Consider the following 139,787-nt stretch of genomic DNA (forward strand, 5'->3'; position numbering starts at 1 on the left):
CTCCAATTCACTTTCTGACTCCTTCCCCTCTGAGGTGGTTTCCTTCTAGGCTAGATCTCAAAGCACCTCAGCACCTCCCTCGCTGTGCAATTCCTAGAGCTCTGTCCCAAGTGGCAGCTGGCTCCAGCTGGTTGCTGTGCTCTTTCCCTCAGCTTAGGGGAGTGTTGCCCACATCCCACCCCTCTTGCTTCTTAGTTCTCTGGCCCATTTCTGACAGTTCAGTGTTGGTGCTCTGGGGCTGGGGGGAGGTCTCTATGGCACTGGAAAGGAGAGGGTGGACCAGGTGTCAGGGTGGGTATGTAAGCCTGTGTTGTGTCCTTGGCTCTGCTAGTGAAGCCTCTCTGCTGGTACTGTAGAAGGTCAGGGAGGGGAGCTGAGTGAAGGTTCCATGAGCACCAGTTCATTTTTTTTTTTTTAAACCTTCTTCTGGATTCTGGGTTTTCTGAGACCAGGGAGACAGCTGGAGCTGTTTTATCTTTGGCCCACAGTTTCTTTTTTGGAGAAGTCTGAGAGGTTGTGGATATCAGAAAAAAAGTGTAATGCTCCTTCATCTTGTGGCTCACATGACCCTGAAATTGGAAGATTAGAGTCGGAGGCATTTAGGGTTCACATGACCCTTAAGTCCCTAGACAAGTCAGGGGACCCTATTTCTAACTGGGCTGGACCATTTCTTGGTTATGTTTAATTACTTTTGTATTAAAGACTTTATTGTACAGAATCAATCCATAAAACAACTACAGTGATACACAAATAACTTAATATTAAGAAGACATCAAACTAGTCCTCATTAAAAAAACAAACCCGCAGTTTATTTTCACACTTAGGTAAATATCAGCCAAACAGTCAGGTCAAACTTGGAGCAATCTCTACAGTGTTTATCCGAAGGACAGTCTGTGGTTTTATAAAAACTGAAAAAGATGGAAAACAGGATTTCAGGGTTTAATCCTCAGTTATCCATATTACTAAAATCAGCTATTCTAGGACAACAGGAGTATTCTGTTGGACAGTTCCAGAGGCAATGCTTCTGGATCTTTTTCATTAAAAATGAATGGTTCAGCACTTTTTACAGGGGCTGGAGGTGACCCTAGTGTAGCACTGTGAGAATGATACCTTAGGGCCTGATCACTGTGGGCTGCTGTCAGTAACATGCACCTCTCTGTATAATTTAAAAAAGGGATCAGTGGCAAAGCCAGCCTGAATAAGCTCAATTACTGGACAATCTCAGCACAAGAGAATGAGCAGTGCCTTGAGAGGTGTGGCACCAGGCTACTGCCCTGCATTAGGTAATGTGTTCAAGGATACTCCAGGAGGGCCTAGAACAAAGAGGACTGTGCTTCAGTACAACCAGCCATGGACTGGGTGTTTCCTTGACATCCTATTTTCATTAAGGGCCATCTGAGCGGTCCTAAAACCATCCTCCTCTTCCTCAATCTGTATTCAATGAATGGACCCCTTGCCTCAGTTTCTCTGGTGATAATGCCTCAAGCTGGCAGGTCAACCTATTGCCAGCTGTCTCTGACACTACCTGCCCACAATTACTTCGGATACGGGTGAGTTTAAGCAATGAAGACTCAGAAGGCAGATTTAGCTGAAGGTCAGGATCTGTCTGAGGGGTGTTGCCCCACCCTGACTGGTGCTTGGCAGTGTGAACGACCTTGATGGGTCAGGTTACCCAGGGTGCACCAGCTCAGGAATGTACCAGGGACCTCCCTCCTGATCTTGGGGGATGGAAGAGGTGAAGGCTGGAACTACAGCCACTCCCAAAAGTTCAAGGGAGTAGAGTTGTGGCTGGGGTGGTTGGGGTGGGGGGGAGGCGCCCTCTGCTATTTACATCTCTTAAGGATATTACAGCCTCTTCTCTCAGGGAGGCAGCTGTGGTGTACTATAAAGAGTACTGGCCTTGGAATCAGGACACCTGGGTTTAAAATCAGACTCTGATCCTTCCTGGCTTAAGCAATGGCTCAATTCCCTCATCTGTAAAATGTCCCACAAAAGGTGGGTATGGGCTGGGGCTTTGGGCCTCTTCAGGCACAACAGATGGGAAGCTTTTCTCCAGAGATAATGATGCTTCAGTTCCATCAACCCTTGATGGCTGGTTTGAGTTTTTTCAGGAAGCTGCCCAAAGGAACAGGTTTGCGTTGGGTTGTGGCCATGAGCTAAGACAACTCTGTCCCTCTTCCTTCCCTCCTACTACTTGACGTTCAGTTCAGGGTTGTCCATTCCTGCTTTGTTGTGGGTGTGACCCAATGCCTTCATTGCAGTCTCCTGGATGGAAGAGGGCCCATCCTCCTGGACCTGGAGGGCATGTGGGTGCTGGTTTGGGCACATGCTGTGGCCACCTGTCCAGCTCACGGATTTTGTTCTGAGCATTCACTGTCAAGGTCCAAAATGTCACCAAGAGCTCTATGAACTCACAGAATCACCATGGAAGGGACCTCGGCAACCCCTGTTACCCGGGCCCCACAGGTGGCCTGTGACTTCTAGGGTGGGGGAGCCCCTCCCACTCTGGGACAGCTCTCCTGGTGACAAGGTTCTCCTGACACAGGGCTCATTGACCCTGGTTCTGCCCTCTGGGGTCCAACAGAAGAAATCTCATCTCCCCCTGTGACAGCCTTTCAAACACCTGAAGTTATCAACCATAAAAACTATGGTGTGGCTCCCCCATGTGCCTATTTCTTTACCCAGGCCCCATGTGACAAGAAATCAAGGCCCTTCCCGCCCACCCTGGCTGCCTGCCCCTGGTCACCTATCCCTGTGGCATCCCCATTTTCACTTAGTCTAAGTTGTCATCTTGTACCATATCTTTTTGTGCACATCTTACCTTCCCTCTAAATGAGCACCTCTGGAGGGGTACGAGGGGTACTTTGCCTCCCTCACTTGAGCACTGTGTCCTGCACGCAGAGCATGCTCAGGAAGCTCAGGTTGGCCTGGGCCCCTTCTGGCGCTGGCCCCTAATCTGCCTGTAAAACCTCTGAGCTCTATACGACCCTGTCCCAGGGCTCCCCAAAGGCTCAGCCCCCCGAGCCCTGGATGGGGAGCACTCCCACAGGCCATCAAGCCTTTGTAGAGCTCAGTCAGAACCCGATGGCAGCCATGGACAATTCATTGCCAAGTACCAGTTTTTCCAACTTACTTTTCTTTTTTCTGAAATTTTTCCTTTTTCTAAACTTCATGTAGATTCTTGGCCATGACTCAGTCTTTTCAATAACTGTGGCTTCTACACGGACAAGATCCAGTCTAAAAGGAAGCAAACATTTATCTTTTAAGACTCTTTTCCAGATTCAGTAACAACCACCACAACAGTGATGATGATGAAAGTCAGCATTCAAACACGTCTGGAGGGTTCTCCACAAGACTCCCCTGGATCCTCCTGACAGCCGGCCTAGTTAGGACCATGCTAGGCCTGCCTGTCTACAGAGGCATGCACAGTACTCAAAAGTCAGCACGGCACAGGACTGTAAGTCAGAGGCCAGAGTGCGAATCCTGGCTCCGCCAGCGACGATGCTAGCTGGCCTTGGGCAGGTCCTTTTGGCTGCTCTCCAGCCACTTTCTTTTCCCACTTTTGGCATAATGGACCTGAGCACCCTCCCAGTGCTACTGAAGGAACGCTCTGTGTGTACAAGGACAGATGTGCAAACCTTCCCCCCGGCTCCTAAACCAACAATGTCTGCTGCGTGGTTATTAAGTAAGGAGTAGCTTACCCGAGGAGCGGCTTTCCAATTAACGTGAAGTCATCAGCACCGACCAGTAAGACCTGGAAAAGTTGGATGGAATACTCTCAGCCCCCAGCTCCCCACCCACAGAATGGCGACATTTCAAACACAGGCAGCAGCGTTCACTTTTACCCAAAACCTCAGGCACCTGCTCTTTGGCTCACTGCTAAATTCTCCCATTAGCAGTAAAAATGCCCTTTCTAGGTGACGCTCCGATGACAGAGAAGCCAGAGACGGCAGTCTCCTTCATGCACTGCATCTCAGCTAGCGGCAGAGAAATGGGGACAAGGAGCTTGGGGCGCTGGGGGACGTCTCAAGAGAGCCCACACCAGAGACCCCTAGGTGGAGGAGCTGGCACTGCTGGGCCAATTCAAGTCTTAGTTGAAGGACTAGGATTGAGGTCCCACTCTTTAAAAGGAACTTCTTTTCCTTTCAGTAACCAAATCAAGCCAAAATCCACTCTGGTAATTTGTGCGTTCCATGCAAAGGTGGGAAAAGTGCTGAGCACCAAGGAATACAACTATGAAGGGGTGTGTGTGTGTTCACATGCTCTGGTAGCACTGGGTCAAAAGAGTGTGCAGGGTTTCATCAAATCAGCAAGCATTTATTAGGCACCTGCTATGTGCCAGACACTGTGATAAGCCCAGGGATTACAAAGCAAGGAGCTCCCAGTTTAACATGGGAGACAATCTGCAAAAGGCCACAGAAAAAAGAGTTAGAGCCAGGATCCGACGGAGGTTCTAGCAGAGGGAAGGTACTGGTATTCACGGATGACCAGGAAGGTGGATTTCAGCTCACCCTGAAGGGAGCCAGGAGGCAAACAGGGGCAGCAACAGAAGGCTAGGCCTGTTATCCATTCCCAGTACCACCAACAACGCACGAGTGTGCCTTTCCAGCACCTTTCTAACCACCACCATTGTCCTTTTTTGTCCTCTTTGTTAATCTGGTAAGTGTGAGGTTGAACCTCAAAGTCACTTTAATTTTCAGTCAACCGTGATTTGGGGCGTTTTTGGTTGTGGATTGCTCAGGTTTCTTCTGCCTCCTGATGTCGGACCATTTATCTTACTGGGGAATGACTATCCTCATATATTTGAATCAGCGTCTTGGCAATGAGACTTTTACCAGAGAAACGTACTGCGAAGACTTTTTTCCTCCAGTTCTTCCCTTCTAATTCTAACTACAAGAATTCTGTTTGTGCAAAACTCCATCAATTTTCTGTCACCAAAACTGCCATCTCACCTCCGGTGCCCTTCCCCCCTCCTGAACTGCTGAAGGTACTATTTGTAGGCAGAATTTCTCTTTCCAGCCCTTTCTGCGGGATTTTGTTGGTAAAATGTATAAAGGCTAATAATCCGCACAGGCTTATTTTATATTGGGCTACTCTGTTAAAGTTATTCTTCCAATTAATTTTTAGTTGACTTCGGTGTTGTTTGAAATAGAAACATTGCAAATAGAAACTTGTCTGTAAAAATCCTACCATGAAGAATGGTTACAAGTGGTATCACCTACTAAAGCAAAGAAAAGGAGTGCAGGATTAAACCAATTTAAAGAAAGCTTGATAAGACACCTAGCTAAACGAAACCATCCCAAGGGCATTCAAGGATGAAAACAGGAGACAAAAAAGAAAAATGGAGAAGATTTACAAAAACATTTTAATGCTAAAACTGCAAAAAGGCTCTTTAAAGCAAAGCATCTGCCATCCATACATCTGAACTGTTCAGAACTCCTTGAAGACGTCATGAACTAAATGACCCTCTTCGATGTTCCTCTTACTGATGCTAGGATGTCAGGTGAGGCCTAAAGGAAGAAGGTGGATGCTCGCCAAAAGCCATCCTCGCAAAGGTGATGAAGGAGATCAGAGTCCAACATGAAGACTGGAAACCAGACTAGCTAGCAGAAGATGAGGAAAAAATCGAGCGCGGCCCTCTAATCAGGAATGCTCAAACTCAATAAGCTGAAGCTGGTGAATGAAGGAAGCCAAGGACAACTACCAGGGTTTTCTCCTCAAAAAGGAAAGTACTGTAAGCTGCCTGGGGGGGATGGAATGCTCATGGCCCATAGAGAGAAGGTGGAGCAGCTGAATTCCAATTTCCCTTCTGTTTTTTCTGCCAAGGAGAATGATCTTTGGGCCAGAAAGGACAGAACTGGCAAACAGGGAGAGAAGAGGAGAGCCTCTACTGTCCTTGACTGAACTGAAGTCCCCAGGCCGAGATGAACTTCATCCTGGGGTCCTGAAAGAAGTGGCAGATGAGATGTCTGAGCCACTGTCGGCAGTCTCTGGAAGAAGAGGTAAAGGGCAAAGGGCGGCCCTCCTTTCAGAAAAGGGAAGATGAGTCAGCAAACAAGAAGGCAGCAAGCCTGGCGTGGTTTCTGGGGAGATGCTGGGATGTGCACGGCGATGACAAAGACCTGCCACGGTGCTAGTCAGCAGGCTAAGCTCTGCTCTGGGACTGGAGGCGATGACTTGGGAGGGCAGGTAGGCACGAAGACTGTCTTCTAGCCTCTGAAAGGCTTTTACAGAGGAGAACCCAAGAGTCTTAGGAAGAGCCACACAGCAGGGAGACATACAGATCAGGGCTGCTGTGCTCCCCTAGGTTTTAGCAAAGTTTCCAACAAGGTCTCTCCTGTTCTGGCCTAGATAATCCTGCAGGGAGGTAGGTTTGGAATTGGCCCCATGGCCAGACTCCATCTGCAGTTCTCTGGGGAGCACCCCAGGGGTCTGTAGGTGGCCCCAGGAAGGTGTACCTTACTATCAAGGTGTTGGCAGCCGAGAGGAGGAGCACATTCTGGGTGTGGAAGGACCCTGCTGGGCTACAATGCTGGGCCAAATCCAAGAAGATGAAACTGGATAAGGCTGAATGCCAAACCCTATTCAGTAAATACTTACAAAGCCGAAGGCCCGACTCATCTGGAGGGTCATGCCCAGTTCTGAGTGCCCCATTTCAAGAAGGCTGTTAATAAGATGGTTAATGTGCCCAGAGAAGGACCTGGGGATGTTTAGCTTGGAGAAGGCTCAAGGGTGACTGAATCCTAGTATCTGAAGGGTAGCTGTATGGGAGATGGCCCAGGGAGACGCAGCCTGGACCTGCTCCTGCAGACTCTGCAGTCAGTGATGGACACCCAGAAAGGAGAGCTCTCCCCCTACAGTCCTTGGCCCTGCCAGAAGGTTCAATATCAAGACCCGAGAGGATTTTATCAGTGGAAACAGCACTAAAGGGGAGGCAGGACTTAGTGATGCCCCAAAGTACAATGGGCTGCTGCCAAAGGTGGTGAACTCCCCATCCTTGCCAGGGCTTGGCTCCTGTACCTCCTTCTGCAGCAGCCTGGCGAAGCGGGAAGCCGGCTCTGGTACAAGGGCTCCAGCACAGGGCACAGAGGGAATGCAGAAGGAGAATGGGACATGCCAGGCCCAGTCCCATGGCCCAGTGCAATAGTAATTAAGGGGGGACTTTTTGCTGTTGACCTTTAACGACTCTGGCCTTTGTTTGAATGGAGCAGATAAAGTGGGATGTTTTTGTATTTCTCAGCACTGAGACAATTGGGAGCCACTGATTTGTATCTGATGTGACATTGGGGGTGGGGAAGCTCTCCATGCCTAGCCTGAGTGAGGTCAGGCCCCTCTGGCCCTGAACAGGATATATAAGCACAAAGGTTAGCGTTCTCGCTAGCAGGAGTGGTGCGTGACTCTGGGCCAGCCCTTCTAATGAGCTCCCCGGCTGTACACCCAAATGTTGACTATTATGAATTGTATTCGGTCTGCAATTCAGGGTGCTGGCTTTTCCCCCTGAACTAAGTGGATGTTATTCGTATGCTGGATTAAAGTAAGATTGTTAACCCCTTAACATAAAACCCCTTAAGTAAAGCACATCAAAAGGACCTGTGTTGGCAGCTTTCTGGGTGCTGGTTGTTGGTGGATCTTACACCCCCACAGAAGCTGCTAGCCGGATTGTTGGAACACCCAGGAAGCTGCGTCTTGGCCAAAAGGCCCCAGAAGTGCCTGCTTTTAGTAAAACACTGTCCTGTGTGGGGAAGAAATGTTCTGTAAAGCCAGGCCCTGCCGGCCTCGCACTCTCACCTTCTCCATTCGAATCCTTTCTCCGCATTTGGCCTCCAATGTGTTCTCAATCATAATCAGGTCCCCGTCGGTCACCTTCCACTGCCGGCTGGCAAAGTGGACCACAGCGAAGAGCCGGCCATACTGTCCGGTGGCGATCAGTTCATTCACCCGCCGGAGAACCTCTGAAAACGAATGAACAAACAAGGACATGGAGCCTTGGTTAGCCCTCAGAGAGCCGATGCTGGGGCGGGCCTGTGAGCTCGGTGTTGAAGTTAAGGCCTTTAGCAGTGATGGCAAAATTAAGAATGGCCCACGTTTTACAAACATGACCTTGTTACATCCTCATAAACACCCCAGGAGGGAGGCAGGTGCTGTGATGACTTGCCGAAGGTCCCACACCTAGTATGTGTCTAAAGCTAGGTTTGAACTCAGGTCTTCCCAACTCGAGGCCTGGAGCTCTGGGCACTGTGCCACGTAGAGACCCTTTTGTCCAAAAATGAAGCCAAGGGCCTAAGCGCTGGCTCTCGGACCATGGTGCATGAATCCCTCTAATAGCTCAGCCCATGTGGACAGGTCTGTGGGCCCCTCGTACATGTCTGTGGCACCACTAAGGGTCGCTAGGAGGCGCCGCTGTAAACACAGTTCTGGGTCGGGAGTCAGGAGACCAGAGCAACTTCAGACTCGGAAACTCAGCAGCTGGGGGACGCTGGGCAAGTTGCTCACCACCACCTGCCTCAGTTTCTTCAACTGTAAGGTGGTAACAACAGCATGTCCCTCCCAGGGTTGTCGTGAAGGCCCAATGAGGCATCTGTCAAAGTGTTGGCACACAGAGGGCACCTGATACTCTCCCCTCCCCCCACTGTTTTCATGGAAACTTGGGCCACTGTCAGTGGCCAGAAAACGGTATTTCCACTAAATGAAGCCCATCCATGAACCAACCCAGCAGACAGTGCAGTGACCAGAGGAGATGTGGAAATGGGGGTGAAACCTGAGATGGAAGAGTCGGGTCTTTCAGAACTAAAAAGAGCCATTTGGAAGCAGGTGTTGCCTCCTGGGATTTGTCTCTGATCCCTGGCAGTCCCAGCTCCTCCCAGGGGCAGTGAGCCTCTGGGGTGGGCCACTAGGGAGCCGAGTCACTGGCTTTCTGAGCACCTCACCTCCCTCACCTCTGAAAGGAGGGCATGGGGTTAGACCCGAGCTTCCACAGGACTGCAGAGGAGACCAAGCGAGCGAGAATAAAGAAGCAATTTTCCCTCCCATCCAAGTCTTCACCAGCTACCACTCTGCCTGACATTTTCTCCTTCCTCATCTTTGCCTCCTGGCTTCCAAAAAGCCTACCTTCTGTGAGAAGCCTTTCCTGACCCCCCGCAGTGCCAGCGCCTTCTCTCTCTGGAGGATTTCTGATTCAGATCCTGTCTAGGACTCATCTCTACACAGACACCTGCAGGTGTCTCCCATGTTAGACTGGGAGCTCCGAGGGCAGGGACTGGTTTTCTTTTGCCTGTCTTTGTACCCCCAGCACCTAGGACTGTGCCTGGCACACAGCAGGTGCTTACTGTTTGCTGATTTGACTGAAAACTATCCATGAAGCCTGGACTCCACCTGCAAACCCCCTGAATTAGATGATGTATCTCCAATCTGCACATTTCGGAGTCTTTTACTTCTCAATTTCTATTAAGAAAGTGGATGATGAAAAATGTTCCACGTACTTTTTTTTTCACACACTGAGAATAGTCTGGCCTTTTCCTGTGGACATGAGATGGATTAGTAATGACATGTGGGCTACAATTAATATGTAACCAATGGGCAAAAGCTTTAGGTGAGTTTTGACACTGCTCTGACTGCAAATGTAGGCGGGAAGGGCCAGAGGAATTCCGGCTTTTTGGTGCCTGCCTTATAACGGAAACATTTACCTCGGTGACGCTCAGTCTCTTCCTTGGGATCTGGAAGTATGATTTTAGGCCATGGAGCTGAAGTCAGTGACGTTTTGGGGAGGACCCTGTAGAGAACATCGGCAGTGAGGCTGATGTAGATTCCTGCCTTGAAAAACTAAGCATGTTTAAAGGCAGACAGAAACTTTCCAGACTGAATGTGAATAAAAGGCCAGTGCCAGGCTGGGCCATCCCAGCAATAAGCCATTTGTCAGGCTACGCTGCCCAGAGCCAAAGCAAGTTGTGGACCTGAATTCATTAGAAATGTGCAAATGTCTGAAAGAGGTGTGGAGGGGGAGGGTCGGGAGGACATTCCCCTGCAAGCTTCTCCTGCCCTCACACAGAGGAGTCACCTGGGGCCCCACAACACTCCTGAGTGGGACTTGAGCCAGAGTATTTAACCAAACTAGAAGGCAATAAAGCAGACAATGACCCATCTTAAAACAAAACCACCATGTAGTGGGGACCCTTCCACATGGATTAGTGGCCCCCGGTGTTCCCAGGCCGACAGGATTCCTCCATCCAGGAGCTCATCGACCACCATGACTCAATGGCCATCTCTCTGCAGATGGTTCTCCGATCTCTTTGTCCAGCCCTAACCTCACTCTCGACCCCCAGTCTGGCATGACCGTCTACTGGACGTCTTGACCTGCACGTCCTATTGATACCTCAACTCAACATATCCGAATGAGGAGAGGAAATGTGAATGACAACAAACCAAGGAAATTCCCACAATCCAGAGGGGTTGGTTTTCTCAAACATGCGGCTTCTCGAGCAGCATCATCTCCTCCTCACAGGAACAGCTGGTCCTGAGGATGGCGTGATCTTTACGGGCTCAGAATCACGTGTCCCTAGCCGGGCACAATGAGGCTATGTCACAGCTCACTACTCTCTTTCTTCCCATGGTTCTATCTATATATTCTCCCAGACAGCTAAGGAGATACAGTATCAAATGAAGGTCTAGGAAAAAGTCAGGTAATTCTGCACACCTAAAGACACGCAGAACATGCTTTTACAAACGGTCCCCAAAGACAGACCAACAGACCCCCAAGCTCTGTTACCTTTCCTGAGCAGAAGTGCTCTGGGAACTGTGACTTTGAAAAGCAGGCCAAGGATGAACTAAAAAGAAAAAAAAACAGGCAATCAATGGTTAGAAAAGACAATCCCTCGAGTGGGAAGACAATGGCTTGGGTGGGGGGGGGTGTGCAAAGAACAGTCTTGTCCATGGAGCCCCAGCAGAGGGGCCGCAGCTGGGACTGGAACCTAGTCGTCTCACTTGGCTCCCAGCCTTGCATGTGGTAGGAACGTGACCAACAATTTGAGGCCATGGCCCAGGCTTCTCAGCTATCTGAACCCCCCACTGCCGGGGGGAGGGGATGGATGGCTCAGTAAGACCCCCCCCTCCCCAGTGGGGGGGGGGGGTCTTACTGAGCCATCTATCGCTCATCTCCATGTTTCTAGGGAAGCTTTTGCCTTTCCTGTGGCGCTGATAGCTGCTCTCAAGCTAGAAACCTTCTTGTTGTCATTTTAAAACATTTAAAAATTCACATCTTTTTTTTTTTTTAATTGGCATTGGTCTCTGGGCCAGGCTACCCCTGCAGCCCCCTCCCACGGGGCCGTCACTGGCTCAAAGGCAGAGGATCTATCTCTCCAGCTGCAGAACGACTCAGAAAACCACAAACATCCATGTTGTCTGTCTTCACTTACCTTGCTAGACATTTCCCAATTACATTTTAATCTGGTTCCTACAGCCTGGGGAGCTGGTGGGAGTCTGACACCTGCATGTACACAGGTGGTGCCAAACAGTTAAGCACCAAATGTTGCTGCTCATACTTGTTTCCTCCCCAACTAAATAGTAAATTCCAAGAGGGCGCAGGCCCTGTCTATAAATGAATGCAACACTGATTAAGCCCCTACTATGTGCTGGGAAGACAAAGATAAAATCACACATTCCCTGACTTTAAAAGCCCCAGATTTTCCTCGATGCCCACTTCCCCCTTTCCTTCCTCCCTCAGAACAAATCATTTTGTTAAATCTAAAGAGGACGAAGAGAAAAATAAGTTTCAGCGAAACTGATCACACTCCCAACCAAATCTGGTGTGACACGCGGGGCCCGAAGACTCGGGGAGATCTGACCCGCGGCGCTCCTTCCCTCGCTGGTCTGGGGACCTCCAGCCTGGCCCGGCCTCAGCTGTGCCTTTGCTTCCCACTTCTGAGATGGGCCGGTGCGTTCACTGCAACCCCGCCACCACATGTGGGGTGCAGGGGTGGGATGGAGCCCCAAGTTGGGAAAAGAACCCCCAGCATTACTGTCCAGGACCCGGGCCGGCCTTGGGTGGCTCAGGCAGCTGCAGGTCACCTTCAGTTGCCGTCCCACTTAAAACATCCAAAGGAAAGGGTCTGTACTGCTTCATGATGACAAACAGGCCAGGTTCCCTGGCTCCCTGAGAGCAGCCAGGCCTTGGCTGTGGAGCCTCAAGGACAGAGGACTCAGGGATGTGAGGATGGTCTCCAAGGACGTAGAGGGTGGAAGCTGGACAGAAGCCTTCTGGACGATGGCCTCTACGCGCTGCACTGAGCGGAGGATGGACGGGGACTCTGAGGATCTGAGTTCAAATCCTGACGGGCCGGCTCTGGCCAGGCCCCCTCACTTTCCTCCCATCTCCAGATTTCTTCCGAATCTAATTCCAGAATTGTGCACCTTGAACATGGGAGGGGGGGCTTTCTGACACCTTGTCCAAACCCAACCCCCCTACCAAAGGAATGGCCCAGGCTGATGTCCAGCTGTGATGGAACCGGAAGGCAAGGGTCCTCTGCCTGAAGCAGAGAGTCTGCGCCTTCTGTCTACAGCAGTTACTGCCCCTTCTCCATAAGCTCCGGCACCCCACTGGCCCCTTCCTACCCCTCTCCTCTTTGCCCTTTACCCAGCCTCATCGGGCCAGATTCCCGCTGATTCTTCCACTGCCGGTCCTTTACCCAGGCTGTGCCCCTCGCCTGGGATGCGCTGCCATCACCACCCTGGGCCCCTCCCCCATCAGCTGAGGACATCATCTGCTTTAAATAGGCCTCTAGAGTTACCGGGGGTGGGGGGGGGGGGCAGGGCCTGGCATACAGCAGGTCGGCGGATGGGTCCGCAACCCCGGCCACTAACACCCACAGACCCTCAGGTTTTATGAGGCCTTGGAAGAGGGGGCGCGGGGAGAGTCAGGGGATTATGCCCCTACTGTGTGCGGGGCACTGTCCCCGGGCCTCAGTTTCCCTGTCTGGAGGGCCGCGGCTCTATCAGCGCTTGTGAACCGGCCGTCGGGGCGTCTGCGCTGAAGGCCTCCAGAGACACCGGAGACAGAGAGGGAAACTGAGGCAGGCCGCGGCACGAGAGGCAGCGCTCAGGATCAAGAGATCAGAAGTCGGAGCCGGGACACTGACGCCCTCTGTAGACTGAGGGGGACACCGAGGCAGGCGGGGGTGGGGGGAGGGCCCCGAGTTTTTCTCACCCGCTCCAGGGCTCGCCCCGGGGGACGCCGGGAGGCGGAGGCGCCGCCACAGGAGGGCCCCGAGGGCCGCCCGAGCCGCTGCTGCCGCCATACTGCCGTCGCTTCCGCTTCCGCCGGCCGCCCCGGAAGCGGAAGCGGCGCGGAGGAGCAGTGGGCGGGATTTCCTGCCAGGGCACTTCCGGAAGGGCGGGTCTTCCGGCGCGGCGGCCGGAGCCGGCGTCATGGCTGCGGTGGAGAAGTTCGTGAGCCGCCAGCTAGAGCTGCTGGAGCAGGAGCGGGAGGCGGAGGTGCAGGAGAAGAGGTAGCGACCCCCGGGACCCTCGCCCCATTCATCTTCCCCCCCACCGGGCCTTTGCACTGGCCGTGCCCCCCGCCGTTCCCCTTGAGGAGGGACTGGGTCACGGACGTAACGAATAAAACGTGTTTAATAAAAGAGTGAATGGCGTCCAAGGGGCTTTGACGTGTCTGTCTCCCCCCGACCCCCTTGGGGGTTTTCTTGGCAGACACTAGGGTGGTTTGCCATTATCTTCCCCAGCTTATTTTACAGATGAGGAAACTGAGGCAAGCAGGATGAAGTGACTCGTCCAGAGTCGCAGAGCTAGGAAGTGTCTGAGGCTGGATTCGAATTCAGACCCGGCCCTCTGTGCTCCGTGGCAACCCCCCTGAGGGCGGGGCCCTCTGCAGGGCTCGGCACACAGCAGGCTCCTAATGAATGCTTGTTGGTGTACTGCCAGGCCTGGGTAGTCAAAGAAGCAGAAGGCGCCGGTCCTGCCCGCCCCTCCCCCCCAAGCGTGCGGCTCGTGGGTCGCCCCTTATCTGGCCAGCCCCTCCCGGGCAGCGAGGACACGGGGGCCTGGGGGGCGGGGCGGGATCGGGGTCTCCGGGCCCCCCCTCCCCAGCTCTCCCCTCCCCAGGGCGTGGCAGGAGGCCTTGGCCCCCCAGGAGCTGCAGCGCCGGGGCGTCTGCCTGCTGAAGCTGCGCGTGGCCGGCGTGCGGACCGGGCTGTACGGACGGCTGCTCGTGGTGCTGGAGCCCGGCCGGCGGGACCCCGCGGCCGCCCTGCCCAGCCACAGCCTCGGGCCCGGTACGTGGGGACCCCCCCTCCCCCCGCCGGGCTGGGCCGCTTGTGTCTGTGCCCCCTGGAGGGGCCTTCGCGGACTGCGTGGGGATCGTTGGCGGGGGTGGGGGAGGGGCCGATACCAGAGGCCCCAGGATCACGGGGTGGGCGGGGGAGTGGGCCCAGAGCTGGGGCCCTGCAGGGGGGGCAGCTGGGGGGGCGTGCCCAGAGCCGGGGCCGCGCGGGGGGGGGGACAGCTGGGGGGGGGCGGGGGGGGTGCCCAGAGCCGGGGCCGCGCGGGGGGACAGCTGGGGGGGGCGGGGGGGGGTGCCCAGAGCCGGGGCCGCGCGGGGGGACAGCTGGGGGGGGCGGGGGGGTGGGCCCAGAGCTGGGGCCCTGCAGGGGGGGCAGCTGGGGGGGCGTGCCCAGAGCCGGGGCCGCGCGGGGGGACAGCTGGGGGGAGCGGGGGGGGGGGGTGCCCAGAGCCGGGGCCGCGGGGGGGGACAGCTGGGGGGGCGGGGGGGGGGTGCCCAGAGCCGGGGCCGCGCGGGGGGACAGCTGGGGGGGGCGGGGGGGGGTGCCCAGAGCCGGGGCCGCGCGGGGGGCAGCTGGCGGGGGGAGCCTTGCAGGGGCTGCCTGCCCAAGCCCCGCCCCCAACCCCCCCCCCCCCGGGCCTTTCGGGCAGCTCCCCTTGAACCCGCCCCCTCCGGGCGCTTCTCCGCAGGCGACATCGTGGGCCTGTACCCGGGCACTGCGGACGCCACCCTGCTGGCCACGGGCATCCTGACGCAGGTCACCCCGCGGGCTGTCACCGTGGCCTTGGAGGAGGCGCAGGAGGCCGCGCTGGCCTCGGGTCCGGACGGCCTCTACCGGCTGCTCAGGCTGGCCAACGACGTCACGTACCAGCGGCTCAAAAAGTAAGGCCTTGGAGTGTCCCTGAGGCGGGTCCGAGGCCCTTAGCTGGGCCCTGGGTTCAGATCCTGCCTTTGACCCTTGATTCGGGCAGCGAACGTGGAGCGGCCCGTCTCTGCTTGGTGCTGGGGTTGCAGAGCCCCGCCGGGGGGGGGGACACGGACACGAGGCGCTCCCAAGGGCTGCCGGGAGAGCGATAACGGGGAGCCTCCTGTAGAAAGCAGCGAGAGGGAGGCGGGGGTCCTCCAGGCGCGGGGTGCAGTGCGTGCAGAGGCCGGGCCTGCGGGAGCTAGAGGGGTTTGTGTTGGGGGCGGGGCGCCCTGCTCAGACCTGCTGGGGTGGGGGATGGGCGGGAGGTGGGGAGGCAGCCTGGAGGGGTCCCGGGAGCCTGCTGAGCACCGGAGGGGGGTGCTGGGCGGCGTCGAGAAGGACAGAAGGCCGGGGTTTGCATGGTCCTTTATTCCCCGCGGAGGTTGAGACGTCCAGCGGGCAGCCAGGGTGTAAGCGTTCATCGAGTGCCTGCTGTGTGTCAGGCTTTGGTGCTGCGCGGACAAAATGAAACTGCGTCCCTCTCATGGAGCGCCTGCAGCGTCGGGGCGGGCGGTCAGAGGGACCACCCCCAGCGGGTGCCTCCCTGCCAGGCCTGGGCCACGGAGCCCGAGCCTTCTGCGGAGAGGCGAGAGAGATGGGGGTGGGGGGAGACACCCAGCTCGTGTCTACAGGGAGGATGGGGGTTAAAGCACTTTGACAGGTGGAGCTAAGAAATCAGTGCCTCAGTGCACAAACATTTCTGGAGCGCCGACCGTGTGCCAAGAGCTGTACCAGGTGCTGGGCGTGCCAAGACGACAGCTTACCTTCTAGCAGGCTCCTTTGGTTGGAGGAAGAGCGGGGGGAATGGTAGTGGGGAGCTTGATTGTGGGGCGGTCTGCATGTTATCTTAGAGGCGCTGGGGAGCCGAGGAAGGTGTTTGAGAGGAGCAGTGACCTGGTCAGATGGATGCCTTACACGGGGTCTCTGGCAGCTGTGATGAGCAATCCGGGGTGCCCTCCTTTCTCTTCTGCCAGGTTTAGTTTAAAAAAGGAAAAGTTACACGTCTGGTGACTTTTGGTTTTGATCGGTGCCCCTTCTGATCCTCAGTGAAGGGGGGGCAGGGTGGGCTGTGAGCGTGGACGTAAGAAGGGGTCCCCGCGGAACGGTGGGAGGCGGGGGCTGACGGCAGCCCCAGCCTAGGCCCCGGGGTGTCCAGTCCACGCTGAAATCCTAATCTAGGTGTCTTCTGTTGGCAGAGCTCTGATCGCCCTAAACCAGTATTCCTCGGGTCCGGCCTCGTCTCTCATAGACGTTCTTCTCTGTTCCTCCGAGCCAAGTAGCCCAGCCCCGACACGTAAGAACAGCTTGGCGCCTCTCCCCGGGGCCGGGGAGCTCACTCCACATGGAGGCCCCCATTAGCTGGCCCAAAGGGCCTCGTGTGCCTCGTGGGCCAGGACCGAGCTGATTCGAGGCCTTGTGTTGGGCCCAGTCCGGGGCTCAGGGAGCACTTCTCGAGACACATCCGTCTGACATGTTGCTTTTGGGATCAAACTGGACTTCTTGTCGATTAGCCCCCTGTGAAAGTGGAGGCCAGGGCTCCCACAGCACGTAGTTCTTTGTTTTTGTCTGTCTTTTACAAGGTGGTCAGGGTTAAGTGACTTGCCCAAGGTCACATAGCTAGTAAGTGTCAAGTATCTGAAACCAGATTTGAACCCAGGCCCTTCAGGGCTGGTGTTCTAGCCACTGCACCACCCAGCTGCCCCAGTGTGTTGTTTTTTGTGAGCGTCCTGCCAGGCCTGGAAGGCAGGGCTGACCCTTCCCAGCAGCTCCAGCCTTTGGCCCCACACCCGGCTGGTGCGCAGCATGCCCCGGGGATTCTGCTGTAGCGGCATGTTTAGTCAGGGTGAAACTTTGGGGGCTGACTTCCTAGTTTGGCTTATGGTTGGACTGTTAAATATTCCTTTATCTTAGTTAATCCCAGACTGGTGATTTCGCTACGTGATAGGTCTGTGCCGCCTCTGAATGTATACAGGTCTGGGTCCCAGAGCAGGGAGCAGATTCATTAGCTGTGTCCGTCACCTTCCGTTTATAGCGATTCTGGCATCAAGAGCTGGTTCTGCCTTCATTATAACTGTCGACCAAATGAGAGATGACAGTGTGTTTTTGTGTATGTGTGCATGCGCGCTCATGCTTGCGTGCATGTGGCAGCCTGGCGAGCTGGGAAGAATGAGGAAGGTCAGGGTCAGCCGGGACCGTGTGACTGGGTGGGATTTACTCGTTTGTAAACAGAGGGAGCTGCAAGCCTGTTAGGATTCCACAAACCGCCACTTTGAGCCGATGGCTTTAAGTCAAGGGACAGGAAGCACAGGGTCGTGGGGGTTTTACCTAGACCTGTCACGTAGGAATTTGATTATTCTTCTTCCTTCCCAGTTTTGGGAAGCGCTGAAAGTGGGGAGACAGTAGAACAGAAATAAAACCATGGCAGGCTTTGTTCTGGGAGTAGGAGCTGCGAGGCCCGGTAAAGACTCTGTGTCCTTGAAGAGCTCAGTCTAATGAGGGAGGAAAGATAGTCCTGGTAGAAGGCAGGATGATGGCCGGGGGGTGGCCCAGACTCCTTTGAGGAGGAGGCGAGATATCTGGCCAGGGAAGGAGGGCCTGGGTTTGCATGGGAACCTGGCAGGAGAGGGAGATGGGGTGCGGGGAGTGGTGCAGCCCGGCGTGGGGGTGGGGAGGCTGACTGGGATCCGCACCCGGCCACCCTTTCCCTAGAACCGCTGACATTCTGCAACGGCTCCCTGGACGCATCACAGAAAGAGGCCGTCGGCTTTGCGCTGGCCCAGAAAGAGCTGGCCATCATCCACGGCCCACCCGGCACTGGCAAGACCACGACGGTGGTGGAGATCATCCTGCAAGCCGTTCAGCGGGGTCTGAAGGTGAGCCCGCAAACGGGGTAGGTATGGGAGTGTGAGCGTGAGCGGCTCCGTGAGTGAGAGTGTAGAAGCGTGGGCGTGAGTGGTTGTGTATTGGTGTGTGTAAGAGTGGGGGTGAGTGGGTGAGAGTGCGTGAATGGATGTGTAGATGTCTGAGTGTGGGTGTGAGACTTCATCTGCACGTGGAGAGGCCCTCTTTTCATGCAGTGGCACCCCGGTCCTGTTAGTAGAGGTGCTCCCCACAGACCGAAACGCCACCGCCTCCTCCACGGATCTTTCCATTTCTTCCCATCCACTCTCTCCGTGTGGTCTGTGCCAGCCTCCTGTGAGGCCTCGTTCTCGGTTGTCTCTTGCTATGAGATGTCTGCTTCCTTTCTCAGTCTTCCGTTTCCTCGCTGATGCCCGTGGTTGTGGATAATTCCTCTTTGGTCTCACGTGGCACCTGCTTACACCATTGGTGTGTGGGTGTGTGTGTGTGTCCCCTTCTCTCTTTGGGCCATCCACAATTTGTATTTTCTAGAGACATTTGTGACAAAAGGATGAAGAGGGAGCAGTTTGAGGTCACCTAAAGTTGCATGTAATTTTAAAATGTCTTCCATCCCCGCCTCTTTCTTCTTTCTGGGTCTTGCGCCTGTCCTGATGGGTCTTGCTTCATTCTTTGGTCACATGATTACATGGACAGAGTGCATCATGGTCTGTCTGTCTGTCCCCTCGGTCGTGGCCGTGGACAGTGCAGAGGCTGCCCTGTGGTGTTCTCAGATCAGGCCCCTCCCTGGAGGCCCTTCCTTCTCACAGACGATCCCGCTTCCTGCTGGACGAGGAGACCAAATGTTCTCATTGTCTCTCTGTGACTTATGCCCAGCTGGCACCGGGTCCCAGGAGAGCCTTTAAGGCTTCATTTTGCTCTGCCAAGTCAGGGGCTTTTCCAAATGTCACCTGCAGTTGCCAAGTGACAAATGGTGTCTGTTTTTTCTCCTTGTGGTCCTTGGTGTGCTTGGGAAGCCGTGGGATGGTGTGAGAAGCCTCCCTCGAGAACCTGGCTGCCCAGTTGGTCTGCGTGTAGACCCTTCTTATAAACATTTCCCAGAGACCGGAAAGGGAGCGTGTGCCTCGGGAGTTGCTGGTGCCTTTCTCCTTGTTTCCGTCTGATGATTCTTACGTTGTTTTCTTGGCCTCGAGGCTTTTTCCTGTCTTCACTTGTCTAGAGTCCCGGTGTGGCAGACGCCACTGGCCTCGAGGAGGAGGAGGGCAGAGGGCGCATCCGGCCCGTTCTGGGCCTTTTGCTGCCCTTCCTGTTTGTCCCAGGCTCTCTGGGTGGGGGGTCCGGCTACCAGGGGCCATATGCAGCTTAGCACTCTGAGCGGTGGGCGCAGTCAGTCTGTTTTTACTCTGACCTGCTGCCACGTTTTCAATCCACAGTCAATTTGGAAGCTTGAGTCGGCATGTCCCCACCTCCCCGCAGGCTCTCTTCCTCCTCTTTCCTCTCAGATCTGGGCCGTCGTGGCTGACCTTTGCCCTCCCTAGCTGAATTCGGAAGTGGCCCTTTCTCTGTTTGCTGCATTGGAGATCACGTTTGGTGCTTTCTAGATCTGTTCAGACAGGGCTTCCACCGCTGACATTGTTTCCTGTCTGTGGCTTAGCAGGTGCCTTGGAGGCTGAGAGTTCGGGACCCGAGTTCAGATCCTGCCTCAGACACATCCTCGAGCTCAGCCTCAGTTTCTGCGTCAGTGTAGTAGGGATATTAATGGCAGCTGCCTCCCAGGGTGGCTGTGAGGATCAAGGGCTGCTTATGGAGCATTTCTCAGGCTTTAAATCCTTCTGTGGATGCTGGCTGCTGTCACTGAGCAGTCACCGTGCTGAGAGCTGTGAATTCACCCTTGTCTGCTCTCTCTGTCCCTGCCTGAAGCCTGACAGCTGCTCCTGCCCCCATCTTGGGGTGCCGGGTGCTCCAAGCTCCCCTGGTCATGGGGAGGCAGCCTCCAGAGCTTCGGCCATTACCCCTGCAGTGTTTACTCTTACCTGTCATGGGTGGGGTAAGCCAGCGTCTCAGGGCCTCAGGGCCGGGTCATTCTTGGGGGTGGCAGCGCCGTGCTGACTGATGCTGATGGAGAGAGTGAGAGAGGAGCACCCCGGCCTGCAGCCTCTTCCGGTGTCCTCGCTCCTGGCTGCTGGGCGCTTGGTGCCCGTGGTGCATGGTAATTGGAAGCTAGGTTAGACAAGCTGAATTTCATGGGCAGGAATTCTCCCTTGAAATCTCCTGGCCTTTGTTGGGTTTCTTTAACTGGGGACATCTCTCATGGTCATCAGCCAAGTGGCCCTGGCCGGTGGAGCCCTATGCAAGGCTATCGGCCAGCCTCAGATGCTTGGCATTCAAAGGTCGCCAGGCAGGCCTCCTTCTCCTCCTCCTCCTCCTTCTCCTCCTCCCGCTCCTCCTCTTCCTCTTCTTCCTCCTCTTCTCCTCCTCCCGCTCCTCCTCTTCCTCTTCTTTCTCTTCCTCCTCCTCCTTTCCGATTGATTCCTTTTGCTCTTGGGGCAAAGGGCAGGAATCCTTGGCTTCCTCCCTGCCATGTTCTCGGTGCCCCCTGGGCCAGCTGCCTCCACTCTCCATGTCCCCAGAGGAGAAAGGGCTTGGGGTCTCTTGGCAAGGTCTTTGCTGGCTCTTTGATTTTATTAGATTGTAATGTAGTTGAACTTGATCAGATTACAGCGTGAGACCAGACGTGCAGGCCTCCCTCCCCTTGGTTATTGGGGGCTTTGGTTTAGTGTCGATACTGTTTTAAATTTCCATTCACAGATCAAATGAACGCTTTTATGATGTTTTGTGCCTGATGGCTCTTTAGAGAGACAGGTGTGATTTTGGAAATGTTTGGTTGGTTTTTTAGAAGGAGACTTGGGTGCGCCATTAAGTTGTGGGGCTCCTGCGTCCTGCTCTGCCCATCCTGGCCTCCCTCCTGTGACAAGACTCATTGGGTCATCTTCTGCCCCAGGTCCTGTGCTGTGCCCCTTCCAACATTGCTGTGGACAATTTGGTGGAGAGGCTGGCCGCTCAGAAGCAGAGGGTCCTCCGCCTCGGGCATCCAGCGCGCCTTCTGGACACCATCCAGCACCACTGCCTCGACGCGGTCTTGGCCCGCAGTGACCAGGCCCAGATTGTGGCAGATATCCGGAAGGACATCGACCAGGTCCTGGTGGGGGGTGAGCGGGGGCAGAAGCAGGGATGGGGAGCCCCGGGTTGTGAGCTGTCCACATCAGGGGCCACTGTAAGGGTGGGGTCACAACAAAGAAGAAAGAGGGAGTTGGGCTCTCCTAAATGAGCGAGAACCATTGGGGCATAACTGGGCCCGCCAGAAATTGGGTGGAGATATTTCCTTTTGCAGCCTTGGGAGGAGGCAGGTGGTGCTGACAGCTGGCCAGCACTTGGATTGAAGGGACCTCATCCCATCCTCACAGTGGCCCAGGGCAGGGGGATAGGGGAAGGAAGCAGAATTGGAACCCAGGCCTTATCTTGCCCCTGTCTATGCCTTTCTCCATCTGTTACCTCACATGGCTTCCATGTGATATCAGGGCGTCCTCTACCAAACCATTACAGAGGGATGTGCTGGCCTCTGACTGAGGAAGTCCTGAGTTCAGTCTGCCTCCAACACTAGCTAGGTGACTCTAGGCGAGTCATCGCACCTTTGCTTAGTCAATAAACATTTCCCGCCTGTTCTGTGTTCAGTGCTGAGGTAAGGCCCTGGATGCCTTCAGAGCTCCCAATCTAATGAGGGAGACAGAACAGCTTTGTGCCAGCAAGCTCCAGGAAGGATAAAGTGGACAGCGAAGTGGGGTGGGCAAGGCTTGACCGTGGAAGGTGAGACTTGGAGGAAGCCAGGAGGGCTGAGGAGAAGGGAGAGTGTTTCAGGAATGGGGGCCCACCGGTACAAATGCCCGGAGTCTGGGGATGAGGGGCATAGGGGAACAGCAGCCTAGAGCTGGAGCATGGGTGGGAGAGTCTCAGGTGGAGGCAGGCGTGTTCTGAAGGGCTTTCAGAGCCATGGTCCTTGAGATGCGAGGCATCTGGGAACCCTCTGTAAACAGACTCGGGAGGGGCTTTCCTCCCTAGGGTCCACTTGAGAATTTAATGAGATGATGTGGGCTGTAAAGGGCTCTGTGAATATCTGCCGTGATCCTTGCTGTTTCCGGGCTGCAGGGAGTAGCGGGGTGGGGTGGGGGAATGGCGGGGCAGGGCCTGGGGGTGTGTGGAGTGGAGCAGGTCCTGAGTAAAGGATGCCATCAAAGAAAAGATTGGGAGAGAGGGAAGGGCGCACAGACAGACAGACTGCAAACAAACTCCTTTCATAACCATCCTCGGGAGAAAATGAGGAAGGCCACGAGCAACTTGGGGGGCTGATGAAGGGCATAGATGGGTGGCAATCTCTACCTGTGGAGGGAGCACCCACACTAGTGAGCGCGAGGCCACTTGTGAGTGAAGCCGAGTAAATCTTTCGCCCTCTCTCCACAGCCCCGATGAGAATTAGGCATCTGTTCCCGTTAACAGGTGAAAAGCAAGAAGTCCCTGGACAAGAGAGACAGTGATTACGGCCGAAGTGAGCTGAAGCTGCTGAGGAGAGAGCTGAGGGAGAGAGAGGAAGCCGCCATGCTCGGGAGCCTCTCTTGGGCTGACGTCATCCTGGCCACAAACACAGGTGGGACCTGAGGCAGGTGCCCACGGGGTCAGGGCATCCGCCAGGGTGGCAGGAGCGAGGCAGCAAACCCAGGGGTGCCTCCAGAGGCCCAGACTCGGTGTCCCTTCAAGGTCCTTGTCCTAAGATAAGGTCGCCCATTCTCTGCAGTTTGCCTGTCTTGAGGCTGTCAGGCATCTGGGGGTCCCAGAGCTTCGCCAGAGGCTGACGGCGCCTCTTTGAATCAGGTGCTTCCCCTGATGGCCCACTGAAGCTGCTCCCTGACGATCACTTCGATTTGGTGGTGATCGACGAGTGTGCCCAGGCCTTGGAAGCCAGCTGCTGGATCCCCCTGCTGAAGGCCAGAAAGTGCATCCTGGCCGGAGACCACCAGCAGCTGCCTCCCACCATCGTGTCCCACCAGTAAGATCCTCTTGTCAGGGAGGCTTGGGTGGAGGGGCCCTGGCTGGTCGGCGTGGGGTGGTTGCCCTGTGTGCCGGCTCCTGGTGCTGAGAGGGGAAGCTCACACAGTGTCTGGGGGCCGGCCTGGCGGGGCCGTCGATGAGAGAGGCGTATCTTAGAACTGACCCCTGGTTGTGCTGAGGGTCTCTGAGGGGGTAGTTGGAGGGAATGAGCTCTAGGGTCTTTCCTGGCCCCCCTTTGGCTGGGCCCTGCCTCCCTCATGGCCCAGAGCACTTTGCTTGTATCTCTTTAGTTGTCACATGTTCTTTGCGTACAGCCACACCCGCTTAGGAGGACTTGGGCTTGGTCTTACCTAGATTTTGTATCCCCCAGGCCCTCCCCCCCCCCCCCAGCAGTAGTATGCTCACAGTAGATGCTTACGTAATGTTTGTTGAGTTCATTTGAACTGGCAAGTCCTGGGGTCTCCCTGTGTTACGTTTAGGAGTGCAGGATCTGTGTCGCCGCTCCCTGTCCCTTCCCGCCAAGCCTGGCTTCATGGGGGCTTCCTCTGTCTGATGCAGAGCCGCCAAAGGGGGTCTGTCCCTCAGCCTAATGGAGCGCCTGATTGAGAACCACGGGCAGAAGGTCGTGAGGATGCTGACGGTCCAGTACCGCATGCACCAGGCCATCATGCAGTGGGCGTCCGAGGAGCTGTACCACGGACAGCTCACTGCCCACCCCTCAGTGGCCGGCCATCTTCTGAAGTAAGTGGGCCCTGGGAGAGGTGGTCCCAAGCGCGCTGTCCTCCTCCTGGCAAGCAGAGTTCAGTGTGCCTTAGTCAGCACGTAATCACTTGGGTGACGATAAGGGTGTTTTAGGTATAATTTTCAGAAAAGGAGTGTCATTGTACGCCTGTACAGATGGGAAAAGTGAGTCTGCCTCAGGTTTGTGGTGGAGGCCGGGGCCTCTTCTCTCCCAGTCTGCAGCCTCCTCTTTGGTGCTGTTGGCCTTTTCCTCCATTCTGGGTGGGTCGGGCCAACGTGGGCACACAGCCCGTGGCGCCTCTGAGCCAGATGAAAATAGGAAATAGTTTGAAAATAAATGAAGACGCAGCAAAGCATAGCTCACGCCCCGTCCTCAAGCCGAGGGAACCCACTGCTCCAGGCTCCCTCAGGTTGGCTTCATGGCCCCGCGTCTGCCCGCATTTGACCCCCTGGTCTTGGTTGCGGCTCTGCTGGGGCTTCACTCCTAACTGACGTCCACCTGCTGTCCCAGGGACCTGCCAGGGGTCACTCCTAGCGAAGAGACAAGCGTCCCCCTGCTGCTCATCGACACTGCTGGCTGTGGCCTGCTGGAGCTGGAGGACAAGGATGAGCAGTCCAAGGGAAACCCAGGTTTGTGTGTGGGTGTGGTCTGCATGCGTGGGACCATCTGGTGATTTTGTGAAGAATTCCCTTTGAGAACAATTCCTTATTGATGTCTGTAGTCATGATATCACGTGGCCTTTCCCAGTATCAGTGTTCCCTCTGCCTCCCAGAAAGCCAGCCCTTAAAACAAGAGAAAAAAAACAACCCAGCTCTTCAGGAAAACTAACCAGCACATTGGATAGGTCTGATGCTGCCCCCAGCGTTCCACCCCCATAGACCCTCACCTCTGCAAAGTGTGGAGGCGGCACCACCCATGTCGTCATCGGGGCTTTGTCCGGCCATCCCCCGCGGCCTGTGTTGTCTCACAGGTGCCTGGGGTCTTCAACCTCACCCCGACGCCCCAGTCTTTTCTTTTAGTACCTTCCCTCTTGGTTTATCTCTTAATGCTCAAGATTTTTAATTACGTTTTCTTCCTCCTGAGATCTTTGGTAATGTCAGTCCCCCCTCTGCCCCCAACCTCGGACTCCTCTGTTATTCACTCTTCGATTCATTCCCCTTTGAGTGTGTGTTCCCTGGGGGCTGGGCCTCCGAGCACAGCTCAGACCTTGGCCTTGTCACAGGCCAGGTGATTGACGATTCCCTGCTCTTAGTCACTGCCTCATGTGATCCGAGGGGGAACAGAACTGGCCCCAGCTGGATGCTTGGCTCTTTCTCTTTTTTTCCCCTGATTTTTTAATGTTTTTATTTAAAGTTTCAAGTTCCAAATTCTGTCCCTCCCCACCCTGCCCAGAGACAATATGGGTTGTACAAGTGCGGTTATGTAAAACGTTTGCACGTTAGTCATTTTGTGCAAGGAGACTTGAATGAGAGGAAAAGCAAGGAAGGAGGGAGGAAGGATGGATGGATGGATGGATGGATGGATGGATGGATGGATGGATGGATGGACGGATGGATGGATCTCCAGTCCGTATTCAGGCAATATCAGTTCATTGTCTGGCGGTGGACAGCAGGCGTCATCATTGGTCCTTTGGGATCGTCTTGGATCATTGTATTGCTGAGAAGAGCCAAGTCATTCCCAGTGTGGGTTCTCTCCAGTGCCCGGGGTCTCCGGGCCTTTCCACACAAAGTGTCACCAAATGTGCCTTTCTCCTGGTTCACGTCACTAGTCTGTGGCAGAGCTGGGGTCAGAGCCCGGATTCGCACTTGCCCTTTCTGAGCTAATGGTCTTGTTCCATCCCTGCCCACCTGCCATCACGTGTCTGGAATGCTGCCTAAAGAGGGAATCCCCCTCAGTTCTGAATGAAGTGGCCTCAGCCACGCTCTTGCCTCAGTGGGCCCCTACGTAAAAAAAAGAAAATATTTAGTGAATTCATTGCACATAGTGGAACCAGGTCAGTAATTGCCACCTTGTATTTTCTGACAATTCCTAATTAATTGGCACTAATAACTCTGTGCAGTTTAAGCCAAGGACATGTATGACTGGAGAAGGCGGTGGGCGCGGGGGGAGGGGGTGTTCGTGTGCCGAGAGTGAGCTGATAGGCAGACAGACGGACGGGCAGACAGGCGGCCTTAACGTGTCCTAGTTATCTGTGAATTGTACAAGGACAGAGGAGAAAAAGGCACAGCAGGTGCAGGGTGGGGCGGGACTGGCCTGGCTTTCTTTGGTGTCCTCTGTCCCAGACCACCAGCCTCCAAAGAGCCATGAGAGTGGCCCAGCCTCCCTTTTGGCAGGGCCAGTTTTCATGGGGTCTCACACACCATTTTTCAGGGTCTTGCTCTCATTTGCCCCTGTGTTTTATCACCAGGTGAGGTCCGGATTGTTAGTTTGCACATCCAGGCCTTGGTGGATGCTGGAGTTCAAGTAGGTGATGTTGCTGTCATCGCTCCGTACAACCTGCAGGTGAGACACTTGCCAGGGCCTCCATGAGTGGGTGGTAGAGGGGCTTCCTAAGGGCCCGCCCTGTGTAGGTGGTACTGTGGACCAAGGCATGGCCTGAGGGTGGGCGGTGCTTACCGCCAGCAGGGATGGATGGCCCCATGGCTGTCACGATGGTTTCCTGCAGGAATCCTTCAAGGAAACCTCCCCCCTCCCCCCTGCAGGCCCCAGGGCAGGGAGCACAGTGGCCTCTTGTGCTGGCAGGGCCTGACTTGGGGTCTCCATGGTTCAGGTGGACCTGCTTAGGCAGGAGCTTTCCTCTAAATATCCTCAACTGGAGATCAGATCTGTAGACGGCTTTCAAGGACGAGAGAAGGAGGCAGTCATCCTGTCCTTTGTGAGGTCCAACCGAAAGGGTATGAGAGCTTGCTCCAGTTGCTTTGGGAGTGGCAGCTGAAAGGGCTCTTCACGCGGGAGGCGTGACTTTTGTGGGATGAGGACAAGAAAGGGCTTTTGGACTGATCCAGGACAGATCCGAGATGAGAGGACGCAGTCAGAGGCAGCACTAGTTTTCTTTCCTTCGTATCGGCTCCAGGCAGGGCTGCAGGCCTTCCTCTCTGAACATGAGGTTTGAGAAGGGTGGCAGGGAATTAAGACGGCTCCCCAGCTTCCACCTCAGGCCCGTGTCCAGGAGGATGTTTCTGGGATGGGCTGGTCCTGAGGGAATGGTGATGGGCCCTACAGACAGTGTGGAGACCTCCAAGGGAGAGGTTGTGTTAGAGAGAGAGAGTTGGGCTTGAGGCCTGTCCCCCACCACCTTGTGCTGTGGGACCCCGTTCCTAAGGTGCAGGGTGGGCCAGGGTCTGTCCTCTGGGCAGATGAGGAAACGCGGAGGGGCGAGGCCCACTCTGGACAGGTGGGCTTGGCCTTCTCCCAGCTCCCACTAGAGAGGTTCTTATGGGGAGTGGGGGTCAAGGGGAGCACAGGCACCCACAAAAGATGGTTATCAATAATGCAGACATCTGAACTGGACAAGTTGGAAGGTCCTCATAGAGCCCCTACCCTGCCCTCTGTGGAGGCAGGAGTTGGTTGCTTTGACTCAGTTCTAGTCAAAAGTGGCTTGTCCTGACGGGCTGGAAGGAGCCTCCATGATCCCCTGACATAGGACGGCCAGAATTCAGGCTGTTGTCTCTGTGGATGCACCATCCTGAGGTGGGGGAGCTCTCACTTGGGACAGATTTGTGGGGGTGACTGTCTTGCCCTCCTCCTGGCCAGGAGATAGTCATCCCACAAAAACTGAGGAAGGTTCACTCACTGTGTGTGGTGCTCTGTCCCACAGCTGGCCGGTCCCCTCTTCCCTTCTGGAGCTTCTTGTCCACCAGGGAGCTGTGGTGGGCAGTGTTGCTCGGGCTGTGTCTGACAGTTACAGACCAAGGGCTGGGGTCTCGCCCTGGGGAGCCTGGAGGGGACAGTGCAGTGCAGAAGCGGGCACCAGCTTGGGCCCCTGACCTCAGAAAGGGCACAGGGACACTCCCTGGGTTCAGTTCTTCCTGTCTGTGACCTCAGCTGTTCACCCTGTTCTGCGATTGTTTTTAGGTGAGGTTGGTTTCCTGGCGGAGGACCGAAGGATCAATGTGGCGGTCACTCGTGCCCGGCGCCACGTGGCAATCGTCTGTGATTCCCGAACCATCAGCAATGACGCCTTCTTGAAGAAGCTGGTGGATTATTTCACTCTGAGAGGCGAAGTCCGCACAGCCTTTGAGTACCTCGATGACATTGTCCCTGACAACTACTCACATGAAGGCTTTCAGGGCACCAGGCAGGTGGGCAGGAAGCCTGGGGACTCTGCCCAGCCCAGACCTCACCAGGAAAGCCAAAAGGCCCGAGGGCCTGGGAAGTGTGGCAGAAGCGGGCCCTCACGCCCAACACCGAAGGGCTCTGGGGTGAGTGGTGGTGGCCAGCCTGAGGGCGCTAGGGAGCACTTCAGAACCATGATTGTGGATTTCCTGGAGAGCAGCAAGACCCTTCTCGAGTTCCCTGTGTCTCTGAATTCTCACGACAGAATGCTGGTCCATCAGCTGGCTGAGGAGCATGGGCTGAAGCATGAGAGTGTTGGTGAAGGGAAAGAGAGATACATCTCTGTGCGCAAAAAAGGGGCTACCACCACGCCCACCACAGTCACTGCCCCCCCCACCCCCGCTGTTGCCACTGTGGCACCTTCTTCAGCAGGGACAGACAGTGAGGGGCGGGAGCCCCAGCCCAGGAGCCTGGGCCCAGGAATGCCAGGCCTGGCCCTGGGCGAGCAGGGCACCCCCAGCAGCCCTGGGGACAGTCTAAATCAGAAGGCCCCACACCGGGAAGGAGGACAGAGGGGGAAAGCCGGGCCCGGCCCGCTGGCCAGAGAGAGCCAAGATTCTGCCAGCTCCAGGGCACCAAAGATGTCAGGAAGGAAGAAGGGAAAGGAGAGGAGAGGTGAGGCCTTGGAGCTACCAGAGAGGATGGGGAGCTCACCCCCTCTCCTGGGGGTGGTTTCTGGGTCGATGGCCAGGAAGCTTCACGTAAGGGACATGTGTTGTCCAGGAACAGTGAGGTTTTGGTCCTTCGCACCCACCTAACAATGAGTGGCTCCGCCCCAGGCAGGCCTGGTGAGGGTCCCCAGGTGCTGCCTTTCCAAGTGATGGCCTCATTTTTAGATGCTCTCTTCTGGGGCCTGAGTGGGAGTCTTCTCCCCGGGACAGGAAATTGGGAATTCAGTGGAATTAATTTTGCCAGGTTAGTGCTGTTAACGGTGAAATGGTCAGGGGTTCGTGATTGTCCCTCACAGGGCCCCGGGGTCTGTCTAAGGACAGGCTTCTCACAGATCCTGGTGGCAGGGGGAAGGAGGCTCAGGCTTCCTGATGGGGAACCTGAGGCCCAGAGGCAGTGCTGTGCTCCATCTCAGCTGCCCCCCTGCAGGTCTACACTGCAGGCCTGAGCAGAAGCCCACACTCCAGTCTGACTTGGGGCGTTTGTCTAAGCAGCTGCCGCCCACTCTTTGTTCTTGGAGTCTTGGGTCATAGGCATATGTGGACACATGTGCGCATAGACACACACAGGCCAGGAGGAGGTCTGCCACTGGGGACCACGTCTGTCACTCATGTCTGCACTGGAGACTCAGGCTGGTGTCCATGTGGCCTGTTGAGTGCCTAGGCCTGTGCAAGGAGGCACACGAGGCCGTCCTAAGTAAATGAGCCAAGGAGCCAAGAATCAGGGGGCTGAGCATTCCCTGGGCAGGCCCAAGCTTCCCAAGGGTGAGGGAGAGGGGTCTCTGGGGGTAGGAGTTGATTGGGGGTTGGGGGGCACAGGGCTGGGCACATCCTGACCCTCCCCTGGGAGAAGCGTCTGAGTCCATCCTTGTGGACATGGCTCCTGTCTGCTTACAAGCTGTTGGCCCATGAGCCCATCACTTTCCGCCTCAGCCTCAGTTTCTTCTTCAGTGAAATGGGTGCCACGTCATCTCCCAGGGTCGTTCTGTACATCTGAATGGAGCAGAGGGCAGGCCCGGGGTGGCTGCTGAGCAGGAGACTCGCCTTTCTAGAGGCTTTTGATTGACACCTTTTGTCTTCACATCCCTGTGTTTGCCTCTGTGACTGGGGTCCCCCCAGGCCTTTACGGTAAAGCATAAAAAGGGAGGAAAAGACAGGCAAATTCAGCAAAATGAATGGCCCCTGAAAGGTGGTGCTGGGGTGGGGTGGGGGGGACACCCCGCTGAGGCAGGAACCCCATACAGAAGCTTCCTCAGTGGCTTCCTGCCTGGGCTGGGGCCTCTCCTCATGGACCCTCCTGCTGTGCCCACCCTGGGCCACTGGGGCAGGCATCGCGAGGGGGACATCAGATCTATCACTGTCAAATGAATGAGGAGCCGCCGAGCACTCTGAACACCTGCTTGCAGGCTAGAGACGGGCAGTGCTGGCAGTGAGACTCAAAGCCAGCGGGCCTGTGGTCATAGGCATCAGATTGGGCGATATTGATGAGGGCCCCCACCTAGGGCCTTTGTTGGTCAGCCAGGCACCCCAAAGGGCATGGTGGCCACACCTCTGGAGTGTCCATTCCAGCTGAGATCAGTGGTTGGAGAGGGTAGGGGCCCGGGGCCCCCATACTTACCGAACTTGGCCTCACCTCCACTCTCCAGCTGGACCAGCAGGTTTGGGCTTGGCTGCCTCTTGGCTCTTTCCAGATTCAGTCTCTTTCACAGGTGACCGTTGGCTCCCAGAGAGGAGACAAGAAGAGATCTTGAACCTCCCTGCCCCCCCCCCCACCCCGCGAGACCTTTCTGCTCCGGGCAGTCTGACGTTGGCCGTTTGGCTTTGCCCTCAGCCCCTCTCAGCACCTCAGGAAAAGGTCCTGTTGCTTACAATGTTATTTCAGCGTCATCGGATCATTTGACTGAGGGCAAGGCAGAAGCAGCTTTGCCTCAGAGAAGGCTGGACAGCCCCAGCGGCCTCAGTGCCACACTGGACTCTGGTCCTCTGCACGCCCAGGGCACTTTCTAGAGGGCAAGGTCACCAGAGGTGGCTGCCTTCATGGAGCTGGCCACTGAGGCTTCTAGTTAATGGTTAGTCCTTTACATGCCAGCGTGGAGTGAAGGAGAGCTGCCTTTTTCTAGCCCAAGTAGATGTCCAGGGTGCGGCCAGGGGCCCGCAAGGCTTCGGCTCCTTAGAGATCAGAGGCTTTGTCATTGTGAGGACTCTCCTTCAATGCAGATTGCGGCCTCTCTGGCTTAGCCAGCAGACGTGGAACTGATGCTGACATGAGGGTAGCTGTCTCTGAGCCTGCGCATCCGGGACCCTTCCCAAAGTCAGAAGCCAAGGCCCTCATGCCCACAGGAGGCCTTGCCTGAAGACCTTTGGCGCAAAAACAGCTGGGAATCCTGTGGCTGTAGCCCTTCTTCTTGACATCACAGTCATTTTCGGACTTTTCACCCCCCCACCCCCAGGCTCCTCTTGTAACAAAGGAACCACATGGGAGGGTTGCATGGCCGGTCCTTGTACATCGATGTGGGCCACCCGCCTGTCACCATGAAAGGGGCAGGCATGTTTTCTCGTGGCCGTCTTCGTTCCCCTGAACGGGGACCTAACCGGCAGAGACTTGGGCTAGTGTCTGGTCCCTTTTCCTGTCTAACTCCCTGGTGTTTCCCACAGGGCTCACGGGAGAGAATTGCGCAGCCGAGGAAGACTTTGAGGCTTTGGTCTGTGCCGCCATCAAAGCTGATAACACCTGTGGGTTCCCCAGGTGCAGGGCCAGCGTGGTGACCTTGGGCCAGCTCTGCTCACTCTGCGGTCAGCGCTTCTGCCTAAGCCATCACATCCCTGAGGTAGAAGCCTGGCCCTGGGGGCCTGGCGGGGTGGGGGTGCACAGGCCTCAGTCACTTTCTGGCTGGAGTGTCAGCTTTGGGCACTTTTTATTTATTTGTTAGAGGTTTGACCACGGTTGGTGTTTGTGTAAAGCTGATCCTGGGAGGGGGACCTGTGCTAGGCATAGGGGACCTGCTCACACCCCAGCCTTGGGATCGAGTCCTTGGCCTTGGACCGACCCCCTGGGCAGAGAGGGAGGTGGCGCCCATCATTCCCTCATGCCTCAAGTGGGCATCTTTGCTCGGGTGTAGGAACCGAAAACTTCTTGATAGAAAATATCCTTTTTTTCATGGTATGGTGAGGAATTAGACAGCAGGGGCAGGTTCGTACGGGGCCAGGTCAATGAAAGTGGTCTTGCAGGCTGTTTGAGGGGCTGGTGGCCGCTCCTTCCCTGTAGGCCCACACAAGCTGGCTGGCCAGGACTCTGCTGATTGCTGGGATATAGGAGGGCGGCCTCTGTCGGCATCTGTCCTCACTTTTCTGGGGCAGTGGGGAAGCCTAGAAGCCCACCTACCTCAGATGCTGGGAGACCCTGAATAAAGAGGCTGATCAGGAATGGTGCTAAGAAAACTGGGGGCAGAACTCTGTGAGGGTGCCAGATGGGGGCACCCCCAAGTGAAGATGCTTCAGGGGCATTCCGTTTCCACATCTGAAGCGGGATGGGGAAGGGTTTGTTCACTGTTGGAGAGAGGTGAGGGTCTTCCTATGACCCGTCAGTTCCTCGGATGTTGCTTCTCCAGCCGTCTGAGCTCTTGGGAGTGGGACCAGAGCAGCCTGAGAACAGCCCGAGGGCTGTGGACACATCCTGGCTGCTGCTTGGCTCCAGCTCCTCCGGCCTTTTTACTTTTGCACTGCTCATGGTGATAACAGGAGTGGTTACCCGGTTCCCAGGGCTGCACAGAGAAGCCCCTCATGGGGGAGGAGCAGTTCAGGGCAGCTACGCCCACCTTGGCTCCACCAGCAGCAGAGAGAGACAGGAAAATGGTAACAGGCAGGCCCAGCTCCTGGGGCCCCTGGTGTGGTTGGGTGTGCCCAGGGTGCTGGAGGCCCCCCTCTGCCGAGGGTCCCGAATGCCTCGAGGGCAGGGACTGGTTTTGGTTTTGTCCTTATCCCAGTGCCTAGGACACTGCCCTGCACACAGCAGGCACTTAATAAATGCTTATTGAATGGTTGAGTGATGAGAGGAGAGGTGTGCTGTTGCATTGGAGGGGTTTGCTTTGGTCCTGATGGTGTTAGAAGGTAGTGGACAGTTGAGTCATCAGTGGGGGGGAGGGGCAACCTCAATGTGCCTCGGGAACCATCTCGTCTTTCTGTTGTCCTAGCAGTGACCCCAGAGACCAGGTGGGAGGCCCTTCCACTCACCCAGGCCCAGAGGTAGTGAGGTCCCCATGTCCAGCAGGGACTGTGTGGGCTCAAAGATAGCCTGGATTGGCCTGATCAGGCGAGCTAGGATGGGGGGAGAAGGGGGTCAGCTCTGTTGTGGCTATAGGGAGTTTGAGCTCGTGGTAGGACCTCTGAGCAGGACCGACATGGAGTTGTTTCCATGGAGATAATTGAATCCTGATGAGATCCCTCAGAGACAGACTGGGGCATGGGGAGAGGAAGGAAACTGAGGAGGACCCGGAGAGAGTCTCTGGTGTGGGCAGACAAGGGAGGCGTACCTGCCCAGGAAGACGCTGTGGCCGGTAGCGTCTGAAGCTGTGAAGGCGAATGAGGAGGGAGGCAGAACCACGGCTGTCGGCCCCAGCGGGGAAGGCGCTGTTGGTGAGCTTGGACAGGGCAGTTTCAGACCCGCCACGGGGCGGGTGAGCTGGAGGGTGAAGGAGTGGCTTGGCAATGCCAGGGAAACAAGATCCTGGACAGTAGCTTGAGGGGATGGGGCCTGAGCCAGGTGATGGTGCTGATGGAGGAGGCCGGGCCTGGGAGGGGCCGAGGGTCAGGAGCAGGTAGTTTCCTTGGCTGGAAGGGCCCCTTCCACAGAGGAGGAGGACGGTGCATGAGGATGTCTCTGGGCCTGGAGGTGGGAGCCCCCCCACCGCAGACAGCTCGTTTTCCAGTGGCATCAGGCATGGTGAGAGTGACAGAAATTTGGGAACTGTCTTCAAGGGGCACAGGACAGAGTCAGTTAAGGAAGAAGGAGGCTTTTGATATGCAGTCGTGAGGACTCAGTTGAGATGGGAGAAGAGGGTGGCAGGGAGATGCTTTCTGGGCGTGCATGGCCATTCTGGAACATGAGCAGATGTGTGATACAGATGATGGGGAAGTGTTGGAGGGAGGGCAGCCTGAGTGTGAGCTTGTGGGAGGTGGAAGGGACCCTCATGGGTGCGAAGCCACAGCCCTGATGGGTCAGTTGTGTCTGCAGAGCACCCCGCCCCCGCCTGCCGACTGCTGGCTTCTTTGGGGACCCAGAGGGTGGGAGGGCTTGGCAGCTCCCACGTTCCAGGGCCTCTGGGTGGACAGGGCCGGATGTCAGAGTCCTGCACTTAGGTAAGTGCCTTGTCTCCCCAGGTCCATGGATGTGGCGAGAGGGCACGTGCTCAGGCCCGCCAGAGAATTAGCAGAGAAGGGATCCTGTATGCCGGCAGTGGGACAAAGAACAAGTCTGTAGACCCCGTGAAGAGAGTCCACCTCCAGAAAAGGCTGGACCAGAAACTTGTGGAGCTGAGTAGCCAGAGGAAAAGCAAAAAAAAGGACAAGTGAGGAGCAGTGTCCAGAGGACCACCTCCCCACCTCTGGCTTCTCTCCCTCTTTGGCCCCCTCCGCCAGAGGAGCTGCCCAGCCTGGGCCATTGGGTTGGCGTTCACGGTCACACGAGAGTGGGGTGACAGGGTACAGCTGGACCTGGGGTGTGTGTGTCTGGGTATCCATGGTGGCCAGCCAGCCGTCCTTTGGGTTTCTGGGCATCAACCTTACTGCTTGACAGGAGGTGGAGGAGAAAATGCCCTGAGTGAAAGGAGCTAAATAAAATCTCTGAAACACTTGACAGGTTTGGCTTGATGGGGTCGAGGGGCAGTGATGGAGGACCAGGAAGAGGGAAGGGGCCCTTGAGCCACCCTCTGCACTTGTGTTCTAGAACCTTCTTGGGACTGCTAGTGAGTCAGTCTCAGAACCAGGAAGGCCTGGGGTCCAGCTCCAGCTTGGACCCATCCTGGCTGGGTGACCCTGGGCTAGTCACTGAACTCAGTGGTCCAGTCAGGTGCAGAGAGGGTGACTCCCCTCACCTGAGAGATCCTTCTCCTGTCTGTCATTGTCTGGTCAGGGACATGATGGAATCTGGAGCCCTGGGACCTTCCCTTTTACACGGAATTTCTTTTGCATGATTTATTAAAATCAACATTTAATATAATTGAATGTCACCTATGCCCCCTGGATCTCTGGCAAACACCAGTTAATGGTGACAGTTTCTGGTGGTCACTTCTAGGATCATGTTGGAGGATCCAGGAGCCTGAGCCATCTGTGGAGGCCACAGGGTTGAGGCTGGACCCCAGCAACAAGGATGTAACCTGGATGAGGGTGCTGCTTGGGGGCAGTCTGCGGAAGGCTGGCAGAGAAGGCCGGAGTGCCTCGTTCTGGTCCTGGTCCTGGTCCCATCTTTTCCAAGTGTAGAACCGGCATTGGCTTTTTTGTTAGTACTCTGAAATAGTTTGTATGTTTTGTCCATTGGAGAGTTTTATTTGTATGTATGTTTTACACCCTTAGACGAATCCCATGATTTTTCCTCCTGGGTTTTTGCCTTGCCTCCTCATGGTCCATGATGCCAGCCGAGGCTGTAAGCACAACGAACCAAATGGACAGGTTGGTGGCCACTTCTCCAGATCTTTCGATTGAATGTCAAGTCTGGGGCTGAGGTTCACAACGGTTTTTCCTGCTCTGTGCCTATCAGTGGTCTCAGATTCGCCAACAGTCACGCGTCATCATCAGTTACAAACTGGGCGGTGTTTTCCTCGCTCTTCTGGATTGTTGGTACTTTTGAGAGTATCTGCCAGGACATTCATGTGCACCATGGTGGCGGTGTTGCAAGACGGCGGAAAGAGCCCCTAAATAGTTTTTAAAAATAAACTTTTATTGGTGTCTAGTTTTCCAACACTCACATTTCCCAGTGTGTCACCTCTCCCAAACAGCCACTCCTTATAACAAAGATTAAAGAGGAAAAAGCAGGTTCAACTAAACTAAGCAACATATAATGAGAACTCTGGCCTCTAAAGACTTTCTGTCTAGCCCTGTTTACACATGTTCATGTGATCTCCAGCCATGCTGAACCCTTCAAGAGTCAGGGCTGATGGTTGGAATGTGAAACTTTGCCATTTCCCACCCAAGTTGCCCTGTTGGGAAAGTGTAGGTTGCTGGTTCCTGGCGCAGCCTTAGAGCCAGGGTCGGGCAGGATATACCAGAGCTAGGGGAGGCCAGTCTTGAGCCAGACGTCATTGTCAGACATCACACTTTCTTTAGCCCTTTGGGAAGGACTGGACATGCCATCATCAGCTGCCTGGATGGGTCTGTGGCAAGGCCATGTCAATTTGGATGTGAGCCCATCCTCTGGGGAGTGGGGGGCCTGCATGCAGCCGCCCTGTCCTTCCCGAGCTGGACCCCCTCCTCTGGGGGCCCAGCCTGGCTGTTTCCCAGCTCTCTTTGACTGTAACCCAGAGGGCCATTGCTGATTTCTCTTCCTCCCTCACCCAGCTGGGAGGCAGCGATGCCTCGATTCCCACACTGATGAGCCTCATGTCTACATTAAGTAGTGTGGCTCCACTCGGTGCCGGCATTGCCGGAGGAGTCACCACATGCTTTCAAAATCATTCTCTAAAGCGACCCCTAAGAGCTCATCCAGCGGGGTGAGGGCTAGATTGCCCTCAGAAAATTGAAAGGCCCTTTTACTGGCTCCAAGCCTGGCCATCTGAAATACAGATGTTCTGCATTGAGATGTCTGTCAGTCTCGCCTAATGATTCACAGAGGCCAGTAGAAAGGGGAGTGTGTGCGCGCACGCGTTGGCTGTGATGCCCCAACAAGGGGCGCCCAGAAAGCTGCAGGGATCAGGGAATTGTGTGCCAAGATGACAGGAGGGTACCCAGATGCCCCTCTGGTGCCCTTGTGATATGGGAAAAGGTGTGAGAGGTTTCAGACATGGGGGGTGGCCTCCCCTGTCACCCCAGGATGGACAGAGGTGGATGGGCTCTGATTTGCTCCTGAATCGACGAGATCACAGAGAAGGGGAGTATTTGAGTGTATTCTCTGAATATTTGTGCCCACCTGTGTCTTTAAGTCACCTAAAACCTCGGTGCTTTGAAGACAGTGACGTTCTAAGACTTGCAATCCTTGGAGCATCACTGGGAGAACGCAGATGTTCAATCTGCAGACATTCCTCCACCCGGCCAGATCACGGCCCACCCATCCATGCCTGCTCAGGCTGTGTGACCCTCATCTGCATCCTAGAGAGTGCTTGCCACAGTGGTCCCACCCAGTGTGCTGGGGGCTTTCCTGCCTCAATTTCTCCTGAGGTGGTGCCAGAGGAGCCCCCATCCTTGCTACATTTTACCCCCTCTTCTCTTACTGGCATCAGATTGTTTGATGTCTTCAGAAGTTCTCCTTAAGGAGATGTTTTAGTCTGCCCACACCTACTGTGTGGTCTGAGTGTTATTCACTTTAATTCTTTGCCTATCATAGTACCCCATGCCTTGCTGCCATCATTAGGGTGTTAGCATTAAGAGTCTTTGAGGATCATTAAGGCAGTTTTACAGTTCCTTGGAAGCAATCCAGTCCACTTTTCTCCTCCTGTCCAAATAAATGTGTATTGAAATTCTTCATCCACTTGGTCTTCCCTGTGTGGATGGTCAGGCTCAACTCTTCTGAGCGATTACCAATCTCTCCCAGTAGACTGCAGTCTTTTGGGTCACAATTCCATCTTCAAGCAGAAGCATCTGGAGGACTTCACTGTCCATGGGGAAGCACTCCCTGAGGACACCACATTCTTCTTGCTTACTTGTCTTCCTTGGTATTCTCGTTAGACCAGGTGCCGTGTCCAGATCCAGCTTCAACAGAAGTTTTGTGACATCAAGCCCAAGCTTTCACCTCTGCTATCCCCCTGTCCTGGGCTCTGTCCACAATACCCATTTCAGAAAGCTTCATTAAATGTACCGATAGGCTGATAAACTGAGGCCTGTTCCAGTGGGAACCGCTGAACTGGCCTCCCTCCAGTGAGTCCTTGTTAACTCTGCCTCTAGGACCACTCCAGAGAACGAGGCTGGAGTAACTAGTGTTTGTTGAATGACTAGACAAGTGAGTGACTAAGCAGGAGTCCTTAGAAGGGATGGGCTCCCATCTGCTGGGTGGGGGTTTTACATCAGCTTCTAGTACTCCTGTTCTGGCCTGGAAGCTTGGTGAGGCTAGTGAAGGGAACCAGCAAGGCAGGGCCTCCTCTGGGCAGTCATCTGTTGGGCCATCTTTATTTAGCTGGAGGGTGTTGCCTGGAGGCAGGGGGTGTCGGAGTTGGTGGTCAGAGCATCATAGATGTACAGCTAGAAAGGACTCAGTCCAGAGTGGAAATTGAGGCCCAGACTGGTTAAGTACCTGCCCAAGGCAGTGGAGTCAGGATTTGAAGCTGGGCTCTCTGCTGTTCTACTCAGGGCTCTTTCTGCTGCCTCCAGAAGCTTCCTTCAAGCTTGTGCTCTGATTCCGTCTCATGTGTGCAACTTGTCACTTGGCATTGAGAACCTGCCTCTTGGTTGGCTCAGACTTGAGCTTCTGGGTCTCTTGTGGAGCAGAGCACAGGGTGGTTTGGCTTTGTGGAATCCTGTCTGGGTTCTGGCTTCTCTTAACTCAAGTTAGTTCAGTTGTAGAAGCTCGTATTTGGAGCTAGAGGCCGTGTCCTGGGTTATAGAAGGTGACTGTGAGCCAAGCTCTTCACCAAATGGGGAGGAGCGGGGGGAGAAAGGGAGAGGGGGTGGAGAGGGAGAGAGAGAGAGACAGAGAGGGGGGAGGGAGAGAGAGAGGGGGAGAGAGAGAGAGAGAAGGGAGGAAGAAGGAGAAAGAAATAGGGAGAGGGAGAAGGAACAGGAGAGAGGTGGGGAAGGAGGGGGGAAGAGGAGGAGACAAGAAGGGGGAGAGGGAGAGGGAGAATGTGTGCCCTGTGACAGCCTCCATCCAAGACTTTGGAGCCCCCATGGACTTGGCCCTTCTGCTCAATCGGTGGTCAGAAACACTCCTCTTCCCCCGATGGCTCTAGGCTGAGAAAAGCTAGCCGGACTGGGGAACCAGAGGAGGGTGGGGTGAGGGAGGGGCAAACCAGCAGCAGGCCACAGGCCCCAACCTTGCTGCTCATTTATTTCAATTTGTTCCGGGTCCAGAGCAGCTAGAACCAGATCTGGGCCAAGTTCCTGTGCAGAGCTGCCCTTGGGGGAGGTTTTGGGTCGGGCTCTAACCTGGCTGCTTAAAAGGGCCTGGGTCGGGTGCCAGGGAGGCTGAGAAGCAGGCAGCCTTATTTGGCTTGGAAACTTCCTCCTCCGATACAAGCTGGAGAGGGCCGGCCTTCTCTCCCCTGGGTGAAGGGAGAGACCTTTTCGTCTTCCAGAATCTGGTGAATTCTTCAGCTCATCCATAGCTTGCACCCCTTATTCTCCCCCGTTTCCTTCTGGCTGCCAGGAGCCCTTTCCTAGGGCAATGGCTCCGGGGTAGGGGCCACAGGGCCCCCCCAGGTGTCCAGCAGGCAGGACCCCTCCCCCTGCCCCCACTAGTGGGTGTAAAGAATCCCGTATTATAGCTCACTATAGCCTCTGAGTCCTTTGAGGGCAAACATGGGTGCGCACTGCAATGTTTCTTCAGCTCTCAGCCATGGCATCATCCACACCCTAGCATGACGATGCCCCGAGGGGAGGGACTGCGTTTGCGTTTTTATTTTCATATTTTCTGTTGGTGTTGTCTTGGTGATCTCCAATGCCCGGCCCACAAGGAGCCCTCAGCAAATGCTTGTGAGTGACCCATGGTTTGGCTGACGCGATTCGAATGCCCTCCCCTGGACCAGCCCCAGGAATTCCAGGGCAAGAAGCCAATCTTTGTCCCCTGAGGCTGGGCTGGATGTGTTCCTTCCTCCGAGGACCAGCCTCCTTCTCCCAGCCACCAGACTGGGGAGAAGATAGCGATAACAGCGGCCGTGCCCCTGGCACTCGGGACTCTGTCCGTCTCTTGTTGGGAGGTTGTTAACAGAGGCATGCCCTCCCTCCTCATCTCTGTTCCTTGGCCAAAATCCCACCATCTATGCCAAGCCTCCAGCCTCGGCTTGGGAGGCCTTGACCCCTCCGGGACGGCTTTGGTCCTTCCTGGGTCTGTCCCTATTTTATTTTATAGATGAGTAAGTGGAGACCCGGAGAGGTTTGAGTGACTTGTCCAAGGTGTAGCTTAGTGTAGCTAAAATTTGAACGAACCTGGGTATTGGGACACCATACCCAGCCCTCTTTCTCTTAAGAGGGACACACACACTGTTGGCACTGAATACACTCTGAAACAGCCCCTACTACAGTGCCTGAAAGACCTGAGTTCAAATCCTGCCTCAGTCACTTAACTAGCTGTGTGGCCCTGAAAGGCCCTGGGGGCTGTGGAGTCACGTCAGATGTTGTCACATGCAGGGTCTGCGGGCAATCCCTCCATTGATGCTGATTGCAGCTTGCCTGCCACTCACTAGTTTTTCTCGGGTAGTCTGGGCCGCGTGGCCAATGTGGGTTTGGGCGTCTCAGAACTTAGCAAGGCTTGCCAGTGGGTGGCATACAGACATGGTCCATGCCGTCACTGGGCTTGCATTCAGAGCCTGTCTAACCTAGAGGGACCTTCCAGAGCATGTGCTCCTCTGGCCGAACCTTGAGAAGCCTGGCTCACCTCCACCCCGCAATGAGGCATCCTGGGGTGTCGGTCAGCGGCAAAGTCTGTCAATTAGTAAGGGAGGGAGTTCGAAAGTCCAAGACAAAGACACCCTGGACCAATCCCAGGAGGAGCTGGTGTCCCAGCGAGGAGAGGCTTTCATAAGAACTTTAAGAGCAACTGGCATCCTTCATCAATCAACTGGAGGACCTTATAAAGCAGTGAGCTCTCCGTCACTGCAAGTATTCAAACAGAGGTTCAATGATCACTTGCCTGTCAGGGAGGCTATAGACAGAATGCATATTCGGGGTCAAGAGTTACTCTAAACCCTTCTGTGGAGGAGATTGTGAACTCTGGTTGTCCCTAGGGAAGGCTGTGTCTGATACACCCCAGATACAAGCCTTTGGCTGTCCACCTCTTCCAAAGCCTTGGGTCCAATGCTGAAATTCATGGTCACCTTCTTCCATCCAGGCCCAGCAGGCAAAGGGAGGCCAGTCACGTCTCTTGGCCTGGGCTCCAGCTGCAGGTAAGCCCCAGTGACGTGGGGTCGTTCATCTCTTCTGGTTGCCATGGTTTGTTTCTATGACCATGGAATGCAAGGACCGAGCTCCAGCTTAAAGGGTTACTGGAAGTCTGCCCCTTGTCTTCGCCTCATGCCCTTGTGGGGGAATCTTGGTGTGTCAGCTACATTCCCAGGCTGCGCCTCCCCCCCGTCCCTAGCACTGTGCCTTATGGGAAAATAAACACTGTCAAAACCGACCAACAGGAACGCATTCATTAAGCACTGGCTGTAATGCCGAGCCCTTGGGATACAAGAGCAAAGATTGTCCTCTTTGCATTCTAAGGGTGGGTGGGGACCACACATATCCATAATCAAGAAAACAAGAAATCATTTATTAAGTGCCTGCTGCGTACAGGCACTGTGCTAAGCTCATGAAATACAAAAGCAAAGATTGTCTTTCCTCTCAAGGAGTTTGTGTTCTAATGGGAGAAATAGTGTACATCAATAACCAACAAACCAATAAACCATTTATTAAGCACCTGCTGTATGCCAGGCACTGTGTTAAGGAGAATGGTGGCCAGGGAAGGATACTTTGGGATGGTGAGGGGAAACCTTGGGGGCCCTCACCATGGAGGCCAACATGTGACCTTGTGAAATGGGCCTGGAGTTTTAGCCTAACATTCTAGGGAAATGAATTGGGGACTCCGACCTTGTGAGTTTTGAAAGGTCAGGAGAATGTGCATCTGGGTGTCTTGGCATCCGGGTATACCAACGTCACAATGGGTTTGCAACCAGCCCAACATGGATGGCCCGAGGAGCAAGGAGAAAGTGACCCTCAGGAGCTGGGTCGAGGACTCCTCTGGAAGTCCCGCCGCATCTGGACACGGCCCTGGAGCAACGGATGCCGCGCAGAAACTGAGCTAAGTTTGAGCTTCTTCTCCCCGGAGCCTGAGGCGGCCTGGGGACAGCGGGCTCTGGGTGTTTTAGGGAAATGTTTGGGCTTTTCTAATCGATACTTCAAAGTTAATATCCCTTTACTATTCAGTAAATAATTAAAAAGAAATGATTTATTGACCTTTGCTGTGTGGGAAAGCGGTGAGAGCGCAGTGGGTGGAAGGCAGCCCTTGCTGTCACCTTGTTAGCCCTGGGAAGGGCGTCTCACCACTATAAACCTCTGTTTTCTTATCTGTGAAGTGGACCTAACAGCGGCTTCTACTACTGCCTGGGGTCATTGGGAGGCTGGGATAAGGCAGTGAAAGCAAAGTACTGGAAACCTGGAAGCTCCAGGAGAACACCAGTTATCAGTGAGCTGTTTTGTTATTGTCCGATCATATCTGACTCTGTGACCCCGTGGACCACAGCGTGCCCATGCTGGCCACAGGGTCTTCTTGGCAGAGACGCTGGAGGGGTTTGCCATTTCCTTCTCCGATTCATTTGACAGATGAGGAAACTGAGGCAAACAGGGTGAAGTGACTTGCCCAGGGTCACCCAGCTAGCAAGTGTCTGAGGCTGGATTTGAACTCAGGTCCTTCTGACTCCCGGTCCAGTACGCTATCCACTGAACCACCCAGCTGCCTCCATTAGGCTATTTACCGCCATGTAATTAATGCATTTCTCTGGATGTTTGGATTTTCGTATTTGTCCGGCTTTCTTAAAGTGGAGCCCAAGCGTCTCCTTCCGAATCACTTCAAGACTAGGGGCAGGTGTCCAGCTTGTCCGAGAGGTTCATTTGGCAAGGGCCTTTTTCTGTTTTGTTTTTCCAAATAATTTTGTTGTTGGGGCCTGGTCACTGTCCAGGAAATGAGCTGTTGGAAGTTTGGAAGGGTAAACATGCCTTTTGGCAGAGCCCGTCTGGGAAAAGTTCCTGCCCCGGGCCGGGCTGGGCCGGGTGAGCGTTTGGAGCAGCATCTGATTCTGGGGGAGAGAAGCCAGCTCCCCTGACCTTTGCCCCATTTATTTATCTTCCTTTGCGTGCGTGTCTATGGAATTGGACCCGAACCAGGAGAAAGTTGCCGAAGTTATAATTGGAATTCCCAAGTTAAAGATGGAATTCTACTTGGGCACTTAAAAGGAATTGTGTTACGGACCAAGAGCAGGGACAGAACCCTGGCCTTATTTGGGATTGAAGCGGCTTCTCTGGAAAGCTGCCCAGGGCCAAGGACCAGCCCCGTGGCTGCTGGGAGCTGCCTACAAAGGAAGAAAAGACTAGGTAGTGAGCTCCCCGTCCCCGGAGGATCATGGATTTAGAATGAGAAAGATCTTCAGACATCACGTGGTCAAATCTTCCTGTTTTACTCGGCAGGAGATTGAGGGCCAGGCGAGGAATTTGGCCAGAGTTAGAGAGCTTTCAGCGTGCTTGCCCCTGGTTCAAATTCTGCCTTTGGCGTGAGTTAGCCACTGCCCTCTGTAAAGGGAGCATCTCCAAAGTCCCGCCCAACGTAAGACTTGGTGGGTTGTGGGGTGGGGGTTCCTCCCAGATCTGATTTTGAGTCGGCCGTAAGTGAGGGCCAGGGGTCTGATCCCCAAACTCACCTTGGAACTCTGAGCCTCTGGGGTGGTGGACGGCAGGTGGAGCGGGCTTCTCTCACCGGTATATTTCTCCAGACAGAACAGAGTCAAACTTTGTTAATTGGGCAACAAGTGGTTCTTGAACCCGGGCTCTGTGTGTGCTCCACACTGTGCCAGGGGAACCTGGACGGGGAAGAGGGAGACCCCAGACTAGGCTGGTCTGTGTCTGGAGGGTGCTACAACAGTGACCCCTCAGATGGGGAGGGGCAGATGGAGACTGGGTCAGAGAAGAAGGTTTGGAGGGGATAGGGGACAGAGTTGGAGCAGACGGTGAAAATAATAATGAAGTGAATCTGGCATCTCTGTCTCTTGCTACAGAGGCGGGTTTTCAAGCCCTTGAGATACGGGAAAAGCGAATTCAGCCAAATGAGCTCAGGCTCGGGCACCAGCGAGCAGTTAGGATTCTGGTACGTGCGGGGGGGGGGGGGAAGGGGGGGGGCTGTGAGTGCCCGGGCCCCTCTTCCCGAGCAGACTCTCGAGTCTGGCAGAATGCGTCCCTCCAAGGGCAGGGTTTGAGCAGCCAGGCGTCGGGAGCCAGGAGGGAGGCTCACTCAGGTCCCTTCTGGCCTGCTGTGGCTCCCCTTCCTGCTTCACCTGTCCCTGGGGCTCCCGCTTCCAGCGTACCCCTGAGCCTCCTCCTCTACCCCTGCTCCTTAGTCACCAAGCCCCAACAATGTGGATGCTTCCCACACCTGCCTCCCCGGGGGTTTCCGAATCCTCTCCATCCTTCAAGTGTCGGTTCAAAGGCCACCTTCCCTCTGGTCCCCCTTGGCCTTCCCCAGCCTCCTGGTCTTGAGAGGCAGCTCAGCTTCCTCTTTCTGAGCAGGACCTCTGACCCAGCTTTGTATATTGTTCTATGTCTGAAAATGGAAGCCCTGTAAGTCACTAAGTATGGACATTGATGCAGAGCAGGGATCAGGAAAAGCGGCCAGAGTACACGGCCCCTGGGCAGGTCTTGAAGGAGGCTAAGGATCTCAAGACACAGAATTGAGGAGAGAGGGTGCTCCAGGCATGGGGACTGCCTGGGCAAAGGTGTGTCAGTGGGAGAGTAGTCTGGGAAGAGCAGAAATAGGAAATAAGAAAGAAAATGTGGTGCTTTCAGTTTTGGCACAAACCCTTATTCATGGCAAGCAGCTTTTGGCCATTCCCTACTTCTCCAAACAATGGTAATGGTGTGACTGTGTGTATGTGTGTGTGTGTGTGTGTGTGTGGGTGTGGGTGTGTATGTGGGGTGTGTGTGTGTGTGGGTGTGGGTGTGTATGTGTGTGTGTGTATGTGTGCATGTACGTGGGATGTGTGTGTGTGTGCGTTTTACGTTAAAAGGGGGTCCTTACAGTCCTGGTGAGCTATACCCTGCTTTCTCCTCATAGCTCTGGTCCTGGATTTGGTCTTTTTTCCCTAAATGCTTGTTGACTGATTCATCATTTGATAAGGGAGCAGGGAGGCTGTGGAACGTGGTGTTCCAGCTCTTGGTGAATGAGGCAGCTCCTCAGATACGCCCTCCCTCTGCCCTGCCCCACTCAGACCGAGGCCCACATCTCCCGGGCCTGTGGGAGACTCCGCTCCTCCATTCTCTCCCCCCACAACTGTCTCCCCTGGTGATGCCATCCTAAGAGGCTGCCACGGTTTCTCCTTGCCCTAACGCCTGGCTAAGGACAGGCCAGGCTCGGCAGGCCCGGGCTGCGTGTCCAAGCCAGTGGGCTTTGAGGGGCTGGGCCCAGAGGAGGCACACCCAGGTGCTGGCCTGAGGGATGCTCAGAGGCTCCTGTACTGAACTGAGTCACCCTGGCCTCCCTCATCTTGGGGGCAAGGCCTGGGAAATCCATCACCATGAAGAAGTCTACTGTGAAGGGGAGTCCTCCCGGCTCTGCAGCCCAGAGCAGACCTCGACACCTCCCACACTCTGCAGGATGGGCGAAGCCCACGGCCCAGGACACTGGAGGGCAGCCACGCCCCGTAAGAGCACAGAGAGAGGCCGGGCCAGCACTGACCGGCCAGGGGCCTCAGCCTCAGAGGCTAAGGAAGAGAGTTTAAACATCTCAGAAGCTCGCCAGGGCCATGCAGTGAACCCAAGTGTCTTGAGAATCCAGAGGTGATGGAGTCAGCAAGCCCCGAGTTCAAATCCAGCCTCACACCTTCCTAGCTGTGTGACCCTGGACAAATCCCTTGCCCTTTTGTTTGCCTTTGTTTCCTCCTCTGTGAAATGGGGATGATAATAGCACCTGTCTCCCAGGGCTGTTGTGAGGATCAAACCCAATGTCTGTGAAGTGCTTACCACAGTGCCTGGCACACAGCAGGCACCTAATAAATACTTATTGAGGGCTTGACTGCTGGTCATTTCTTCCTTTTTCCCACTTAGAATCCAGCACACACAGGTGTCCAAAATTCATGAGGCTGGTCCAGTCAGAGATTTGGAGCCGAGTCGGACCTCTGAAGCCACCTGGTTCTTCTCCTCCATTTTACAGATGAGGAAATGCACTTTCCAAGGTCACACAGAAAGGCCACCCCAAAGGAGGATTAAAAAAAATCAGGTTCTGATTACTCGGGAGGGGGCCTCTGGAGGACAATCTTTGAGCTTTCACATCACGGGGGCCCTGAGATCTGGGGGATGAAGCATGTGCCTGGATGGCACTGGATGGATGGGCCTTCATCCAAAGAAAAAAGGTACATGAAAAGGGGGGAGGGTAGCACTATGTCTGCATTAAAAGGAAATCCAGGAATCAAATGAGGAGGCATGATGGAGATGATTTGGGTGAAGGTCAAAGGGGACTAATGCCCACAGTGGAAGGGGGCTGCTTCTTTCCTGTGCTGCTGTAGCTCACACCTCCCCCTCTGTGACTCAGTAGACAGTCTTAGAAACTTTCTGTGGCTCAAGTATCCATCTCCCCCTCACCTCACCCAAGGCCATGTAACAATGAGCTTTTCAGGTGTTAGCTCAGTCCATCCTTGGACAAGAGATGGAGCATCCATTCCTGGGGACACACATGGAACCTGTGTAGGGTGGTGGGAGTTCCCAGAGCCCCTGTCCCTCAGGCATAGCCCACCAGAGTCCAAAGTCATTCTGTACAGGATATGAGAGGCCACTGGGGAAGAATCCCTAGTCTTGGGGGCGGTTCTCTTCCTCTTGTATCTGTAGTTCAGTGAATGAATATATTTTATTCTGGTGACAAAATGATGAGAGTGAATAGTGGTAGGAGCAGCTGAGATTAATGTAGCACTTTCTGTGGATGAGGGGCTGTACTAAACGCTTTAGACTTGTTATTTCATTCTCACAGCAACCCTGGGAGTTAGGTGGACACCCCATTTTACAGATGGGGAAACTGAGGTAGACAGTGATTAAGTGACTCGTCCAAAGTCACACAGCTAGTGAATGTCTGAGGCCAGATTTGAACTCAGATCTTCCTAACTCCCGGCTTGGTCATCTTTGCGTATGCCACAAGCCGCCTTTAACGAGAAAGGCCATGAGGCTGAGCACGCTAGTGTCTCGCAGGAGTGTGGGGTAATAGACAAGAATTAAATCCGCTTGCTCTAAATATCACCAGTCTAGGGGTACAAGAGGTTCCAAGCAACATCAGCTTCTTGGGTCACAAGCCCTGAGCTTACATCTGTTGGTTCAGTCCCTTCCCATCTAGTGCTGGTCACACAAAAAGTCATCACAAAGAGGGACCACTGAGTAAACCTGTTTATTGAAGCAAATCGGCAAACAGAAATCGGAGAAGTTATTCAGATTAGAATGTGCCAGAAAAATATGTGAGAGGGAATTAATGCTTCTGGTGGGAACAAGATACAATCAGCTCAAATCAGGAGACAGGGTCTGAGGCTGACCAAAGGGACGTCCTCTGAAGTCTCCAGGGAGGGGATGAGTGAGGTCTCCAGCAAGGCTCCATCTCCCTCAAAGGGTCCTAGGGTACCTCTAGAAGGGGCTCAAGCCCCTAATCTTGTGTTTTCCCCAATAACAATTGCCCGTGATTAGCACCCAGTATCTTTTAACCAATTAATATCAATTAGTTTTTACAAAGAGATATTTGCTGAGAATATATAGCAGTAAGAGAAGTACAAATATTTCCCCACCACACCTCGGGGCACACTCTCCGCTAAACTCCTTTAGCCCTTGGGGAGAGTGGCCTCAAAGTTAAAGCTACAAATTAGCCACGTACCCCCACCCCCAAATTCACTTCTGAAATGTAGTAGCATGGCCGGTGGATGACTTGCTCCATTCTGCAGGACGCGGCTTCTTGGCATCTGGGTCAGTTGGTCTAGGCGCCCATCACTCCTTTGGTAGCTCGGTACTTCCGGCAGCCAGGAAAACCTCAGATGAGGAGTTGAGGCAGGCACATCGAGGGCTGAGGAAATGCCTGAGTGGGCACAGGCTGGGGCTGTCAGACAGATCGGGGGTCTCCACATTTGGCAGTTACCCTCGGGAGCTCCTCAGTCATATCCTCACTTCCACCCTGAGCCCCTCGACTATCCGATCCTAGCTCTGAGGGGGACATCTCTTCCTCACAGAGAGCCCTCTCTAGCACGACCCTGAGAGGCTCATGAAACCTTTTCTTCCTCTGACTCCCAACCATGAAGTAAATGATGGGGTTGGCAGTGCTGTTCACACAAGAGAATATTTTAGCCACACCATAGAAAATAACTTTCTGTTTCTCCTTCCGACTGAGCCAGTAAACGAGAAACCAATGGACTGCAAGGGGCAGGGCACAGACGAGAAACACCAAGATGGTGGTCAGGATGATGATGTAGAGCCTTGCTGGCTGGCGTTTTTGGGAGGCCCTCTGGACTTTAATGAACAGGGTCAAGCCAGATACACACATCACTGGGGTGAAGACCCCAAAAATCAAAACCACAAAAAACAAATCCACTTTTCGACAGGAATTTCCATTTTTATTTTGCACGACACAGAAATAGATAGCTACCAGGTTCTCCAGGATGGCCAGAATCCACAGCAGCGCACACACCAGGGCAGACAGATTCTTGGGACGGTGACATCGGTACCAGATGGGGAAGCAGACAGAGAGACAGCGCTGAGTACTGATGGCCGCCAGCAGGCTCAGCCCCAAGATGTAAGCGAGGTATCTGACTCTTCTGAAGACCTCAGAAACAGGCCAGGACCAGGGACCAAACTCGGGCCTGTTAAGAACACTGGACAGAGCCATGCAGAAGAGGAAGAAGAAGTCAGCGATGGCCAAATTGAAAATGTAAACAGAGTAGGGGTTCTTCTTTACACCAAACCTGAGAAGCCAGATGATGGTCCCATTCCCTACCAGGCCACACAGGCACACCAGCACGATGAGGATAGATAGTCCCAGAGGAGACACATTCCTTTCCTCAGTGGAATTGGTAGTTGTTGGTATTGTAACCATCATTGTCACCTTGGGAGGGTAGACCATGAGACTGAGGCAGGAGACCTGTTAATGAAAAATAAAAATAAACAAATCATACCTCCATGACCTAGCAGACCAGACAAGGCAGTGAGCCCCATCCCCTCTGCCAAATGCACTTTTAAAAAATTCAATTTGATTTTATTTTCAGTTCTAAGTTCTTTTGTTCCCTCTCCCTCACCCATTGAGAAAGTAAGAAAAACAAAACTCATTACAAATATGCATAATCACATACAAATTCCTATATTAGCTGTGTCCAAATAAGGAAAGAGAAAGAAAAAAGGAAGGAAGAAAAAGAAAAAATAGAGAAAGGAAGGAAGAAAGAAAAAGGAAGAAAGGGAAGGAAGAAGGAAAGACAGAAAGAAAGAGAAAGAAAGAAAGAAGGAAACAAAGAAAAAACAAAGAAAGAAAGAAAGAGGAAGAAAGGAAGGAAGAAAGAAAAAGAAAGGAAGGAAGGAAAGAAGAGGAAGAAAAGGAAGGAAGGGAAAAAGAAAGAAAAAGAGAAAGAAAGAAAAAGAAAGAAAGAGAAAGGAAGAAAAGAAAGGAAGAAAGAAAGAAAAAAAAAGAAAGAAAAAAATTTGCTTTAATCTGTGCTCTATGTCCATCAGCTCTATTGGGAGGTAGGTAGATGGCATGTTCCATCATGAATTCTTTGGAATTGTGGTGGGTCATTGTGTTGATCAGAGTAGCCAAGTCTTTCACAGTGGAACATTGTTAATAATGTTGCTGTAATAATATTCTCCTGGTTCTGCTCACTTCACTTTGCATCAGCTCATACAAGTCTTCCCAGGTTTGTTTTTCTTTCTGAAACCTCATCATTTCTTATAGCACTTATAGTCTTCCATCACAATCATATACCACAACTTGTTCAGCCATTCCAATTGACGGGCATCCCCTAAGTTTCCAATTCTTTGCCACCACAAAAAGATATAATAAAGATATTTTTTAAACGATGGATCCTTTTCTTTTCCTTTACTCTCTTTGGAGTATAAACCTAGTGGTAGTATTGCTGGGCCAAAGGGTATGCACAGTTTGATAGCCCTTTGGATGTAGTTCCAAATTGTTCTCCAGAATGGGTGGACCAGCTCACAGCTCCACCAACAGTGCATTAGTGTTCCTATTATTCCACATACCCTCCAGCATTTGTCATTTTTTCCCCTGTCATCTTAGCTGATTTCAGGGTTGTGAAGTTGTTTTAATTTAATTAAAATTTTTAAACTCAGAGTTGTTTTAATTTATATTTCTCTATTGGTAATTTAGAGTATTTTTATATGGTCATCGATTAGATTTCTTCCTCTGAAAACTGTGTATTCTTATTCTTTGACCATTTATCCATTGGGAAATGGCTCTTATTCTTGTAAATTTGACTTAGCTCCCTACATATGTTAGAAATGAGATCTTTATCCAAAAAAAAAATCTTGCTACAATGTCTGCACCCCCCCCCCGTTTTTCTTCTAGTTTTGGCTGCAGGAGTTTTGTTTGTGCAAAAACATTTAAATTTTACGTAATAAAAATCAACCATGTTATCTCCTGTGAACCTCTCTATCTCTTGTTTGGTTGTGAACTTTTAACCTATCCGTAGATTTGATGGGTAATTTCTTCCATGCCCTACTAATTTGCTTATGTGTCACACTTTATTTCTAAATCAGGTACCCATTTTGACCTTATCTTCATATGCAGTGTGAGATGTTGGTCTATGATTAATTTCTACCAGACTACTTTCTGGTTTTCCCAGCAGTTTTTGTTAAATAGTGAGTTCTTGTCTCAAAATCTTGGATCTTTGGGTTTGTCAAACACCAGGTTATTATGATAATTTACCACTGTGTATTATGTACCTAATCTCTTCCACTAATCCACCACTCTATTTCTTAGCCAGTACCATGTTATTTTGATGATAACTGCTCTGTAATAGTTTGAGATCTGTTATGGCTAGGCCACCTTTCTTCATATTTTTTCCTTATTAATTCCTTGATATTCTTGACCTTTTGTTTCGCCAGATGAATTTCATTATTATTTTTTCTAGCTCTGTAATTTTTTTTGGTAATTTGCTACGGCACTGAATAAGTAAATGAATTTTGGTAGAATTGTCATTTTTATTATATTGGCTCAGCCTCCTTAAGAGCAATTAATATTTCTCTAATTGTTTAGACCTGACTTTGTGTGAAAATTATAATTGTGTTCATATAATCCCTGGGTTTATCTTGGCAAGCAGACTTCCAAGTATTTTATGTTGTCTGTGGTTATTTTAAATGGCATTTCTCTTTCCATCTCTTCCTGCTGGGTTTTGCTGCTAGTACAGAGAAATGCTGATGGTTTCTGTGGGCTTATTTTATGTCCTGCAACTTTGCTGAAGTTGTTCATTGTTTGACTAGTTTTTTAGTTGATTCTTTGGGGTTCTCTAAGTAAACCATCATTTCATCTCCAAAAAGTGATAGTTTTGTTTCTTCTTTACCTTCAATGTCTTTTCCTTATCACATTTGTTATAGCTAGCATTTCTAGTACAATATTGAATAACAGCGGTGATAATGAGCATCTTTGCTGCTCACCTTTGATCTTATTAAAAGCTTAGTTTATCCTCATTACAGGTAATGCTTGTGCTTCAGTTTAGGTAGCTACTACTTGGGCAGCTAGGGGCACCATAGTTCACAGGGCTTTGCGCCTGGAGTCAGGAAGACTCATCTCCCTGAGTTCAAATCTGGCCTCAGACACTTATTAGCAGTGTGACCCTGGGTAAGTCACTTTACCCTGTTTGCCTCTGTTCCTCATATGTAAAATGAGCTGGAGAAGGAAATGGTAAACCCTTCCAGTATCTCTGCCAAGAACAACAAAACATTTCATTTTAAGGAAAGCTCCATTTATTCTATGCTTTCATGTTTTGTTTTGTTTTTGTTTAACAGGAAAAGGTATTTTATTATATTTTCTTAAAAGCTTTTTCTGCATCTATTGAAATAATTATGGCTTTTGGTGCTTTTGTTATTAATGTGGTCAATTATGCTTTCAGTTTTCCTAGCATTGAAGCAGCTCTGCATCCCTTGTATAAACCCAGCCTGGCCAAAGCATGCCATCTTTGTGATATGCTGCTGTGATCTCCTTCCTAGTATTTTATTTAAGTTTTTTGCATCAGTATTCATTAGGGAGATCAGGCAATAGTTTTCTTTTTGTTTTCTCTTTTCCTAGTTTACGTATCAAGACTATATTTGTACATGGAAGGAATTTGGCGGAATATTTCTGTGCCTTTTTTTTCCAACAGTTTAGGTGTCAGTGGAGTGAATTGTTCTTTAAATGTTTGGCACTTGGAAAACCATCTGTCCTGGGGTTTTTTCCTTTGGGAATACATTTGTGGCTCGTTCAATTTGTTTTTCTACAATAGGATTATTTAGGTATTGTATTTCCTGTTCTGTTAATCCGTGCAATTCATACTTTTGTAAATATTCACCCGTTTATTTCACTTAGACCATCAGTTTTATTGGCATACAGTTGGGCAAAATAGCACCCAATAATCGCTTTCACTTTCCCTTCGTTGGGTGTGAATTCACTTTCTTCCCTTTTGAGACCAATAACTTTGTAATTTTCTTTCTTTTTAAAAAAATCGAATTAGCCAATAGCTTGTTTGTTTTATTGGTTTTTTATACCAGCACCTAGTTTTATGTATTTGTTCAAAGGGTTTTCTATTAGCATCTCATTTGATTTTCTGGATCTCTATTTTGGTGTTTGGTTGGGAGGTTTTAATTTGTTGGTTTTCTAGTTTTTTAGTTGCATACCCAAGTTGTTGATCTGCTCTTTCAGTCTTTTATTGGTATAAGCATTTAGAGATTTTCACCTTTTCCTAAGCACTGCTTTGGTGACTGCATCCCACCAATTTTGGTGTATTGTCGAATGGTCGTCATTATCTTTAATGAAATTATTATTTCTTGACCCATCTATTCTTTAAGATGAGATTTTTTAGTTTCCAATTAATTTTAATCTCTGCTTCCAAGGCCCTTTATTCTATTATGGCCCAAAAAAGAAATATTAAATGAATATTTCTGCTTTTCTGTGTGACCCTGGATGACTCAGTCTCTCAGAACCTTAGTCTCTGTATCTATAAAAGGGGAATAATGTCAGTCGTCAATAAATATTTAAGCACCTACTAAGTGCCAGGCTCTGAGCTAAGTGCTGGGGCTACAAAGAAGAGTAAATGACAGGATGTGCCCTCGAGGGAGGGAATATGAGAACAACTATGGATAAACACCTTTTATATAGGATAAGTGGGAAATATTCAACTGAGGGAGGGCGCTAGCATTGAGTGGGATTGGTAAAAACTTCTTTGAGAAAGTACTGATTATGTGAAGGTAAATATAGAAGCTACATTGGATTACATGCCATCTTGAGGGGGAGGAGGGAGGAGAGGGAGGGAGAGAAATTTTGGAACCCCAAAACCTATGGAACTGAATGCTGTAAACTAAAAATAATTTAAAAATTAAGAACAAATGAAAAAAAGAACCATATGGTACTGGTTAAGAAATACAGGGTGTCCCTAAAGTCTGGACACATAGGCGAAAACGAAATGAATGAAATTTTCAACAACATTTTATTTAATTGGAATATTAACAGACCTCAGTCCCCTTGACTTCTTTTTCTGGGGTATGCTAAAGGAGAAGGCGTACTCAATGAAAACCACAGATGCGACACACTTGATTGAACGCATAAAGAGTGAATGTGCTAAAATTGACGGCAATGTGGAGTTAGCGCATCAACCTTTGCAGCACAAATGATGGAAATCATATTGAAGACGCTGTTTGTTAATATTCCAATTAAATAAAATGTGGTTGAAAATTTCATTCATTTCATTTTCGCCTATGTGTCCAGACTTTAGGGACACCCTGTAGAATGGTGGATCAGCGGAACAGGTTCAGAGGTGAGGAACCTGCGGCCTTGAGGCCACACGTGGCCTTCTAGGTCCTTGGGTGTGGCCTTTGGACTGAGTCCAAGTTTTACAGAACAAATCTTTTTATTAAGGGGATTCGTTCTGTGAAGTTCGGATTCAGTCAAAGGGCAGCACTTGAGGACCTAGAGGGCTACATGCGGCCTCAAGGCTACAGGTTCCTCACCCCTGGAACAAGGTGCAGTAGTCACTGACTATCGTAATCCACTGGTTGATAAACCCAAAGACTGCAGCTTCTGGGATAAGACCTCACTAACAAAAACTGCTGGGGAAACTGGAAAATAGTACGGCAGAAACTGGGCACAGACCGACATCTTATACCCTCCTGTACCAAGATAAGGTCAAAATGGGTACAGGATTTAGATATAAAGACTGATACTATAAGCAGGCTATGAGAGCAAGGAATAGTTTAGCTGTCAGATCTATGGAGAGGGGAAGAATTTATGACCAAACAAGGCGTAGAGAACATTATGAAATGCAAAATGGATAATTTTGATTATAGTGAATTAAATTTAAAGGTTTTGCACAAGCAAGATTAGAGGGAAAGCAGAAAGCTGGGAAACAATTGTTACAACCAGTGTCTCTGAGGAAGATCTCATTTCTAAAATATATAGAGAACTGAGTCAAATTTATAGGAATACAAGTCATTCTTCAATTGATAAATGGTCAAAGGATATGAACAGGAAGTTTTCAGATGAAGAAATCAAAGCTATCTATAGTCATGAAAAAATGCTCTAAATCACTACTAATTAGAGAAATTCAAATCAAAACAACTCTGAGATACCACCGCTTACCTATCAGATTGGCTAACATGATAAAACAGGAAAACGATAAATGTTGGAGATGTGGGAAAATTGGAATATTAATGTATTGTTGGTGGAGTTACGAACTGATTCAACCATTCTGGAGAGTAATTTGGGACTATGCCCAAAGGGCTGTAAAACTGTGCTTACCCTTTGAGCCAGCAATATCACTATCCCAAAGAGATCGTAAAAATGGGAAAAGAACCCACTTGTATGTAAATATTAATAGCAACTCTCTTTTTGGTGGCAAAGAATTGGAAATTAAGGGGATGCCCATCAATTGGGAAATGGCTGAACAAGTTGTGGCATATGAATGTAATGGAATACTATCGCACTAGAAGAAATGATGAGCAGGCAGATTTCAGAAAAACCTGGAAAGACTTATATGAACTGAGGCTGAGGGAAATGAGCAGAACCAGGAGAATATTGTACACAGTAACAGCCACATTGTGCAATGACTGATGTTGATACTTAGCTCTGCTCAGCAATGCAAGGTTCTAAGATAACTCCAAAAGACTCCAAATGGAGAACGCCATCCACATCCAGAGAAAGAACTAGAGAGTCTGAATGTGGGTCGAAGCACACTATTTGCTCTCTTTTTTTTCTTTCTTGTGGTTTCCCCCTTTTGTTCTGATTCTTCTTAACTAATACAGAAATATGTGTAGCAGGATCACACATGGACAGCCTTTATCACATTGCATGTCATCTTGGGGAGGGGGTAGGGGAAGAAGAAAAAAATGTGGAACTCAAAATCTTATAAAGTGAATGTTGAAAACTATCTTTGCATGTAGTTGGGAAAAATAAAATACTATTAAGTGGGAAAAATAAAATAAAATTAGCTAATGGTTTATCTAAAAAAAAATGAGATTTTATGTAACTAGTTCAGTGATCCCCGAGTTAGCCTGCTTCTTGATCTGTCACCCTCAGTGTCTCTCCCTCCTTCTCTCTGCTTAGATGTCAAAAGCACCTTCTTCAAGCTAAATTATCACCCTGTCACTCTCCTTCTTAGTAACTTCCTGAACCCAGTCTAAAACCCTCATAGCCTGACTGCCTCCTTCCCCTCCCATCTTTCCAGCCTTCTTCCACCTTCCACACACCCACATCCACTTCAGTCCTTGACATGGGCCTCCTAGCTGTTCTTCAAACAAGACACTCCTACTTCAGACTTGGGGCATGTTCTCAGGCTGTCCCCCATGCCCCTGGGATACCTTCCTCCTCCTCCTCTCTACCTTCTGGCTTCCCCAGCTTCTTTCGAGTTCCTGCTAAAATCCCACCAAAAACTGTCAAAGAGGCTGGTAAGCACGGACTAGAGTGAGCTCCCTACCCGAGTCCCTCCAAAAACCTATAAAAATGGCTCTGAACCAGTTCTAGAACGGCAGAACCCACAGAACAGCGGAGGGAGGCAGGGCTCCAGCCCAGGACAGCCCGGATAGTCTCTGGGTGAGCTCTATTCCACACGGAGCTGGGAGCTGGGAGCTGGGAGCTGGGAACGGAGTGGAGCAGAGCCCAGCCTGAGCGGCGTGGACGATCCGGACCGGAAGCCGGGCGGAGGGGGCCCTAGCGCCCTGAATATGTGAGATGCGGCAGTTACCAGTCCCCCCTCGACCCACAAACACCAAAGACTGCGGAGAAGGTTAGTGGGAAAAGCTGCGGGAGTGGAAGGAGTTCGCGGTTCGGCTTCCAGCCCTGGGGGCAGCGGAGGTGGGGCAGCTACAGCTGTTGTTACTTCCGGCTCCAGGCCCACCTGGTGGGGGGAAATAAGTGGCGGATCACAGCAGGGGTGCACAGCCTGCCGAAGATCTGAGCCCAGTCTGGACTGGGGGTCCTTGGGGAAGGAGGAGTGCGGCTCTGACAGAGCTGGCACCTCCCCCCCAAACGTAGAACATAGAACTCTGTAATCTACAAGCAGTCATACCCCACTGAAAAACTCAAGGGTCAAGTTAGTTGGTTGGGAATATGGCCAGGACGCGAAAACGCGCCCAGATTCAGTCTCAGACTTTGGATTCTTTCTTTGGTGACAAAGAAGACCAAAACATACAGCCTAAAGAAGACAGCAAAGTCATAGAGCTTACAACCAAAGCCTCCAAGAAAAACATGAACTGGCCCCAGACCATAGAAGAACTCAAAAAGGATTTGGAAAAGCAAGTTAGAGAAGTAGAGGAAAAATTGGGAAGAGAAATAAGAAGGATGCGAGAAAACCATGAAAAACAAGTCAATGACTTGCTAAAGGAGACCCAAAAAAATACTGAAAAATACACTGAAGAAAACAACACCTTACAAAATAGACTAACTCAAATGGCAAAAGAGCTCCAAAAAGCCAATGAGGAGAAGAATTCCTTGAAAGGCAGAATTAGCCAAATGGAAAAGGAGGTCCAAAAGACCACTGAAGAAAATACTACTTTAAAAATTAGATTGGAGCAAGTGGAAGCTAGTGACTTTATGAGAAATCAGGATATTATAAAACAGAACCAGAGGAATGAAAAAATGGAAGACAATGTGAAATATCTCCTTGGAAAAACCACTGACCTGGAAAATAGATCCAGGAGAGATAATTTAAAAATTATTGGACTACCTGAAAGCCATGATCAAAAAAAGAGCCTAGATACCATCTTTCAGGAAATTATCAAGGAGAACTGCCCTGATATTCTAGAGCCACAGGGCCAAATAGAAATTGAAAGAATCCATCGATCGCCTCCGCAAATAGATCCCAAAAAGAAATCTCCTAGGAATATTGTTGCCAAATTCCAGAGCTCCCAGATCAAGGAGAAAATACTGCAAGCAGCCAGAAAGAAACAATTTGAATATTGTGGAAACCCAATCAGAATAACCCAAGACCTGGCAGCTTCTACATTAAGAGATCGAAGGGCTTGGAATGCGATATTCCGGAGGTCAATGGAGCTAGGATTAAAACCTAGAATCACCTACCCAGCAAAACTGAGTATCATGTTCCAAGGCAAAATATGGACTTTCAATAAAATGGAGGACTTTCAAGCTTTCTCAGTGAAAAGACCAGAACTGAATAGAAAATTTGACTTTCAAACACAAGAATCAAGAGAAGCATGAAAAGGTAATCAAGAAACGGAAATTGCAAGGGACTTACTAAAGTTGAACTGTTTTGTTTACATTCCTACATGGAAAGATGATGAGTATGATTCATGAGACCTCAGTATTAGGGTAGTTGAAGGGAATATGCATATATATATATGCATATATATATGTTTATGTATATATATAAGTGAATGTGTATGTATGCATGTATCTATGTGTATATGTATGTATGTGTATATATATATATATGTAAAAGAAAGAGAGCAGACACAGGGTGAGTTGAGGATGAAGGGAAGATAGCTAAAAGAAATAAAATGAAATTAAGGGATGAGAGAGTAACTTACTGAGAGAGGGAGATAGGGAGAGATAGAATGGGGTGGATTATCTCCCATAAAGGTGGCAAGAGGAAGCAGCTCTAGGAGAGGAGGGGAGTGGGCAGGTGAGGGGGGAATGAGTGAACCTTGCTCTCATCAGATTTGGCCTGAGGGGGAATACCATACATACTCAGTTGGGTATCTTACCCCACAGGAAAGAAGAGGGAGGAAGATAAAAAAAAAAAAATAAAAGGCAGGGGGATGATGGAGTGGAGGGCAGATGGGGGTGGAGGTAATCAAAACAAACACTTTGGAAAGGGGACAGGGTCAAGGAAGAAAATTCAATAAAGCGGGATGGGTTGGGAAGGAGCAAAATGTAGTTAGCCTTTCACAACATGAATATTGTGGAAGGGTTATACATAATAATACATGTGTGGCCTAGGTTGAATTGCTCAACTTCTTAGGGAGGGTGGGTGGGAAGGGAAGAGGGAAGGGAATTTGGAACTCAAAGTTTTAAAATCAGATGTTCAAAAACAAAAAAAGTTTTTGTATGCAACTAAAAAATAAGATACACAGGCAATGGGGCGTAGAAATTTATCTTGCCCTACAAGAAAGGAAGGGAAAAGGGGATGAGAGGGGAGGGGGGTGATAGAGGGGAGGGCTGACTGGGGAACAGGGCAACCAGAATATACGCCATCTTGGAGTGGGGGGGGAGGGCAGAAATGGGGAGAAAATTTGTAATTCAAACTGTTCTGAAAATCAATGCTGAAAACCAAATTTGTTAAATAAATAAATTGCATTTAAAAAAAAAAAACTGTCAAAGAAACTTTTCTTTGTATCCCCCACTGCTTACCATAATGCCTGGCACATAGTAGGTGTTTAATAAATGTTTATTGATTGACTGGGACCTGACAAAAGCCAGAGAAACCCGGAGGTGGAGCTGGGGAGATAGAGTATTCCAGGCACAGAGGACAGAAGACAGTGAAAATGCCTGGAGTCTGGAGATGGAGGGTCTTGTTTGAAAATCAGTAACAAGGTCAGCGTCACTGGGTCACAGAGTACATGGGGGACAGGGGAATATAAAATATAAGAGAACTGGAAGATCTTTGGATTTGGATAGAGGAAACCTATTTTATAGATATATCTTCCTATTTTACAGATGAGAAAATCAAGTTTCAGAGGAGAGGGGCTCGGACCACACAATCTCTAAATTGTTTTTCTCCTCTAGTATCTTATGACCTTGGAAAGAGAAGACAGATGCCTCTCTCTTCACTCCCCTCGAAAAAAGGACTAATCTCTCTTTTATTTGCTCAGGCAGGGCTCTGGCACCCCTCAAGTTGCTGGGGTGAGGAGTGGTGATGTTGCCTTGTTCTCTGGGTCACCTAGGTGGAGGGGGACTTCTGATGTTCCTCCTTCTCTAACCTAACTTTCCACCCTCCTCCACTCATTCACTCAAAGTACATCTCTGGGTAAGATCCTAGATTTCTTTTCTTTAGACAAGATTAGAAATCTGCACCTGAAATGTGTTACTGATTCCTCTTCAGACACGGGACACACATTGGTCCTCTTCTCCCAGCAACAAGAATTTATTAAGCAGCAGACCTCATTGTGCCTCAGTTTACCTTTTTATCAGTGGGAAGGAGGATTCTGTATGTCTGTTCTCACCAATTCACCCAGGTCTGTCTGCTGGGAGAATTTGTGGGCTTTACATAAAAAATGCCCAGGTTCCTTAGAAGCAGGCATGCTACAAAAACACACATCAATTCCATTTCTTGGTTAGTACGCTAGGAATTCAGCTCAATTCCCTGACACTGAGGATGACCAAATACTTAGAGCTGGTTTCCTGAAGACACTTTCTCTAGCCCACCTCCCTCCCTGAAGCATACTCTGTCCACTCAGAGCACAGCTCCAGGCCAGTTTCAGGTCAATTCAATTCATAGAATATCAGAGTTGGAAGGGTCTTCAGAGACAGCTAGTCTGACCTCTCAAGAATTCCATGAAGGCCCCGTGGTCCTCTGGCCCAGTGGCATCCAACGCCAATAGAAAGAGGGCCATTATGTGGTCCGTAAGGATCCCTATGGGCCTTGGACTGACATAGAAAAACCACATATTAATACCATCTGCAGCTTATGGTATTTTTATTCATTTTGTTAAATGTTTCCCCGTTACCTTTTAATCCGGTTCCTGGGCCATATGTTTGAAACTTCTGCACTCACCTTTTCTGAAGCCGCCAACGAGGGAAAACACTTTGAATCAGTAAAGCTTTCTGGAGCCGGGAGCCTATGAATACAAATGGACTACAGGAACAGAGAAATGCCAAAGCCACTGAAAGGAGTTGTCCCCTCACCTGAACCTTCCTTGGTCCTTGGCCAAGTAAAGAAAGGGAGCTTCCTTTGGGGGCAGGAGAGCATCAGGGGGTCTCTTCCCTTTGGACCTTCACCTTCTGTGTCCTGGAGATGACCAATACCCCAGTCTGGCCAGCAAGGGACTGTCCATCCTGCATCAATCGAGCAACCCGGGAGGGGAGGCCCATTCACCTGGGGCAGGGACCGAGTTTGCCTTTCTTTGTCTCTCCAGAATTTATTACAGTAAGTGGCCTATGGTGAGCTCTTAATAAGTGTGTGTTGATTGAGCAATTCATCCTGTAAAATAGGAAAAGGGCTTTACCTGCCAGTGTGGAGAAATGGGTTAAATGGACAATGTAATGGAGGACATCCAGAAACTCTGTCCCAGAGGAGGAAGGGGGGAGGGGAAGAGGAGGGGAAGAGGAGGGGGAGAGGGGAAGAGGAGGGGAAGAGGAGGGGGAGAGGGGAAGAGGAGGGCCTCTGCATTAGGGGCCCAGCAGAGCACCTGCATTAGGTGATTACAGGAAATGAGGAAGTCAAGTGCAGCTTAATGGCCCCAACCAGTTCTCAGCCCCCTGTTCCCTGCCCTTGGGAAGCAAAATGGACAAAGGGGAGCTCTCCTAGCTGACCACGAAGCCAGAAGGAGGGCAATTGCTTCAACCACCCTTTGTTTCTGAAATCCAGCCTGGAAGGGCCCTTCCCTAAGCGCTCAAGAAGCATCAGAGCATTAGTCCAACGCCCAGCTGCCCTGCCCCCAACTCCCATGGTCGGGCTGAGAGAGGGAGAGATGAAGATGGTCAAGGGGGAGAGACACAGGAGGCAGAGTTTCAATGACCTCTAACCACCTTCTCCCAATGCCAAGCACAGTGCTTGGTACAGTCAATACTGAATAAATGTTCATTCATCCATCCATCCATCCATCTATCCATTCATTCATTCATTCATCCATCCATCCATTCATCCATCTATCCACCCACCCATTCATTCATTCATTCATTCATTCATTCATCCATGCAGCCTTAGTAACTAGAATTCTGTTACCCAAAAGGAATGAATCTCCCAATTCCTGAAGGCAAATTCTCAATCCCAGTTATCATTAATCTTCCCCAAACAACTAAGGACATATTCATGATTCCCCCTGTAACTGTTGTCCCCCGAAGTGGACATTCCCTGTCCTAGCTCAGTTTCTTTTCCCAGGCTGTATCCAGTGTCTGGGAGATCCGCCTTCCTTTGTCCCTTGGAATCTCTGGCTTCCTCCATGGCTCCTCCATGGCCCACATCCCACAGGAGGCCTTGCTTGATTTTCCCTCCTGTGATCTTTTCTTACCTGGCATTAGTATCCCCCAGGAAAATAGAATCTCCTCTAGGGCAGGCAATCCCTTTTAGAAAGGCTGATGGTTTATGTGGGTTTAGTTCACATCCTGCAACTTCAGTTACAATCTCCTGCAACTGAATCTCAACCAAGCATGGAAGTGAAATATTTTACACTTTGAAATATTTTAGCAGCACTCTCAGAGCAGGGAGCCAGCTCAGGCCTCCCAAGAGTAAGTGAGAGAGCTATGCTGAAGAGGAAGAGGAAGTCAGCAACGGTTGAGTTGAGGAAATAGACTGAGAAGGGGCTCCTCTTTGTGGGGAAGCAGAGAGACCACATGACAACCCCACGCCCAGGCAGACAGCTGGGATGAGAAGGACATGGCTTCGCCATCTCCACTGCAGTGAGTCACTGCGGTCTGCTGTAAGGATCATCGTGGCCTCTGGGATTGTGGCATGACCAAAGGCTGTTTCTGCCTCTGAGAAAGAGATAGACATGAACAGTGGACACATGGAGAACCTCAGACCCTTCTCTGGCTTCTTTGGGGGCAGCTTCTGCCTTCCTCCTATCCAGCCCACATTGTTTATGCTTCTCTAGGGCATGAGGAGGGCATCTGAAAACCAGCCACAGGAAGTGGAGATAAGTCACGAGGCCAGCCTGGCACAGTCAGACCACTGTTTCCATTGCCTGGGAGTCACACCCTTGGAGTTATTCTGGCCTCGTCCTTCTCACCTCCCCATACAGATTCTAACTTTTTTGCCTCCCCCACTTTTCATCCACCCCCTGAGGCAGCAGGTAGATAGAACTCTGGGTCTGAAGTCAGGAAGTCCTGAGTCCAAATCTGACCTCAGACACTTACTAGGTGTGACCCTGGTCAAGTCACTTCACCCTGTTTGCCTCAGTTTCCTCATCTGTAAAGTGAAGATAATAAAAGCGCCCATCTCACAGGGTTGTTGTGAAGATTAAATGAAATAACAGACATAAAAAAGTGCTCAGCACAGTGCTTGGCACGCAGCAGGCGTTACGTAAATGTTTACATTCTGGACACTCTGGGAGAGTGAGTGAGGGGAGGGGTGCATCGGGAGTGCAGAAAGGCCATCTGAAGCTGTGTTAGGAGGGCATTGCAAGTGTTACACAGAGAAATCTCCGTTTTATCCTGAAGGTAATTGGTGTTTGTTGGGGGGAGGGGCAGGAGAGGGGGGCCCGGTACTTTTAGAAAATCACCTGGGGAGTGGCTTGGAGACGGAGAAGCACCATTAGGAGATTGTCACAACAGTCCGGGTGAGGACCTGAACAAGGGTGTTGTAACAATTCAGCCAGCAGCTGCTGTGGAGGGGAAAGACCAACACGAGCCCAACAACAAGAATGCTGCAAGCCCAGGTTCTTTGGATCTGCTTTACTAAGGAAAATGACGTTGAGGGGTTAACAATCTTACTTTAATCCAACATACAAATATTCACTCAGTTCAGGAGGAAAAGCCAGCACCCTGGGCTTCAGAGCAAATACAAACAAATTACAAACATCAACAGATGGACCTTGTCTGATTCAAATCTCAATGCATAGTCACCAGAGTTTAACAAAGTCCAAACATCCGGGTTTACAAGCTGGAGGGCTCTTAACTGCAGCTGCCCAGAGTCTGCACATCAGCACACCACCAAGAGGGAGACCCCTAAGCAAATAACTCTGTTCTCTCTTTTTATACAGTTTCAGACATCAACAAAAGTCATCTGAGCAACCAGAACTTAGGCTCCTATGATTGGCTCTGGTCTCAGCAACTCCCCTTAGGACCCTGAGGGCTTCACACCCACACAGGCTTAGCCCCTAGTAGATAGGGGTTTGGGCCTGGGGTTTAGCACCTAATAAGACTCAATCAAAGACAGACAACTTAATTGATACTACAAAGGGCCTTAGCCATGGAAAATGGAGGGATGCCAAGCATGTTGCGGAGGCAGATCTGACAAGATATAGTGACTGATTCGCTGTTGTTGGAGGACCAGTGACTTAATGAGGCTGACAACTGGCTGTGGAGCTTTGGGAGAGGTAGAAGGAAGGGTGGTGGATGACTCCAACTGGAGTTGATCGCTGTACCTTTTTTTCTTTACAGAGCGTACAGTCCTACGGTGGAGGTTGGGTATCTACAAAGCATGATGCAAAGTGGCAATTGGATCCATTTGATAAATGTAGATAACTGAATTGGATAATTCAGTCTTTAGAGAAGACTTTTTCCTTCCTTCCTTCCTTCCTTCCTTCCTCCCTCCCTCCCTCCCTCCCTCCCTCCCTCCCTCCCTCCCTCCGTCTCTCCCTTCTTCCCTCCCTCCCTCCGTCTCTCCCTTCTTCCCTCCCTCTCTCTCTCTCTTCTCTTCTCTTCTTTTCTTCCCCCCCCCCCACCTCTCTTTCTATGTTTCTTTCTTTCTCTTTCTAGGTTAGACGTGTGAGAAATATGGTTTTGGGGATCACTGGACTTCCCCAAATTGTGAGAACACACTGCTTTGGGGATCATTGGACTTCCTAGGCAGGGCCAAAGTCCTGAGGAAGAACCCTGTGATAATCCCTAGGGAAGGCTGTACAGACCACAGGACTCCCAGAGGAAGACCAAGTGGTAGCCTCCCCCCCAATCGGTGGGGATCACAGGGCCTTCTAGGGGTCAGACCCTAAGGAGGACCCAAGTGATGGCCCCTTAGGACAGCAGTAAGATCACAAGGCTCCCTAGACAGGGCTGGAAGTCCCAAGTTATGTCCCCTTAAGAAGGCTGTACAGACCACAGGGTTCCCCAAAGGAATCCAGAGTGGTAGCCCTCTTAACACCGCAGTGGGAATCACAGGACACCCCAAGACAAGATCCAGGAATAAGCTTGATGAGCTTCTGCTGCCTGTTGCTTCCCTTCACTTGACCTTAGGAAGATCCATGTGATTTGCCCATTCTCACCCAAAGAACTCAGGACCAGAGTGGGCAGAGGAAGGCATTTTATTACGTTCCCCGAGAGAGCAGGTGCAGTGCTCACTGGAACACCCACACTGATACAGCTGCAGGAGCAGGGGTAACCATTCCCTCCACTCCTGCTAGAGTCATGGTTAGTTTACAATCTTTGTTTTTTACGTAGTTTTCTTAGGTTATACAGTTTATACAGGTAGGATAATGAGGATACAGAAGCAAAAGTGAAGTTAATTAGATTTTCCTTGTCTTAGTTTAGGATTAAACTATATTCTTTTACTTCCCCTACTTTCCCTCTTTAACATATGCAAATGATGCAAATCAGTAGGCCTGGATTCTTGACCAAGACCAGACCCTAGATAAGCTTGAACAGGTTCAAGTGGGTTTGGCCTCTCTAATTCCCCAGACTGCCTTCTCAAAAAGTATGCACATGCGTATAAGCCTCTGACCTCTCACCTGACCGACCTTGAGGCCTGGTCTCTGCTAAAGCTGGGGTGGGGGAGGGCGGGGAAGCACACCTTTAGTTCTGTGGAAACAAAACTCCTCCTCCCATTTCTTACCGACGTCCAGAGTAACAGATAATGACCCCATTTCCATGTAATGGAGATTTATTCCCAAAACACCATTTTGTTCTCATCACTTCCCAGTATTGAGGATTAGTATTTTTTTTCTTAGTCACAAATCTAGGAGCAAGCCATCCTCTACTGTACCTTCATTGTTCCTGTGTTATTTAAAAAGTGCGAGAGACAGTTTCTGGGTAATTAATCATTTTATTAATAATGTTAACATGTTGTTAATAAAAGAGGTCAGTGGCACTGTGGAATGCCAAAGACCCCTTGTGGACTCCACTCAATGCTTATATGCCTTGGAGGGTGGCAGTTGACTCTGATTGGGTAACAAGTAATGAGAGGGAGTGAACATTATCGTGAGAGTTGGGCTATAATACAATGAGGGTCTTGAGGTACATGACACCGAGGACCCAAATCTTGGTCAATGAGATTTATCCATTTCCGCATCACCCGTCTGACAAAAAGCAAAATCCATATTTTCTCAGTCCTGAGTAAACACAATGAACAGAAATCCCCCATTTGCCTTCAACTTAGAGTTTCCTTGCATCTTTGATTAGATCTTCACCCGGATAGGTCTTTGCGCAAGATTTCCTGCACTGGTTGATTTTTGGATGAGGAAAGAGGAAAGGAGAAAAACCTTGGTCCTAATTCAATAATCAGTCATCAATACAAGAGAGAAGTTATCATTTCTCTCATTCCTCAGCTGGGAGTGTCCTCTGAGTGCTTGGAGGTCACTTTAATTTGGTACTTGCCCCTCTGGGCTCTGGAAATGACTGTTCCTGGGATCCAGCCAGGGAGGGGCAGGAAAGTGATACACATTCTCCCATGGTTGCCCAGGGCCCTGCTAAGGATTAGCCTGAGGTCTTTAGCTGTTAAAGTGGACAGTGTGAAGAAGGGCATTGGGCACTTGTCCAAAGGGGGAGAAGGAGGAGAGGGAAGGGAGGGGGACCTGCATTAGGTGATTCCAGTAAGTTCTTAAGTTGAACGTGGCTTAATGGACACTGTCCATCCGCAGCCCTCTTCATTCCCCCTGCCCTCAGGAGGGGGGGTCAGGACCAAATGGATGAGGGGGAATTCTCTAGACTGGGAGCACAGGGCCATTACAACCACACCCTTCTAAGATTGCTCAGGCAGATTTTTAGAGTTGTTTTGGCTCAAAATCCATCCCCCTGAGGCCAAACTGGTGAGGAACTTTTCAGAAGTTAGAGTCTGCTCCTGGGAATGGACAAGAACCCCATCTAACTTGGTGGTATTTAACAGTTTATTTCTCTCAGGCATAGCCCCAGGGAACCCAGGTGGAAGATTTCCTCTCCCACTCCCTTGGAGATAATATTGTAAAACAAGCATAGCTCAGAGCCTGGTAGACAGTAGGTGATTAATAAATGCCGGTTCCCTTCCCTTGCCTCCCCTTGCCCTTCCCCCCAACTCCTGTTTGTGTAGCTGGGGTTGCAATAAGATACTGGTTAATAAGACTTCACCAGTGGGAGCTGGGTGCTGGGGTGGGCCCTTTGAAATGAATATGTTTTCCTCTAGTTATGAGAAGATGAGAAAGAAATATCAGAAGAATCTCAAAATAATGGGAACAGAGAGGCCTGAGTGAAGGAACTCAGCGGAGCAATTCCAGACCACCAGGGTCCAAAGTAAGCCAGAACTGGGTTTTCTGCCTAGGACCATGAAAAGCTCCTGGAGGCAAAGCCTCTAACCCAATGCTAGATTACAGCCAAAGTCACAGAGTTCTGGACATGGGATCAGGAAGACCTGAGTTCAAATCTTACCTGAGACAGCCGTGGGTTCCTGGCAAGCCACTAAACTTCTCTCTGCCTCAGTTTCCTCATCTGAAAATTGGGAATAATAACAATTGTAGTACCTATTTCACAGGGCAATGAAAGGAAGCAGTGCATGTGAAGTCCCCACTCGCCCAGTCTGACCAGAACTCTGGGGAGGATGCAGGGTGCGGAATTTGGGGGAGATTCCAACATTAGAATACACTTGGCAAAGGGCAGAGTCAGTAAAGTGGATGTGGGAAGGGCCGCTGTATCTGGGCACCATTTCTTAATCAGCATCTTAGCTATAAAGCCCACAGGCAGGGTGGGGCACGGGCAGAATAATCTGTGGGGAAGCATCGAAGTCCCAATGATGGTGTGAGAGTGCCCAAAGACAGGCCTACTATAGTCTGGGGTCCCAGAGCAGAGCAGATGCCGGAGCTTTCTTCAGTCCTGTGAGGGCAGTGAGGTGCTCAGGCTTGAGATGCAGAGGTGCAGGAATTTGTTCTTTGGTCAAAGCAACAAGAGGTTTAGTTCTTTCACCAAAGGCTGGAATCCACTGACAGCAGTATCCTGTGCCTCTTAAAATGGCGAATACCTGCTTCTTCATCTCAGGAACTGACAGCTGCTGAGTTCTCTGGATGTGTTTCTGAGAGACAGAACAAAGCCAAGATACTCTGCCTGAGGCTTGCACCCTCACACCTTGGATCTGGACATCTTGGGTCAACAATGATAGCACTGGAGGAGAAGATGATGCCTCTCCCTCTGGCAGATATCGGCAGTAGGCGAGGCTAGAAGGTCATCAGTATATTGGGTCCAAACTGAGTCTGGAAACACAACAGAGGCTAAATTTTGCCGTAAAATTTGAGAGAAGATAGTAGGAGACCCACCATACATAGCCCCGAGGCAAATGAGTCCATGGACATTGCTAATTATTCCAGGGAATTGTGATCAGGAGTCTGGATTCGGGACTTAAAGGAATACTAAAACACGTGGCTCAGACCTATTACTACAAAACAGGGGGCACCATGGGGAAATGGAAGACACAATTGTGGCAGGGTTGGGCACCATAGGATGCCTTGGTATAACATGCATACAACACGTAAACAGGTTTTCCATCTGGGCTTGGTCTAGGTTTCTTAACAGGCAGTATCAGAGTATTGCAGGGACCACAATCTTTTGTCCTATTAAAGAATTAATGGTAGAGGCAATGTCCTCTACGGCCTCCCTAGTCAGGGGATACTGACGCACTGATGGTGGGGGCTCCCCTTTGGTAGCAATGGGGATCAGGACCACTGACTTTAGAAGGCCCACATCAGTGGGAAAAGTGGCCCACAAAAACTCGGGATATCATGGAGAATACTTGGGCTGCTGTGAGGAAAAAGTGAAAGAAGCTCGTCCTTAGAAAAATCATTGAAAAAAAACTCATCAGGGGCGGAGCCAAGATGGCAGCTGGAAAGCAGGGACTAGCATGAGCTCCCCGCCGAGTCCCTCCAAAAACCTATAAAAAATGGCTCTGAACCAATTCTAGAACTACAGAACCCACAAAAAAGCAGAGGGAAGTAGGGCTCCAGCCCAGGACAGCCTGGGTGGTCTCTGGGTGAGGTCTATCCCACACGGAGCTGGGAGCAGAGTGGAGTGGAGCAGAGCCCAGCATGAGCGGCGTGGACCAACCAGACCCGGAGCTAGGCAGAGCATGCCCTAGCACCCTGAATCAGTGAGCTGCAGCAGTTACCAGACTTCTCAACCCACAAACACCAAAGACAACAGAGAAGGTTAGTGGGAAAAGCTGCGGGAGTGGAAGGAGTTCACGGTTTGGCTACTGCCCCGGGGGCAGTGGAGGTGGGGCAGCTACAGAACTACAGCTGCAGTTGCTTTAAGCCCCAGGCCCACCTGGTGGGAGGAATTAAGTGGCAAATCAGAGCAGGAGTGAAGAGCCTGCTGAAGATCTAAGTCCAGTCCAGGTTGGGGATTCTTGGGGAAGAAGGAGTGTGATGTGGCAGAGCTGGCACATCCCCCCCAAACTTGGAACATAGCTCTTTAGTCTACAAGCAGTCATACCCCACTGAAAAACTCAAGGCTCAAGTTAGTTGGTTGGGAATATGGCCAGGCATCGAAAACGAACCCAGATTCAGTCTCAGGCTCTGGAATTCTTCTTTGGTGACAGAGAAGACCAAAACATACAACCAGAAGAAGTCAACAAAGTCATAGAGCCTACAACAAAAACCTCCAAGAAAAACATGAACTGGTCTCAGGCCATGGAAGAGCTCAAAAAGGATTTGGAAAAACAAGTTAGAGAAGTAGAGGAAAAATTGGGAAGAGAAATGAGAAGGATGCGAGAAAACCATGAAAAACAAGTCAATGACTTGCTAAAGGAGACCCAAAAAAATACTGAAAAATATACTGAAGAAAACAACACCTTAAAAAATAGACTAACTCAAATGGCAAAAGAGCTCCAAAAAGCCAATGAGGTGAAGAATGCCTTGAAAGGCAGAATTAGCCAAATGGAAAAGGAGGTCCAAAAGACCACTGGAGAAAATATTACCTTAAAAATTAGATTGAAGCAAGTGGAAGCTAGTGACTTTATGAGAAATCAAGATACTATAAAACAGAACCAAAGGAATGAAAAAATGGAAGACAATGTGAAATATCTCATTGGAAAAACCACTGACCTGGAAAATAGATCCAGGAGAGATAATTTTAAAAGTATTGGACTATCTGAAAGCCATGATCAAAAAAGAGCCTAGATATCATCTTTCAAGAAATTATCAAGGAGAACTGCCCTGATATTCTAGAGCCACAGGGCCAAATAGAAACTGAAAGAATCCACAGATCACCTCCTCAAATAGATCCCAAAAAAGAAATCTCCTAGGAATATTGTCACCAAATTCCAGAGCTCCCACATCAAGGAGAAAATACTGCAAGCAGCCAGAAAGAAACAATTTGAGTATTGCGGAAAAATAATCAGAATAACCCAAGATCTAGCAGCTTCTACATTAAGAGATCGAAGGGCTTGGAATACAATATTCTGTTGGCCAATGGAGCTAGGATTAAAACCAAGAATCACCTACACAGCAAAACTGAGTATCATGCTCCAAGGCAAAATATGGATTTTCAATAAAATAGAGGTCTTTCAAGCTTTCTCAGTGAAAAGACCAGAACTGAACAGAAAATTTGACATTCAAACACAAGAATCAAGAGAAGCATGAAAGTTAATCAAGAAAAAGAACAAGAAAAAGAAATCGCAAGGGACTTACTAAAGGTGAACTGTTTTGTTTACATTCCTACATGGAAAGATGATTTGTATGATTCATGAGACCTCGGTATTAGGATAGCTGAAGGGAATATGTGTTGGGATTTGGGTGGGGGTGGGACGCCGCTTAGGGCTGGGTGGAGGGTGGGGCAGGGACTACAGCTTTCCGGGTATAACGCTTTTCCGGGTATATCGCTGGGCGGTGCCGGCTTAGGATGAAGCCCGTCCATATAAGGCAATGTTATAGCTCTCGCCACTGGATTGGCTGCAATAGGTTATATAATGTACGGGGATAGGGGAAGAGAGCAGAGTCGAGTCGAGCAGTCGCCGTGGAAGATGTACCAATAAAGACCGTGAGCGAGATCCTCTGGCGTTCTGTCTGGTGAATTCCGGTCTGGGTGGAGGCCAGGCCGGCCGGTGACGACCGAAGGCTCGGTGTAGGAGCAGAAGAGGTCCCCCGGGGAGGACTGCCCGCGACCCCCGGCCCAGGAAGAGGCCTAGGGGGAACGCGGCAGGTTGGCGCCCGAACAGGGACCGGCCTAGGACGGCTGGACCGTTGCAGAGTTCCGGAAGAGCCCCGGTGATAGGGGGGACTAGCCCGACTAGGGCGGACCAGACAGCTTCTCCGTGCAGGTAACGGGGGAAAGGCCCGGAGATGGGGCAAGCGCGCAGCCTCCCTTTGCTGCGGCCAGAGGATCGGGACTTATTAACTTTACAGGTCAGAACTGCTTTGTCTAAACGGGGGTTGTCCGCCTCCACGGAGCAGCTAAAGCGGCTCGTGGAAAAGTTGCTGGTGGTGGCTCCGTGGCTCATACACTCGGGGTTTCAGCCGGACCGTTTTCCGGTCTTACAGCAGCAAATGCTGTCTTATCAAAAACAGTGCCCGGGTTTTCTTCTTCCGGAGGACTTTGGCTTGATGGCCGCCATTAAGGGGTTGCTCGACCCCAGGCCTCCTCCGGACACCAGCACGGCAGAGACTCAGACGGAGACCCGGCCGCTCGGTGGGGGCCCGGGAGGGGAGACTGATCTGACTGAGGTGGTGGTAACTGGGCCAAGGCCGCGGCCTCTGCTCCCCCGTTGTACCCTTGGGAGGATATGCGGGAGGCGGGAAATGAGCGGCCTCAGGCGGAACATACAGGACAATGGCCCCTTTTAGAGACGAAAAGACTAGTCTCGGAGAACTGCTACCACGCTTCAGGCGCAGTTCGACTTTTTGGAGCGGTGGGCGCACCCAGCAAAGATGGCGCCGGTTTCCGGCCGAGGGAGGAGTCGCGGGCGGTTCCCTCCTGCGGGGAAGGGGAGGCGCGAGGGAGGGGTGGTGTGCCAGAGGGCCGCCCACTGCCCTGCCCTCCAGAACAGGAACGCAGATCTACTTCCTCTTTTCCCCACTCTGACGGCGAAAGCGAAAGCCGCTATGAGCGGCTCAGCCCGGGGGATAGATCAGGCGGGTACCTTCCTCTGATACCTCGCGCGATCCGCGAAGCTATGCGGTCCGGAGAGGTGGTGGACTCAGAAATCTCTGAGGCATTTCCATTATTTCTGGATAATGGTACCCGAGTTTTTCAGCCCCTGCCGCTGAAGACCATTAGGGAATTTAAGCAGGCGGTGCAGGAGAATGGCCCCGCTTCCCCGTTGGCACAGCGCCTTCTTTCTAATATGACTGTCTCCACAGTCTGGACCCCGCGTGATTTCGATGACCTCGCGTTGGGGGTCCTGAGCCCTGTGGACTACACGGCGTTCCAGGCTATCAAAGAATCGGAGGCTAGAGCGCTCCAAGCGCGCACCGGGGGGCCCCCGGGGCGGGTAGACCTGTTGTTGGGCCGGGGACAATACAGTGATCCCCGGGTACAGGCCACTTTTAGTAACCAGGAGCTGGAGGATGTGCGGGTAGTGCATCAACAGGCATGGCAAAGGCTGGGGCGTACCTCTGCAGGAACCCCAGCTGGCCTGGCCGATATGCGCCAGAAGCCAGGGGAGAGCGCACTTGAGTTTGCCACGCGAGTGCGGAGATACGTGGACAGCACGTTTGCAGGGCCGGGCCGGGAACTCATCATTAAGCAGATCCTCCGAGAGGGGTTCCGGGGGGAGGCGAAGACAGCTCTGGCGGCCTTGCCCCCCGACGCCACCCCGGACCAAATGATAGAAAAGGTGATGTCCCTCGCTCCTCCCTGTCCCATGGAAGTCTTGGCGACGGCCATAGAACGGGACCGGAGGGATCGCTTGAAAGAGGAGGCCGCGAGAAATGACGCCCTGGTAGAGGCTTTGAACCGCCTCGCGGTCTCCCGGGACTCCGGATCCAACCGTCGGTGCTTTAAATGTGGTCAGCTGGGTCACTTTCGGGCCCAGTGTCCACAAAGCTGCGGGTCGGGACGAGGCACCCCAAATTGCTTCCGCTGCGGAAAGCCTGGCCATATGGCGAAATTTTGCCGCTCCGACCAAAGGAACCCCACCCAGGAGTCGGGAAACGAGCACGGGGGGCCGAGAAAGCGGGCAACTCGCCCCCCCCGGGTCCAGTCCTTACGGCCCGAGACTCAACCACCCTTCCCTCGTGGGGGGCAATAGAAATCCCGGTCCAAGGGCCAGCAGGAGTGCTCCTGGCCACGGGGAACCCTTTTCAGTCCCGCTATACCGTTCCCACCCAGGTGCTGGCCCCCGGTGACCCGTTACTGGTAGTTAACCCACACCCTATTCTAGTTGATATTTTCCCAGGTGAGGTCCTCGCTCAGGCAGTGCCGTTCCAGGACACAGAGGCTGATTCTTGCCTTTGGATGGAGAAGATCACAATGGACCGCCCCATGATGATCCTCCTGGTGGAGGGACAGCCAGCGCGGGGTCTCGTAGACACGGGAGCCGATCGCTCCGCGCTGCCCCGCAACCAGTGGCCTCCTCAAATTCCACGCCGACGAGCTGGCAAGCCAGTAAAGGGAGTGGGAGGAGTAGTGGAGGCATGGGAGGCCGCCAGGCCTATGACTTGGAGACGGGACGCGCTTGAGGGCCAGTTTAGCCCTTTGTGCGTTCCCGGTCTCACCTATGCACTATGGGGTCGTGACATCCTTGCACAGCTCGAGGTTACCTTGTCCGGCCCGGATACTTTAAACTCTTGAGGGCCACTGATCGTGACACGGGCACCCCCACACCCCGAATCACTTGGACATCTACCACGCCAGTGTGGGTAGACCAGTGGCCCCTCCCGTTGCAAAAGCTCGTCGTAATGGAGGAGATGGTCCAGGGTCTGCTCCTTCAGGGCCAAATTAGGCCCTCCACTAGCCCTTACAATTCTCTCTCGCCTCCCTTGGCCTTACCGCGACGGCCATGGCTGGCTCTGCGGTCACGGCCGAGGCCCTCAACAACGCCACCGCCCAGACAGCGCAGGCCCTGCAGACTGTAGATTTAGACATCCCTCCTCCATCTTCGGGGAGGACTGCTCACCCTGAACACGCGCCTCGATCTGGTCGTGGAGCGGTTGGACTCCTTTGTAGATCACTCTTGTCGTCGTCGCGTGGGCGAAGGCCTCTGTGTGACGAATGCCCCTTATTCTAACTCCTCTATCGCGGCCGAGCTCAGCCGCAACCTTTCCCGGGCCCTGACCGGGACCTGGGATGAGGATTTTTGGGACACGCTGCACAACCTTCGGCGGGAGTACCAGGCCATCAATGGCACTAGGGTCTCCCCATGGGTCCCGCCCAACCTCTCCTCCTGGTGGCCTTCTTGGCTTTCAGGTCCGTGGTTCTCCTGGTGGCCCTACCTGGCTGCTGCGGCGGCCTTCCTCGCCCTGCTTATTGCGGTCCGCGTTCTTTGCGCCCGCATCTCCCTGCTTTCTCGCCGCCAGCGGGTTGGTTACCGCGCCCTGCGTGCCGTAGGTTTGGGGGAGGACCCCTCAGGTTGGTTGGATCTTGATTCCGCTTTGTGAGCACTGCCCTATGTTTCCCCTTCTTCCTTTTAATTTTAGTTTAAGGGGTGAATTGTTGGGATTTGGGTGGGGGTGGGACGCCGCTTAGGGCTGGGTGGAGGGTGGGGCAGGGACTACAGCTTTCCGGGTATAACGCTTTTCCGGGTATATCGCTGGGCGGTGCCGGCTTAGGATGAAGCCCGTCCATATAAGGCAATGTTATAGCTCTCGCCACTGGATTGGCTGCAATAGGTTATATAATGTACGGGGATAGGGGAAGAGAGCAGAGTCGAGTCGAGCAGTCGCCGTGGAAGATGTACCAATAAAGACCGTGAGCGAGATCCTCTGGCGTTCTGTCTGGTGAATTCCGGTCTGGGTGGAGGCCAGGCCGGCCGGTGACGACCGAAGGCTCGGTGTAGGAGCAGAAGAGGTCCCCCGGGGAGGACTGCCCGCGACCCCCGGCCCAGGAAGAGGCCTAGGGGGAACGCGGCAAATATGCATATATATACATATATATATATATATATTTATGTATATATATATGTATATGTGAGTGTGTATGTATGTATATATGTATGTGTACATATGTGTATATATATACATATATAGACAGAGAGAGAGAAAGAGAGAGAGAGAGCGGGCACAGGATGAGTTGAAGGTGAAGGAAAGATATCTAAAAGAAATAAAATCAAATTAAGGGATGAGAGAGGAATATATTGAGAGAGGGAGATAGGGAGAGATAGAATGGGGTAAATTATCTGGCATAAAAGTGGCAAGAAAAAGCAGTTCTGTAGGAAGAGAAGAGAAGGCAGGTGAGGGGGGAATGAGTGAATCTTGCTCTCACCAGATTTGACCTGAGGAGGGAATACCATACATACTCAATTGGGTATCTTTCCCCACAGAAAAGAAGAAGGAAGAAGATAAAAAAAAGGGGAGGATGATAGAAGGGAGGGCAGATGGGGGTGGAGGTAATCAAAAACAAACACTTTCGAAAGGGGACAGGGTCAAGGGAGAAAACTGGATAATGGGGGATAGGTTAGGAAGGAGCAAAATATAGTCTTTCACAACATGAGTATTGTGGAAGGGTTATACATAATGATATACATGTGGCCTATGTTGAATTGCTTGACTTCTTAGGGAGAGTGGGTGGGAAGGGAAGAGGGGAGAGAATTTCGAACTCAAAGTATTAAAAACAGATGTTCAAAAACAAAACAAAAAAAAGTTTTTGCATGCAACTGGAAAATAAGATACACAGGCAATGGGGCATAGAAATTTATCTTGCCCTACAAGAAAGGAAGGGAAAAGCGGATCGGAGGGGAGTGGGGTGACAGAAGGGAGGGCTGACTGGGGAACCGGGCAACCAGAATATATGCCATCTTGGAGTGGGGGGGAGGGTAGAAATGGGGAGAAAATTTGTAATTCAAACTCTTGTGAAAATCAATGCTGAAAACTAAATATAAAAAAAAGAAGACTAGAAAAAAAACTCATCAATAATGGGAATAAGGAGGTCAGATTATCTGGCAGCTGTTGGCTTAATGTATTTTCTGGATTAAATTCACCCCAAGCTCTCTTTCCATCCTGTCAGTAGGTGCATTAGACCCCCATAAGAAGGAATGCAAAACAGAAGGGAGCCCGCTGTCACCTCCTGTGGGGATAAAAGGGGGGCTTCCTGTACTGTGCCCCCACTATTTTTATAGATGGAATAATGACACAAGCAGAGTGTAGTTTTTTAGTTGGGATGGAATGAGGGGCTCCGGGATCAATGAGACAAAGCTATGGAATGCCTGCAATTTTCAGAGCAATGTTCCGTTCCCTAGCTAGGGGAGAGGCAGAGGCGGAGGCAACAGGGGCAGGGTATTAGACATAAAAGTACTATTCCCAGCTTCTTCCAGCACCTGTACCAGTTTTCCTGTTCAAACTCTCTGTCCTTTTGCTCTGTGACCCTTCCATGTTCAAGGTTCCCTTCTATTTGATTTAAGCACTGCCAGAATCTATGCCCCTTTGTGAGGCATAATTTTGCCTCTGAGGCCTGTTTAGATCTCAATTCCAGTAACCTGAGGGCCCTCAGGTCCCACCTTTCCATCATGGCATCCCACAACAAAAACAGTTGTTTATGATCTTTGTTGAGATACTGAGTGAACAGAGGCTGGCAAGGGGGTATTAGAGGCCAGAAGTCCAGATGCTGCCAGGAGACGCATAGGCTGAGCCTTTTAATTGGGTATCGGTCCTTCTCCCTCTGTGTCATCTCATTTACTATTGATAGAATAATGGCACAATCAGAGCGTGGTTTTTAAATCGGGAGGGAATGAGTGACTCCAGGATCAACAAGGCAAACGTACTGATGGAGTGATGGGACCTGGACCCCTAAAAGGAAAAGACCACGTCTTTGAAAGCAACCCAGTCCTTGAATTTTCCCATCCATTTCAGCATCCCAGATCGCTGGTGCCTCCATCCAAGGCAGGTAGTCCACTCCAGTCCACCTGCCATTGCCCAAAATGTGATCCAAAGCTGTCATTTCTACCTTCACAACAAACCTCCTGCATCCCCTTTCTTTTCCTCACCTGGCCACCATATCTGTTCAGGCTGTCCTCACCTCTTAGCTGGACTTTGGCATCTAGCCCATCTTCCCACTTCATCTTTCCAGCTTGAGTGTCCCCTCCCCTCAGCTGCCCTGGTGATTTTCCTAAAGCAAAGGTCTTCTCCCCCTCCCCCCACCAAAAAAAAAGTCTCCCTATGACTTCCAGTGACTACTGGAAACTCCTTTGTTTGGTCTTCAGATCTGTTCATAGCCTGGCTCCTCTCTCTCTCTCTCTCTCTCTCTCTCTCTCTCTCTCTCTCTCTTTAGTCTTCTCATGCTACACTTCAGACATTCCATGATCTAGCCGGGCAGTCTGCTTGTTGTTCACTCTCCCACTTCCATACATTTGTAATGACTATCCTCAGGCAGGTGATGCCCTTCTCCCTCACATCCAGCCTTCCTCTAGGATGCTCAAAACCCAGCTCCTTGTGCTTGAGGAACTCAAGTTGTACAAGATATAGGCAGGGTACACTGGAGATAATCAATTGAATTAAAAAAGATCAGGAAAGGCTTGGGTAGAGGATGGGATTTTAGTTGAGACTTGAAGGAAGCCAGGGGAAAGTTGGGAGGCAGAGATGGGGAAGGAGGGCATCACAGACATGGGGACAAGCAGAGACAAGGCCCAGAGTTGGGGGATTTTGCCTTCCTTCATATCCCCACTGCTTAGCACAGTGCCTGACACATAGTAAGTTCTTAATAAATGCTTCTTATCCTCCTGACTGGGACAGATAGTCCTCTGGGAGAACATTCCTGGGCACTGATCCCAGGCGGGTCTGCCTCCTGGTCCTCCTGTAATCAGTGTTAGGTCTGTCCTATTATAAGCTATTAGAAGCCTTCCCTTGGTGGAGTCTTCAATGTTTACTTGGAGGTCTCCATTCTCCCTTTCACAGCTAAGTACTTAAGAGACTAAGAGAGTGCTACACCTGCTGGTTTTTCCTCAGGATCCTTCCCTTCTTTGGCCCCTCCCTGCAACTTGGTTTCTTCCCCCACCTCTCTCCTGACCCGGCCCTCTGGAAGGGGCACCGAGGGATGGCCTCTTCTTCCTCTTCTTCTTGTGTGTCTAGACACACAGGGGTCCAACAGGAGCCTGTCATGGGCCTCAGGTGGCCCACAGAACTGTGGCCCACTGCCAAAACAATTAAAATATAACAGAACCATTTACCAAAATAAATAAAAATCCAATACAATATAGTGTCACATGTTAAAACTAAACTAGTCTGCAGCAGGCAGCCCGCAGGGATCTTTAATGACAGATTAGTGGCTCCTTTTCTTTTCTTTCGAAGTACATCTGGCTGACCATCCTCTCCTGGCATCTGTCTCTTCCCTTGTTTTCCATTGCTTGGGGCTGTCTTTTATTTTACTGCCTTCCTTGTGTTGTACCATATACTCACCAAGGGTCTACTTGCTGTTCCTCACACTCGACACACCATGTTCCAACTTCATGCCTTTCTCTTGGCTGTCCTCCAGGCCTGGAATGTTCTCCTTCCTCCCCTCTAAGTATCTGGTTTCTCTGGCTACCTTCATGACTCACCTCTATTCCTACCTTCTCCAGGAAGCCTTTCTTCTCCTGGTCTTTACCCTACCCTGCAACTAGTGCCTTGCCTCTGAGGTGAACTTCTCCTGATTTCACACACACACACACACACACACACACACACACACACAGGCGTGCATGTGTGTGTGTGTGTGTGTGTGTGTGTGTGTTATTGTTCAGGTGAAGCCAGGAAGCTGTGGATTAAGCTGTCAGAGAAAGACTAAATCAAGAACCTGGGCAGATAGCAGTGAGGAGTAATGTTTGAATGGCACCTCTCTGCAGGGGCCTGACTGCTGAATGGGATTGGTTACTGATGACCTCATCCTCTACCTAAATGTAAGTGGGAACTAGGAGGAGTCAGGAGAAAAGAGTTTGAACCATGCTAGTTGTGTGACCAGGGACAAGTTGCTACCCTCTCCGATCCTCAGTTTCTTTGCCTGGAAAAATGGAGAAAGTAGAGCTTGCACTACCTGCTAGCCAGTGTTATGGGGGTGGGAGGTGGTGGTGGTAGGGACTTCCTAAGTCTTAACAAGTTAAAAAAATGTAAACTAGCATTACTATTTCTATCCTTGAGCCTGTCTTCTTCCCACTCCAAACCCAGAGCCTCCCACCATCACCAGCAACATTTTAGAGTTTGTGTCTATTATTCCAGTGAAGGTTGTTAGCACTAGGCTCATTCATGTATTAAAAAATAAATTGTGGGGCTTGCCCCTTGGTTTGGCCCTGAGGGTCATTTCTGTAGCCTGCATCCTACCCCCTTGCCAGTCTGATTTTATGTTACTCCCCTCTGCACTCTCTCTTCCAGGTTTTCTCTCTCTCCTGATCCCTGACTCTTCATATCTTTAGGTATCTTCCAAGAACAGCCCACATGCTCATCTCCTACATGAAGTCATTCCCAATCCCTCCTTACAATATTAGTGCCCTTTACCTCTTAAAATTACATTGCCAGTCACATTTGTAAAAATAAGAGCCATTTCCCAGTTTAAAAATGGTCAAAGGATACAAACAAGCAGTTTTCAGAAGAAGAAATCAAAGCTATTGATAGTCACAGGAAAAATGCTTTAAATCACTAATAATTAGAGAAATACAAGTTAAAACAACTTTGAGGTACCACCTCATACCTATCAGATTGGCTAACATGACAAAACAGGAAAATGATAAATATTGGAGAAGACGTGGGAAAATTGGAAAACTAATGCATTGTTGGTGGAGTTGTGAACTGATCCAACCATTTTGGAGAACAATTTGGAACTACATCAAAAGGGCTATCAAGCTATGTCCCAACAATACCATTACTAGGTCTGTATCCAAAAGAGATCAAAGAAAAAGGAAAAGGACCTATTTGTACAAAAATACTTATAGCACCTCTTTTTGTGGTAGCAAAGAATTAGAAATTTAGGGGATGTCCATCAACTGGGGAATGACTGAACAAGTTGTGGTATGTGAATGTAATGGAATACTACTGTGCTATAAGAAATGATAAGGGGGATGATTTCAGGAAAAAAAAATAGCAAGACCTTTATGAACTGATGCAAAGTGAAGTGAGAACAGTATTAACGATGTTATAATGATGATCTCTGTGAAAGACTTGGCTGCTCAGATCAAGGTGATGATACAAGACAATTCCAAAGGATTCATGAGGAAAAAATGCTGTCCACCTCTTGAGGGAGAACTGATGGAGTTGTTGAGGGTTGGGTGAGCCGAGGTCCAGGAACCCCAACACTGGAGTTTCCAGATGAGGTTGTTGAGGGGGAGTGCCCCTCAAGGACCCAAGTACTGGAGAGGGGCGGGGTCATCTGGAATGAATTCATGATCTCAAGCATTCTTTAAGTCAAGATGGCAAAGGTTTATTACACTTTGCAGTGGACAAGAGTTCTTAGGGAACCTGTGACCTTAGAGGGGTGCAGGGAGAGCTTTCATATGAGATTTGGGGGTGAAACATGTCAACTAGGTGTTTTGGGGTGGGATTAGGGAGTGGTTAAGGGGTGGTCAGTTCTTAAAGGAACATGCACTTTTAGTATCTACTGCACAGGTATCTTACCCAGAGTTCACTGGGAAATAGCCCAAGAGGGGGCCACCTGGAGGTGTGGTTTTGACTGTGAAACATCACTAAGTCAACCAACGGTCAGGGTTAGCTGAAGATATCCAGGTGGCTTCCATCAAATGCCTTGTTAGACAAGATGAATGTAAGGGAGTATACATTTGACTATGTCTAGCATACAAATTAGTAAGGTCAGTAAGTAGTAAATATTGTTATGTCCCAATGAACAGCCAATTAGCATGTACACAGGGAGTCCCAAACTAACAAATTCTATAGGTGCAGCTGGCCGCAGTATCAGGAGGAGAGATATGTGTTTTGCTAAGGCATGCTGCCCTTGAAATGGAGAGGAACTGCTAGGGCCAATGCTTTGAAGCTAGGGAGAGATGTGATTTTAGAATTGGATGTGGTTTTGGAATTGGGGTCCAGGCACAGGCACCCAAGAAGAGGCTAAGGAGAAATGTTAGAATTAGGGTCCAAGCACAAGCACCCAAGCACCCCATCAAAGTTTGAATGCATATCAAAGCAGACTTTTAAAAACTTTCTTCACTTTCTTGTTTTTTTTTTAAACCTGTGTTTTCTTTTGCAACATGACTAATATGGAAATATGTTTTGCATAACTTTACGTGGGGCAGCCAGGTGGCACCATGGTGGATAGAATGCTGGGCCTGGAGTGAGGAAGACTCATCTTCCTGAGTTCAAATCTGGCCTCAGTCACTTACTAGCTGTGTGACCCTGGTCAAGTCACTTAACCTTGTTTGCCTCAGTTTCCTTATCTGTAAAATAATCTGGAGAAAGAAATGGCAAACCATTCCATCATCTTTGCCAAGAAAACCCCAGTGGGGTAACAAAGAGTTGGACGTGACTGAACAACAACAATACCATGTGTAATTGATATCAAATTGCTTGCCTTCTCAAGGAGGTAGAGAGAGAATTTGGAACTCAAAATTTAAAAAAAATTAATGTTAAAAATGTTTTCTGTGTAATTGAAAAAATATTTAATGAACTAAATTAAATGTTACAAAAAAGAAATTACATTGCCCACCTTTGTATACATTATTTTATATGTAACAGGGAAAGGCCAAGGAGCCTGTTTCAGGGATAGTTGTGATGATGGGGAATGGGAATGCCTTGGAGAGGCTGGGGATTGTGTGTAGAGTCTGAAAATTGTCCTAGTCCTCTGAGCCTGTGGTTGGGAGAAACCTGTTGCGCTTGGCTGCATGGCGCATCTTCCCTAAGGCTGGGTAAGCCCCTGCCTGGGCTTTTCCATTCCTTCTGTTCAGCTGCTCTGCTTTTGACTTTACAGGCCTTGGGCCTACCTCACCGAGGGACCACCATGCATCCTCATGAATAAGGGCCCAGTCCATGGTCTCTGTAGATAAAGGAGAGTGTGAGAAATGGAAAAAGTCAGAAGAAAGAGTGAGCCTCCAGGAATAAGGGAGTTGGAATCCATGATAGTTTTGCAGCCAGAGTGAGGAGTGACTTTTGGAAACCAGCCTGGCAGTGGCTGAGAAGAGGCCCATCCAGCGTAATGCCACATTTGGGTGTGAATGCGGGTAAGGACTGAACTAATAGTGGGCCCCCTCGTCCTGAGGCCTGAGATGCGATGGGGGAGACTGAAGTGCATGAGCACACTTGTGTGTGTGTGTGTGTGTGTGTGTGTGTGTGTGTGTGTGTGTGTGTGTGTGAATGCTGGTACTCTTGTTCTTGAGCTCTGTAAAAGCTAATTGATGCTGAGTGCCTACCAGGATCTGGGCTCTGGTCACCTGGGAAAACACAGCTGGGGGGCCTTGAGTAGTAGAGAAGAGCCCTTCCCCCAACCCCCTTGACCCTGAGCGGGTTACAGAACTTTTAGGGCTTTGGGAGAGTGAGCTCCAGCAATGGGGAAAAATGTGTGGGCTTTAGATGAAGGTCCCTGTGTACGTGGTACATCCCTCACCCCAATGGGAAGCAGGGACGGCTTCACTTCTGCCTCTGTGCCACCAGCGCCTGGCATACTGGCGGGCATATGCCAGGTGCTTAATAAATGTGTGGGGGATTTATGTGAAAGTGGAAAGAATGGTACATGGGAGAAGCCACCCCAGCCATGGTCCAGAGTACGGAGGTTCCTGTCTCCAGCCACAAAGGCAGAACATCGGCCTGTCCCTCAGGGACAGGTAACCCCACTGTGGGCCACCTGCAGCCAGGCCCAGGGTCCCCAGTCAGAGGCGGCTGAGAGCTTTCACCTATGGGAGGGCGTGGGATCCATCCTGGGCAGGAAGGCAGGGTCGGAGCCTTTGGCAAAGGCTCTGGGGCAACCTTTGAAGATGCAACCAGGAAAAAAATGAAGGGCCACTGAGGGGGGGCTAGGACAAGAGGCTCTTGGCTAGAACTTGGGGCAGTGGGTCGCTGGCACTGGACATTTGGGCTGGGAGACAAAAGCAGAGATGGGCAGGAGTTCAGTCCTGGGGAAGAGCTGGTTCCTAGTGCTCCCCAATCCTGGCTCCCCTGTGGGATGGGCTCATTCTGGCTTCTTTGCAACCTCAGCCCTAGACCATGGTACTTCCCCTAGGGGAACTTTGTCCTGTCCTTCTCTGAGGGAGACAAGTGGAGGCCAAGGCTCAGCCCGGGGGCAGGGAGGATCTCTAACACCTGAGAGGTGTGGGAGTGGGCTGAGGGAGGAGTCTTAAATGTCAGGGTAGTCTAGTATGTGCCTGGAACATGATAAGTACTTAATGAATGCTCTTCCTTCCTTCCTTCCTTCTTTTCTTCCCTCCTTCCCTCTTTTTCTCTCTTCTTTCCTTTCCTTTCCTCCCTCCCTCCTTCCTTCCTTCCTTCCTTTCTTCCTTCCTTCCTTTTCTTCCTTCCTTCTCTTCCTCCCTCCCTCCCTCCCTTCCTTCCTTCCTTCCTCCCTCCCTCCCTTCCTTCCTTCCTTCCTTCCTTCCTTCCTTCCTTCCTTCCTTCCTTCCTTCCTTCCTTCCTTCCTTCCTTCCTTTTCTTCCTTCCTTTTCTTCCTTCCTTGTCTTTCTCCCTCCCTCCCTTCTTCCCTCCCTTCCTTCCTCCCTCCCTTCCTTCTTTCCTTCCTTCCTTCCTTCCTTCCTTGCCTTCCTTCCTTCCCTGCCATCAGATTCTTTTTGTTGGATGTGCAGTATCATTGCCCAGATGTAGTGGGAAGAGCCTTGGGGTCAGAAATGCTAGGTTCTAACTCTGGCTCTGCCAATAACTACCAGTGGGACTTGGAGCTTCACTGTCCTTGTCTGTACAATCTGGGTGGATGTGATGATCCCCAGGGTGATCCCTCTGAATCTGTGCTCCTTGTGGTACTTGAAACACCCTTGTGTGGAAAGTCGAGTTTATCTAGACTTCAGGGGAGAGAAGGTAAAGCACTCCTCCTCCTCCTCCTCCTTCTTGGCAGAGGGTGGTAGACTACAGGTGTGGAAAGGGGCATGCACTGTCAGACATGACCAATGTTTGGCTTAACAATACTTTATTACAAAAAAGAATGTGGGACAGATGGATCATTTTTGGAATTGACAACATTGTAAAAAATCAATAAAACTTTGTAAAAAAAAATAAGTGGGCATTGGGAAAGCTTCAATCTGCCATCTTGGCCCACAGAGAGCTGGAATCTGGCCTCCCAGAGGAAGGGCTGCCTAGGACAGAACTTCCTTGAAAACATTCAGAAACAGCCTTTCAGCTATGAGCCAGCCATGACTCTAATGGGCAGAAATGGAAAGGTTGGCTTGGCCAGTTGGGAAGAGTAGAAAATGGGGTGATGTGTCCCCAGCCCTGCCTCCAGGGTAGGAGGTCCTGGCCTGGCTGGCTGATGGGACTGGACTAGACCAGTGTCGGGTTATCCTTATTCGCAGTTTTCTTGAGTAGATGGAGGCCGTTCATGAAGCCTCCCTTGGTGGCAGGCCCTGTGGATTGGGGGTTGGACTCAGTGACCTCTGAGGTCCCTTATGCCCGTGATCTCCTGTGATCATCAGTAGGAGAGCTCCCTGGGGGTGACATGATGGAGGCTGAAAGGCCCCGTCACCCAGAATCTTCTCTTCTCCAGGAATGTCCTTTCATAAAAAATCCCCTCTTTGGGTTAAGGTGAGGCCAGCTCTGGGATTGGCCTTTTTAAAATGCAAATGAACATGTTCTTGGAAAGAACAACAGATTGAGCTATTAGCTGGTTCTCAATTTGCTGCCTTCATCTCTAAATAAATGAGAGTTTATCACTCCAGTGGCTAGACTAGGCCTAGTCAGAGGCTGTAGCTGAGTCCTGCTGGACACAGAAGAGGACCATGTGACTGAAGGGCAGAGAAAAGCTACGTCCTCCATCTGCCAAGCATGGTGGGAAATTTCCACCATCCTAGGTACCAAGAGGCTAGACCAGAAAGGTGGGGCCACTGTCTCCAGAAGACTCAGGTTAAACCTGCTCCTTTCTCCTAAAGGGCATGGGCAAATGAGATCAGCTGAGCCTTGCTATCATTAGGCCTGCTTCTATAGGAGGACTGTGGAGGGGAAGGACCAGGAAGGGGAGACCAAAGCCAGACCAGTGGGGTTCTGGGGATGAGTGCTGGGGGCAAGGGTGAAGGGGAAGCAGTGCCATGTTTGGGGAGGGCACCAGAAGCCAAGGGCTGAGGGCTGCCTGAAGACACACTTCTCAACTTCATAATGTTGTCAAGGGCTGGGCCTGCTTGGAAAGAGAGGAGAGCTTATGTGAGACCTGAGGATAGCTTGAATCCTCATTTGAGGAGCCAGACACCAGTTGGATGAGACAAGAAGAACCCAAGATGCCTCCTGGGTCTTCTGGAGAGCTGCCTTTCATTAGTCCCTGTGACAGTGGGATGTAAACTCCCCAAAGGCAGGGACTGTGATGGTTTTTGTCTTTGTACCCCCAGCTTGGAGCACAGTGCCTGGTGTTTCTTGGGTGCTGCATACATGTTCTTAGAATGAATGCAAATCCCAGAGCCTCCAGCCAGGAATTCCCAATCACAGGGAGGAGAGGATGGGTGCAAACACAGTGTGGCAATGGTGTTGGGGGCACAGGGCAGCACACGAGGCCCAGGAGCAGCTCTCCTGCTTGGGGGGCTGCCCCCCAACTTCTCAGGAAGTGGCTGCAGCCGGCTGCATCTCCATGGTGACCGTGTTAGGGGTGTCCCCGCTCTCCTTCAGCTCAGCTCCATCACGGAGGGCCCTCTGGAAAACCACACGGAGGGGTTCCCAGAATCTCTGCTTCTTGTCCCTCCCCACCAGGAAGTAGATGACAGGCTTGGCACTGCTGTTCACGCAGATGAACACGTCCGTGACATACTCAGGAAAGGGTGCTGGGATCTCAAAGACCCAGAAGAGGAACCAGTCAATGCTTAAGTAGATGGAAGAGACCAGGAAGACAGACACGATGGCCAGGATGACGTTGTTGAGTTTGGATGACTGGTGCCGGCGGGTGGCCCTGCACTCCACCTTTACCAGGAGGACCAGGCAGGCCAGGACCATGAGGGGGGCAAGGATCAGGAAGAGCAGGATGCCTAGGAAGATGTCCATGTGGGTGCAGTCTCCCCAGGAGGGCCTGGGGGTGATGTATACACAGAAGTAGGTGTGGATAGTGGTAAGCAGGAAGGCCAGAGCCCAGAGCAGGGCACACACCAGGGCAGACAGGTGCTTGGGCCGCCGGTAGCAGTACCAGGTTGGGAAGAGGACAGAGAGGCAGCGCTCGGTGCTCACAGCCGGCAGAAGACTCACGCTGGTGAGGAAGGCAGCCAGGCCCAGGATCCTGGACACAAAGCGGATGTAGGTGGGAAAGGCGCCAGGGAAGGCCCCAGCCTGCAGGATGGAGAGCACCGCCTTGCAGAAGAGGTAGCCGACGTCGGCCACGGCCAGGTGGAGGAAGTAAATGGAGAAGGGGTTCCTCTTAATGGAGAAGCCAAAGAACCACAGGACGACCCCATTTCCTACCAGCCCACAGAAGCAGATGAGCAGGAAGATGTAACTCATGATAACAGGCGGTGGGAAGGCCTCTATCTGCTGCATGGTCAAGAAGCCTCGGCTGTAGAGTTCTGGGGCCTCACTTGCCCCTGGGCACACCTGTGGGCAGAGAAGGAGAGGGGCATTAACCTATCTGGCTGCAGCTTATGTCCCAAGTCCTTGCCACACTGGCGCCTGGAGCGTTCTCCAGTTTGGGTGAACAAAGGCCAAGTTCTAAAGTGGAGGAAGGAATCTCCAAATGAGTTGAAGTATATTAAGCTGGTGGCAGCCTTTACAGCACCATAGAGACGTGGGTGGTGATGATAATGATGGAGGCTACGTAGACTTGGCCCCTTTGTTCAGGGGCAGTGGGACGAGGAGAAACATATTGACCAAAAGACCTGAAGAGTTCAGACATGGAGAGAATTTTCTCAGGCACTGGGGTCTGGTCACTCTAGAAGTCAGCTCCATGTAATCCAGCGTTCCCCTGGAGCCCCTTTGGATCAGCCTGCAGCCCTGGGGACAGCTGTTTTCCTGGGCTGTGACCACATGCCAGTGAGAGGTAACTAGTTGCTAGCGGAGGTGGGGAACCTGTGACCTCCAGGCCAACTGTGGCCCTCTAGGTCCTCAATTGCAGCCCTTTGATTGAATCCAAACTTCACAGACTCTCCTTAATTAAAGGTTTTGTTCTGTAAAACTTGGACTTGGTCAAAAGGCTGTACCCAAGGACTAGAGGGCCACATGTGGCCTTGAGGCTAAAGATGCCCCACCCTGGGCTGGAGTATTGGTCCTGGAGTCAGGAAGACCTGAATTCAAAACCCACCTCCGATATTTAGTAACTGTGTGACTGCAGGGATGTCACTTAACTTTTGTGTGCCTCATTTTCCTCATCTGTAAAAGAGAGTCTGGACTGGTCCATCTCTAGGGCTCCACCCAGCCCTAAATCCATGATTCCATGTGAAGTTTTACTTCTCAGGCCAAGAACAACACCAGGAGCTGGGGCTGTAGCATAGGTGTGCCCAGAGGGGAGTGAAGTGGGCACGTCCATTTCATGCATGAGCACAGTCATGCCTAGAGGGTGGGGGCCCAGATCACACTTTTCCCTCAATGTTCCCCTTCCCTTATGGGACATAAGCTGCACTACGGGCATGCCTATGACAGGAAGTGTGTTCCTAATGGTTTGTACTAATTAATGAGGTCCTTAGGAAGTGGCAAAGCACTCCCGTGTCTTTGTCAAGAAGTTCCCAAATGGGGCCTAGAAGAGTGGGACAGGCTGAAAGGACTGAACAGCCCAACAATAAAGTCCTTGGTTACTTTCTTTGTCTCTGGGCTCTCCCATCCTCCACATCCATCTCTGAGGCTCTAAATTCTCACCTTTCTATTTCTCTGTCTATTGACTTGGAGTCTTGGCGTTGGATCTCAAGGAGCCAAGCCCAGCCCTAAAATGCCTGCGTATGGTCCTCTGAACCCACCAAGGTCTCAGCTAGGGAGGGAGGATCACAGAGGCAGGCACCAGCGGGTCAGATCTCTGAGTCACCACCCCCTCTCCTCGGGAAAGAACCCCACCCCCACCCTTTTTGCCTCAGGGAGATCCACCTCTTCCTTGATTTGACCGTCCAACAGTGCTTATCTTTGGGCTAGTCATCCTGTCTCACCCCGATCCTGCATGCTGTCAAATCTCAGTAGGTTTGTTGCTTCTTTTTGGTGAGAGAGACTCATACAGGGTTTAAAATGCTGTTGGTGTGTGATGGAGAGATCCCCGGGCTTGCTGCCCAAGGGCCCAGATCTGAGTCCTAATGTTGCGACTAACTCTATGCCTTGGACAAGTCACTTGACATCTGTGACCCTCAGTTTACGCATCTGAAGAGTGGGGGTAATACTGCTTTGGAGAATCAAAGAAGACTGTGTCTATAAGGTGCTGTGGAACGCTGAGAATGCCAACAGTATGTTGTGAATGGGGAGCTGGGAGGGCCCAGGGTTCGAACCCTGGCAGATCCATTGTGTGACTCTGCAAAGCAACCTGAGCCTCAGTTTCTTCATCAATAAGATGGGCAGAAAAGGACTTATATTACCCACCTCAGAGGACTGTTGTAAGGACTGGACAAATACAAACTCCTTAGCTTGCATTTAAGGCCCTCTATAATCTCCTCCTGGGCAGCTGTTAGTGGATAGAGCGTTCACCTGGATTCAGGAAGACCCTGAGTTCAAATCTAGCTTCAGATACTCTCTAGCTGTATGACCCTGGGCTAGTCACTTCACCCTGTTTGCCTCAGTTTCCTCCTCTGTAAAATGAGCTGGAGAAGGAAATAGCAAACTACTCTAGTATCGCAGCCAAGAAAACCGAAAGTGTGGTCATTAAGAATCTGACATGACCAAAAGGACTGAACAACAACACAATCTCCTCCCATCTGCCTTCCCACCATCATTTCTTACTACTCTGCATTACACAGCCAAACTGGACGCTGCCTGTTCTCCACGCTTAGCATCCCGTCTAGACCTGCATGTGTCTCCATGCCTGGAACACCGGCCCTTTTCATCCCTGCCTCTCAGCACCCATGTTCCTTCAAGACTCAGCCCAGCTTCTCAGGAAGCTTTCCTTCCGTGCCCCCCAACCTTCAGTTGTCAGTACTCGACCCCTCCTTCCTCAAACTTACCTATATTTACCCATCAGTCTATGTATTGTAGCCCTCCCCTCTCTCCACAGTAACCTACTTGAGGCCAGGGTCTTCATTTCATATCTTTGAATCTCCAGTACCTAGGACAGTGCCTGGGACTTGAAAATGTTGAGGTCTGGACTTGTTACTGCATTGATGGAGCTTGTATGGAATTTCCTATGAGGGCTTCTCTCTAGAGATACAAATTATTCCTTCTCTGCAACTGAGAGCATTGGAGGGCTGGGTGAGCCACCGAAGATTAAGTGATTCACCAGGGCCATACAGCTTAAAGTGTGAAAGTCAGGACTATAGGAGTATGGGTCGCCTGTACACTTCCTCCCTTGGGAACAGAGAGGGTGAGATGGGGGCAGGGGGAGAGAGAGGGAGGGAGGGAGAGAGAGAGAGAGAGGGGGAGAGAGATAGAGATAGAGATAGAGATAGAGAGAGAGAGAGAGAGAGAGAGAGAGGGAGAGAGAGGGAGAGGGAGAGAGAATCCCTGGGAGGGACTTTCACATTGACCAGTTACATACTGGCTTTTAAAATTCTTTCAAATCCTCATCTTCTTGGGGTCTGAGACAGATAGGGTCAGCCTACCATCTCCAAATCCAGCCTATGTACCTTAGTTTCCTCATCTATAACATGAGCTGGAGAAGGAAATACCAAGCCACTCCAGCATTGTTCCCAAGAAAACTCCAAACTCCAAATGAGGTCACCAAGAGTTGGGCTGAAAGGACTGAACAGCAACCACACACACACACACACACACACACACACACACACACACACAAAACCACACACACACACACACACACACATCTAAATGCATTGTGGTTGTTGTTCATCCTTCTTGAAGAGGCTCAACGGCATTATGGGTAATATCTTGATTTGCATGTGAATTGGCAAGACAAAAGTCAGGACAGCTGGCGATGGCCAGGGATGCCATGGATGACCTTGGCCTTTCCAAATTAACATCTTTCCCAGAAACAACAACAATCTGGATACATACATACACAACACACACACCTACAAATACACACATGTATGTATATAAATATTACATACAACACACCTCTACAAATACATGTATGTATACATGCCACAATGTAAGAAATTCGGAAAATTTGGGAAGACTTGAATGAATTAATAATGTGAAGAACAATGACCTACACAGTGATCCACCCAATTGTGTGAAGGAGAACCATCCTAAAAGGCAGGTGAAGTTTGGAATTGTGATGAACTGACCAGGAGACCACCTCCTGCCGACCTCCTTTGGGTGGAGAGGTGGTGACTACGAGTATACAATTTTCATTTTCTATCATGTTCTGTTTAGTTTTCTTGACAGAGACACTGCAGCAGTTTGCCATTTCCTTCTCCAGCTCATTTTACAGATGAGGAAACTGAGGCAAACAGGGTCACACAGCTAGGAAGTGTCTGGAGCCAGATTTGAACTCCTGATGATGAGTCTTCCTGACGCCAGGCCTGGTGCTCTGAGCGCTTCACCACTCAGCTGTCCCTTCATATATTATAAAATGCACTTACTGTCTTTTAGTTTTGCTTAAATGCTTTTGTTTGTCCCCAAGAAGTGTGATTGCTGTGGGCAGGGCAGGTGGGTTAAGAAGAACTGAAAGGACACAAAAACAAAAGGTGATAGCCCCATACTTGGAACTTCTCCCTCCTGGCTCTGACCGATGACCTACCTGGCTTCCTTTAAGTTCCAACTAAAATCTCCCATGCTCTGCCCAAAGGGAATATAAATTGTAATCTCTGAAACTTCTTTCTCTTTTTTTTTTGGCGGGGGGAAGGCAGGGCAATTGGGGTTAAGTGACTTGCCCAAGGTCACATAGCTAGTAAGTGTGTCAAGTGTCTGAGGTCAGATTTGAACTCAGGTCCTCCCGACTCCAGGGCCGGTGCTCTACTCACTGTGTCACCTAGCTGCCCCAAAACTTTTTTCTCTTAAAGACTAGCCTAAACCCCAAATCACTCTGGTCCCAGAACAAGTCCTACTTGGTCACTGTTTGGGCCTGATTGGCTCAGGATGGACATAAATAACAACTGTTTATGTTTTGGCCAGAAACCCTCAGGGTCTTCCCTTCCCACATCTATTTTTTTTAAGATGCCATTCTTCACCTCTTAAAGCCTTAATCTTTGAAATGGCACTGCCTCAGTGCAACTGAGACCTGTTAAAGACTTTAGCTTGAAGAAGCCAAGAGTCTCCCACTGTAGGTGGGCCATCTCCAGTGCTCCTGATCTACATCTGGCCACTGGACCCAGATGGCTCCAGAGGAGAGAGTGAGGCTGGTGCCTTTGCACAGCTCTGCCTCACTTAGATCCAGTTCACTTGCATATCATGGCATTGCCTCCCTGACGTCATGCTCCTCTGAGAACAAAGGAGAAACAGCAAGCAACATCCTACCATCTTTGAGAAGTTTTCCCTTTATTGTTCAGTCCTGTCTGACTCATGACCCTATTGGGGGTTTCTTGGCAAAGAGACTGGAGGGGTTTGCCCTTTCCTTGTCCAGCCCATTTCACAGATGAGGAAGTCTTCCCTAACCATTCTCAGTCCTAGCATCTTGCCTCAGTTAATGAATTCCTTTTTATCCTGTCTATGGCTTGTTTGTCTGCATTTCTTAGATTATAAGCTCCTTGTGAGCAGGTACTGACTTTTGCCCCTCTTTGTTTCCCTTGTGCTTAGCGCAGTGCCTGGCACATAATAGGGTTTTTCTTGAATTGAAATTGGACAATAACCTTAAAATAAAACCTAGGGGTTAGCCCAGATAATTGCTTAGATCCTTTCCAGTGTTCAGAGTCTCTGAGCTTGTAACTTTAGCATCTAAATCCAAGTGTTGGTGATGGGATGCTTGGGTGCTTGTGCTTGGACCCTAATTCTTTTTTTTTTTTTGGTTTGTTTTTTGGCAGGGCAATTGGGGTTAAGTGACTTGCCCAAGGTCACACAGCTAGTACATGTGTCAAGTGTCTGAGGCTGGATTTGAACTCAAGTCCTCCTGACTCTAGGTCCGGTGCTCTACTCACTGCACCACCTAGCTGCGCCTTTGGACCCTAATTCTAACATTTCTCCTTAGCCTCTGCTTGGGTGCCTGTAATTCCAAAATCATATCCAGTTTTAAAGTCACATCTCTCCCCAACTTCAAAGCACTGGCCCTAGTAATTTCTCTCCAGTTCAAGGGCAGCATGCCTTAGCAAAACACTTATCTCTCCTCCTGATACTGCAGCCAGATGCACATATAGAATTTATTTGTCTGACTCCTTGTGTATTGCTAATTGGCTGTGCACTGGGACATAACAATATTTACTACTGACTGACCTTACTGATGTGTATCCTAGACATAGTCAAATGTATACTCCCTTACATTTTTCTTGTCTAACAAGACATTTGATGGAAGCCACCTGGATATTTCCAGTTAGCCCTGACTGTTAGTTGACTTAGTGACATTTCATAGTCAAAACCACACCTCCAGGTAGCAGCCCCCTTGTGCTATTTCCCAGTGAACTCTGGGTAAGATACCTGTGCAGTAGATACTAAAGTGCATGTTCCTTTAAGAACTGACTGCCTCTTAACCACTCCCTAACCCCACCCCAAAACACCCAATTGACATGTTTCACCCCCAGACCTCTTATAAAAACTTTCCTGTACCCGTGTAAGGTGGCAGGTTCCCTAGGAACTCTTGCCGCTGTGAAGTGTAATAAATCTTTGCCACCTTGACTAAAAGAATGCTTGAGATTGTGAATTCATTCCAGATGACCCTGCCCCTCTCCAGTACTCAGGTCCCTGAGGGCCACTCCCCCTCAATGACCCCATCTGGGAACTCCAGTCTTGGGGTTCCTGGACCTCATCTCCCTCAACCCTCAACATTGGGAAGGCTGAAAAGGAGAGGCCTGAAGACTCCAGAATGCTGGATTTGGGGATCTGGGTGCAAATCCTAACTCTGCTACTTATCCTGGTTGCTAACCCTAATTGTATGACCTTAAGTGACCTCCTCCCTCTGGGATCAGCTTGCTCATCTGCAAAATGAGAGGATTGGAATAACTGGCCTCTCAGGGAAGCTGGAAATGCCCATGTCCAAATGAATATGATAATAAGGGGAAGTGGTCTTCCTGGTCACTGTGCACCGTCATGGCCCAAAAGAAGGGAGGGATACCAGGCTGCCAACTCCCCATCAGTATGGGGGTGGTAGATTAGCAAGGCTAAGGGAATCCTTGGTGCTGAAATAGCAGGAATGAGAATGTAGTATGGGGAGGGGTGCCCAGTGGGAGAAGAGGTCACTGCTCCTGCCTTGTTCCCAGTGGCCTCAAGCTGAGCTGGGCATGTGGCATATGTGAGTGCCTTAAGTGATGGGGCTAGAATAATGTGCCCCCCAAATACATCTCCATTGGAACTAGAAGGGACCAGGAAATTGGTTCTGAGGAAGGAGCTGTCAAGTGATTGTAGCTAGATCTAGAATGGAAGAGGCTTCAGAGTCAAGCTCTTCATTTTATAGGGGAGGAAACTGAGACCCAGGAAGTATAATGACTTGGCCAAGGTCTCAGATGTAGTAAGCATTGGGGATGAGATTTCAACCCAGATTCTCAGACTCTCATTTCACAGAAGAGAAACTGAGACCCAGGGAAGCAACTGGGACTATATCACCCAGGTAGTAGGTATTAGAAGCAGGATCTGAACCTATGTCTCCTCACTTCAGGGCTGGGGGTCCTTCCCCAGTTCACACAGCACATCCGTGGCAGTGCCAGTGTTCAAGTATCCAATGGCCAGAGAGCCCGCAGCTCATGCCAAAGATGAGGACCACACTGAGGACGGAGACAGAGAGGGATCCTTGCAGTAAGAGGATTTCATGCCCCACCTGCCAACCTGGGGCTGCAGGTGCATCCCTAGCAGAGCTGGCAGGTGCTACCTTGCCCACACTTGCCTTATTCCTGTTCTGGGCATGGATCTCCCACGAGCAATTCCAGGCCATCTCTGGGGGATGGGTTGGCTGGTGGTGGACACTCAAGGCTGACCTCCACAGATGCCTCTTCCAAACTCTGACAACCTGTCAATCACATAAAGAAACAGCTTTATCTCAATTGGGGTTTGAGTTTGGGACAAAAGGACTGTCATCCAACCCACTGCCATTAGTCCAAAACAACCCAACCCATCCAATAAGCATTTGTTAATCAACTTCTGAATACAAGACACTGGAGATGGAAAGGAAAAAAAAAAGACCACTTCCTGTCCTCAAGGGATTTACATTGTCCTGGGTAGGGATACAATATGTAAATACAAGTAAATGCGTGATATTTGGGGAAGCAGAGACCAATAGCCAGGAGGATCAAGAAAGGCTTCCTAGAGGAAAGGGAGCAGCAACACTCTTCCCTCCCACCTGCATTCCCCTTCCTTCCTAGACCCCAAGTGCATGGCCGTTTGCTGCATCTCTCATCTCTGGGCTCTGCTGCCTTGCCTTCCCCCATCTGCTCTGTGGCCAAATCTTGTCAGGCAGACCTTCCCAGCACCTGTGGTCTGCACCCACTTCTCTCCACACACAAATCCACCACAGGGGACCAGGCTTGTTTCCTTATCCTGGCTCCTGGTGGCCTACTGGCTTCTCTCCTGACCATGTCTCTTCCCCCCAGACCATCCTCCTTCAGTTGTCACACTGACCTTCCTAAAGCTCAGGTGTGAGCATCTTATCTCCGGTGGCACCTTGTTCCTTCCAGGATCAACTACAAGCTCCCAGTGGGTATCTCTGGCCTTTCCTAACCTGCTCCTGACCTTTCCATTCTCCTTTCCCTGTGTTCTGGTCCAATGACACCGGCCTTTTTGATCTTCCTCAAGTGAAATATTCCATCTCCTGACTCCATGTCTTTGCACTGGCTGTCCCTCATGCCAGGAATGCCCGCCCTCCTCACCACTCCCTCCTAGCTTCATTTAAGACTCAACTCAAACCCCCCTTCTTTAAGAGGCCTTTGGGGGTCTCAGACCTTTACTGCTCAGTGCCTTCATTCTGAGGTTACCTTCCACGTAACCTTTCTATAGCTTGTTTGTATACAGTTGTTGGCAGGGTGTCTCCCTCACTAGACTGGGAGCTTCTGGAGGGAAGGTACTGGCTTTTGCCTTTCTTTGTATCCTCAGTGCTCGCCACTGTGCCTGGTGAATAGTGGGCACCTAATAAATGCTTGTTGCCTGACTCAGCGTGTCCAGTACCTTGTGGAATTGTGAGCGCTGGAGCTGGAAGGCACCTCCAAGCCCAGCCTCTCATTTGTCCAGAGATGGGAAGAGGCTTGCCCAAGGTCACACAGCTTTGAGTCAGGATATGGGCCAATACCAGGATTCTTTCCCCTCCTCCATATGTCCTCCTTCAGCTTGCTCTGAGCAGCAGCTGGGGCCCACCCTGGACCCATGTTTCTCCTCTCCAGGAGCCTCCTCCTGCCTCCAGCTCATGCTGTTTCCATGAAGGATGCCACATCACATCTTCCATGACCTCAGCCCCACACACTCCCAGCTTTCTCCCATTGCCTGTTCCTTTGTTTTCTCTCATCTGCTCAGCCTTGTTGCCTCCACACTGACTCCCCCCAGATCTCGGAGCCATGGTGGGGAGCGCTGAGGGGCTGGGGAGGCAGAGAAGGCCCACATTGCTTTGTTTACGCTTCCATTGCCCTCTTTGCTTTTGCTTCCTCCCTTTCTGTCTTCTCTCTTCTGCCCTCCCCTGTTCTCTTGCTTTCCTTGCCTGCTGGGTTATAGATAGAGTTATGAATTTGGGGTCAGGAGATCAGAGTTCATGTCCCAGCTATCTGATCTTGGCCAAACCATGTGGCGGAATGTCCCTTCAGGCTCCTTTCAGAGCTAACATCTGATCCTCTGCCCGTATGTTCCTACCCCCTTTCACCCTGGTGGCTTATCCCCTTCCTTGCCCGATTCCATTCCGTTCCTCTCTTAAAGCCCTATGAGTGTCCTGCCAAGATGATATCATCTGTGTGTGTGTGTGTGTGTGTGTGTGTGTGTGTGTGAGTGTAAGTACATGTGGGGAGGGTGTGTCAGGATGGCTCTCCTGAATCCCTCTTATGTCTCCTAAATGAAGTGTGAGATTCCCTGCATGGGGAGACAAAAAAGGCATTTAGGAGGTCCATACCAGGCCGAAGAGTGGGTCTATGTTTGCATGTAAGTGTGTAAGTATGCTTGGATATGTCAACCAGTCAGACAATAAACATTTATTAAGTACCTACTACGTGTAATTTGTATTAGGGATAAAAATAAAAAGACAGCCTTACCGTCAATGAACTTACAGTCTAATGGCGAAGACAATATACAAAAGGAAGCTAGAAAGCAGGGGTGGAGGGTGAGGAAAGGTTGATGGAAAAGTCCAAAGATATCCCAAAGAGTGAAGCAAAAGGGGGACATAAAGAGATGGCTGGTCTGGGCCAGCCATTTGAAGTTCCTGGCTCTGCCCTCAGGTGTACTGGTGAGGTGAGAGTAGTACCAAGGCTGAGGGGATATGTGTACCAAACAACACTTATTGAGCACCTACTGAGTGCCAGACTTTGTATTCGAAGCTAGGGATGTAAAGAAAAAATCCAGAAGTCCCTGACCCCAAGGAGCTGAGTCTACTATGGATTAGATTACATCATCTGCCAATAAATATGATACAAAATAGGCATTCTTGGTAGCAAAGTGATTCAGCCTAAGTGTAGGGGTATTTGAGCAGGACGAGAGTACCAACACCTATGGACTTTGTATCTGTGTTGAGAGCACCTGTCTGGGTGACCTACTTCCAACCTTAAATAAGGAAATCCCCCAGCTCACGAGCACACACCCTCTGCTTTTATCAGGACAGCTGCCTCATTAACAGTCCTGAGAACAAGGCACAATCCTTCCCACTCCCATCTATCTTTGCTCATTTTGTCGCCATCATGGGGAACGCCTTTCCTCCTCTCTGTCTATCCCAAATCCTGCTAATTCTTCAGAGCCGAGTCCTCCAGGAAGCCTTCCTTGACTATACCAACCCTTTGTGATTTTCTTTTTGTCAACTCTTACTGTACTTGTTCCAAGAACTCATAATTGTACTTTGTTATAGGCTGCACTCTGTTGTTCCTTGTCTCTTCATGTTTTTTTATCTTATGTTTCCCATCAGACTCAATGCTCTGGGAAGACAGGGACTGTGTTTTATTCTTCTCCCAATTCCCTATAGTGCCTAGCATGTGCCAGGAGCTCAAACGTACTTTATACATTGTTGGGTTGTTGGGTGTGTCTCTTTGTATGTGTGTTGTCATCCCCCTCCCATCAGGGGCCTATTTATTCAGGGGCCAGAGCCCAGGACCAAGTATTTGAAGCAGGATGGTTGTGATGGCCGATTAAAACACATTGTTTGGGATGCCCATCAATTGGGGAATGGCTGAACAAGTTGTGGTGCATGATTGTGATGGAATACTATTGTGCTACAAGAAATAAGGAGCATGAAAACCTGGGAAGACTTACAGAAACTGATGCTGAGCGAAATGAGCAGAACCAGGAGAACATTGGCCACAGTAATAGCAACGTTGTAACAATGATCAACTGTGAATGACAACTCGTGTCAGCGATACAATGATCCAAGACAATTCGGCTGTCCACCTCCAGAGAAAGAACTGATGGAGACTTGAATGTAGATCGAAGCACGCTTTCTACACTCTCTTTGTTATTCTTGCTTTTTTGGTCTTCATTTTCTTCTGCAACATGACTAATATTGAAATGTTTTGTATGCCTGCACGTGTAGCATCTACATCAATTGGCTTGCTTTCTCAAGGAGGGGGAGAGGGGGGAAGGGGAGAGGAGGGAGGGAGAGAGAATTTGGAACTCAAAAATTGTTTTAGAAGTATGTTAAGCAGTTTTGTTTATATGTAATTGAGAATTTTTTTTAAAGCACCTTGTTAGAGCTATGTGTACATGCACCAGTCCTGGGGTAGGTGGAGTTGAGAACTCACAGATATGAGAAGCTATCATGACTGGGAAGGATGTGGCTGCAAGCAGGAGGACAGAGGAAAGTCCATATTGGGGCTCGATCTCCACCTGGCTGCTCTAATCAGAAGCAGGAGACTGGAGCTCAGATGCTGGCTCCTGTGTGAGCCTGGTGAGCTACTGAGGGTCCTGGGCTCCCAGACCTAGAGCTGGGAGAGGCCTCAGAGGCCAATGAGTTCCACGCCCTCTCTTTGCAGATGAGGAAACTGAGGCCCAAGGAGGTTAAGTGGGTTAATCTAGGTCACACAGGAAGTAAGGGACAGACCCGGGATTTGACACCATAGTCTCCACAATTTACAGGTGCCCTCAGTTTCCTCATTGGTAAAATGAGAGGGGTTAGGCTGAGGGGCAGGGAGGCTTCCTTGTTCTAGAGCTATGCCAGTGATCGGCATTCCCAGAAGTCTGCAGCACACTTCATCTCTGTTGTAGGTGGCATTGGAGTTTCTGAGCATGTGAGACAGGGACAACGGGTGTTAATAGGCTTATTTGACTAACAAGGCGACTGAGGCACAAATGGTGGGCTGATTTGTCCAAGCTCACATGGTCAGTAAAGATCAGAGATGCCATTCAAGCTGAAGGGCTTGCAGCTCTCTGGCTCAGCACTTGAGCCCTGCTGCTCTGCCCAGTGAGCCTTCCTTTCTCTGTGAGCCCAGGATTCAAATCCAGACTCCCACATGAGCTGGGCAAGGCATTTTCACCCCACTGAGTCTCAATGTCCTTCCTCATCTCTACAATGAGGATAATAATGCTTAGACTATGTACAATTCAGGGCTATTGTGACAAAAGTATCTATAAACTTGAGAGAGAGAAAGCTATTATTTCTGTTCTCCTTCCCTGGGAAAGGCAAATTTTGCTCCTGACCTGTGACTGATATCAAGAAAATCACTGGCATATTTTTTTCTGGCCCTCCTATTCCTAATCCTTAAGGTTTAGACTTTTCAAAAAGACTGTTCTCTGGCATTGGGACTCAGAGGCACAGGGCTGGGGCAGGGCATGAGGGACCAAGGGGAATGAGAGTGTGGCTTTCAGCTGCTGTTCAGATGGCTTCAGGGACAGATGGGCTATTTGGCACCAAGTCTGCCTGGATGTTTGCCGTGCAAAAACTTTTAGAAAAAGGAAGATCACAGAGCCCATAAGTGGATGGGGTGATGGAGGCAGAGCCAAGTTAACTAGTATTTATTACATATGTACTATGTGCCAGGCATTGTGCTCTGTGCTGGGGGTAAAAAGAAAGGCAAAGAAAACACAGCGAAAGAAGGAAGGAACCCTTATGGGTTAGCCAGAGAGGCCAAAGTGGAAGTAGAGTCTTGTGGGGGGAGGTGGGGAGAGAGACAGAGACAGGGACAGGGGAGACACACAGAGAGAGGAGAGAGAAACAGAGAAAGAGGAGAGGCAGAGAGAGCCAGAGCCAAAAAGAGAAAGGAGAAAGGGACGGGGCAGGGGGGGGGTAGGGAGAGGGAGAGACAGACAAAGATACAGAGACAGACAGAGACAGACAGAGAGGCAGGCACAGAGATGGGGAGACAGAGAGTCAGACAAGATAGAGGAGAGAGATACAGAGAGAGAGAGAGAGAGAGAGAGAGAGAGAGAGAGAGAGAGAGAGCCAGAGAAAGGAAGGAAAGGGATGGGGAAAGAGAGAGAGACAGACAGACAGAGGAGAGATACATAGAGAAAGAGACAGAGACAAGAGAAGACACAGATTGAGAGACAGAGAGATAGAGATAGAGAGAGGAGAGAGAGATGGAGAGAGAGATAGAGGGACAGAGAGAGACAGAGAGACAGACAGAGAGATGGAGGAGAGAGAAATACACAGAGATAGAGACAGAGACAAGGGAAGACACAGAGAGACAGAGGAAAGAGAGAGATACACAGAAATAGAGGAGAGCCAGAGAGAAAAAGGAGAGGTACAGGGGAGAGAGAGAGACAGACAGACAGACAGAGACAGAGACAGAGATGGAGATAGAGATGGAGACAGAGAGACAGAGGTAGAGAGAGACAGAGAGCAGAGAGACAGAGACAGAGGAGAGATACACAGAGATAGAGACAGAGACAAGGGAAGACACAGGACAGAGGTAAAGACATGTAGAAGAGGAATGGAAAAAGATAATGAGAAAGAGGAAAAAGAGAGGAAAGAACTGGGGAAAGAGAATGAGAGCTGGTTGCAGTCAGGGGAGTGGAGGGTTAAGCTGAGTGGGAGAGTTAACTAGGATAGAAGGAATGGCTGGGAGTTTCAGAAGTAAAACTGGGAAAAGCTGAATGTCTCGAGCACAATCCTGCTGAGCAGCCAGTGCCCTGCAGGACCCAGACCATGCCCTTCTTGATGGCTGCTCAGAGAGGGTGGGGCTCATCCAAAGCTGGGGAGTGGCTGGGTCCCAAGGCTGAGGGTCTGGCTCCAGATGCCAAGGAGCCCTTTGAAGAGGTGTGTCCCCAGGAGGGGCTGTCCTCATCTCTTTCCCTTCCTTCCTTCCTTTGCTCTTCCTCTGTGCTATTTTCCCCCCAGATTACCTCCACCTCCCCAGCCCTGGAGCCCCACGTGTGGATATGCTCTCTCCCACCCCCACCCTGAGTAAAAGAGGCTTTTTACTTACAGTTGGGGGAGCTCTTTGGGATCCTCAGGAAAGGGGTGGCAAGGAGCCTTCCTCGGAGAGGAGAGCGCAGGGTGCGTGTCTTCGGCTGCCTGATGCCCTCTACTCAGTTCCTCCCTCCAGAAGCAGACAGGGTCCTGAGCACACTAACCAAATGGGAGCACACCAACTTTAATGGGAGGGAGCTGGCCAGACGGACAGTCACCCTGGGGCTGAAGTTCCACACGCCCTGGGACCTGCAGCAAGCTTCCCAGAGAGGGAGGGAGTGATGACACTTGGGAGAGGAATGCCTGGGCACAGGAGGAGCCAGCAGCCCCCCGGGAAGCAGGAGAGCAGGCTCTCCCTCCAGCTCCTGACGTCACATTGGCATTCACAGAGGAGCTGCTAGCTTTTCCTCCCATCCTGCAGCAGAGCAGAGCTCACAGGAGCTAAAGGCAGGTTGGGGAACTGCTAAAGCCCCTGGCTGTCCCATCAGGCTTTGAAGGGGGAGCTGGTTGGCCAGGACCCAGCCGGGATCGAGGAAACTCTTTCCTAAAATACAATTCGGACCATGTCACTCCCTTGCTCCAGAAACTCCAATGACTCCCTATTACCTCTAGGGTCAGTTTTTAAAAAACTCAATTGGGCTTCAACCAACTTTTCCAGGCTTATAGTGTATTACTTTCCTTCACACACTCCACCATCCAGTCAAACTAACCTTCATGCTGGTCCTTACCCATGGCTCCCCCATCTCATGCTCTTGTACTAACTGTCCTCCAGGGATGCCTGGAATGAATTCCATCCTCACTTCCATCTCTTAGAATCCCAAGTCTCCTTCAACGCTCAGCTCAAGGGCTGCCTCCTCCATGAAGACTTTCCTGATTGCTCTCCCCATTAAAAGAATTACCTTGTATTAATTTTGTTGCTCCAAAATCCAGGTTTCTCCTTAATACTGGTTCACTTCTGTCTTTGTACAAAGGCAAAATGCTTGGCAACAGATGGGCACCGAGTAGTAATAGTCGCAGCTTGCACTTATATAGAGATTTAAAGTTTGCAGAGTGCTTTACATGTGTCAACTCATTTAACAACCCTGGGAGGGAGAAACTATGATTAGCCCTATTTTACAGATAAGGAAACTGAGGGAGACAGAGTTAAGTGATTTTCAAGGCCACACAGCCAGTAAAGCTGTGGAAGGACTGAATCTAAAGTCTTCCTGATTCCAAGTACCATACTCTGCCCACAGCCCCATCTATAGGGGCTTCATAAAAGGGTATTGATTGACTGGTCATGGGGTCACTGATTTAGGACTGGAAAGAAATTTAGAAGACAACCAGTTCATTTACAGATGAGGAAACTGTGGCCCAGAGAGAGGGAGGGACTTTCCCAACTAGAAAGTGGAAAGACTGGAGTAGAAGCTGATGGAAGTCAGGTGAGGCCAGGCCAGGAGAGCAGACAAAGCCTTGTGGACAGCGAGTACTTAATAAATGCTTGGGGAATCAAGTTGAACACAGAATCTAGGTCTGGGAGGGACTTTAGAGACCATTTAGTCTAACCCTTTCATCTTACAGAGGAGGAAACTGAGGCAGCCCAGATTGGGGCAGGGACTTGACACAGCTCTCTCTCTCTCTCTCTCTCTCACTGGGGACATATTCCCCTGCTGGCCTCAGAGGAGGTGGCCACAGATTGATATTGTCCTCTTCCTTTCTTTCTCTCTTCTTCCATTTTTCTCCTCCTGTTTTAGTCCCCACAGGGAAGTAAATTGTCCCCAGGCTGGCCAGGGCCCTTGGGCTCTGAGGAAAGACCCAGGAATTCCCCCTTCTGGGGCCCTAATAACAGTCACATGGCCCAGTGGAAAATCTAAGGAAAAACAAGCAGAAGTTGGCTGGGATTGGGAGTGCTGAGCTCACCAGTGGATGAATCAGCCTTTCCCCCAGCAGAGCTATCCAGGGAGAGTTGGAGCTGGGAGGAGAGGGAGGGGAGAAAGTGCTGGTAGAAGGGGGGCAGAATGAGGATCATGGGGGAGACAGTGGGGGGAGCATTGAGAGTGAGCATGGGAGGAGGGAGGAAGGAGAAAGCACTGGACAGAGCAGAGGAAAGAATGGGGAATGGGGCCAGAGGAGAGAGAGAAGGGGGAGCATTAAAGGAGAAAGTAGAGGGTAGTTGGGGGAAGGAATATTGTGGGGGATCCTGAGGCGAGAGGACAGTTTAGCCTTCCTGGAGCTGGTGCCTGAGGTCTAGACACAGCTGGCAGCTTGCCTTCCATGCTCCCCAATGTTCTGGGTCCATCCAGCTTTCCTGGGAGCCTTGAACTCCAGGGGCTTTCTGAAAGTGGGAGTAAAGTCTACCCCAAAGGAAGGTTCTGGGGGCTTGTGCTTTGCCCACCTTTAGCAGGAGCCCTGTCTCACCCACTCTCCCCCACCCCCCAGAATGGGTCCAAGGTGGAGGAGTAAGCACAAGTCAACAAGGTTCTTGGAATCACCTGAGGCTGTCTCTGGCTGCTGTACGAGAGCCCAATCACTGCCTGTGTGCCCAGCAGTGGGGAAGGCAGAGGAAGCTGAGCTGTCCAGCCCTACCTCTGGGATACCACCTCCTCCCCCAGCCACCTTCCAAGCTCCCTTCCTAGACATGGGACCCTGGCCAAGGGGTGCCTGTCCTTCTTGTGTTGAAGACAGAGAGCTGAGCTCCAAACTGGCAGAAATTCTTGCCCTCAACCTCCCTGTCTAGGGACTACATTCTATTGATAACCACCTGGAGTCCCCACCCACCCACCCAAAGAGAGGGAGAGAAAAAGAAAAAGAGAGGGGACAGGATATGGTGGAGGGGAGACAAGGACTGCAAGAAAGGGAGAGAGGGAACTAGAATGGAGAGAAAAAAGTGAAGAAGAGTTTAAAGGGAGAGAGAGTGGACATTGAGGAGGCAGGAGAGGGAGCGGGAGAAAGGAACAGAGAGGGGAAATGGGAGGAAGAGAGAGAGAAAGAAATAGACAGAAGGAGGGGGGGGAGAGAGAGAGAGAGAGAGAGAGAGAAAGAGAGAGAGAGGGAGGGAGGGAGAGAGAGAGAGAGAGAGAGAGAGAGAGAGAGAGAGAGAGAGAGAGAGAGAGAGAGAGAGAGAGAGGGAGAGAGAGAGAGAGTTCAGAAGCTTAGCCCCCTGGGCTCTCATTAAAGCTATACTTTTTGAAAGCCTGAGTCAAAGCCAGAGAGCAGAGCAGTGTAACTTGGACACTCAGTAGGGACTGTATTCAGAGGCCAGGGCTCCAACGCCTGCAGCCTTATTTGGGATGGAAATTTCTTTCTTTGAAAATAAGTGAGTGATGAGTGTAAATGGGGAAATCATTAGCTGTTTGAATTCTCTTAACTCAGTGGTTCACTCCACCATCTATTCTCCACCTTCCCTTTCTCCTTTTTTCCCTTTCTCTTCTCTTTCCTACCTATCCTTCCCCTCTTCCTTCCCCTCTCCTCCTCCATCCTCTTCATTCTCCTCCCCTCCCCTCCCCTTTCTTTCTCTCCTTTTCCTTCTCTCCTCTTCATCCTCCTCTTTCTCCCACCATTCTTGGGGGTGGGGTTGGATATCTAGCTGATGACTAGTGCCCCCTCCCCTTTCAGGGGCTTGTCTGTCAGGCTTTGGATGAAGCTCATAAGGCTCTCAATGCGATAAACCCAACACCAGAGCCCCTGCTTTACTCGTAGCCCCTTCTCCCCAACTATTGCCCTCCTCTCCTTAGCCAACAGCTTGAAAGTCCCCCCAACACCTACCACATAGCAGGAAAACCCCTCTATTTAGGGAGGAAACATTTAACTCATGACACAGGAACCTCAAGCCATTGTGGTCACCTCTTGCCTCTGTCCATGTCCAGCCTCCCCTCCCTGCTCTACCCCATGTCCTTATAAACGGGGGCAGGGGAGAGGTTCTGGCTGAGGGTCATTCATCTAGCCCCAGCATGGGCTCCTGTCTCACCCTCACCTGGCACACAGGCCAAGGGAAAGGTCAGTGTGGAGCTCCCTCCGACACTCTGGGAAGGATTGCCCAAGGCGAAATAATTCTCACAAAGTTCCTCAGTTCATAGATATCAAGTGCAGTTTGAACCTTGGCCTTCCTGACTCCAAGGTCAGCCTTCCACCTACTCTGCCAGGAGGCTCCTAGGACACAGAGAAAGATCTTGGTGGTCACAGATGGAATTTGGGACCATGGAGTGAAGGCCCAGTCTTATGTATTCAGGGGAGTGAAAATTTACCTTTGGGGAGGTCTTAGATTTAGAGACGGGAGAGACTGAGTACAAACCCCTTTTACAGGGGAAGAAACAGAGGCACAGAGGCAGCCAGTGACCTGCCCAAGGTCCCACAGGCTTCAAGGAGAGGGCTCTTCAGGAGACAGCAGTGAACCAGGAAGGTCATAGCAACTGTGTTCTTTGAGGCAGCGGCCAGAGACATGAGTCTCTGCTCTGTTTGACTCTTGCAGGTAGAATTCCTGCTCGAGTCCTGTGGCCTCTGAGCTGCTGATGAGTCCAGGAAGTTGAGGCAGCTGGTGGTTGACTCCAGGACTCTTCTAGTTACCTGAGAGTGGACTTCAGGCTTCTGATTTTTTAAAAATGAGGTTGGAATCTTATTTTTTTTAAAAACTTATTTAATATTTTATTTTCCCAATTACATGTAAAAACAATTTTAACACTTTTTTTCTTCCAAATTTTCAGTTCCAAATCCTCTCCCTCCTTTCCTCCCCATCCACCCACCACATTGAGAAGGCAAGCAATTTGACATAATTATACATATGTAGTCATGCAAAGCACATTTCCATGTAAATCATTCTGTGAAAGAAAACACAGACAAAAGAAAACCAAGAAAAATAAAGCCCAAGTGTCCCCGATCTGCATTCAGTCTCTTCCAGTAATTTCTCTGAAGATGGGCAGCATGTTTCATCATAAGTCTCCAACACCTTCTTGGGTCATTGTTTTGCTGAGAATAGCTGAGTTAGTCATAGTAGATCATTATACAATGTTACTGTTACTGTGTACAATGTTCTCCTGGTTCTACTCATTTCACTTTGCATCGATTCTTGTAAGTCTTTCCATGTTTTTCTGAGAGCAGCCTGCTGATCACTTCTTAAAGAACAGTAGCGTTCCACCACATTCGCATACAACTTGTTCAGCCATTCCTCAATTAATGGGATCTCCTCAATTTCTAATTCTTTGCCACCACTAAAAATGCTGCTATAAATATTTTTGTACACATAGGTCCTTTTCCTTTTTGTTTTTTAGTCTCTTTGGGATACAAACCTAGTAGTGGTATTGCTTGGTCAAAGGGTATACATGGTTTTATAGCCTTTTGGGCCTAGTTCCAAATTGCTCTCCAGAATCGTTGAATCAGTATACAACTTGACCAATAGTATATCAGTGTCTTAATTTTCCCACATCCCCTCCAACATCTGTCATTTTCCTTTTTTGTCATATAAACCAATCTGACAGGTGTGAGGCAGTAGCTCAGAGTTCTTTTAATGTGCATTTCTCTCATCAATCATGATACAGAGCATTTTTATGACTATAGATAACTTCGATTACTTTGAAAACTGCCTGTTCATATCCTTTGATCATTTATCAATTGAGGAATGGCTTTCATTTCTATAAATTTGACTCGGTTTTCTATATGTTTAAGAAATGAAGTCTTTATCAGAGAAACTCACTGTAAATTTATTTTTTCACAGTAACAGCTACCAACTTTGTATTTCCCTCCATTTTGTTTTCCCCCCATTTATCCTTCTCTCTCTCTCTCTCTCTCTCTCTCTCTCTCTTTCTCTCCTTTTACCCTGTTCATTCTCAAAAGAGTTTTGCTTCTGACTTTTACCTCCTCCAAACTGCCCTCCCTTCTCTTGTCCCCTTTCTTTCCTACGTTCCTTTATGATAAGATAGATTTCTATACCCAACTGAGTGTTTATATTATTCTCCCTTTGAGGCAGTTCTGTTGAGAGTAAGGTTCATGTGTTCCCCTCCCTGCTCCCTCCTTTTTCTCTTCCACTGTAAAATCTCTTTCAGGCTTTTATGTCACATAATTTATCTCATTCTACCTCTCCCTTTCCCCTTCTCCCAGTACATTCTTCTTTTTCATCCCTTAATTTAATTTTTTTAGATAGTCATACCATCATATTCAACTCACACCTCTGTTTTCTGTCTATGTATACTCTTCTAACTGCCTAGTAAGGAGAAAGTTTTTAGGAGTTATAAATATCATTTTCCCATGTAGGAATATAAACAGTTTGACCTTATTGAATCCCTTATGATTTATCTTTCCTGTTTACCTTTTTATGCTTCTTTTGCAGTTTGTATTTGAAAGTCAAATTTTCCATTCAGCACTGGTCTTTTCATCAAGAATATTCAAAAGTCCTCTATTTCATTGAATGTTCATTTTCCCTCTTGAATTCTACTCAGTTTTGCTGGGTAGGTGACGCTTGATTGTAATCTTAGCCCTTTTGCCCTCCAGAGTATCATATGCCAAGCCCTCCAATCCTTTAATGTAGAAGCTGTTAAATCTTGTGTTATCCTGATGATGGCTCCATGGTATTTCAATTGTTTCTTTTTGTCTGCTTGCAGTATTTTCTCCTTGACCTGGGAACTCTAGAATTTGGCTCTAATATTCCTGGGAGTTTTCCTTTTGGGATCTCTTTCAGGAGGTGATCAGTGGATTCTTTCAATTTCTATTTTCCCCTCTGGTTCTAGAATATCAGGGCAGTTTTCCTTGATAATTTCTTGAAAGATGATGTCTAAGCTCTTTTTTTTTATCATGACTTTCAGGTAGTCCAATAATTCTTAAATTATCTCTCCTGGATCTATTTTCAAGGTCAGTTGTTTTTCCAATGATATATTTCACTTTTTTTTTTCATTCTTTTGATTTTGTTTGATTGTTTCCTGTTGTCTCAAAGTCAATTAACTTCAACTTGCTCAATTCTAACTCTTAATGAATTACTTTCATCAGTGAGCTTTTGCACCTCTTTTACCATTTGGCCTATTGTGTTTTTTTAAGGTGTTATTTTTTTCAGTATTTTTTTTGGTGCCTCTTTTACCAAGTTGTTGACTCTTTTCTCATGATTTTTTTGCATCACTCTCATTTCTCTTCCAAATTTTTCCTCTGCCTCACTTACTTGATTTTAAAAATCCTTTTTGAGCTCTTCCATGGCCTGAGACCAATTCATATTTTTCTTTGAGGCTTTGGATGCAGGAATTTTGACTTGGTTGTCATCTTCTGAGTGTGTGTTTTAATCTTCCTTGTCACCATAGTAACTTTCTATGGTAAGAATTTTTTTTTCTGTTGTTTGTCCATTTTCAGCCTATTTCTTGACTTTTACCTCTATATTAAGATGGTAAGTTGGGGCTCTACTTCCCACATGGAGGGGGCACCATCCCAAGCTTCAGGCTTTTTGTGCAGCTGTTTCCAGAGGTAATTCTGGGGACCTGTAAGTTTTCAATTCTTTCAAGGTAGTATGATCTAGGGAGAGGTGTGTTTACTACTCTCCTGTACTGTGCACTGGTTTGTGAGTGACCAGAAACACTCCTTTGTGCCCTGGAACTACACAAGGTTTTTGCGAAGATTCAATGAGATAATATTTGTTAAGTGCTTAGCACAGTGACCAACACGAGTAGGTGCTTAATAAATGCTTATTTCCTCCCTTCCCATTTTATCAGTGCTCCAAAAAATCAAAGGGTCCCAGGCTCAGAGCCGGAGTGATCCTTAGACAATATTGAATCTATCCTCCCATTTATAGATGAGGGATTGAGGCTCCTCAAGAGGGAAGGGTTGCCCAAAGTCACCCAGCTTACACATAGTCTTTGAGCCTCTCTTCCTGATTTCAAACCATTCTGCAGCCACCATGCCAGGCTGACTTTACAAAGTAAACAAAGATTCAGAAGAGCTTTGGGAGGTGGGGAGAGCACCACCATCTCCATTTTACAGATGAAGAAATAAGCATAAAACTCTAGCAACTTCCCCACAAGTGCATAGCCAAGAAGCACTGGAGCTGGAATCACTAGAGCCTAGGACTTCTGGTAATGTCTGCTGCTCTGCTCCCTGGATCACACTGCCTTAGTCAATCCAGTTGAACAGAATTTTATTAAGTACCTACTGTGCATCAAGCACTAGGTGCTGGGGAAACAGACAAGAAGAAAACAGTCTCTGCCCTGAAGGAGCTTCCATTCTACCATGTTCCAGTCCATTGCTCTTTGTCTTGGGTTCATCATCATCATCAGCTCATCCCCCTTTCCTCGGGTGCTCAAGGTCTTTGGGGCATCTGGGCTGTGTCATGGTTAATGTGTCTCTGGAGTGGACACAAGATACCATTTCCACTTGGCCGGAGCTCATGCTTCCATCCAATCCTCCCTTCTTTTACTCTTTGCTCATGTGGAAAATCCCATCCCACTTTTCATCCTGGTCCAGTCTTTGCTTGGGTTTCAACCCTTCCAACTTGGGAATCTGAGCTCCTTCCATATCCCTGGAAACTGTGATAATGATGGTGGTACAGATGGCCTGTTCTGGTGTTTCTTGAGTCCATGTCAAACCCAGGAGAAGATTGGTTGTCCTCCCAGGACTGATCACACTTCCAGGTGCAAACATGTTGCCACCCTCTTTCCAATTGGCTGAATTTCTCTTGGGTCATTCCCAATTTTCTGTTAATTTGTTCCTTGGCTTTCAGGCTCCTTGCATGATTATGGCAGATTTTTTTTCTATCTTTCTGGTCTGGGCACCAGATTGTTCTGGAGAGCTTTGGTGTAGGGGAGGGGGAAGAGGAAGTCCCACTCCAGAGAATCTGTCCAGTGTCCCTGTATGTATTCTGGAGTCGAGTCCTGGCTCAGCCTCCAACTGAGAATTTCCTGGGAAGACTGGTCTGGCTCCCTGACTCCCCATTTGGGCTTCCTACCCATCTTCTCTAGGACTGCTGTTTGATCCCAGAGATGTGGTGGGGTACCTTAGGCAAAACATTAAGTCCTGGGATTGGTCCAGCCTTAGACAGGGGTTGGGGGAAGGAGGGTTATAAGGGCCCCTAAGTTATAGCTCAATCCCTTCTTTGGGCCTCAGTTTCCTCATCTGTAAAATGAGGGGGCTAGATGGCCTCTGAGGTCCCTCCCAGCCTCCAATCAGTTCTATTCCTTCACCAAAAGTTCTTGGAGTACCTCCTGTATATCAGGTGGTTCTATGACCACCGGAACGTAGGCTGAACTCAAGGCCAAACCCTGAGATTTATTGATGAGTTAATTTAATAAATGTTTAAAGACCACAGTTCTTGCTCATAGTCTAGTGGGAGGTAAAAAATCACAGTCTTTCACTGGGGTTGAGATTTTCACTGGCAGGCCATTGTTCCGCACACGGGGGCAGTGTGGTATTATAGAAAGAGCCCTGGGCTTGGAGTCAGGAAGGTCTGGACTTGAATCTTGCCTTTGGCATTTCCTGGCCAAGTCTTTGAGCCTCTAGTTCCTTCTCATGTGTGAGATAGGGATACTGACCTGACAGGATTGTCATGAAGCTCCGATGTCTGTAGAGTGCTTGGAAAACTTGGAATTGGTGGATTTCTGTTACTGAACTTTGTGAAAATCTGGGAATTTCACTTAGCATGCTTGTTACTTTTTGCCTCTAGATTATGGATTCAATATCATACCTGCCTGGGTGTCCAAGGGGAAAAAAGATGGAGAGGGGTGGGGGTGGAGAAGTTGTCTTCTTTTGCCAAAGTCTTGGAAGGTTGCACAGGATCCTTTCCAGTGAGAAAACTTTCACACTCCTGTGGTTTCAGGACTACTTCTGTGGGTTCCTCCTCTCTATGGTGTCTGAGCTGGTAGCAGGGAGTGTCATTCTATCTTCTCTACCTTGGAAATCCTCCTTGAAGGCCCTCAAAAGAGTCAGCTTCAGGGACTTTCTTTTCTTATTCTTCCAGAGGTTGCCAACAAAGAAGTAAATGGCAGGGTTGGCACTGCTATTTATGCAGGAGAGAAGCTCAAAGATAATAGAGACAGACCTGCTGACATCCACTTTGAACCCAAAATGGACAACAAACCAAATCTTCTGGGGAAGGCCAAAGATGAGGAACACGAGGATGGTTACCAAAATGGTGATGTGGAGCTTAGCAGGGTGGTGGTGCTGGGATCGCTTCCAGGACTTCAGGAAGAGAATCAGGCTGGATAGAACCATCAGGGGCATAGACACCAGGAAGTTGAGTACACAGCTAAAGATACTGATGATGTATCTCCAGGTCTTGTAGGTGTCCCCCATGTAGACTTCAAAGTAAAACTCCAGGACAGCCATGAAGACTGAGAGGGACCAGATGAAAGAACAGATGGGAGGAGATTTCTTTTTCAAATGGTGGTACCTATACCAGACGGGAAAGAGCATGGACAGACACCTCTCCACACTGATGACCGTCAGGAAGCCCAGCCCTGTGTTGTACAAAAATATGTTGAATACAAGGGTTCCATGACATATATAAAACATGTGGCACTTGGTAAGAAGCTCGCTAGTATATATATAAAGAATCTTGGTGAAGTACCAAATCATTCGTCCCAGGAGGAAGCTGAAGTCAGTGACTGTCAGATTGAGGATGTATATGGTAAAGTGGCTTCTCTTAACGTGGAAACTGAGAAACCAGAGGACGATGCCATTTCCCAGCAGCCCACAGAGGCAAGTGACCAAATTAATGAAGATCATGATGTGGGGTTCTGTGTTAGGACCAATTTTTGGAAAGCAGGTATTAATCCCCTGGCTACCATTACTAGAATTGTTGCAGGTCATCTTTTTAATAGGTAGTGATTATAGATTCATGAAAAGGCAAATGTGCTGCCTCAGGAGGAGTTGGGTTCCCCGTTCTCAGAAGTCTTCAAGCAGAAGCTGAGTGACCACTTGGGTATGTTATAATGGGGATACCTTTTGTGTATGAGTTGGATTAGATGGCCTCTGAAGGTCCTTCTGATTCTCAAATCTTGTGATTTTGTGGTACTGGCTTGGTCTTGTCTGGAGGAAGTGTGATGTAATAAGGACCTTCTGGATCTCTCTCATATACCTGCTAAAAATGAGAAGAAAGATGTGAACTGATGACTCTGGGGTTGGGTTTACAGCATACCAGAAAAATGGCAGTGGGCCCAAAACAGGGATGGATAAAGCAGAGAGAGAGATCTATAGCACATTCTCAGTAATAAATGTGGATGCAGAAATTTAAAACAAAATCATAGCAAAAGTTCTCAGCAATATGTTTGTTATGCTTATTCATAATGACCAAGTTGGAGCTATGAAAGGATAATTCAACATTAGGATGCATGCAATAATTGTTCATGCAAACAACAAAGTACCAAAAAACCACGGTGATTACGTCTTAAAAAAAATAGATCTGTGATTTCATTGGCCTTGGGAACTCCGGATGTGTCCCCAACTCCCCCTACCAATGCAGGTCAGTAACTGCTAGGCAACTTATACTTTTAGAGCATTGCCTGAGGCAACGAGAAGCTATGTGCTTTGCTTAGGGTCATACAAACAGTACAGATCAGAGTCAAGACTTGAACTCGGGTCTGCTTGTCTTTGATGCCAGATCTCTATCCATAATGCCACACTGCCTCTTGTCATCAATAAATGCAGAATACAACACTTAACTTCTAGTTAAAACATTAAAAAAGCACACACACTATAGGTCTCTTCTTCAATATGAACCGATCTATATCTGTTTCCCATGGTGAAACACTGGAAGCTTTCTCACTAAGTAGAGGGGTAGGACAAGAGGGAACCTTCTTCCCACCACTTTTGGACACAGTTCTGGGAATGCCATAGTGGCGATATAAGAGCAAGGAGCTAGAGATGGAAACCTCAACAAGGGGAGACACTGTTATTCTGTCTTGTAGATGACCTGATAGTTTCACTTATTAAAATCCGAGTGAATTCGTGAAGAAGCTTATTGAGCCGATTAATATAGCCAGCAAAGTAGAACAATACAAAATAAACAAAATTATTAGCATGTCTATGTACGTCAACCCCCCCTCCCTCCCTGCAACTCAACCATAAGGAAACCATGGTAAGGGAAAGTCCATTTAAAATAACTACAAAAGGTATAAAATATCTGGGAGTTTAAAGGAAAACACATGGACCAATATTGATTATTTATGAATGAGCTATGCCAATGTAATAAAAAGTACCATACTGTTGTAGTAGGAGCAATATCCTAAACTTTGCCCCCCTTTCCCTCCACCTTGATGCAAGTTGGCCACTAAGTGTCACTGAGCCAAAAGTCAGGAAGACCTGAGTTCAAATCTGGCCTCAAATACTAGCTGTATGACCCCGGGCATCACTTAATCTCTGTCTGCCTCAGTTCCCTCCACTGTAAAACGGAGATAATAAAGTATTTACCTTTCAGGGTTGTGAGGATCAAAGGAGATGGTATTTATAAAGCACTTAGCAGTGTCTTATACATAGGAGGTGCTCTATAAATGCCTATTCCCTTTCCCCTTGCCCCCCATCCTCAAGTAAGATAGGCTGGGTTTCTTAATTTTAAAGTACTGAGACATTCCTTGAAACTTGGTCGATTGAGGGGACTAAAGGTTCGGACCACGGACCTCATTTCCTCACGTGGCGGATGATGGTGGTGATGCAGGCTAAGCTCAATGCCTCTTGAATGTCCTTCTTGTGCTATGGGAATCATCTTTATTAACCATTCAGCCGGCTCAGGAGCATCTCATTTGGTTCCCGCATCACCAGAATCCATTAGAGTGTGAGCTCCTTGAAGGCAGGGACTGATTTTTGCCTCCTTTGGAATCCCCAGTGCTTAGCACAATGCTTGACATATAGGAGATACTTATTATCAACAAATGTTTATTCATAGATTGACTGATATTAAAACTAAACTACTGGGGAACTGACAGACTCAGTCCCACCCAGGCCTATGATCCCCAAACAAGCCCCTGGAGTGACTTGGAGAGACAGTGGTTCTATAGGATGAGCAAGGACAGGCCATGCTTGCCTGGGTGACCTTTAAGTATTCATCTTGTCAGTCCAGGTGGAAGTGAGGCTCAAAGAGGAAGCCAGCTCCTAACAAGTCATATAGAAGGTTCATGGAGCAGGAGTCGGTCAGTCAGCTAACAAGCATTTATTAAATGCCCATGATGTGCCAGGCATCGTGCTGAGTTGGAGAAATGTAAATGGTGAGAAGCCACCTGGAGTTGGATAAAGGTTGGGCAGAGGCAGATGCTGTAAGGAGCCAGGCCAAGACTCCAGGAGCAAGGGATTGTGGATAGCTCAGGTGTGAAGAGTATCAGGACAGGCTGTGCAGTTGAAATCTCCCACCCCTACCCCCACCTACTACACACCCTTAGGTGTTAATTCTGTATCTCCTTTATCCACTTGGGCATGGAGAAAATCTGTTTACTTTCTTCATTCTAAACATTTACTTTATCTTTGTAAACAATGTCAGCCACAGGCATTTGCTAGTCTGGGTGTACTTGGGGAATGAAGTTAAGAGGAAACAAGTGAGGGGGAGCGTTTTAAGGGAAGAGCAGGAGATCCATCCAACACTGTTGCTGGCTGGGCCTTCAAAGCTAGAAGGGACAAAGGATTACAGATCTTTTGATACAACGTCCCAGAGTAGGAAGGAAGCCGTTCTCACCAGCCCACCTTAGCCAGTAATGGAGACAGCCATAAAGTGACCTAGATCATTGTAACGCCCAGTCTCAGACCAGGAGAATGATGCTGCCATGCGGAGCTTCGAGTGTGGGATGGGACATGTGCGCTCAGTTTTGGTCACGTGACTGTTTTACGTAAAGATTTTTCCTTGTTAATAATAACGCGCGTCGCCAATGTCATCCCGGTCTATCCTCACAAATACCCTGGGGGGGCGGGGAGACGCTGTTAATATTCCCATTTTACTTACGAGGAAACTGAGGCAGCAGAAGGCAGGCGACCCGCCGGGGGTGGCACAATTTATAAGCATTTGAAGCAGGATTCAAACTCGTCTTCCTGCCTGTGAGTGCGGCATCCGCTGCATTCTGAGCAGCCTCTTGTTACAAGGGAAGTTTCGAGAGTGGCATGAGAGCACAGGAAGGGGCTATGATTGTGACATACATCGTTCAAAAGTCCACCTACATTGGCAGGGAATGAACCCGCCAGCGGGGCAGGGTGGTGGGTAGCATCTTCCATAGAGTCATAGATTTAGAGCGGGAAGGGAGCACGGCGGTCAGAGTGTCCATGTTACAGACTAGGGACCTGGAGCTCGGGGGTGGAGACAAGGTTACAGACAGTGGGCAGCAGAGCTGGGCTTCGAGGCCAGATTGTTTAAGCCCAGCACATCCCTTCCCGGGCTCCTACAGAAGAGGAAAGCTTGGCTCTCCCTCGCTGCTCACTAGGTGCTAACTCCTGTCGGGGATCCAGAGGGAGGGAGGGCTAGGCTGGCTTTGTGTCCGTGCCTCAGGGTAGTTGAAGCCCCTGGTATTTAGTGCCACAAACCAGCCTCTCCTTGCCTGAATGTTCTCTGAAGAGTCCTTCCTGCTTATGGTCCTGTTAACAGTCACACACAGAGCTCATGCTTAGGTAGCACTTTACAGTCTAGACGCCACAATGACGAGAGAGGCAGGTGGTGCGGATATTATTCCCCTTGGATGGTTGAGGAAACTGAGTTCCAGAAAGAGGAGGTGATCAGCCTGAGGTCAGACAGCTAATGAATAGCTGTGTCAGAACTTGAATCCACTGCCCTTTTCCTGTCAGCAAACAGAATGAAGAAGGCTTGGATTGAAAGATATTGGGGAGCAGCTGTCCTTCCTCTGGGTGCTGCTTCTGGGGGCTTTTCTGGTTTATCCCAAGGGATGTGTGTGTGTGTGAGTGTGTGTGTGTGTGTGTGTGTGTGTGTGTGTGTGTGTGTAACAGCTTCTTATTTCCCCCTCTCAATCAGCAAATATAATTAAACACTGTTATTCTCTATGCCCTGAACCTGGGGGGAGGGAAGAGGAGGAATTGCATTGTATTGAATTGTATGTGACCTTTATGTTTCTACTCTATGTATCTTCTATTTGCATAGATCTGAGGACTCATTAATTAAATTCAATTACAACCTTATAGGTGTCTCCCCCCTACCCCAACATACACACTGGGACCCTTGCTACATTTAGGTTCAGTGTGGGCTGTTTTGGGTAATCACTTATGCATTCATAGTTTGAGCCCCCATCTAGGGCATTCCATTTTTACAGCCTATGCATGAATTATGTGCACACATTTTATCTCTCCAGCAGAATGGAAGCTTCCTGAGGGAAGAGACTTGTTGGCTGGAGATTTTTTCTTTCATATCCTTGCCATCTGGAATAATGGCTTACACATTTGTGTGTGTGTGTGTGTGGGGGGGGTGGGGGGCATGTTTTGTACTGGACCTGTAATTTCCTCAGTAGGGAGAATTCCTGCTGAGGAGACTCCCTTTGCCAATGCAGAGGAAGCCACTTGTCTGCATTTTATCCTAAAGGCAAGAGGGGGCCTCTGGAGAAGGGTGGGCATATGATCAGATCTGAGCTTTAGGAGGTTTACTTTGCCTGGAGGAGGGATTGGAGAGGGGAGAGACTGGAGGCCAGCAGGGAGACCAAGCAGGAAGCTGTTGTAACTGTGCAGGGGAGAAATGTTGAGGGACTGACCAAGGGTGGTGGCCATCTCAGTAAGGAGGAGGGGCAAATTCAAGAGATGTGGTGAAGGTAAAATTGACACGATCTGACAAGTGATTAGCTATTGGGGCGGGGGGAGGTGGAGGCGGTGTGAGTGTGATGAATGGAGGATGACTCATTCTCAACCTGGGAACCTGGGAGGATGGTGGTGCCCTCAAAAAACAGTCATAGGGAAGTTAGGAAAAGGGGGAGGTTTGGAGGGCAAGATGATAAGTCCCGTTATAGACATACTGATGTTGACACGTCCACAGACGTTCAGCTTGAAATGTCCAGGAGACAGCTGGTGGTGCAGGACTGAAGATCAGAGGAAAGACTAGGATTGGATCTAGATGTAGGGGAGTTGTGGAACCTTTAGGAGCTGGTAAGATCATTAATAGAGAGAATGCAGAGAGAGAAGAGGGCCCAGGGCAGAGCTTTGGGGGAACATCCACAGTTAAAGGAGGGTGGACCTGGACGATGATTGGGCAAAGGAAACTGAGAAGCAGACGGGGAGGAGAACTGGGACGGGGCAGTGCCAGAAAACCCAGGGGAAAGAGGCTATGGGGTGGTGGTGGTGGTGGTGGTTGTCAATCATTCAATCAGTTGGTATTTATTAAGTTCCTACTGTATACCAGGCAATAGGAGTACAAGAACAACGGGAATAAAACAATCCTTAATGACAAAGCATTTACATTCTAATGGGGGAGACCATGAGGACGTGTCTAAATACAGACAGAATAAATATAAAGAAAACAGATGTGAAAGAGCTTAAATACAAGGCAGTATGGGAAGGACAGCACAAGGAGCTGGGGGTGCGGGGGCGGGGCTGCGTCCTAAAGGAAGAGGGGCTCTATGAGGCAGAGGCCCTATCAGAGAAATCTAAGACAAAGATCTCCCCCCTTTTAATCACTTCCTGTCTTATCCTAGATGCATTAATATGCAGAAGCTTTTCAGTCTTAAGTAATCAAAGTTAGCTGTTTTGTCTTTTGTAATTGCCTCTGTCTCTTATGTGATTAAGAATGCATTTCCTGCCCAGAGTTGCTGTATAATCATTACTACTAAGGTTGCACGTCCATTTCATGTAAGGTATTGATCTAAGCTGATTTCTCTCAGACTGTTTTCCAGTTTTTCTAGAAGTTTTGATCAAATAGGGAGATTTTTCCTAGGTAATGAATGTTTTCTACTTTATCAAACACTGAATCACTGAGTTCCATCATTTCTGATTCTCTTCTTTAGTCTATTTCATTGATCTACATTCTTTTTTAACTGCTGCTGTATATGTACGTGTGTGTTTGTGTGTATATGTGACTGCTGTTTTACGATACAATCTGAGGTCTAGAAATGCTATTCTCCCTTCATCCCAATTTCTTTTCATCATTTTCACTGATAATCTAAATGTTCTGTTTTTCTAAATGAATTTCATTATCATTTTACCATATTGGATTGGTAGGTAATGAGTTCCATTTTTTTTAAAGTTGGGTTTGCAATGTCTCCAGGACACTCGTTTTAAAATGTCTAATAGCTAATTACTGATGCAGGATTAAAGCTCAAGGGAGAGACAGGGCCTCTAGAAGTCATCTGCACAGAGATGGAATGAAACCCATGCAGGTTGATGGATCTAGGACAGAGCCTTGGAAAACAGCCACAGTTAGGTGATGTGATCCAGAGCCAGCAAAGAGAGGAGAGTTTAAACAGGTAGGAGGAGAATAAGGAGAAAGCAATGTCATGAAAACCCTGAGAAAAGAAGAGGGTGTGAACAATGTTGAATGAAGCAGAGACTTTGAGAAGCAGAGCCAGGATGGCAAGGAAAAGGCAGTGACTTTCTTGAGTTCTCCCCCCAACCTCTCTGAATACTTTTAAATAATGCCACAAAATGAGTCCTTAAGCAGCAGAACCCACAAAACGATGGGATGAAATAATTTTCCAGCCAAAGACAACTTAAAAAATCAACAGGCAAGGTCTGTCACATCAGGGTGAGAGTGAAGCACAGTCCAGCACAGGCCATGCCAAAACAGACCCAGCCCCAGCAAACCAGGAACAGGCTTTAGAGTGACTGAATCTGTATTGGCAGTAGCTGCTTCCAGAGTTCTCAGCCCACAGTCCATAAACGGGTTGAAAAAACAGATCAGAAGGACATTACAGGACTCCCTTTGCTAGCACTGAGGCAGGACTCAGTTTCTTTGTCCATATTCAGATCTGGGTCACAGTCCTGGGTGGCAGTCCCAGGGCAAGAAGGATCACTAGCACACCTTATAGAGCAGAAAAGAGTACTTGTGGTCGCTCACAGGCCAGTAATAAATGCACCTCTCCTTAGATCATACTGCCTTGGAAGAACTGCAGATGTACAGGTTCCTAGAAGTATCTCTAAAAGTGACTGCACAGAACCCCTGAAGCTTGGGACAATGTGCCTTCTACCTCGGAAGCAGAGCCCTACTTTAACAAAGAGTTAAAAGTCAAGAAATAGAGCGGAAAAATGAGGAAGCAACAGGAAAAAGTTCTGACCATAGTAAGTTACTATGGTGACAAGGAAGATCAAAACACACACTCAGAAGAAAATAAAGTCAAAACTCCTACATCCAAAACCTCCTAGAAAAACATGAATTGGTCTCAGGCCATGGAAGGGCTCAAAAAAGATTTTTAAAATCGAGAGAGAGAGAATGGAAAAATTGAGAAAAGAAATGAGAGTGATGCAAGAAAATCATGAAAAAAGAGTCAACAGCTTGGTAAAAAGAGACACCCAAAATACTGAAGAAAATGTGAAAAAACTAGGCCAAATGGTAAAAGAGATACAAAAATCCAATGAATAGAAGAATGCACTGAAAAGCATAATTGGCCAAATGGGAAAAGAGGTACAAAAGCTCACTGAAGAAAATAAACCCTTAAAAAATTAGAATTGAGTAAATGGAAGCTAATGACGATGAGAAATCAAGAAACAATAAAACAAAATCAAAAGATGAAAAAATAGAAGACTGTAAAATGTCTCATTAGAAAAATAACTGACTGGAAAATAGATTCAGGAGAGAGAATTTGAAAATTATTGGACTACCTGAAAGCCATGATCAAAAAAAGAGCCTAAACCAGGGGTGGGGAACCTGTGGCCTCAAGGCCTCTGGGTATGGCCTTTTGACTGAGTCCAGTTTTACAGAACAAGTCCTTTTATTAAGGGGATTTGTTCTGTGAAGTTTGGATTCAGTCAAAGGGCCACACTTGAGGACTTAGAGGGCCATATGTGGCTTCAAGGCTGAAAGTTCTCCAGCCCTGGCCTAGAGATCATCTTTCAAGAAATTATCAAGGAAAACCATCCTGATATTCTAGAACCAGAGGGTAAAATAGAAATTGAGTGAATCCACCGATCACCTCCTGAAAGAGATCTCAAAATGAAAACTCCCAGGAATATTATAGCCAAATTCCAGAGCTCCCAGGTCAAGGAGAAAATATTGCAAGCAGTCAGATAGAAACAATTCGATTATTGTGGAGCCACAGTCAGGATAACATAAGATTCGGCAACTTCTACATTAAAGAATTGGAGGGCTTTGGATATGAAATTCTGGAGGGCAAAGGAGCTAGGATTACAATGAAGAGTCACCTACCTATCAAAACTGATCATAGTCCTTCAGGGGAAAAAACGGACATTCATTGAAATAAAAGACTTTCAAGCGTTCTTGATGAAAAGACCAGAGTTGAATAGAAAATTTGATTTTCAAATACAAGACTCAAGAGAAGCATAAAAAGGTAACAGGAAAACAGAAAAAAGAAATCATAAGGGCCTTAATAAGGTTAAACTGTTTACATTCCTACATGGGAAGATAATACTTGTAACTCATTAGAACTTTTTCATTATTAAGGCAGTTAGGAGTATATATACAACAGAGGTGTGAGTTTAATATGAAGGGATGATGTTTAAAAAATAAAATAAGAGGTGAGAGAGAAATGTACTGGGAGAAAGGGACAGGGAAAGGTAGAATGAGGTAAATTATTTCACATAAAAGGGGCAAGAAAAAGCTTTTACTGTGGAGGGGAACATGGGGGAGGTAAGAGGGAGTGAGTGGACCTTACTCTCATGAGAATTGGCTCAAAAAGGGAATAACATACAAACTCATCTTACCCTTTAGAAAAGAAGGAGGGGAAGGGGATAAGGGAAAGGGGAGTTATAGAATGGAGGGCACATTGGGGGAGGGGGTAGTCAGAAACAAAACACTTTTGAGGAGGGACAGGGTGAAAGGAGAGAGAGAATAGAATAAAGTGGAAGGGGTAGGATGGAGGGAAATACATTTAGCAATAGTAGCTGTGAAAAAAAAATTAGAAGCAAGTTTCTCTGATAAAGGCCCCATTTGTCAAACATATAGGGACATTCTCCAATTGATAAGTGACCAATAGATAAGAACAATTTTTATATAAAGTAATCAAAGCTATTGATTGGATAAATGCAAATGAAAACAGTTCTGAGGTACTGCCTCATACCCATTAGATTGGTTAATAGGACAGAAAAGGAAAATGACAAATGTTGGAGGGAATACGGAAAAATGAGACATTAATGCATTGTTGGTGGAGTTGTGACCTGATTCAACCATTCTGTAGAGCAATTGGGAATTATGCCCAGAAGGCTATAAAACCATGCATACCCTCCGACCTAGCAACACCACTACTAGGTCTATATCCAAAAAGAGATAAAAAACAAAAAGGAGAAGGACTGTCATGTACAAAAATATTTATAGCAGTCTTTTCTGGTGGCAAAGAATTGGAAATTGATGCCCATCCATTGGGAAATGGCTGACAAGCTGTGGTAGGTGATTGTGGTGGAATATTATTATGCTATAAGAAATGAAGAGCAGGATAGTTTTGGAAAAACCTGGAAAGACTTACATGAACTGATGCAAAGTGAAATGTCCTGTGTCCAAAGTAACAGCGATACTGTGAGATGATCGGCTGTGAATGACTTAGCTATTCTCAGCAATACAGCGATCTAAGACAACTCTGAAGGACTGATGATGAAAAATGCCATCCATCTCCAGAGAGAACTGCTGGTGTCTGAATGCAGATTGAAGCATGCTTTTTTCACTTTCTTTGCTTTTCTTTGTGTGTGTTTTCTTTTACAACATGACTAATAGGGAAATATGATTTACACACTAGCACAGGGATAACCTATACTGAATTGCTTGCCTTCTCAATGACAGGGGAGGGGAGAGAATTTGGAATTCAAAGTCTTAAAAATGGATGTTAAAAATTGTTTTTACATGTAATTGGGGACAAATAGAATACTAAACAGAAGAAAAAGCAGCAGAGACTTCAAACAGTTTGAAGGCTGAGAAAAGAACAGCCACCAGAGGTACCAATCGGCATCCATTGCTAAGTCTGCCACTCAAATCCAGGTCATGCACATCACCCATGATGCCATTGGTCCTCTTTGAAAATGAAGGCTGAGGAGCAACACCAGCAATGCCACAAGTAGCCACAGGAGCCAGACCTTGAGGAGTGACCTGGTTAATGCACGTGTAGCCTGGCATGGATTGATCCAGCAGCCAAGATGCCCTGGGTGGCAAGTCAGACAACCACTCTGCCGTTGGCTAGGGAACACTCAGAAGTGATGTGGTCTGGGGCTGGAGAAGGATATTCCGTGGTCATTTTGAGTCTGAGTCCATTCTCTCCAGGGACTGAGTGGGTGGGTAGAGGGGAGAATGTACCCTGGTTCAAAGGTTTGGGGGGATGTTGTTGATTCAAAGATCTGGTGGCTGTTGCCATCTGCTGACCTCTGGGACACTCATTCCTTCCTCAATGAGTCTAGTGCCAGGCTCACAGTCTGTCTCTCCTTCCCAACTCCTGCCCTCATACTGGGAGACTTCAACAAACATAATGACCCTCCCCGTTCCTCAACCTGCTCATTTCCCATGACCTCCTTCTCCATCTCACCTCAGCTACATGTAGAGATGGCTGTACTCTTGCATCACCCACATGTTTTCTGCTTTCATGTTTATGAACTTTGAGATTCCCTTTCCTGATCACAATCTCTCATCATTTCACCACTCCCTGTTTCCAAATCCCTAACTCCATTCTTCCTTCTTATCATGATCCAGTCCCTCCACCGTGCAGTTCTTTCCCCTGCACTGGCTCCCCTCTCTCTCTTCCCTTCCCCATCTTGACCCCTTAGGGAACCAATTCAGCTCTCCCCTGCCATCTTCTCCTCTGCCTCCACACTAACTCACTTGTTGATCTCATTGCCATGGCTTCAATTCTTATCTCTTCTGCTAATGATTCTCAGAACTTCTTGTCTGGCTGCACCCGGTAGTCTCACCCCTTCAGCTGCCCATTGAACACCCCAAACCAGATGTCTTATAGACATCTTGCATTCAATGTATCCAAAACTGACCTCATTATTTTCCCCCACTGCCCCCAACCCTAACCCAGTGACACTCTGTGTGACATCTCCCTCTTTCTGATCTCCCACTACCACTGTTCTTGCCCCTGAGTCTTATAGACAAGGAAGAGGATCTCTAGATTTATTGAAAGCAAAGCAAAACAAAACAAAACATGCAGGAAAAGCCAGTACCACCTACCCGTTGTGGAGGGTCAGTGGTAGTCACAGATTTTATTGCCTGTGGAGGCAGGTGAGAGATAGGAGAGAAGGCCATGCAAGCACAGAACCTGGAAGAGTCTGGGGAGTGTGGGCTCGGACAGTGAGCTCCCTGCAGAAGGGAAGCAGATGTAGCCTTCTCTGGGCCCGGGCAGCTTCCAGGGGAGCTATCAGGGGTAGAGGAGTTACTCTTCTGAACCTGTGGAGGAGGTGTCCACTCCGGGAGTCCCCACACAGAAGCAACCACAAAGAGATGGGTGAAAAAGCCTGTGGTGGTAGGAGGCCTGGCTCGCTGGGCTTTAACACAGTGCCTGGAACATAATAGGCGCTTAATGCTTATTAAGTGATTACTGATGGACTGGTTGTGGTGTGTCTGCCTCCTACAAAGCTATGGGACCTTGAAGAATAATCACTGACCCACAATGCTTCCTGGGGCACAAAGCATTTAATGGATCCGTTCATGGACCTCTCCTCTTTGCTGTTCAGCCATTCGCTTGTGTCTGACTCTTCTTGCCCCATTTGGGGTTTTCTTGGCAAAGATACTAAAGCGGTTTGCCAATTCCTTCTCCAGCTTATTTTACAGCTGAGGAAACTGAGGAAACAAGGTGAAATGATTTGCCCAGGGTCACACAGCTAGGAAGAGTCTGAGGCCAAATTTGAATTCAGGAAAATGAGTCTTCCTGACTCCTGCCCAGCCCTCTATCCGCTGTAATGCCACCTAGCTGCATAGGTTATTAATTACTTACACAACCTTCCACCCCATTAGCTGTGTGACACTGGACAAAGCAAACCTCTCTGGCCTTAGTTTCCTTATCTCTAAAATGGGAGGTAATAATGCTATACTATACTAGGAGGTTATTGTGAGGATTAACTAAATGCCGTCTGCACACATTTTGCAAACTTCAAAGGGCTATAGAAATGTTATCTGATCATCATTGTCATCATAAGAGTGAAATCAGTTGTGAACGGAGCCAAGTTTGCTGGAAAAGGGATCGCTCAGGCACTGGATGGTGAGAGACAGAGAAAGAGAGAGATCTGGGGATGGAAGAGACAGATCCAGATGGGTGGGGGTTTTTGTGCAGGGAGAGACACACACACACACACACACACACACACATAGACGGACATGGAGGACAGAGAGAGAGAGAGAGAGAGAGAGAGAGAGAGAGAGAGAGAGAGAGAGAGAGAGAGGAAGAGGAGAGGAAAGGAGAGGAGAGGAGAGGAGAGGAGAGGAGAGGAGAGGAGAGGAGAGGAGAGGAGAGAGGAAGAGGAGAGGAGAGGAGAGAGGAAGTGAGACAGACAGGTTGACAGGTAGTTGTGTTTGTCCTTCATTCTCGAAGAGGGCCATGACATCAGGGAGATGATGACATGACTTGCAGTTGACTTTGATTTGAGTGAGGGAGGGCTGAGCAAGGCCACCAGCCTCACCTTCTCCTCCAGAGCCATCTGAGTCCAGTGGCCAGATATTCATCAGGACAACTGGAGTTGGCCCAGGATGCAGAAGGATAGACAGACAGACAGGCAGACAGAAGGAAGGTAGAGACTGATAGAAAGACAGAAAGACAGATTGAGAGACACACAGAAAGACTGATTGAGAATCAGAGACAAAGAGACAAAGAAATGGACAAAGAGAAAAAGACAGAGAGAGATACTGATGGAGGGAGGGAAGAGACAGACATACAGTTGGAGAGACAGAAAGATAGAAAGGTTGAGAGAGCCAAAGAGACAAAGACAGAGACAAAGAGAAAAGGAGAGAGAGAAATTGAGAGACAAAGAGAGACAGAGAGAGAGACTGAGAAAGAGATAAAAGGAGTGAAGAGACAGATTGACAAAGAGATAGAAAGGAGAGAGATGCATAGAGAGAAAGAGATAAAGACAGAAACTCAGAGAGATTGAGGGAGACACAGAGAGACAGAGACAGAGAAGGAGAAACAGAGACTGACTGAGAGATGTGGTGGGATAGAGAGGCAGTGAGGGAAGAGAAGACAGATAAGAAGGTAAGGAAGAGGGAAAAGTCAGAGAAAGCCCAGAAGAAGGCTCCATGCTGGGGACAGAGAGGTAGAGGTAGCCCCCGGAGGCAAGATGCCCGGGAGGCAGAATTGGAGAAGGCACTTCCCTCCAACCCCCTACCCCTTGGTGCTCTTGCCCCAAGCTTTGCTCACCTTCCTCGTCTGGTTCTCTGGGGGCCAGGCTGGCAGGTGTGGTGGCTCTGGGGAGGCCAGGCCAGGGCAGGCAGAGTTCTCTGACTAAGGACTCAGTGGGGCAGTTGGTTCCCCAGGGCAGCAGAGTGGGCCTGAAAGTCTCTGGCTGGTGATTCATTGAGGGTTATCGCTGGACTCCATGCTCCCTCTGACTTCCTGGGTAGGTCCCACCAGCCAATGTTGCCCCTCCATCTGTGATCAGATGTTCCTTCAGATAGGGGACATCCTGTTTGCTCTATGGCTTCTAAATGCCTTGCTGTCTTATCTGATTCTGATAACTTTCCCCAGAGTGCTGAGAACTCTCCCCTCCTGCATTGCTAGGCTGAAACTGAGCACCATGTGGGCCCACCAAGTCAAGAATGGCCCTCAAATGCCCTGCCCCTAGACTGATTCAGTTCAACCTTGCTTCAAGTGGACCAGCCCTGCCTAGTGCCGGCAGCCTCTGCATCTGACCACTGCTGTGTTCCAGTTGGCAGCAGGCTAAAATGGTATAGGGGTGGGGTAGAGGACTGAGGGATGTGATGTGATGGGGGTGGGGGAGGGTTCTTCTGAGCCCAGCCCAGACTGTAAGGCTCCCTCTCTCCTCAAGTTATTGTGGACATTCTTATCTGCGAAGCTCTCAACGGAGATTGTTCTTAATGGAACAAGCCTTTAAATTGATTATGTCCCCTGCTCTACACTCTGTCCTCTCTCACCTTCCAGAGAACTCTGCTCTACTGGGCATTCCTCTGCTCAGAGTGGTGACCAGAGAGGCCATGGGCCAAAGACCATGCTTTCTAACAGAGCAAACACGGGCCTTGACCCCTGACTCGGCCACCTATTATCCGTGTCATTTGGCGAGCCATTCTATATCTCTGAAAAAGAAGAGGGTTGGCCTCAGTGGTTGCCAAGGTCTCTTCCAGCTTCAAAGCCAAGGACCCTGGACAGAGCTTGTCACTCTCCCCACTCCCTTAGGCCCATCCCTGTTTGCCTAACCTGGGTGTCTGCCACCCCACGGGGTGGGGCCCCCATGGGGTCACCACAAGGGTTTCTCCCATGGTACAGTGGGGGCCTTCCTTAGCACAGCACCTTCCCTGATGTGGGCATACCATGTGGGGCGGTCCTGTGCCAGTGTCTCCCATGTTTCACAATTGATTCCAAAGTTCTTCGGAAAGACCTTGTATCATTTCTTCTGACCTCCAAGTGAGCGCTTGCCTTGAGTGAGTTCTCCACAAAATAGTCTTTTAGGCAAATGTGCATTTGGCATTTGAACAACATGGCCAGCTCATTGGAGTTGCTCTCTCTGAAGCAGAGTTTGAATGCTTGGCAGGTTAGTTTGAGGAAGGACCTCAGTGTCTGCTACCTTCTCCTGCCAGGTGATCTTCAGAATCTTCCTAAGACAATTCAGACAGAAGCGATTCAGTGTCCTGGCATGGCGCTGGTAGACTGTCCAGGTTTCACAGGCATACAACGATGAGGGCAGTACCATGGCTCTGTAGACCTTCAGTCTGGTAGTCAGTCTAATACCTCTTCTCTCCCACACTTCCCTTCGGAGCCTCCCAAACACTGAGCTGGCTCTGGCAGTGCGTGCGTCAAACTCATTATCAATGTGTACACCCCTGGAAAGTACACTGCCAAGGTAAATGACCTCATCCACATCATTCAAAACTTCTCCATTTGCTGTGGGGCTGGCTGGTGGAGCACCTGTGTTTTCTTGGTGTTAATTGTCAGGCTAAAATTAGCACAAGTGGCAAAGAATCAATACATCCTTTGTTGCGTCTAAGCCTCAGAGGCCACATTGAGTCTGCAATCATCCTCAAACAAAAAGTCACACATCAACTCTCTCTCTACTTTAGTCTTGGCTTGTAGCCTTTTCAAGTTAAATAGTTTACCACCAGTGCAGCAGCTGACCTTGATCCGTGTTTGCCCTCACTGAAGGCATCTGACAACACTGCTGAAAACATCATGCTAAAAAGCATGGAGGCAGCCTTTGTTCGCTCCATTGGTGACTGGGAAAATGCTAGAGCATCTTCTATTAACCAGAACTAGTGTAAGCATGTTCTCTGGAACTGGCCTACAACACTGACGAACTTTTCTGGGCAAGCAAATTTTGACATAATTTTCTATAAGCCTTCATGACTGACATTATCAAAGGCCTTGGTCAGATCATTGGACATTGAATACAACCTCTGTTCCTGGCATTTCTCCTGGAGTTGTCGGGCAGCAAACACCATATCAACCGTTCCTTGGCCCTTTCTGAAGCTACACACTGGCTCTCAGGTAGATGACCACCTTCGAGATGACATATCAGCCTATTAAGGAGGATTCTGGCAAGAATCTTGCCAGCAACGACTTAGAGAGAGACCCCACTGTGATTGTCACAGGACAGTTCATTTCCTTTTTCTTTGTAGAGATGGACAATGGAGGCACACTTGAACTTCTGGAAGATAACCTCCTCTTGCCATACAACCCAGAAAATTTCTGTCAGCTTTTGTATGAGCAGTGGACCCCCCCGCCTTGAAAATGCCAGCTGGAATAGGATCAGCAGCAGGCTCTTTGCCACAGGAGAGGGGCCTAATGGCATTCAAACCTCCTCAGTTGGAAGGTCAGCTAGAGGGAGATTGACTTCAACCTGAGGCATGTGACCGATGGCCTCAGAATTGATTGATGATGGTCTGTTGACAACAGTATGGAGGTGTCAGCCCACCTCCCAGGATCTTGTCCTTATCAGTAATCAGTGTGGTTCCCTCAGCACTGAGTAGCTGAGATGTGCTGTAGGTCTTTGGCCCATAAATAGCCTTCAGAGCACAGTAAAGGCACTGTGGATAGTTACTATCAGCATAAACTGAATTCCATCAGCCAAGAGTCCTGCATCTCTCTAAGCTTTGCTTGTGCTTTACTTTTCACGTAGTTAAACGCTGCCTTCTTAGAGACAAATGAACTATCCTGCTGGTGAACCCTGTGGAGTTCTCATTTTTCATTTAGCAGCTTCTGGATTTCTCCATCATTTTCACCAAACCAGTCTTGATATTTGTGAGTGTTTTGGCCCAGATGAGCAAATGCAGAGCTGTACATCAAATCTCTGAAAGCTGTCCGTTCCTTTTCAGCTTCACCATTGCTAACTGTGTGCTGGCTCAGTTTTCCTTCCAAGGTAACAGGCTATTGGCTCCCAGAGACGAGCTCTAATCTGTTGATCTGTCTTCTGGTAGTCAGCTTGCCTTGGGGCTGCTGCCTTTGTTGAACACAAACATTTATCTTGGAGAAGATAAGTCTGTGATCAGTCCATCACTCTGTGCCACATGTCACCTTCATCACTCTTACATCCTGTCTCTCATGTCCTTACAATGACGTAGTTTATTGAATGTCAATGTTTGCTGTGAGGATGCACCCACAAAGTTTTATTATGTCTAGGTAAATGGAAGACAGTGTTGGTGATGAGAAGTCATGAAGTGCACCAGTCTTCAGAAGTAAGTGACGGTGGCTGTTGCTGTTTCTGACTCCATTCCTCCCAGAATCCCTGTCATGTCTGATAGTTTGTGTTAGTCTAGCATTAAAGCCACCCAGAATTAGAAGCTTGTCCTCTTTTGGCACACTGATGATAAGGGTCTCCAGGTCTCCATAAAATTTTTCTTTGACCTCATCAGGATTCATCGTGGTAGGGGTATAGGCATCTATGATGGTGGTGTGGTGTTTTTCTGTAAGTGACAACCTCACTCCTTTTGTTAGGCATACAAGCTTACTGACTAGATTAGTTTTGATTGCAAAACCTACACCAGCTTCAGGGCGCTTACCTTCACTGTGGCCACTCCAGAAAAATGTGTATCCAGATCCAACTTCAGTGATCCAGTCTTCATTCGGCAGCCTTGTTTCACTCAGGGATGCTATTTGGATGCGATACCTGCTGAATTCTCTCACAACAAGAGCTGTTCACCTTTGAGATCTTCTAGATTTCATGTTGTCCATCAGTACATACAAATTTCATGTACCAATGGTGAGTGGAATCATCGTTGCAAAAGCTTTTGTACACTTTTTGGTGTGTTTTGACTGCAGGGTGAGATCCCCACCTGCTGTTGGTAAGGAAGCCAGGGTTGGGTGAAGTAGAGGATTTTTATACTTTCTCTTTCTTTCTCCTTTCGCCCTGTCCCTCCTCACCAGTGTTTTGCTTCTGGCCATGACCCCCCTCAATTTGCCCTCTCTTCTATCAGCCCACCCCTTTACTTTTCCCCCTCCCCTCTTACTTCCCTATTGGGTAAGATAGATATCTATACCCAAAAGAGTATGTATGTTACTCCTTCTTCAAGCCAAATCCGATGAAAGTTAGGTCCAAACAATGCTCACCCTGCTCCCTTCTTTCCCTCTACCGTATAATTCCGGGAGAAATGCCAAGAGCAGAACAGAGGTCTGTACACAACGTCTGTAGATCTGACCAAGGCCTTTGATACAGTCTGTTGTGAGGGCTTATGGAAAATCATGTCCAAGTTTGGCTGCCCGGAGAAGTCATCAGCATTATACACTAATTACACTGGGGAATGCTCGCCCAGGTTCTGGATGATGGACGACGCTCTTGTGCCTTCCCAGTCACCGATGGAGTGAAACAAGACTGTGTGCTCGCTCCCACGATTTTTAGCAGGATGTTTTCAGCCATGTTGTCAAATGCTTTCAACGAGATTGAACGTGGCACTTGATCTTCACAACAACCTTGGGAGGTGGGTGCTATTATTGTCCCCAAACAGGGAAAATGAGGCTGAGAAAAGTAATTATTTGTCGAGTGCCTTGTGGCCACTGGTAAGTATCTGGGTCAGGATTCAAATGTCCTTCTTCCCGACCCCAAGCCCAGCGTTCTACCCACTGGGCTCGGTTGCTTTTGATGTTGGGTCTCATCTGATTTTGAAAGAGTTTGGCCTGTCTTCCCAAGGGGCTCTCAATACTTTGCCTTTCTTCTTTCTAGAAGAACTCCTTCCAGTGACATTTTGTAAATAATTGTATTGGATTCTAAGGAAATCAGAGCTAGGCATCCTCAGGATGGAGGGAAACAGAAGCGTCCTCTGCTGCCATCTGCTGCCCTCTCAGGCCACTCACCTAAAGGGGGACTTTTTTGGCTTTTAGTTGTGTCATGGGATGCATAGTTTAGGTCTTGGGGGCATGTTGGCTCTACCTGAAGGAAAAACTCTTGGGGTGCTCTGTTCATTGACTGATTGGGAATGCACCCAGAGAACCCCACTTCCTAGAACAGAGATGGGAGGAGCTGAAAGGGCCTTAATCCAATCCCCCAATTTTACATGTGAGGAGAATGAGGCCCAGGGAGCCAAAGCAGCTTGTCCAGGATCACCCAACAGAGTTGGCAATGAAAGCCAGGCCTCCTGACTCCCAGGCTAGCCCTCTCCCTAAAGTAGGACTTCTCTGCCCAGGCTTCGAAGGAAGTGATTCCCACCCCAACCTTCACCTCTCTCCTGCTTCATCTCTTGGCTGGTGGGTCAATATCAGGAGAGGCCCCTCTGTTCTCCAGGCTGTTCCTCTTTCTGCTTCTCCCCGATATATTCCAGATTTCTCACTCTTTTCTTAGAAAAGATTATTGAAGTGTCTTATTATTAACATTCCTGTCCTCTCCCTCTCTATGCCTTCCTTCTACCCAACACCTCTGTGAATTCTCTCTTGTAACCAAGTCCGTATCAGACAGCGAGGATGTGCACCATTCTGCACAGTTTGCACGCAAGCAGTCAGGTTTAATTATCTCCCCATAGGACCAAGAGCGGTTGTCACAGTGGATCACATTGTGACCGTCATCTACTGTTATTTTAAAACTGTTTCACCCAGAGCTTAGCACAGTTACCTGGTCTAAAGGAAACCCTTAATAAACGTTTATGGATGGACTATTTTCATTCACGCAATTGTGGTCCTTGTGTCTTCTGTTCTCCCAGCTCCATTTTCCTCTTCCTCTTTTTCCTCCCCCTCCTCCTCCTCCTCCTTCTTCTTCCAAATGAGGTTAAGTAACTTTGCCCAGGGTCACACAGCTAGTAAGTATCCGAGATCAGACTTGAACTCAGGTCCTTCTGACTCCGGGGCCAGTTCCTCTATCATTTTCTTTTCTTTGTGTCTCTCTAAATTCTGCATTTCTCCTGGAACATCATCATCCTTATCCGTAAGCATTTATTAAGTGCCTATTGTGTTCCCAGCACTGTGCTAAGTTCTGGGGATACAAGGAAAGGCAATCTATCTATCTATCTATCTATCTATCTATCTATCTATCTATCTGTTTCATTACATTCACATACAACAATTTGTCTAATTATTGCCCAATCTATGGGCACTCACCTTATTTCCAGTGTTTTTGCCACCACAAAGGCATAGCTACAAATGTTCATATATGTTCAGCTCCTTGAGGTATACGGCAACCGTGAATTAAAGGGTATAAACAATTCAGTGGCTTTTCTTGTTTGATTACAAATGGTTTTCCAGAATGCTTGGACCAATTTCCAGCTCCACTGAGAATGTATGAGTATGCCTGTTTTTCTGCAGCCCTGCTGCCACCGACTGTTTTGGTCTTTTATTATCTTTCCCAAGTCGAGAGATGTGAGGGGAAACCTGAGCTGTTTTAATTTGTATTTCCCTAATGTTAATAATGATCTGGAATAATGCTCCCCCTCCCCCTTTTTTCCTGTCTCTCTTCTGTTCTAGCCTTCCCTTGCCTACCAGCCAAGTTGTGGTCCAGCCTGGGCCCCCCAGGTAGGATTCAATGAATCATTCAGGCGTTCCTGTGTCTTTCCACTCCCCCAGCAACTCTTGCTCTCTTGAAACCATGAGCCCAATGTTACCTCTTAGAAGGGTCATTGTGTGCGCACTAAGCTCTGAGCCTTTACTCTCACATGCTGTGACTGTTTTTGCAAAATGTTCAGCCTTTTACCATGGACAGTGGGATTTTCTGCTGTTAACTGTCTGTTGCCCTTCAAAACACAACAAATGCAATCTCTCTTTCACAGTGTAAAGGTGGGGGTCCCTTTTAGGGTCTGATAAATTTTTAGGATGTAAGGGGCAGGGAAAAGAGCCAATGACCAGCAAGGAGGAAAGACCATTTGGAATCCATTTGTACCTGGGGAAGGGGAGGCTCCTTCACACCATGTAAAGCTGCCTGAGCAGCCAGCAGAGCACGTACACTTGCACCCAGGATGTAGCTAGTTTGGGCACTTTTCCTGGCCCTTATATTTGCAAGGACCCCCAGGTGAGACCAAAGAATTAACAAAACAAAAGCAAGGAACCCCACGCTTGGGACTTTTTGATGACCTGAGTACTTATTAAGCACCTGCTATATGCCAGGCATTGGGCTGGGTGCTGGGCATGTAAGTATAAAGAATGCAACAATCCTCACTCTCAGGGAGCTGATATTTTAATAGAGAAGACAAGTAAATACAAAAATACATACAGGATAAAGTTAATAAATATAAATACAATGCAAAGTAGTTAAATACAAGGGAGTATTTAATACTAGGGGCAGCTAGGTGGCACAGTGGATAGAGCGTCAGGCCTGGAGTCAGGAGATCCTGAGTTCAAATCTGGCTTCAGATATTTTTTAGCTGTGTGGCCCTGGGCAAGTCACTTTAACCTCTGACTGCGTTAGTTTCCCCATCTGTAGACTGGGATAATAATAATAGCACCTACCTCCCAGGGGTATTGTGAGGATCAAATAATTATAATATATAATATTATATATTAACATAATACACAATATATTATAAAGTATAATACATATTATATACAATAATTATATGCTTAGCACAGTGCCCGACACATAGTAATTGCTACGTAAATATTAGCCGTTATTATTTGTATTATTAGTCTGGTGGGTTCTAGTGGTCGAGGAGTTCAGGAAAAGCTTCATCCCGATGCCTGGGTCAGAGAGGGATGCTCTGGACACTTGATTCAAAGAGAGATAAAGAGATACAGACTCTTGGCTCACAGCTAAGGAGTTTGACGGAAGACACGGAATGTGGCCGGGAGCGGGGGAATGGAAGTTAGAGATGGGCACTGAGGGTTGTCTTCACTGGCTGCGTCTCCATTGGCAGAGACCCTGATGAGGGGCAGGAACCCTCTCATGCATTGCCGAAGACCATTTCATATGTGTGCCCAATACAGAGAGAGAGTCAACCGCATTAATTCAGACCATTAACCTTAGTTAATGACTGAGCCATGAATAAGCAGGCTTGGTAAGTGCCTTCTTGGACTCTGCCCTCAGAGGCAATTAGCCCTGGGGAACCTGTTCTCCATCCATTGACCTTTCCCTATCAGTTCAAGGGGTTCCAAACACTTCTGAGTGAGGGGCATTGAGTCACGCCCCAGGGGACATCTAAAGGAGTTGATGAGAAGGAGGCTGCTACCTACATTACAAAGTCATTCTGTAAAGGGAAGATTTGATTGGCTTATGATACCAACCATCTGCTAATCACGGAGTTTTCATTAATTCAGACCAATTAAGAGGCTGTTGTAAATGTATGTATGTATAGGTGTGTATACATACACACACATGTATTTATAAGAGTCTAATGAGGATATGATTAGGGCCCAAACTTGGGTGATGACTATGTGAGTGAAGAGAAGGAACACAAGAGATCCCTCGTGAGGTAAAATCGACAAATATTGGTGCCTGTTGGAATTTGTAGGATGAGAAGAGTGAGGCATCCAGGATGACAGCAAGGCTGTGAAGATTGGGGGGGGCAATAACCAGAAGGATGGTGGTGCCCTTGGCAGAGACAGGAACAGTAGGAGGAGAGCTGAATTTGAGAAGAAAGTTCATAAGTGTGGTTTTGGACGTGTTAAATTTGAGATGCTTAAGGGACACCCAGTTTGAAAAGTCCAACCAGAAAATAAATGGTGATGCAGAAATACAGCTCAGGAGAGAGACTGGGACTGGGTATATGGGTCTGGGAATCATCCGCAGAGAACTGATAATTGAATTAGTGAGAGGCAACAAAATAGCAAAGAGATTGTAGAGGCAAAGAGGAGAGGGCTCAGCACTATCTTGGGCTTCACCCTGAGTTAGGGGAGGGATATGGTTAACAACCCAACAAAGGAGACTGAGAAGGTGTGGGAAGAGAACAAAGCCAAGCCACGTCAACAAGCATTTATTAAGTGCCTACTATGTGCCAGGCACTATGCTAAGTGTTGGCAATACAAAAAGAGGCAAAGACAGTCCCTTCCTTCAAGGGGCTTACAGTCTAATGGGAGAGACAACATGTAAACAGTTATGCACAAATGGGCTTATAGAAGGTAAATTGGGGGCAGTCTCCTAGGGAAGGCACTGGCATTGAGGGGGACAAGGATAGGCTTTCCATAGAAGGCAGGATTTTAACTGAGGCTTGGAGGTGAGAAGGGAGGGCATGGCAGCCATGGGGGATGGGCAGTGAGAAGGGAAGGAGTTGGAAGAAAGTCACTGAGATCTTCAAGCATGTTTAATCAACTTATGAGGGAGTCCAGGGTCCCTAATTAATTGGGTCTAAATTCTTCCTCATGACCAGGACCCCCTCCACTTGAGAGAAATTGTTTTTATAGCCACTGAGGGAGAGCCAAAACCAGAATGAGATGGTCCAATTCCATGATCGGTCAGTTCCACAAGTACAGAAATCTTATGACTGGCTAAGGGCAATGTCCATCAACAGAGCCACTTTGCAGAGGTCATCTCAGGAGGGGCTTTCTAAAGGTTCTGGGACCCTTTCAACAACATTTCAAGGCCTCTGACAAGTCAGAAGACCTTAGTTTGAGCAACAGTATCCCAGGGACCAAGGAAGCCGTGGGTTTGAAGCAAAGGTCACTAGGGAGCAGATGGTAGTGATTCATAGGGGTGATGGGGTATTGCACCAGCTTATGAACCTTGTTATAGTATGTTACAGACTGGAGTGGGGTGGGGGGAGAGTGCAGCAGTTACATTCTTATTCTGTGTCAAACTGACAATACGAATCTAGTTGAAAAACCAAATACGATTAATGTAATCATCGGTACATGGTGGATTAATCATTCATAACTCTTATCCTAACAGCATCAACTGACATGATTACTTCAGACTTAATTCTACTCTGCTTAATTCACAGATACAACCACTGATACTCCTCAAGTCACAATCAACTGAATAAATACTGATTAATTTGAGTAGGGGGCATCAAAGTGATCATCACAATTTGGAGGGGGGGTAAGGTGTAAGAAGACCGGAAAGGAAGGAAGGAAGGGATCATGTTATGAAGGGCTATAAAGCCAAACAGAGGATTTCATATTTGACCATGGAGGTAATAGGGAGCCCCTACGCTATCATTTGTACAGCACTTTAAAGTATACGAAGCACTTCAGGAATATTGCATTCGATCCTCACAACAACCCTGAAAGGTTTGTCCTATTATTCCCATTTTTACAGAAAAGGAAACTGAGGCAAACAGATTAAGTGACTCAGGTCACAAAGCTCCACCTAGCTTCTCTATGGCTTTAGGAAGATCTCTCTGGCAGTTGAATGGAGAAGGAACCGATGTGGGTGGTCAGTAGTGTCCGATACTGCAGGGATATCGAGAAAGATGGGAATTGAGAAAAGTCCATTAGATTGAGCAATTAAATGATCATGGGTCACTTTCTAAAAATCTTTTTTTTCAATGAACATAAATCTATTTTCTGTCCCTCTGTCCTTCCCCACTCCTATTGAAAAACAGAAACACAAAATCCTTGTAACATATGTAACACAAATTCTTTCACTGGCCACGTCCAAAATGATTTCACTTTGCATCCTGAGCCTGTCACGTCTCTGGCAGGAGGTGGGCAGTTTGGCTCATGGCTGGTCCTCAGGAATTGCGGTCGGCCATCGCATTGATCAGAGCACTTAGGGCTTCCAAAGTTGTTTGTCTTTACAATGTTGTTACTGTATAAATTGTGTTTCTTATCTCACTTTGCATCGGTTCATATAAGGCATCTCAGGTTTCTCTGAATCCATCCCCTTCATCATTTCCTACAGCACAACAATATTCCATCACGTTTATATGCCACAACTTGTTTGGCCCATTCCCCAACTAATGGTTCTCACCTTTCATTTCCAGTTCTTTACCACCACAAAGAGCTTCTATAAACACTTTTGTCCATAGACCATTGGTAACTTGGGAGAGAGCAGTTTCAGTTGAATGAAGGGTTATAAACTGGATTACAGGGGGTTTAGAAGAGAGAAGGAGAGCTATAGGCTTCTAGGGAATGACAGGGTCTCGATAATTTTTTAGGGATGGAGGAGACCTGGGTGTGTCTGTAAGTAGCTGGGAAAGAACTGGGAAGGCAGATAAGGGCAGATTGAGATGAGGAGGGAATGAGATCAAGGACACAGATAGAAGTCATAGTTTTTTTGGAGGAAAAAGACCATCTCTCCCTTAGCTAATGCGCTCCTCCTTTGGATTCTGGCCTTTTCTTTTTGTATCCCCAGCACTTAGCATACTTGCTGTCACACAGTAGGCACTTAATGAATGTTAGATGACTTGAATCCTTATTAGACACTGGAATAAATGAAGAGAGAGCAGCGAATGATGTCAAGGTGCTTTGACGTGTGGAGAAGAGGAGAAGTGGCAGCTGTCCGCAGTGAGTGGGTTCTGTTTTCTCCTTCAAGTATGAAGTGAGGGCCTCGCAGCAGAGGTGGAGGCAGGGGGGATGTGGGAGGTTTGGAACAGCTGCTGTTGAGAGTGAGATGGAGAAGCTGCTGAAAGGTTTGTGCTACTGTTATTCCCATCTTCACATACGAGGAAACTGAGGCAAACAGATTAAGTGACTTGCCCAGGGCCACATAGCTCCACCTAGCTTCTCTATGATAATTTCTGTGATCTGTGGTCCTCTCCGCTCCCCCCGCCCGCCCCCACCAAGTAAGAGAGCTATGTCAAAGATCCCAGATCACCATAACAGACAGAACAGTAACGAAAAAGCTTGAAATACTGCGAGAATGACCAAAATGGGACACAGACACCGCCTGAATGCGGGGGCGGGGTGTTGGAAAAATGGACGTGCTTGACGCGGGGTTGCCAGAAGCCTTCAGTCTGTAAAAAACGCAGTAGCTGGGAAGCAATAAAACGAGGTCTGCCTGTGGACAAGATACAGAGCGACCAAATGCAATGTGTCCTTGGAGCCGGTGGGGCTGACTTCAAGCACCCGCGCGCCGGGCTTCCTTCTGCCCAGATGATCCCGAGGGCCCCTTTCGGCTCTAAATCTCTAGAGTTCTAATGGCTGTTTCCCTCTGAAAGTAGAGAACTTAAGTGTATTTTAATGTAATAATGATGATGATGACAGCATGCATTTATATATTGTTTTAAGGTTTGCAAAGTACTTTATATGGATCATCCCATTGGACCCTCACAACCGTCCTGGGAGGTAGGCGCCATTGATTCCCATTCTACAGATGAGAAAACTGAGGCAGATAGAGGTGAGATGAGCTGCCCAGACACACAGCTAGCGAGTGTCTGAAGTATGATTCCAACTCAGGTCTTCCTGACTCCAGTATGCAATCTGCTCTGCCACCCAGCTGCCTGCAATAGAACTTGGTTGGCGGCGAGTCAGCTGGGGATGGCCAGGAGGTGATACCTGGTATTGTCAACAGCAACTGAAGGACACAAGGAAAAGCTTTCTAACATCACAAGCATGGTCCCAGGGTGCAATGGATAGTCTCTCCCTCTCTCCCTCTCTCCCTCTCTTTCTCTTTCTCTTTCTCTTTCTCTTTCTCTTTCTCTTTCTCTTTCTCTTTCTCTCTCTCTCTCTCTCTCTCTCCTCTCTCTCTCTCTCTCTCTCTCTCTCTCTCTCTCTCTCTCCTCTCTCTCTCTCTCCCTTCTCTCTCCCTCTCTCTCTCCCTCCCCTCCCTCCCTCTCTCTCTCTCTCTCCCTCTCCCTCTCCCTCTCCCTCTCTCTCTCTCTCTCCCTCTCTGTCTCTTCCCCCCCCCCCAACGAGAATCCAGCAGGTCGTTCCCCAAGGTACCGAGTTCTCCGGTGTCACTCCCAATAACAAGACCATCTCTATATCACTTAAAGATTTGCCAAGCGCTTTACAAATACCTCATTTGATTCTCAAAGACGACTCCACGAGGGAGGCGCGTGCTATCACCATGCTATTTTACAAATGGGGAAACTAAGGCAGAGAAAAGGTGAGTCTGTGAGCCCATGGCTCCTTGACTCTGGCAGCCCCCGCCCCGCCCTCCGGCCCCCCAGCTCTGAGATCCTGCGATTGGGGCAGGGGAGACGCCTGAGGCTAGGGTAGGACGCCCCCCGCCCCTGCCCATGTCCCCATTCCTCTCCTCCCCCCTCGGGCCGGCAGTAATTGACTAGTTCGTAAATTTCCGGATACAAGAACCCGGGCCTGACTCTCGCGCTTTGCCGGGTTCCAGGGGGCTTGCCCGGCTCCCTCGGCTACAGCTCAGCCTCCGAAGCGCTCCCGCGGGCTTGGGGGGCTCCAGCGGACCCCTCCCGGCCTGGGGGGCGGGGCCGGGGTAGCCCCGCCTCCCGGGTCACGCGATTCCCCCCGCGCTCATTGGGCGGCCCCAGGAGGGGAGCCCCGACGCGTCACGGGCCGGTCCCGCCCCAGGCTGGGCCCGGGAGGGCGGAGGAGGTGCAGCTGGGGACGGCGCTCCGCGGCGGCGGCGGGGGCACGGCGGCGAGCACACGCGTGGCGGCTGCCCCGGCAGAGGCGGCCCCATGGAGGAGAGCGAGCCCCTGCTGTCCGGAGCTCGCAGCCCCCGCGCCTCGGGCCCCCAGGATGGGGCGCTGGGCGGCCGCGGCCCCGGCTCCGCCCGCTCGTACGGCGCCCCGGCGGAGCCAGGTGAGCAGGAGCTGGGGCCCAGGTGGGGCGGGGCCCAGGTGCTGCGGTGCCCCAGCCGGGAGGGGGCCTGGCGGGAGGGCAGCGATCGGGAGCTCGAACTGACTTTGTTGGGACTGAGCGGAGCGGAAGGGTTGCAGCCCCTGGAATGGAGGGGGAGGGGCCGAGGCGGGGGAGGGGCAGGAGGACTGGCCGGGGCGCCGGTTCCCCGCTGGCCTCCCTGCCCTCCTCTCCCCAACCCGGACCCTCGGTCGAGCTCTGGGGCGGTCCTGGACATCCCCTGCACCCGCCCCAGGATCGGCCAGGGCTGACCCAAAGTTGGGGACTGAGGACGCCGCGCGTTTTCTCCTGTCCGCCTTTAGGGATCCCAGTCCGGGGCTGGGCTGTCTCTCTGGGTCAGCTCCGGGGATCACGCCAGCTCTCACTTTCTGTCTTCTTTGTTCCGAGGCACCCCCGCCCCGGACGTTCTGAGGGCTCCTGATGTGAAGCAGGGTCTCGGGGTCCTTTGGTCACCCGGCTGCGCTCGTAAGCCACCCCCACCCCCAGCTCCGACAGTCCGTCACCTCTGCATTCAGGCTGCAGAGGTTCTGTCCCCTGGGCACCCGGCAGGGGGTATGGCAGGTACCTAGATAACGTGTGTGCTCCGGAGTGACCAGGGCAGGGCTGCCCAAGACGCGCCCCGGTGACCCGCTCTCCAGGCCCCAACTGCTTTCACGCAGACCACAGCTTTCCTGCCTCCCGGACCACAGTCACCTCCAAGTTTTGACCTTAGCACATCCCTTGCTCCGGAGGCTCCCGAGGGCGGCTGGAGAGGGCCTCTGGAGGCCAGAGTCGGAGGTCCCTTCCCCCCAGACTCGGCCATTTCGAGGTGCCTGGTGTTTGCCAAGAATGGTTTCCTTAGGTCTCAGCCCTGCTCCTTGTGCCCACACGGGCTTCGGAACTGCCCTCTTTTACCTTGCTCAGTGACCTTCCCACCCTGGGGCATCACAGGCCTCCTGATTTCTGAGAGGGTGGAGCCCCCATCCTCCACATGGTGCAGAGGTTCCCGGTAGCTTAGAAATCGTCTTGTCT

At 49.7% G+C, this 139,787-nt stretch overlaps 5 protein-coding genes across 5 annotated transcripts; 1 reads left to right on the forward strand and 4 right to left on the reverse strand.

Annotated features, from left to right (window-relative positions):
- Positions 1 to 684: 684 nt before the first annotated feature.
- Positions 685 to 13,312, reverse strand: MRPL21 (mitochondrial ribosomal protein L21). Its single transcript, XM_036764736.1, has 7 exons — positions 13,196 to 13,312; positions 10,763 to 10,820; positions 9,684 to 9,769; positions 7,789 to 7,952; positions 3,702 to 3,754; positions 3,134 to 3,237; positions 685 to 908 (listed from the first exon to the last, which is right to left on the reverse strand). The coding sequence occupies exons 1-7, from the start codon at positions 13,284 to 13,286 to the stop codon at positions 844 to 846; spliced, it is 621 nt and encodes a 206-aa protein (XP_036620631.1). The 5' UTR covers positions 13,287 to 13,312; the 3' UTR covers positions 685 to 843.
- A 73-nt stretch (positions 13,313 to 13,385) lies between these two features.
- On the forward strand, positions 13,386 to 34,806 carry IGHMBP2 (immunoglobulin mu DNA binding protein 2). Its single transcript, XM_036763845.1, has 15 exons — positions 13,386 to 13,496; positions 14,110 to 14,279; positions 14,977 to 15,169; positions 16,451 to 16,548; positions 17,964 to 18,127; positions 21,112 to 21,306; positions 22,662 to 22,809; positions 23,034 to 23,208; positions 23,769 to 23,951; positions 24,463 to 24,581; positions 26,360 to 26,454; positions 26,723 to 26,846; positions 28,027 to 28,902; positions 31,611 to 31,783; positions 34,332 to 34,806. The coding sequence occupies exons 1-15, from the start codon at positions 13,417 to 13,419 to the stop codon at positions 34,521 to 34,523; spliced, it is 2,985 nt and encodes a 994-aa protein (XP_036619740.1). The 5' UTR covers positions 13,386 to 13,416; the 3' UTR covers positions 34,524 to 34,806.
- Positions 34,807 to 48,117: 13,311 nt separating this feature from the next.
- MRGPRD (MAS related GPR family member D) lies at positions 48,118 to 60,605 on the reverse strand. Its single transcript, XM_036764604.1, has 2 exons — positions 60,559 to 60,605; positions 48,118 to 49,149 (listed from the first exon to the last, which is right to left on the reverse strand). Exon 2 carries the CDS (start codon positions 49,129 to 49,131, stop codon positions 48,118 to 48,120), a length of 1,014 nt encoding a protein of 337 aa, XP_036620499.1. The 5' UTR covers positions 49,132 to 49,149; positions 60,559 to 60,605.
- A 24,894-nt stretch (positions 60,606 to 85,499) lies between these two features.
- MRGPRF (MAS related GPR family member F) lies at positions 85,500 to 100,980 on the reverse strand. Its single transcript, XM_036765311.1, is given in 5 exon segments — positions 85,500 to 86,477; positions 93,934 to 94,012; positions 94,014 to 94,056; positions 100,583 to 100,684; positions 100,785 to 100,980. Coding segments are annotated over 5 exon segments (1,398 nt in total).
- A 9,342-nt stretch (positions 100,981 to 110,322) lies between these two features.
- On the reverse strand, positions 110,323 to 111,312 carry LOC118852832 (mas-related G-protein coupled receptor member H-like). The gene has a single exon (XM_036762524.1). The coding sequence runs from the start codon at positions 111,310 to 111,312 to the stop codon at positions 110,323 to 110,325; it is 990 nt and encodes a 329-aa protein (XP_036618419.1).
- Positions 111,313 to 139,787: the final 28,475 nt, after the last annotated feature.

The sequence above is a fragment of the Trichosurus vulpecula genome, chromosome 6 (genome assembly GCF_011100635.1).
Source record: "Trichosurus vulpecula isolate mTriVul1 chromosome 6, mTriVul1.pri, whole genome shotgun sequence".
Taxonomy (NCBI): Eukaryota; Metazoa; Chordata; class Mammalia; order Diprotodontia; family Phalangeridae; genus Trichosurus; species Trichosurus vulpecula.

Excerpts from the sequence above, each read along its gene's own strand:
- MRPL21 (XM_036764736.1), bottom strand. The coding sequence starts at position 13,286 with ATGGCGGCAGCAGCGGCTCGGGCGGCCCTCGGGGCCCTCCTGTGGCGG. Across the intron at positions 3,755-7,788 it reads AAAGGATTCGAATGGAGAAG|GTCTTACTGGTCGGTGCTGA; the intron begins GTGAGAGTGCGA and ends CAACTTTTCCAG. Across the intron at positions 909-3,133 it reads AAATTTCAGAAAAAAGAAAA|TTTTTATAAAACCACAGACT; the intron begins GTAAGTTGGAAA and ends CATCTTTTTCAG.
- IGHMBP2 (XM_036763845.1), top strand. The coding sequence starts at position 13,417 with ATGGCTGCGGTGGAGAAGTTCGTGAGCCGCCAGCTAGAGCTGCTGGAG. Across the intron at positions 13,497-14,109 it reads GCGGAGGTGCAGGAGAAGAG|GGCGTGGCAGGAGGCCTTGG; the intron begins GTAGCGACCCCC and ends TCCCCTCCCCAG. Across the intron at positions 24,582-26,359 it reads GCAGTCCAAGGGAAACCCAG|GTGAGGTCCGGATTGTTAGT; the intron begins GTTTGTGTGTGG and ends TTTTATCACCAG.
- MRGPRD (XM_036764604.1), bottom strand. The coding sequence starts at position 49,131 with ATGGTCTACCCTCCCAAGGTGACAATGATGGTTACAATACCAACAACT.
- LOC118852832 (XM_036762524.1), bottom strand. The coding sequence starts at position 111,312 with ATGACCTGCAACAATTCTAGTAATGGTAGCCAGGGGATTAATACCTGC.